General features: G+C 46.0%; 1 protein-coding gene and 1 long non-coding RNA gene across 27 annotated transcripts; both read left to right on the top strand.

Annotated features, from left to right (window-relative positions):
• Positions 1–4,710: 4,710 nt before the first annotated feature.
• On the top strand, positions 4,711–7,609 carry LOC310704658. Its single transcript, XR_014524941.1, has 2 exons — positions 4,711–4,960; positions 7,395–7,609. It is a non-coding gene; the product is annotated as an uncharacterized lncRNA (long non-coding RNA).
• A 487-nt stretch (positions 7,610–8,096) lies between these two features.
• BCOR (BCL6 corepressor) lies at positions 8,097–94,622 on the top strand. 26 transcript variants are annotated; one of them, XM_083498365.1, is made up of 15 exons: positions 8,097–8,171; positions 48,747–48,877; positions 50,522–50,600; positions 52,170–54,968; positions 55,605–55,658; positions 56,091–56,274; positions 69,756–70,034; positions 70,367–70,720; positions 73,431–73,759; positions 74,226–74,363; positions 83,663–83,829; positions 90,569–90,714; positions 92,601–92,678; positions 92,829–92,979; positions 93,496–94,622. In XM_083498365.1, the coding sequence occupies exons 2-15, from the start codon at positions 48,792–48,794 to the stop codon at positions 93,779–93,781; spliced, it is 5,130 nt and encodes a 1,709-aa protein (XP_083354491.1). In that variant the 5' UTR covers positions 8,097–8,171; positions 48,747–48,791; the 3' UTR covers positions 93,782–94,622. The 26 variants fall into 26 exon arrangements, with proteins under 26 accessions (XP_083354491.1, XP_083354478.1, XP_083354486.1 ...); XM_083498347.1 differs by lacking the exon at positions 8,097–8,171 and adding an exon at positions 9,902–10,444 and having other exon boundaries at positions 70,469–70,720; XM_083498343.1 differs by lacking the exon at positions 8,097–8,171 and adding an exon at positions 9,902–10,444.
• The last annotated feature ends 22,006 nt before the right edge of the window (positions 94,623–116,628 follow it).

Genomic DNA, 116,628 nt, shown 5'->3' with positions numbered 1-116,628 from the left:
GGTTCTGAAAAGAATGTCCATGTTTTGAATCTAGAAATAATGGCATTCACACATGACACATTCCTTACTTTAGAAAGTTCCCAAGGACATTTTGCTAATAGGCTATTACACTGGTGTTGCCTCTCTAACTTAAAAACACACACAAAGAAGCCAGGAAGTGTCTTTGTTAGAAGCCTTCAAAATAATCAGTGGTTTTATTTTAACTAGCACACTATTTAAAACACTTTTTTTGTTTTTGTTTTTTTAAAGAAATGAAGGCTTTATCCACTTCACACAATTTCTCCGGCCCCGCTCTAACAATCCGCATTGTCATTTCCTTCGTGCTCAGGCAGGCCAGAAAATTTGCTGTTGCTGCGTGAGCTCCTCAGCATGAACGGAAAATCCAGCTTGGCCACAAGGACTGTTCAGCACTGCGCTCTCTCTCTCTCTCTCTCTCTCTCTCTCTCTCTCTCTCTCTGGTGTTCCGGCCTGCTTGCTGCTGCGGCTGTGGCTGCTACTGCCGCCACCTTTAGTTCTCAATAAAAAGGAGCCCAGATACAACCACCATGGTGGCTCCAGAGAACCAGCTGCACACAAGGGCAGCCCAGGAAAAGAAATGGCTTCCTCCTCCCCTCCTTTTCAATCAGAAGGTGGCAGAGAATGATTCATCGCCTGCATCCAATAATTAAAACAAAAGCCAGTGTCGGCGGAAAGAAACCCTCTCTGGAAACTAACAGCATTTCCCTTTCCCGGGAGTTGAGAACGCAATTTGGTAGAGGGATCACGATGGCTGGTTTCCGGGCCTAATTTTCACAGTGAGGTGATAAACCTGTGCCTGGCTGTGTCACCTCAGAAAGCAGATAGCGGTCGAATGCTCCTTCACAGAACACACACGCATGCACACAAATCCTGCACCCAGAAGACTAGCATGCCATAGAGAAGGATTCTAGCCTATGTTTCTACCTAGCGTGCTAGTTTTCTAGGTGCACAGATACGCTTCCATGGCGGAGCATTTTGTATTTTCCAGAGTGAAGTGGCACAGCCCAGAAAGACATTTTACCATCACAGTGAGAACTAGGCTCTGGTCTTGAGGGGGCAAGGGATGTCTCTCTCTCTCCACCCACCCTCCCAGCCGACTGCACATTTATGAGTTTGGCTGTAGCCTCTTCCCAATTTCTATGGGTATTTATGATTGAAGGTTTTTGTACTCCAGCCTGTGCTTAAAGTAGTGCTAACTTCGGTCACTCTTGGATAATGCTAAAAATACACTTGGCACAGGTTCAGGGTCACCCCATAAGTTATTGTGGTGAAGGGCTGCAGCAGACATTGAGAGCAGGGTAAAAAGTGACCACTGGTTCAAAATTAGTCCCGTCCATTGTGCTGGCAAATGCTCCTACCTTCCTTGAGATCCCTCGCATGTCAGTGAAGGTTCAGATACTAAATATGTGATTCAAATAAATTTCCTATACTTTCCATAGCCCCGCTTCATAAAGTTCACACAATAAGGCATTTAGAAAGTAATCACTTTGAAGTTGGAAGCATTGTAAAAACCAACCAACCAAATAAATAAATAAATAAAGCAAGCTAATGGATCATGGGCTGCCTTGCACATCTGGAAATATATTTCTCGAAGGAGCCCTGTCTGTGCACAAGTTGAGGGATATGTATAGAATCGTAGAGTTGGAAGGGACCACAGACTCATCTGGTCCAGCCCCCTGCAATGCAGGAATCTTTTGCCCAACATGGAGCTTAACCCATGACCCTGAGATTAAGAGTCTTCTGCTCTACGGACTGAGATGTAAATCTCATGGAACTCCCCAGGGCTTATTTTCCAACTCAACATGCACAGAATTGATTGGGCTGGTCTGAGTAGGAGTTGCTTCCAAGTAATGACTGTTAGGATGGTTCTGCAGTCTAACGCTGGAGGGGAAGCCGAAAGTGATTTCAGCTGGACATTGTGAGTCAGAGGTTACTTGATGTGGAGATAAAGGCTGCAGTCCTACTCATTAGGGCTGAAGAACTTCCCATCCTCCAGATCTAGTGACACTCCCAGCTCCCATCAAACCTAGCCAGCATGGCCAGTGCTCAGGGAGGATGGAAGCTGTAGTCCAACAATAAGTGGAAGAGGAGGTTCCTCAGCCCTGCCATACACACTTCCCTGAGAGCAAGACCCATCCAGCTTAACAGGACTTCTACTTAATACGTATGAACCCAAGGAAAGCTAATCTAGTCAACTATCCTGTTCTCACAGTGACAGTGGTGGTTGTGGGACCTATGACCTTCCACGTGTTTTGCACTATAGCTTCCATCATCCCTGACTATTGGCTGTGCTGGTTGGAACTGGTGAAGTCCAGTAGTAATAGCTGGGGGGGCACAGATCAGCCATCCTTCATGTTCAGCATCTTGGCCTCTTGCTTTTGTTTTAAGGGGGGGGGAGATGTTTTTGTTGTTTGTTTCTGCAGGAACTGAGCCTTTTGCTGAGAGGCAAAGGTCGAGACGTGTGAGGAGGTGATCCTTTTGCGCTCTCCTTGTTTATCTTCTCCGCCTCCTCCACTCCACCCCACCCCACCCCACGGCACAGCAGGGCCCTGCGTCGCAGCTGCATCTGACTGCGAGGAGAACTGGACAGGGTTGAAGACAGTAGCCCTTTCACAGACTGTCACCAGCGCTCCGTGATTGGCTGTCAGAGCAGCGCGAGGCTTGTCCTACACTCGCCCCCCTGCAAGGCATGTCACTGCCTTCCCTTTCCCGGCTGCACCCCAGAAGTGACAGACAGGCGGAGGCCGAGGTGTGCGCTCTGCTGGGAAGAGCTGCTCTTGGCGAGTCCCCTTGGAAACACTCCCAGGATTTCCAGCCCCAGCATGCAAGACAATCAAAATGGCCGAGGTAGTAAACAGCCACAAGTGGCTGCCGTTCAGCCCTCGATCAACGGTGTGCTGTTGTTGTTGTTGTTGTTGTTATGATGGTGGTGCTGCTGTTGGTGTTTCAAAAGCGGGCTAAAATCGAGCCTCCTTCCTACAGGACGGCCATCTAAAGCCTTCCCAGTTAACAAAAGTGTTTCCTGTGTCGCTACCTCAAGAGTAGGAAACCTAAGATCCCCGATAGTTCTTCTGGCACACCAGGCAGGATGGGCTGCACTGCCTGAGGCGGAGAACCAGTTTCTGCAATGCAAGGAAATCTTCCTCAGGTAGATCTGCCTGAAGAAAAATCCCGTGTAGTTGAAAGGCCCTGCTCTTTCAATAAAATATATGCCTCGAAGCATCCGATACTGCATCTTTGTGGGAGAGCCACCCTATCGGAGGGAAGGATGAGGGTGAGCTGTTTGGAAATGGCTCTCTCCTTTGCTTTGGCCTCCTGGCACGACCAATTTCTGTCTCCAATAGGGCTAAAGGGGCGGTTTCACTCCACTGTTTCCAATGCAGGTTTATGGCCATGTCCATAGAAACCCCTATATTCCGATTTCAACAAAAAAATACCCAATTGTTAATATGCTTTAAGACATTTTCTTACAAATGGCAGATGAGGTGCTAAACCGACACCTGAATTGCCCTACCAAGCACTGCAGGTCTGGTGGTACCCAGCTTGACTGAATGCCCTCTCCTTGAAAATAAAAACAATCCGATACAGCGCAACCAGATGTCAGGGAGAGCGGTTCTGTGTAGCCTTCTCCTTAAGTGCTACCCTGCAGCGGCTCTATACACAATACATTTAAAGCACATTTAAAGTGCATGGTTCTCCACAGAGATTCCTGGGAACTGCAGTCTGTCGGGGTAAACTACAGTTCCCAAGACTATGTGGGGGAAGCTATGTACTTTAAATACATGGTATAGAAATAGGTGGGCTTTTCAAAATTTATTATTAGCAGGGTGATGGTGTCTCGAAGCATTCCATCAAACGAGCCCTCAGGTACTGTCTGAAATCAAGACAAATGATTGCCAGCGACACAATCTGCTGTTTGTGAGAAGTAGGCCTGGGGGAGACTGGAAAATGTAGGTGAAACAGGAATACTCCCCTCCCACACACTCCGGAACCCTTTGTTCATTGACACTTTCACCCATTATGATGTTGCTTCTGTCTCCTGCAGACAGTATGGCTGCTTTCTCCCTAGGAAGCACGAGTGGATTGTGGGACAGCCTCACAACAACCTGCGGAACAGGGTCCGTCCACCACAGGCGCAAAAAGCAAGCAACAGACCCGTAGATCTGTGACGCGCTGGCTTAGGTGGAACAACAGTTGTTCCTCAGCTATCCAAGGTTGGAGCCTTGGTTCGCTCCAGTCTATCTGGTTGTGGTGCTGAACCAGAGAGAAGACGTTAGCTTGAATGAATGGATCTGGCTCTTTTTTAGGCCTCATAAAAGAAGAAGAATAAAAAGAATACTGGCAATTGTATACGTATATTTTTAGGGTTGAGAGTGTTTTACATGCATACTAAGCTAGAGGAGGCAGAACTTTATCTGTGACTCGTCTGCCTTTCATAGCTGCTTCTTTTTTTAACGTTTCAGGGTTAGAAGTCGAGGCCTTGTGGCTTCTCTCTCAGTTGCCGGTGCGCTGCATCTGTGTCACATGCCTCACAAAATCTGAAACATGTTCTTTCCTGTCTGCCGAGCGCGCACCGGCGCTCTGTGTGCGCCAGGGCCAACGCCGGCCGACGTTTCCACTCGAACTGCAACCACTGAGAGTTGAAAACATGGTCGTCCCTCCACGCCTACTTATGTTTACGCAGAAGTAAGCCCCATTGATTTCAGTGGAACTTGCTCCCCAGTCCGTTTGTTTAGGATTGCAGCCCAAGTGTGTGACTTTCCAGGACGGAACACAATCCCTGTTAGAAACTTGGCAGCGGCAGCCGGAGAGGTTTTTCGCCTGCGAGCACACATTTCGATCACTTTGGGGCCAGCAGAAAGCCACGCATTGCTCCGCCACCCATTGGCCCAGAAAAACAGCACGGACTTCCAGCCCCGGCCCCCCTCTGCTGCCGCGCCAGGTGTGTGTGTGTGTGTGTGTGTGTTTTAAGTGGGGGGAGGGAAAAAAATCTTAATTTCAATGTCTTTTGTTTTCCTGATGGTGAAATCAGGCGTGCAAGAGTGGTCAGAGCCTCTGTCTAAGGCCAAGCCAAGGTGGCCTTGTTTTGTTATTCAGATTTCTACACTCCCATTAAAGCAGGCTCCCAGGAAGCGGCGGCAACGGCTTGATTTAACGCACACTCAAGCAGGGCCATTCAGAGCTCGGGAGAGCGCCGGGTTATTTATAGGCTTTTTCCTCGGCGCTGTGCGCCGCCGTAGCCGAGCAGACCGCTAATGAATTTAATCCTGGCGACACCCTTAGGAAGGAGAAAAGGACTGAGTCACGGGCCGAGGTTGATCAGGCCCGGGGCCTCCAGCGCGGCGCGGCTCCGGTGATTGATTACGTGCCTTGCCAAGAGACCGGCCTGCTGCTTCGGGATGCAGCGCTGCCTGGAAAAGGGGCCAGCGGGGAGCCACGTGGAGTTCAGAAAAGAAGGGCCGGTGCCGTGTGAATCCATTGTCGCGCCAAACAGCCAGAGCGAGGCGAAAGGCTGCAGCTACGCGGTTCCCCTCGCCTCCCAGCTCCGCAGAGAGGCGCTTCTGGCCCGTCCTCCACAGCAGCGCTGCCTTCAGGAGGTCTTTAAGCGCTCGGCTTGCCCGCAGCGGCTGTTTTTTTGGCGTGGATTTCCCTCTCCGATGCTTTCGGTCCCGAGGAGCGCCAGCGTCTACGGCTCGCTGGCTCCGCTCGCTCTCCAGTGCTCCTCTTCTCTCCCCCCACCCCAGCGCAACGCACAACGGCCTGACCCGAGGGTCAGCTCTCCGAGGAGGCGAGGGAGGAAGGGAGGGAGGGAGGGAAAGAGGCCTGGCGATTTGCGGCCTCAGTTCCTTCGGCGAAGGCTCCCTCGGCGATTCTGCTTAGCAAAACACAGGCGGGGTGAACGCGGGGCAGGGGGTAGACTTAGCGACCGAGACGACCCCCCCCCCTCACACACACAATGCCTCGGGAGGCGTTGCGTTTGCAACCTCTGGGAATCCTCACCGGGTGGGGGTGGGGAAGACAGGCACTCAAGGAGCATAAAATAAAATCTGAAAACAAAAACAACCCGTGTGATAGCTAAGAACTTGCTTGGAAAGACCCTGCGCGAGCAAATGTTCCGGGTCCTTGAGACGCGGAACGTCTAGGCAGCTCAGTCCATCATAAACTGGTTAAACAATGGCGTTAATGAAACCAGTCTTACAATCCGAGGACTTCGACTCAGTTGTGTTGCTCGGCAAGCAGGTTCAGTACTTCCGCTGTATTTTTTATTTTATTTTTAAAGAATTTGTCCTTTCTTTTTCTGAAGGCTCGACCATACACACTCAGAGACTCAGAATTGTTTTTTTGGGCTAGAGTCGCCGCACATACTGTCGTGACCATATTCAAAGGTTCCTCAGAAAATTAAACGGATATGATTTTAAAACCGTTTTAAATACAGTATCAACCCACTTTGCAAGCATACATCTACACTTGCTTGTCCAGAAAAAGAAGTGAAAGTAAAAGCAGGCCATTTCGACAAGGACTTCCTTCTCCCAGTTTTCCCTTTTTTATCTCTGGATACGGGGGAAATGCATATGTATCTAACAGAGGCCTTCCACCCCCACCGCCATCCAGCTGCATGTCTGTACCTCACGTGTGCTCCGTCTAATAACTTTTAATGTCTAGCCCTAAAACGTCTTTATAAAAAATAGCTTTACAATGTAATGGGCCAGGTGTCCTTGCACTCGTTGCCGGAGATTGAAAAAACGTGTAGGATGGTTTTCAGATGCAAAGCTCATAAACTGGGAACAATATGCAACCCACCCCCTCCATATCGGATTTTAAACTCCACTTCCAGGCACCTCTGGAGGAAAACCTTCCCGACGCATTTGCAATGCACACACTTCATTGGCAACTTGTTTCTTTACTCTCCCCTCCCCTCCCCCTTAAGAGTATTTACCCTCCAGCTTGGGAAAGCGATGCCTTTTTGCCATTTCTATCAGCTGGTTTTAAGAAGCTGAAAAGCTTGTGTGCCCAGCGTTTCGGGTTACAAACGGTAGATATCTTTCACTTCTGCTTTGAAAGCGAAGAGGAGGCTTTCCACCCCTCCCTCCCTCTTGTATAGATGCAAGCTAAAAATAAAATCCAACAGAATATTAGCTTTCTGGCTAGAAATAGGTATCAAAACAATCAAGCGATTATTCATGAGATAAGAACTTGGGGTTTAGGTTTCCAAATCCTTCTAGCAGACTCTACTTTTAAGAATCTCCTGCTTTCCATTAAAACGTAAGAGATTCGCATAATTAAAGAAGGAAACTGCATACTGAGTAAGCAACTTTTTTAATCAAGGCAAATGTTGCTAGGGACCGGGTTTAAACATTTCCCCTTCTTTCCCACAGATTCCTGGACTTCGTGATGAACAGGCTGGAGCGCTCGTCGGCGTTGAAATAGCTAATCGCTCGGGATGCCGCAGCTCCTAGCATACTTACCTAGGTATAAACAGCTTATGCAGGCAACATAAGAGTGTTTTAAGGACGCTGGAGCGAAAATTAAGAGCGAGGGCTTGGTATAATCACCTCTGTAGTCAGTGACAATAAAATTCCATTCAATTCCACCCGGCTGGTTTGTGCTCCCCTCACCCACCCTTATAGCTAAAAACCTAGACACGTCTAATCCGTATCAGATAAATCCCGGACCCCAAACTTTCCTGACAAGCATGTTTAGGGTTGCAGCCCTGTCGGATTACCAGTGGAAGCTGCTCTCTCGCGAGTAGGGACCCGATACCTCTACAGCGCAATCCTGTGGCACGTTTCCTCAGAAGCAAGTTCCACTGTGTACAGTGAGGCTTACTACAAAGTAAACGTGCAGAGAGGAGGACTGCAGTGGGAGCCAGTGATTCCCCCACGATGCTGCACACACCATCCTGGTTAAAGAAGTGTCCCTGAATGAGCGGGGGCGCGCGCAAGCGCGCGCACCCCCAACACACACCACCACTTCCCGAAGTCTATAGGGTTAAATCTTGTAGCCGGCGCCTTGCTGTTAATTCCAGCAATCGCTAGGAAAGCCATAAAGAATCACGCGCTGTGCGAGGGAGAACCGAACAAGCGAGGATCAGTCAAGATGGGCGTCCTGAACCCGACATTTACTAGCTGACCTGCCGAGTCAGCGCTACCAAAGTAAGTAGATACGCAAGATAACGACCATCCCGGCGAGCGAGAGATCAAAAGGCCGGCAGAGAAATCTCCAGCCGGTACTAGAATTACAGAGAAGGAGCGGGGGGGGGGGACCCCTCTCGCTCCACCTTCCCAAGCGATTCACACGCCGTGACCAAAAAACGTGTTTGGGAGTTTCAGAGGTGGGAACCACGCGGTACCTTGTTTAGACACCAAGGGGAGGGAATCGGTTTTGGGGGCACTCCGGAAAGCTTCTTGAGAACTGAATGGTTCTCCTCACCCAGAAAGGCTCGAGGGCAAAGGGGCAAGAAAGAAAGCCCACGTCGGAGTATGAAAACAGCGACTAGTGGTAAAATGAAGGATGTTGAAGAGTCGTGGGTGCAGGGAGTACACTGGAGGGGAACGGTGGCTTGCGTGCTTCTGGAAAGGAGAGATAAAGGGAAATTGCTCGTTTGGAGGGAGTCTTTAAATACAGGTTGGGATGAAAGCGGGACACCACACAGTTATCTAAAAAAAGGAAAGAAAAGAGAGGGCTGGAGAGGCATTTTCCCTCCGGGGGAAGAGTGGTGGCCAGATAAGACGGAGAGAGAGAGAGAGAACACGAAGAAGACGTTCCACTTTGGGCAGGCTGTGCGCGACAATGGAACGCGCGCGGGTGGGGGGAAGGGGAGGGAGGGGGAGGGGAACAAAGAAACAGCCCATTTGGGGTTCTCAGGGAAATGCAAAGAGAGGCAGATGAACGTGGGGGGAAGGAGGAAGAGCGCGGTTTTCCACACCTGAGGAAATATATATATATATTAGGCGCGTGAGGGGAGGGGGAATGAATAGGCAGCGCCGTCCTCCTTCCGCCTCATACAAGGTTATGAGGATGCCGTTTACGAGGTGGAGGGCTTCTCCTTCTCTCTCACCCCCCTGTTTGAAAAGACTCTTAATGAAGGGCTGAGGAAAAGGGAGAAAAGGGGTCGCGAACAACACACGCGCGACACGCGGGAAGGTGCTCTTGCGAGAAGCAGATATTGAGGCGGAGAGGAGCCCGCGCTCGCTCGGCTTGGCGAGGAGGTCGCGGAAGGGGGAGAGCGAAGCCTTCTGCCGCGGGCGAAAAAAGGAGAGGAAGCCGGGGCGGAGGGCGGGCGGGCTGGCTGGCTGGCGGGGGTCTGGCTGCGCCTGCTGCTGCCGTTGCCGCTGCTGCCGGGGCTTTGACAGCTTGGCGAAGCGGAGGGAGAGGAGCTTTATGGTAATTGCGGCTCTCTCTCCACTGGCCTTCTGGGTAGCGAGCCGAGCCGAGCAGGGAGTCTGGCGAGGGGGCGGGAAGAGACTTTCCCCCCTTTATTCCACCTCGCCTGGTCAAAAAGGAGAGCGGAGTCTCCTCAGGGCGCCCTCAGGCAGGGCAGGGCAAGGCAAGCAGAGCGAGGAGGAGAGAGAGGGGAAGGGGGGGAGAGCAGCCAGGAAACGCCGCGGAGTGGAGGGGGAATCAATTAAGGAGAGAAAGCGAAAAGCCTTGGAGAAAGGGGAAAAAAGGAAAGAAAAGAGGCAGCTCCGGGAGAGCGCGGGGGAAGAGAAGCCTCGCTGCTGCTGCTGCTTGGGAGAGCGGAGTGGAGGTGGCTGTGCTGCTGCTGCCGCTGCCTCTACTGGCGGCGGCTCCCTGAGTGCTGAGCCCGCCGGGGGGAGGGGAGGGGAAAGAGGAGAGGGCGGAGAAGGGAAGGAGGAGGCGGTGGAGGAGGAGGAGGCGAAGGGGGGCAGCGTGCAGCAGACGGAGCCTGCTCTCCCAGCGGCAAGGTGAGGAAGAGCGGCTTTCCCGGTGGATTAAATCCCCAGAGCCAGCCCAGCCACACACACGCACACGCCGCCGCCGCCGCCAGGACGCGGGGCTCTAGCCAGGGAAGAAAGAGCATGTAGGCGCCGTCGCCAGGAGCCGTCGAGCCCAGCCCGGAGCAGCCACACCAGCAACATGGCGCTGCCAGAGCCGAGCCGTCGGGCAGCCGGAGGGAGCCTGCTGCTGGCGGGGTGCTGAGCCCGAGCGATAGTCAAGCGGGGTGACCGTAGGTCTCGCTCCCCCCCTTCCAACCCGCGCAGCCCCAGCTGCCCTGCCGAGGTCCGCCGGTGGCCGGATTGTCCGACGTGGGGGCAGCCCGGGTCTCTCTCCCCCCCCCCCTTGGGCTCGGAGGTTGGCAAACTTTTCTCGCCCACCCAGACTGAGAGTGGCTCGCTTTGGAGAGGACACGCTAGAAGCGACGCCGGAGCGACTCCACGGCGGCATCTCCGGAGCCGAGGCTAAGGTCAGCGCTCTCCCCTTTGAACTCCTCTCTCTCTCTCTCGTCTCTCTTTCTCTCTCTGCGGAAACGCCGCGACGGCCAAGTACCAAAAAGGGCGACGATCGCATGCAGTACGCTTGAGTCTTGGTACACTTCTCCCGTGTGTGGGGAGGGGGGACCTCGACGAGGCGACCTTTTTCCTCAACACCCCCCGCCCCCAGACCTGGCTGGGGTGCGCCTCTGTGTGTGTGTGTGTGTGTGTGTGTGTGTGTGTGTGTGTGTCTGTGCGCGCGCGCGCGTAGGAGAGAGAGAGAGCGCGCGCGTTGGTCCCAGCCTGCCTCTCCTCGGTTGGGATCGTTGCCAGAATGTCTCTCAACCTGAAACGATCCGGGCTCCGAGGAGGAGGGCGGCGTGGAGGCGAGGGAGATGTTCGCGAGCACAGCGGTCACCGCCTGAATGCGCCTTGGCCGGGGAGAGGCGGGACGCGGAGGCGTCGGGTGGGGGGAGTGCTCCGAGGGGCGGGTGTGTTGCGCGGGTTTGTTGAAGTTTGCAGGGTTGTGAAGAGAGGCGCGAGGTGGGGGGGGGGGAGCGAGCGAGCGACGAGGAAAGGGGAAGCTGCCGGTCGCGCTCTGTCTGCTCCAGCAGGAAGGAGGTGGCGGGCGGAGGGGGATCGAGAGAAGAGGCTTCCCGGCGTCTCGCTCCTCTTTTATCTTTCGGATTTGGAAAGGGCTATAAAAGCCCCACCTCTGGCAGCCGCCACTTCTGGGCTCCCAGGGGGAAAGGGGAGAGTGGGTGGAGGGGAAAGGAGCGTTTTCGGAGAGCTGCTTGGCTCTCCTTTTGGCCCACCGGCAGCGAAGTTCAAAGATGAGTACCGGGAAGAGACAGCCAACGTGATTGAGGTAAAAAGAGGCTCTCGCTTTCGGTGCGTGTGTGGGGCGTATTTGTTGCTTTTCTGAACGCTCTTGGAAAGAGACTGCGGAGGCTGTGGGAGGTTTTCTTCCCGGTTGTTTTCGAGGCCACTTTTTGAGGGGGGTGTCGGAGTCGGTTGGGCGGGTTGTGTGGGTTCGGGGGCGGCGAGAAGGTTCGGGGGCGGCGGAGAGGCGATGTTCTAGAGCTGGTGGTTCCAGTTCAAAGACTTTTGTCTTGCTAGTCTGGGCTGGGGGTGGGAAGAGGTCCAGCGCCGCCGTTAGGAATTTCGGGCGTCCTTTGCACCTTTCATTTCTGGCTCCGGGGAGGTTGAGAACTTGCCTCCCAGGAGCGGATGGCGGAGGCTGTTGGCTGGAAAACCCTAGCCAACTCCGGGGTTGCTTGTGCTCGGCATCTGAGGCACGTAGCTTGTTTGTTGCGAAGCCAGTCCGGGGGCGATCTCTAGCTTTGCGAAGCCTTCGCCTTTCGTTTCTGCCTCGCCGGCTGCGTCTCAGATTCAGAAAAGCGAGGTATGTGGGTGGAAGGAAGCGGTGGGGGGGGGGGAGGAGAGAGAGTGGAGGGAAGCGTAGATCGGAAAACCCCAGAACCCCTTGAATCAGAAGCTGCGAGGGAAATACGTGCTGGTGTTTTAATGGCAATCGCCTCGGAGCTTGTTTCCGTATTTAATTCTCCCGAGCAATTCCCTTCTCGGCTCTCCATCTGCTCGGTGGAAGCCCCGCAGCTTCGCGTTCGCCTCCCTTGGCAAAAGGGCGGTCTGCGCTCGTTCTGGTCGCGCGGGCTGGATCTGTCAAGCTTTTGTAAACTTTTCCATGAGGCCTAGGCCAAAGGGCTCCTTAGACGGGCCCCACGAAGACTATCTGCCAGCAGAGATAAGGAGAGCGAGACTTCTCCCCTCCCGCATTGTAAGGGGAGTAAAGCGAAGCGCCCTTGCAAGATCGCCCTGGGACCTTGGAGACAGAGCCCCGAGGCCAAACTAAGTTGTCCCCGGGGAGTGGGGGTGGTGTCTACATTCAGCATTGCCGAAGTGGATCGGCTCCCACTCCCCCCCCCCGCCATATTTGCATGCTGTTAATCTTGGGAGTCCCGCTCCTGGAGGCGGCTGCTTCCAGCTTTGCGCTCTCTTTCTCTCTTACGCACACACACACAGTTCCGTCTGGGCAATGTTGGCGCTGGCAGACATGCCTGCGGGATGCGGTGCCCTCGCGATAGGGCCTGGTGGTTATAAAAGCTCCCGTCCCTTGCCTTGTGCTCCCTTAATTGAGGCCAGTGGGACTGCTCTGGAGTAAAGCAGGCCAGGAGGACTGGGCTCAATTAAGGTTTTGTCTTTTTGTTTGTTTCCTCTTTACCAGCCTTGTGGGGATGTTATGTAGGTATTTTAAGTGGCAGCTGGTGGGTTTTGTCTTTTTGCGAACAAGACAACCTTAATGGCTTTTCGGCGGACCGTAAAAAGCAGGACTTGGAATTTCCTCACCGCCCTCCATCCCGCAAGGTTTGACACAGGAGACGAGATCTCTGAATTGGTGACTGGGAGTTAATTAGGAAGTATCCTCTGGATCAATGAGTCGCACATCCCATTAGCTATTTCCCAGCTCTTTGCGGAATCGGCCTTTCCATCTACTAAGCCGGAAACTGCTTCGTTTTCGAGCTGGGGTCAGATAGAGTCAAGGAGTTTTTGGACAAGCAAAGAAGAGTGGAATCTGGGAACCAGCCCTTCCGACGCAATTATTAAGTTCTCCACTCTCTGGAAGGCCTGGAATCTCGCCTCTCCCCCTCTTTCCCCACACTTTCTCCGAGGGGAGCCCAGGCCCTTCGCCCAGGGCAACTGCGTGACACGAAACGTGCCGCGCGCATTTAGCGTGCGCTAAACAGGGACAGACAAAACCCCGTTTGTCAGCCATGAGGGTGGGCTGTTTCAGGGGTCTCTGCATACCCACCAGCTGTTGGTACTACGGGTGATGGTTCTTTATTACCCCATTTCATCTCGAAGGTGAGGTGCGGTGCTGGAGGAGGAGGAGAGAAAAGGGAAGGCGGCTTTTCTCTCCCCCCCCCCCACCGGTATTGTTTCGCTCGCCTGTGATAGATCGGTCTAGACAGCCGTCCAAGCTCCCTGCGAGCGGAAGAACCGGAGCCTGAAAGGGAGAGTGGGGGAGTCGCAAAGGAAAAGGTCACCGCGAGATTCGGTGCGTGTGGATGTGTGTGTTAACCCTTCAGGAGTCAGAAATCGAGGTAGATTTTTCTGCGTGAAGGGTTGAGGCTGGCAGTTGCAGAAATCTTCTGTCTCCAGGGGGAGGGGAAGTTGGGAGAGACCGAGGCGTGATCCCTCGGGCTGCTCTCGATGCTCCGTGAAGATCAGTTTCCCACCACCAGGAACCTCCTTTTCTAGCCGAGTGCCAGATTCTTCCGTTCCCAGAAGTTTCGTCGTTTGGGAACTCCGCTGAGCGCGCTTAACCCCGTGTCCTGTTGGGGCAGAGCCAGGCAAGCACAGAGAAGCACAAGGCGAGCCAGGCGTGGTGGTGGAGGAGGAAGAAGGGGTGGGGGTCGAGCTGGAGCAGGAGATCCACTCAGCGCTCCCTTCTCCATTCTGGGGAGGGGGGGAGGGAGGAGGAGGGAGGCATAGCTCACAAGGACAAAGCCAGAGCGGAGAATTCGGAGCCACTCCGGCCAAAGACCTCCAGGCGAACAACCTTAGGAGCAGAATCCAGCTCTCCCTTTCTTAGAAATGGGGAGTGGGCGGTGTGGGTGCTTTGTTTTTTGAGTGCCCAGTAGGGACTGACTTTGTTCCATACGACGGGGCTAGGCGAGCCTCACCTGTGTTTGGTCAATACATAAGCGGAGAGAGCCGGGGCAAAACTTACCTGCGGCTGCCTTGAGACACATTAGACTTGACAGAAGCAAACGGGGGCTCTGGCTCTCTGTGCGCGCTTCTGTTTGGGGTCTCCTTTCTGTGAGAAGGGCTGGTGGGTGGGAGGGGAAGAGCAAAGCCCTTCTCTGCGGAATATAAGCGCGCCTGCCTTCGGAGCTCCCCTCCCCCCCTTCCCACAGACATCGGCTGCCCCCGAATGAGGTTCTCTGGCCCTTTATCACCCCGGAGGAAAGCTGCTTTGCGTTGGATTTGCCCGCGACGCGGCTCAGTTCTTTCCCTCTTTGTCTGGAGCCCTGGCTCGCAGCGCTCCAGCCCTCGCTGGAAAGCTTCCCGACGAGGAGTCCGCGCAGAGCCAAGCAGGCAGCTCGACAGTTCTTTGCACGTCACATCTAAATACATCGGTAATTAGATGGAAGCACCGCCGGAAATGATAGATTGGCTGCATAGCTAATAGGGACGAGGACAAATAAAGCCTACAGCGTCTCTCCCCCCCTCTCCCCTCTTCTCACTTGCTCCCTCCCTCCCTCGGATAAGTGGGCCCCTGGAAATCAAGCCCACGATCTGGAGCGAGAACTGAAATTACACGTCGTCCGTTTTAGGGCTGTAATCAACCACGCAGATGAGAGTCTCGGTTGCTCCCCTGCTGCCTGCAAGCAGTTCTTCTTGAACGTGTTTGCTGCATGATTGTGGGAGGAGGGAACTCGGAGTCTTTTTAAACCCCTCTGGGTGTCTGCTAGCTAAATATATACACCTAGGAGAGCGAGCGAGCGAGGGATGGGAAGGAGCGGGTGTGTGTGTGTGGGGGGGGGGGTGAGAATCCGATCATCTAATCAAGCCTCAGTCCCTGCGGCTGCATTTCCCACACCCTTGCGCTTAAGCCGGTTAAGCTCCCTTTGCGATGTTAATGGGCCTCGCTGCACAGACGTAATTTAAGCGCCTCCTGGATCGCAGGCACAGGAAGCCTTTCCAGGGAGTCGTAAACGGCGGAGCAGCTAGCGCCTGGATTCTAAAGATAGTAGATGGAAGCAAACCCCGTCCATTTCAGGGCCTCGGGTTCTGCCTGTGGAAGTTTTCTCTCCTGGAAATCTGATGGCTTCCTCACTTCTCTTTCTGTTTTGGATCTAAGGGCTAACCTGCTGTGGGCAGTCCAACGTGGCGCTGCTTCGAAGTACTTGCTGTGGGAGCCTCTCGCTCCCCCTTTCCCAGCCTAGCCTTTTCCCTCTAATGGGATTTCCCGGCCCCCCCCCTTTATTTCAGTGTTTTCCACAGCGCTTCGCATGCCCTTGGCTCTAAATAACTGTAGCAGCTGCAGAAATACTGAAGGAGCAGCGAGCAATCTCTGGCTTTACTGTAGGTGTTTAGGGGCTCAGGGCATGCGGCTTAAGAGTCCCGCTACATCTCTCTCCTCCCCCCACCTTCATCCGGCCAGTTTGCACTTCTAATTTAAAAGTCCCTGTTGCAATCGCCACAGGCTTCCTACGGCGTTCTGTAAGCAGGAGGGTTGAAAAGGGAGCTCCCCACAGACACTATGACGCAGGGCGTATTTTTTTGGGTGGCTTGCCAAACTTCAGGCAGAAGAGAACAAGGCCCATTTTCAAGGCCAGCCAACGCCTGTTTTCTGTTGTGGCCAGTCAAAAGACCCCCGGCTTCAAAACAGATTTGGTTTAGCGGCTGGAGTGTCCCGTGTAAATTTGGAAAATTCATTTCTCCAGTTTAGTCTTGACGGGGCAGCCTCCGCCTCTGTATACGGTTATCTGCCTGATGAGGAGAAGGTGATATCAGCATACAGTGGTACCTCGGGTTACATGCGCTTCAGGTTACAGACTCCGCTAACCCAGAAATAGTACCCCAGGTTAAGAACTTTGCTTCAGGATGAGAACAGAAATCGTGCAGCGGCGGCGCAGCGGCAGCAGGAGGTCCCATTAGTTAAAGTGGTGCTTCAGGTTAAGAACAGTTTCAGGTTAGGAAAAGACCTCCAGAGCGAATTAAGTTCTTAACCTGAGGTACCACTGTAGTAGTTTAGGTATTCGCTCCCTGGAGGGAGGATGAGGAACCCAAAAGACCTTATATCGCAAGACCTCGTTCCTAAAGCATTTTATCAGAGGCAACTTGCGCAGCCATTTTGAACCATCAGGAGTGCTTTAAGCACATCCTCAGTATTCCTTAATAACACCTCTGTAATGTAGGCTAGTGTTGTGTTTGGCTTGCCCAAGGTCATCTAGGCTGCCTACACAACATACATTTAAGGCACGCACCTCCAAGAACCCTGGGAACTGTGGTTTGTTAAAACTGCTGAGAATTGTAGTTCTGAGAGGGTAAACTACAGTTCCCAGGATACTTGGAAATGGGTGCTTCATATGTGCTTTTAAGGCATGATACGTGTAGTAGTGAGTTCCTACTAGATGAGCTGAGATTTGAGCAGAAGATTTCCAATCTGACACTCCTTTCTACACAACACCAGCTCTCCACCAGAAGTTACGTCTGGGATAAAGGCTTTAATGGTCAGCTGGGGCAAAGGCATTTAGTTATAGCTGAGTTGGGGACTAGGCTGGAGACAACCCTCCTTAAAATAAGCCCTCTGATTTATTTATTTTTAATTGTCTGGCTTTTGCTGTGGGTTGGAAGGTGTTAACCGAATGTAGAAATGAACTGAAGCATTTTAGAAGCCCCCTTGGATCAGGCCCCTTTCTATCTATCTATCTATCTATCTATCTATCTATCTATCTATCTATCTATCTATCTATCCATCCATTCATCCTGCACAGCAGGCTCGTCCCGGCTTCTGTTCAGCGGCTGCTTGCTTGGTTTACATACCAGGCGTCGCGGCGCAACACACCATCTCGCGTTTAGCCCTCCATTTCCAGGGAGGCCTCACAAACAGCCATGCAACACGATCGGCACCGCAGCCTCCGGTGCTTTCGCCTGCTGGGCTTGCTTGTTAAAAATAAATGCTAGTGGTAGCGAGGGTGGGAGAGAGAAGGTGGGGAGGAGGGGAGGCGGTGGGTGGGTGCGTATGTTCCTCCTCTTCCTTCCTCTCCGCGCAATGTTGCACTAGCCAGTTAAATAGATCAAGCAGATTCTTTCCAGAGAGCCAGACTAACGTCGTTCTCGTGTGTGTGTGTGTGTACTACATCCGAAGGAGGTGGGGGGGGGGAGGGAGGAAGAACGCTAGAGCCCTCCCTGACTCGAGCGTGGAGCGGAGGCCTCGTTTGCAGACAGGGGGAGTTCCCATTTCCGCGAGCAGCGCCGGCTGCGTTTAATCCTTGTGTGTCCTTTCCCCCAAGCCGGGCTGATAAACGAGAATTACGCTGAAGCGACCTCCCTTTTCCTCGGCCCTGTTCAACTGTCGGGCCCTGAATCGCGAGCAAGCAGCCGGGGCGTGCTTTCCTGGCAAAAGTTAACGAATGTTTCACAAGGGCTCCTCTGGCGCGCGCGGTGACTCTTCCTTAATGGATGAGCTGACTTTCGGGCAGAAAGCAAGGAGGCCACCAAGTCGAAGGAGCGAGCAGCAGCACCCCCCCCCCATCCACACCGCGTAGAAAATCAGTTTGTCCTCTTGAAGCGTATTCATTTTCCTTATTTGCTAGGGAACCAAAGTACTTTGCAGCTTAGGCTTCCTGAAAACACAGACGGCTAAACTAAAATTCCTCATCACTTGAGAAACCTATGCACGCGGTTCTTGCCTCGTGGTTACCTGTCAAAGATTAGAAAGCCAGGGCAGAAAAGCGGTGATAGCTGCGGCGGCAGCTCATTTCCTGGCCCTTCCGCTTGCATTTAAATTATGCACACACACCTGGCCCATTTCATCCGCTGCGGTGCTGTGAGGAGGGCAGGTAGGAGGAAGCCCGCGTGGAAGACGATCCTTTGGCTGCATGAAATATAATTTCGTGATCTGCAAGACACTTTCCAGTATAATCTCATTATGCACCACAGGCTCCCGGTGTTATTTTGTAGGAGGCGGACAATGATCAATTTACATTGACCTGGGGCTGGGCAAGCTTTTAGATGGTAATTGCCATATTGATTTGCATGAGAGGGAGAGAAGGGGGCGGGGAAGGGGAAGACTGGCTAAAATTAAACACCGGAAGCTAAATTAAACTAAATTTAATGTCTAGGCACAAACGTAAAAGACCTGCTAAACTCCTGGGTTCTTAGCTAGGCGTCTATTTTTAGAACCGTGGAACTTGGAGGAAGAGGGAGGTGGCTTGGGTCGCTTTGAACGTTATCCGGCTCTGTTCCAGAGAGCGAGAGTGGGAATCCTGAGCGATCCCACCGTGGAAACCCGCGCGAGTCCCTTGGAAGAGTTCCGATCCTGGATGGAATTTCGGCCGTGTCCTCTCATACGTTATTAAGTAAAAATAATATATTGGATCGCGAGTGAGTCTTGTCTTCCAGAAGGCAAGGACAAGGTTTTAATTTGATCATAAGGCAATTAGAGGAGAAAAATACAGAATCCGGCAGCAGTCGCTTCCCTGGAAACTGGCTGTGCGGAGAGTTGAGTGTAGTCAGCGAACCGTTAGGAAAGGGGGTGGGTGACTGTTCCGCTCTGCGGCACATCTCCTTAGAGGAAAGCATTCCGTGCACTTTGTATCGCCTTAATTTAGTAGCAGCAGGAGAGCTGGGCGGGGGAGGGGAGGCACCCCACTTCCTCCCAAAGTGCGCCGCAGCCGCTCTCTGGAACACGCGTGCAAAAGAAGCCACGAAACAGCGCTGACCATTTTTGGTATATTGGGGACACTTCTCTTCGCAAATGTTCTCTGTGCAGTTGGATCCTATGCAAGCTTGTTCATTGGGGTGTGTGTGTGTGTTCATTCAAATAAGTATGGATAGGATTGCAGCTTTGACCTGCTTTACTTAGTGTCTAAGGCTACAGTCCCGCGCACATTTTTCTGGGAGTAAGCTTTAATTAAGGCGATGGGACTAGCTTCTCAGTACAGTTACCTTGCAATTTAAACACATTTAACCTGTAGGCATTCAGATTAGCAAAAAATTTGAGGTGGGTGTGTGGGAATTAAAAGGGGGTAGAAAGAGTGTCTGTGTCTGGACAGAAAGACTTTGGCAATCCCTTGCACCCTATATGTTTTGACTATATGCGATTTTAGCTTTAGGTGGGATCCTTGAGCATAATGCCTGCCTACCGTAAACTGAGACAAACAAAAACAGAACAAAAAACCTGGTCACTCCTCTAACACCTAAATCCTAAACAAATTAGTTGGAAGGAAGGCCCGCTAAAATGACTGGGGCTTCCATCCAGGTCTGGAGGGCTGATGTCTTAAACCTCAGTGCTTTCATTTGTGTGCTGTTGTTGTTTAACTTGAAAGCATTCTGCTATTAGTCAGTCGAGGGGGCTGCAGCAGCACGGAAAGATCCTGTTTTACTCAGAAGCTAGGCCCACTTTGCTCAGTTAAGCCTTCTCCTTAAAGAAGTGTGCAAAGGACTGCAACTTCAGATTCCTAAAAATGCACAAACTGGGATACTTGTCAGACTTCAGGAACAGAATACTCTGCTGCTTTTTGTTTTTGTTTAAGAAGGGAGAGCATGCCGACTTAATGTTTCTATCAAAGGGTACAGCTCTAGTGATCAGGAATAAAATCAGATTCCCACATCTGAACAAAATTGCAGTTGTGGCTGCCCTTAGGATGGGAGGCTCTTGAAAAGTGAAGGAAAGTGAATTGGTAGAGTTCAGGCTATATTTACTTTGTGCTTGTTTTGGTGGGGGGGGGGGTAAGAAGTAAGCGGATGTTGTCTATTTTTGCACTGCAAGGTTGTGCTTTCCATCAAGGAAGTGAATTGTAGGCTTAGATGAAGACAATCTTGCTTAGGCTTTTCAGAAGACTTCAGTGGTGTTATTAAATGCAGGAGGGGGTGCAGGCTTAGAGAAGCAAACTTGCTTGCTTGGAAGTAGGTCATATCCGCCATCCTATGCACACTTCCTTGGAAGTAGTTTCCATTAAAATCCTTGGGGCTTTCTTCAGAGTAAATATTTAGGATGGATTGAAACTACTCAAGCATTAAACAAAGAAACAAACAAACAAACAAAAACAGGGTAGCTTATAATAATTCCCTGCATAAATTCAACCAGGGATATCTAAAACACATTAATCCCACATTCATAGAAAGTGAGATTTGGAGCCCAGATTATTGACAGGGATTGACAGGTTCCTGGGGGCTTGTAATGGCCCTATTTGATGGGGCACTATATTTGGGGCTGTGCTGGTTTCATTTCTGATGTCTGTATATATAGATCTGAGCATGCACAGCCTATGATAAGACCTTAAGAAGTGCAGTGCTGGACCACACTGGGGGTGGGGGGAGAGGCGTTTAGTCCGGCATTCTCTTTCAACAGTAGCCAGACTGATGCCTCTGGGAAATTTACAAGCAGGGCAGGAAGGCAGCACAGCTGTCCCCAGACTCTGGTATTTATGTAATAATAATTTTTTAATATATGTGGCCTGCTCGTCATTGACAAACAAACCCAGTGTGAGATACAATTAATAATATATATAAATTGCAGTATTCCATAAGACAAAAAGGGGAGCAGACAATAAATCAACACAACAAGCAGCACTGCACAAATGATAACATAGAAGGATTCTTACTGGCACTAATACCCACAAATGCCTGGGTGAAAAAGTAGGTCTCCAGCTGGCAGCAGAAAATATTCTGGTACATTGGCCTTTGAAAATGGGGGTTCCATTTAGCTATCATGTGAAGGAGCTGCGATATCCTCTATATGCATTTGTTTAGCCCATTAAAAGCCATCCTATTTAGTGGCATTACCACATCCTGTGACAGCGAGTTCCATAAATTTACTTTTGTACAGTATTTACTTTTGCCAGGTCTGAATTGACTTCTGATTCATTTCATTGGGCAATCTTAAACTCTAGTATTTTGAGAAGTGGAGAAACTTTTTTAAAAAATCATACACCCTCTTCAAACTATTCACAACTTTAAAAGTCTTTATCCTGGTAAGGAATTTGTCCCCCTTCTGTGTACATTTTCCAGTTCTATAGTTTCCTTATTTAGATGGGGCAATAGAATTGCATGCAGTGCTCCAAAGGTGGCCCAACCACAAATATCTATAAAGGCTGTAAGGCTTATACTTCTAGCCCTGTTTGTTCGGCACGCTTGCATGTAAACAGTGATGTAGAGGCTGGTGTGTCACCTCACCCTATTCACAGCCCTCCACAAACTTGAAGGCAAAAGTCTGAAGCAGGGAGCCTCACCTATCTACTCATGGAGGCTTTATGTACAGCTCAGAACCCTGCCGTTTCTACGTCAGCTGGGAGCCTTCTTGCATGGAGGAAGGTTCCCTGCTTTAGAATTTTCCCCTCAAGTCCATGGAGGGTTGCAAAAAGGATAAAGGTGATGTTCTGGAGAGGGCAAAGACATGCAAGCCTGTCTCTGTTCCTTCTTGCATGATTGCCCACATATGACTGCAGTGAATACCCAGAGTGGCAAGTTGACTTTGCCTCTTTCAATACAGTGGTACCTCAAGTTACAGAAGCTTCAGGTTCCAGACTCCCCTAACCCAGAAATAGAAATTGCGCGGTGGTGGCGCAGTGGCAGCGGGCGGCCCCATTAGCTAAAGTGGTACCTCAGGTTAAGATGAGTTTCAGGTTAAGAACAGACGTCCAGAACAAATTAAGTTCTTAACCTGAAGTACCACTGTACTTCTGCACACTGAAGTGGGGTCGGTCCGTCCCTCCCCCACATTGATTTGTCTGCCATGATTCCTGGATCTTTCCTGGTTGGTCACTGCTAGGTCAGCTCCCATCATATGAAGTTAGGCTTTTGTGCCCCAGTGTGCATCACTTTGCACTTAGATAGAATCCTGTTGGCCATCTTGTCGGCCAATTGCCCATCTTGGAGTTCTTCATAGTCTACTTGGGATTTTACCAATCTGAAGGATTTGGATGTTATCCATAAACCTGGCTACCTCGTTACTTGTCCTGGATTTCAGATTGTCTATGGGGGTGGGGGACAGGTCTCAAGTCTGATCCTACCCCACTGCTTATTTCTCTCCATTGTAGGAAATTGTTCCTTTATTTGTACCCTCTGCTACTCATACTTTAATCAGTTACCAATCATTAAGAAGACTTGTCTGGATGGTAATAATAATAATAATAATAATAATAATAATAATAATAATAATAATAATACCACCTCTACCATCTGGCTGGGTTTCCCCAGCCACTCTGGGCGGTTTACAACATATCTAAAAACATAATAAAAACATCCTTAAAAACTTCCCTAAACAGGGCTGCCTTCAGATGTATTCTAAAAGTCAGATAGTTGTTTGTTTCACTGACATCTGAAGGGAAGGTGTTCCATAGGGAGGGAACCACTACTGAGGGCCCCATTACTGAGAAGGCCCTCTGCCTGGTTCCCTGTAATTTCGCTACTTGCAGTGAGGGAACCAGCAGAAGACCCTCAGAGGAGGACTTCAGTGTCCGGGCTGAGCGATGGGGGCAGAGATGCTCCTTCAGGTATACCGGGCCAAGGCCACTTAGGGCTTTAAAGGTCTGCACCAACACTTTGAATTGTGCTCAGAAACGTACTGGGAGCCAGTAAAGATCCTTTAGGACCCGGTGTCCATTCCCAGTCACCAGTCTAGCTGCCACATTCTGGATTAGTTGTAGTTTCTGGGTCACCACGTAGAGTGCATTGCAATAGTCCAAGCAGGAGATAACTAGAGCATGCACCACTCTAGTGAGACAGTCTGCAGGCAGGTAGGGTCTCAGCCTGCATACCAGATGGAGCTGATAAACAGCTGCCCTGGACACAGAATTGACCTGTGCCTCCATGGACAGCTGTGAGTCCAAAATGACTCCCAGGCTGCACACCTGTTCTTTCAGAGGCACAGTTACTCTGTTCAGGACCAGGGAGTCCCCCACACCCACCCGCCCCCTGTGCCCCAATAACTTCTGTCTTGTCAGGATTCAGCCTCAATCTGTTAGCCACCATCCACCCGCCAACTGCCTCCAGACACTCACACAAGACCTTCACTGCCCTCACTGGTTCTGATTTGAAGGAGAGGTATAGCTGGGTATCATCTGCATACTGGTGGACACCCAGCCCAAAGCCTTATAAAGCCGTATATTATTTTAATAAATGTTAGTTGTTATATGCACTTAGAATTTTGCTTCTCAATTGCTGTGCTGGCTTCTTTTACCCAGCACATTGGTTTTGCCATAACTTGTGTGTTTTTAATTCCCACCACCTAATTAGGACAAGACTTTCATTTTGGAATAGGGGAACCTTCTTAGCTTTTTATACCTTTGTTTACACTGCTCTTTAACCATGCTGGCATCTTCCATAATGTGAACTTTAACCTGTAGATCAGGATTCAGTTATCAGGGTGTGCACTGTGGCAACAGAGCTTAACGCATGTACTTCTAGGTACACTGAGTTCAAAGCAATCAGTCAATGAATCAAGTGATTCTGGATTTACTGTGGCTTGGGCAACATGGTAATGGCTGCAATACAATGAATACTATACTTACTTTGGAGTAAGTGCCAGTGAACTCATTGAGGCTCACTTATGAATACACATGCAGTTTCAGGATAGCCATTTGCACATTATAATTGGCATAGGCAAATTCTTATCAGGAGGATGACTGGCTTCCTTGAAGGAAACCCCAAACCCAAAATAAGATGTGTGGTTGCAATCCATGAGCTATGTTTGCTCAGTAGTTCTATGCCACCTCTGCAAGGCCTTTCCTGACATAGTGATAGATTGTAGAGTGTGCATAATTTTGAGTGCCTACAGCATTTTCAAAAGGAGCAAGTTGCTGGGGGAGGCCAAATGAAAGCAATTAAGTGAATTCCAGGTTTGCTAAATAAGTGCAACATTAAAGAGAAGGGGAGCACTTGGAAAAAATATATATGGGGGTGGTGAAAAAGGAGTATTTGGCAATAATCCTATTCACTTTGTGGAGAGTAAGTATTTTGCTTACTTTCTAGTAGACATGCATAAGGACTCTACTCTGGTTTAAGAAAAAATAAGCAAAGGGTTTGGTGGTGCTTTCAGGCTGATATGTTTGTTGTGGTATCTGCTATCTCGGGTTGGCCAGGGGAGAGTTCTTTTGTCCCCTGTACTCTGAACAAGCTGAGATGTTACTTGAACCGTGGGTTGTTAGTTTCAGGAACACTTTACAAGCAGAAGCCAAGCAGAGTTGTAAAAAAGAGAGAGAGGAGTGGCTGAAACGCCCCCCTCCCCCCAGTTAAGGAACCTCAGAGCAGGAAGTGACTGGTGCGCCTTCCTCCCCACTGAGTCTCGGTTCCTGTCATCTCCCTTTCCTCCTGGCTGCTTCTTGGCCGGGCGGGTTGGGTAAACCACGCTCGCAGTTGGTCTTGCACAAGAAGTTGCAGTTCCCCATCAAGAATCCTTTCTGATCATTGATTGGAGAGGAGGAGGAGATGGGGTGGCCCGGGTGGACAGTGGCCTTCCTGAGAGCATTGTTTCTCGCCACAAGGTTGCTGTTTGGGCGCGTTCCACCTGGCCCATGCCTGGGCTCCCATTCTAGACAGCGCTTAAACTATTACGCCGATCAGGTTGCATTGTTTTAGTGGAACTAACCGGATCCGTGAAACCAAGTGGTTCGGGCTAATCTGGTCTCGGGGAATGGGTCGAAACGGAGCGAACCGTAAATGTTTCCAGTGGCTTCGTATATCTGACCAAAGAGCCCTATCCTACAAACAGTTGAGCGCCCCTAAATCCTGCAGGGGGTCCTCGGGCTGTGATGCAGCCCTCCTAATAATGGCCAGGAAGCCGGTACTACCGGCTGAGCATCCTTGCTTACTGCTGAGTAACGATGATCTGGGTGCGGAAGCAAACATCCAAAGGTCCGCTCTCAGGCACATTTCCTTAGAGGTAAGCCCCACTAAGTTCAGTGGGACTTCTTCCCAAGGAAGTCTACCCAAGAGGGCTGCAGCCTTAAGCGCCGGAGATTCCTTGTACGTGTAATCAAGAGCATAAAGAATACGGGTGGGAGGAGGAGACGGCTTGCGAGCTTGGAACAACGGCTTCGCCCCAGTGGATGCGACGCGAGGCTGCCCTGCGTGGATGTTTCGAGGCTGTTTTGCTTTTGGCAAGAACGGAGAGTCCCCGACCTGATTTCCCCGCCCTCCCGCCTCATCTCCTTTTCAATCAGGAATATTGGATCTCGTCTCTATATACAAATTGCTGGTATGAAAGGGAAGGCGGATGGGGGCGTGGGGGGAGCCCAGCCCGTGTAGATGGAGGCAGGCATAAACTTGTGAGATCAGGTTTCCTGCTGAGTTCCCGAAGGAGAAGTCAGCATTTGATTGAAGCTACACTTGGTTCTTGGTTCCCAGGGGGACAACAGCCCTGAAATACGAGAGCGCTCTCGCTCCCTCCCCCGCCCCCTCCCGTCTTCCTCTCTAAAAGCCTTTGTGCTGAAAGAGCCTCGGTAGGCACGAAGCGCTGCTCTCTCGCAAGAATGTGTTGCAGCCTTTGCTGACATTATTTTGTTAGCAATGGTTTTCTCTTTCTCCCTCCTCTCTCCACCCGCCCCCCCCCCCACTTTGTACAGCGGCAAGCAAATAAATTGCCAGCTCGGCTGAGGCACCGGTTGTAACTGACCACAGCAGAGCTACAAAGACGCGGGTGCTTGGAATCGCTCGCCCGGGAGAATTTGGCTCGGAAGTTGGGTGCTGCGGAGGCAGCGGCTCGTCTGTCGGAGACACAGGAGCTGCGCTAGCGAAACCTTTTAACCTTTAGTAGCTAGAGCTGGAGTCTGCGCCTCCCGCTGTCTCCAGCACAGGCAGAGCCCCAGATCCAAAGACCCGCGCAGGCCGATCCTATGTCTTCTCCCTCGGAAGTAAGTTCCCTCGAGCTTACTGGTTTGCCTTGGTTGGGGTGAGATGCCGCCTGGGGTTTCGGCTTGCAGTGGAGCAAGTTAGTTCCCTGCTTTTCTGTGGCAGCGAAGAAGGCACAAACAATCCTTTGCCGCGCCGGCAGCCCAATCCAATGCGTGGTTACTCGGAAGTAAGTTAAATGGGACTTATTTCCAGAGAAGTCTTGCGGTCTACGTTTGCGACCCCATGCGCAGTTAACGTGGGGGAAAAGCCCATTTAAGGACTCTTGTGCGTTTTGCTTCCGGCGGGTAATCTTGCATCGGGTTAGGCTGTTACAGTTTCTAAGGTGAAGCAAGACGCTTAGGCTGCCATCTCTGACACACTTTAGGAGTAAGCCCCAATGGTTTAATAAAATTTAGGAGTTGGCAAGTAAGGAAATGCACCACCAATTTCCTCCCTTCCCAACCGCTTTAGTTTCCCCGCGCCTCTTTCGTATCCTAGTTTTTCAACTGTATTTTCGAGAGTTTTTTTAGAAAATTATTTTTATAAAAACAGTAGTAATAAAAAAGGGGCGAAATGGAAAACAAAAAGAAACGGTCTTGAGAGGTTGCTTATGACACAGGCCTGTTTGTCAGTTGCCAGGGGTCTACGGAGGTACAACCACGAGATTTACTCCCTTTGCAGAGTTAACTGCATTTGCACACTGGAGCCAGCCAGCCTTCTTGACTTGAGCAGGGCCGGCTGCCATGTAAATGTGTTTAGGGTCAAGAGTTAATTTTCGCGGCTGTTGGTGCCTCCCAAAGCTGCACTCTTGGAGACCGCAGCTGAGACTCGGCCTGCACAGCTCCAGCCACCTGGTCTCCCCGTCGTAATCGAGATGAATTGCGCTGAACCTAAAGGCCAGCTACTCGAGAGGAGGAAAGCCGCAGGCTGGACCGGGGTCTCTTTCCCAAGTAAAAGGCTGTGTGTTTGTTCCGCGGTGAGGGTCGCCTGGGCTTTGAACAAGTAGTTGGTGGCAAATTGCCCGCTGGCCCAGAGATACCAAAGCAGCTTCCTTCTCAGCTATTTCCCCAAAAGATCAGGACACCTAAGCAGCTGTTCCTCCGGCTCCTGAGGACTTTGGCATACAAGAGCTGTATTTTACGCAGCAGGGTTTTTTATTTTTAAGGATAGGCAAATAGTTCAATTGCTCAATGAGTACATATAGGGTGCCTAGGAGGACACGTGTGTGTGTGTGTGAGAGAGGGGGGGCACTCGCCGGCATCACCTTCGGCAGGGACTACAGCTCCCATAATCCCTAGCCACTGGATACAATGACTAGGGTTGATGGGAATTGTAGTCCAAGAAAATATGGCAGGCCTCACTTGAGGCTGCTCCTGTCCCGCTGCATAAGATCTTCCACTTCCGTTATTTTGCTCGGGGCATGGCCAAAACCATAGCGGAGTATCAGCAGCAGCAGCAGCAAGTATGTCCGGGAGCAATATCCAGTGGGTCTAGGTCGCTCTAACAGGGGGAATATTATATGCACTTGCCTTGAGAGTAAATCCTAACTGAACACAGGGATTTAGGACCGAGTCAACTTGGATATTGTCGAGCGGTTAGTGGGCGTGGGACGTGAGAATAAGAGATGAGCGAGGCCTCCTTTCATTTGAACTGGGACAAGCCAGAAGGTGGTACCTAGGCTGCGCCTACGCTAATGTGGATGCCCTACCTTCATATGGGAGAGCTACATAGTCCTGCATTGGGGGTTGGACTAGATGACCCTCAGGGTCCCTTCCAACTCTACACTTCTATGGTTCTACTCCTTTCTTCGCCCCCACAATCACCGACCCAGTAACCCCTATCTCTTCTACTGGGTTTCCCAGTTTCCCAGGCTGGGAATCCCAGCATCAGAATAACCCCCGGGCGCCCTTTCTGGCAGCTCGTTCTTTCTCCAGACAGCTACGACTCGAGTATTTGGGCCTCAGCTGGTGCGGGGAGCAGAAAACCGGCCTGCAAGTGCTCGCTTCAGGTAGCGGGCGCCGGGTGCGGCAGGCGCTGGAAAAAAGAGGTTTTCAAACCCCCCCCTCCCTCCGCGTCCCTCTCGCTTGAGTGACACGGCGTCTCTTCGTGTCACTCAGTGCAAATAAACGGGTCCACGTCACTGTCCGGGGCCTGTAGCTTCTGGGGAGCTGATGAGGAGCGCTGGGGGCGGGGGGGGGGCAGCGGCGACGGGGGGCGTCTCTTAAGGACCACGAGGGAAAGAAACTGTTAAAAGCAGGACGGCAAGAAAGCAACAGTCTCTGCTCTCTGCTCGGCGCCCCCCCCCCCCGACGCCCGCGCTTGCAAATGCAGCCAGCTGAGGAATTTCTCCTGCGGAACGAGAGGCATTAAAGCTTCTAAGAGCCACAATGAGCGAGACCCGGGCAAAGGCACGGGCGGGCGGGGGGCGCGCTAAGCTACTGCAGCTGGACTCGAGGCGAGCAGAAGAAGAGGACTCCAGCTCTGACCTGGCCCTTCGGGGAGAGGGCGACTTGGGGAGGAAATGAGAGAGAGAGAGAGAGAGAGAGAGAGAGAGAGAGAGAGAGAGAGAGAGAGACGCGTCAAAAAAGAGCAAAAAGAGGACGGGGGTGGCGCGCGGGGAGGCGGAGGAAAGCTTACTTTTTAAAAGACCCCATTTATTGCCCAAGGAGAGTTCGCGAGAGTGAGGGACTGGCTGATACAAATAGTTCCCTGGCCTGGGGGGAGGCGGGGGGGTAGGGAGGGGAGAGGGGGGCTCCTTGTTTCGAGTAAACCAGCTGCAGGAGTGATGCTAGAGCAAGGAAGGGCAGACACAATGCTGCTGTTGTTGGTTTGATCTCTAACTGTGGATTGTTAGTCTGGATTTAACTATGTGGTGTGGGGAGGGAGGGAGAAAGGCGGAGGGGGGGGGGCCGAAGGCTGTTTACAGCTAGTGCAAATAATGTGACAGCTGTTGGAGCGCGAGCAGCCAGCGCCTCTTCGGCTTTTACACAAAGCTCTCTCTATGGCGAGGGAGAGAGAACTAAAGGGGGCGGCGCGGCGACAGGGGACAACGGTTTCGCCCCGGGCCCTAGTAAAGAAAGTAGCGAGCATGCCCGAGGGAAAAACAAAACAAATATTAAACACAAGAAATCCACCCCAGCATCATCTTCCTCATCGATTTCCTGGTATGGGGGTTTGAGGCCCGCCTCTCTTTCTCCCCTCCCCCTTTGAATATCTCGCGGCGCAGTCCCCAACCAGCCTGTTTGGAAATTCAAGTCTTGCGGGCTGCAATGGCCCTTACTCCTTTGTAAGTGTGTCTGGTGGTTTTGCAGGAACCACAAAGCTGAGCTGAAAGAACAACACCTCCCAGTGCTACTGGGAGGAATGAGCTTTTTTGGGCCAGTTAGAGGAGGGGGACGACGACCCTCACCTGCAACATTTATTTAGCAGGCGCGTCCCCAACTGCATAATATTCCTCTGAAAGTAGGGAAAGGATGTATGCGCTCGGCGAGGATGTTACAGAATGTAAGCAGCTTAGCTGAGGGTTGATTCACACATGCACACACGCTTCTGCCTATCTCATGCCTCAGCTGAAATGTGTGAGCCTGCGCCTTTGAAAAGCATCCATCCTGGAACCCCAAGGAAGTGCTGTGTGTCCTCTTCCTGCATTGGAGGGGGTTGGACTACACGACCCTTGGGGTACCTTCCAGTTCTAAAATTCTGTGATTCTAATTGTGATGGCTGTCAACACTTGATACTGAGGTCATGTAGTTGAGAACACGCACCTGTGAATTCACTCTTTTGAAAGGTTTATTCACCTAAAAACAAACAACTGGCCTCCTCTTACGCTAGACTAGATATTTGGTTCCCAAATCCCACCTGGACCATGGACCTCTTGAAAATTGTTAATGGTCTTTACAGACCACTTAATGATATTCTGCCTTTTGTAGCTGTTGTATTGTGCCATGTTAGGAGCTGTATGATGTTTAATTGCCTTTTAATTGCTTCTTTTATTTCTTATACTCTATTTTATTATATTACAACTCACATTCCATAGAACTCAGACTGTAATACAATAAATTACAACATAAGAAATAAAAGAAGCAATAAAAAATATCAGTAAAACATCATTATGAATATTTAATGTGGGCATGCTGCAGCTCACCTGAATGAAACCTGCAGACCACACTTTGGGAACCCCTGGGCTAGATAATCATGCATGGAGTACACAGTGTCCTGGAACACCTACCTGAAGCCAGGGAGGAACACTGTTCTTTAGGAAGTAAGGATTGCAGTCTCTTCCAGATGTGGATGGCACAAGCACATAGGAAGCTACCTTATACTGAATATGACCATTGGGTAAATCTAGATCTGCACTGGCTACAGAGATTTGCAGCTGCTCTCTTTCAGTCAGGGATCTCCCAGTCCTACCTGGACATACCTGGGTATGCAAGGCATACATCTCATCACTAAACTATGGCCCTTCCCCAACCACATCCTTGGGAGTTGCTAGGATCCAAGTACCTGGCAGGGTCCTCTGCTGACGCCTGCCCCTTGCACGCACACACCCACACCCGGCCTTGCATTCAAAGCAGTGCCAGGGAGCTGGATCTAGCTATTCTTTTATGATAATAGTTCCTACCTAGCATTGTTACAGGCAATTGTGGAAAATTAAGACAGAGCTAGACACAGTGCTTCTCCTTGGTGCCTTGCCCACAACAGCAAGATAAACCCACATGGGCCCACTGACAGAAGAGGGAGCCTACCAAAGGACACGTTCCACTTGCATCTAAGAAAAAAATCTGAAGATGTAAAATCTTGCAGGTGTTTTCAGGACCACAGCTTCAGTTACTTTTGTACATACAATCTCCAGTCTACAAATGGCTTAGTTCAGGATTCTCTCCTTGAAGCCCATTGGGCTATTCTCCAGGATAATTGTCCTGAGGATACAGTTGATCCCTGCTTGTTTCACTACGTTTAAAAATGGCACATAATCTTTCATATTTGTGGGAATGTTAAGGAAGGTAGGAGAGTATATATTGTTTGAATATTATCCCTCCTCACTCACGCTAGCGAGTAAGCAGCAGAGCACATTTCCTTTGCAACTTATTGGAAGCAGGTTGATGATTCGTTATAATCCTTTAATTAAGCAATCCAGCCTGGCTTGTCCAGTTTGGATTGTTCCTGGTAAGTTTCCCCTTGATTTCCCTCTTAAAATAAGAATAACACAACACAGTCTTCTTTAAAAGTAAGAATAAAGTTTTACTCACATTCAGTTCACAGCAGTAATCTGAAGGCAGGTTTTATCTTGTGGCGGCAGTGAAAAGAAGTCTGAGCTACATCTCAGACTTTCTGCTTTTGGGCTCCATCCTATTTGACGGTTGAGCTGTGTGCTGGATAAGAGCCAGGACAGCGAGGGTCCAAGAGAGCAAGAGTGAGATGGTTGCATGGCTTGCCCTTTTATCTGGTCAGCTAGGGTCACACACAGGGGTAAGAAGCTCCAGAGAAGGTATGACAGGAAGTCCTCCCTGTCTGGAGTCACATTCCGCTGTGTGTCCATTCTAGGCAACAAGAAAATGTTGTACTTGACTGCTCTAGTAATAACGCATCCCACAATATTTTCTCCCCCCCCCGTTATATTTTTTACCCTGTCCTCCTTCCAATAGGAGCCCATGGGCACACACACACATAGTAAAGGACGTGTTTTTGCTTTCTGCTTGGCACCCTCCCCCCACCTCCATATATTTTCTATATAAAAATATAGTTTAGGTTCACAACACAGCAGGCAAGGAATAACAGACTGCCAACCCTTGTCACCCAGCCCCGAAGGGTACCGTATTTTTTGCACCATAACACTCACTTTTTTCCTCCTAGAAAGTAAGGGGAAATGTCTGTGCGTGTTCTGGAGGGAATGCCTATGGGTGGCATGCCTACGGATTTTCCTCCTCTAAAAACTACGTGCGTGTTATGGTCGGGTGCGTGTTATAGAGCGAAAAATACAGTATTTTTTAACTGTCAGCAAAATGATGCCAACATGGGAGACATATGCAACTTTACAGGGAGGGAGTGTTCCATAATCTGGGAGCTACCACAGAGAAGGCCCCTGTCCTTCAAGGATACTGGAAAGTTGTTCAAGACAGTCTAAATAGTTCAGTATTAAGTGCTTTTGTTAAACTTGTATGATTTATTACAAGTATTTGCCAAAGCACCTTCACTAACACCTGCCAACTTGTGCCTTAAGATCTCTGGGGGAGGCTCTGCTTGTCCTCCTGCCAGTGAGCATGGCATGTTTGGCACTTAGGCAGGATTCATTCTGTTGTGGAAATAGTTGTGCTCCACCTTCTAACTCACAAATTGTGACTATTGTAGTCTAGGTGTCTCAAACTGAATTCAGAGAGGGACATATTAGCAGGACTGGATGATCACCGATTTCTTGATATTTTTGCTGCAATACTCAAGCCATAGATTTTAGAGTATGTTCATTTATACATGCATGATAGATAACCATATTGGTTCATTAGGAAGAAATCCAGGTGTTAACATTCTGTGGATCTTAAGTTATATAGTGCCTTGGACACTCTATAATGGAAAAGCAGGATAGAAATGTTCTTTAAAATTCTAGAGGAAATGGTTTGAAGGCAGAACTGTAGGTAGTGACTTGTGTACTAATACCCCAATGCTTTCAGCTTTCACATGCCTCCAGTGCATAGTCTGCCAATGCTCAGGAATTGTAGTAGCCAAACTCTCTGATCCAAAAGTCTCACTTTTCATTCCAGGTGCACTCTGTGTATGCTAACTGTAGTCCCTAGCCAGCTTGCAGGTGCAAAGAAAAATGACTCTCGCCAGATTCTGTCTCCAGATGTCAATGCAACTAGGTTTCTGCCCTGGAGAGTCCTATCTGAATTTAAGCACTGAAGCTGTTTTTGTCCCACCCTGGGTAGGAACCAACCTATTCCAGTATCTCCTTCTGGAATAAGAGATGGCATGTCTGGGACCTTCTCCTTTAGCAGCAGATACCAAGGCACAATTTGCAATGTCAGGCACAATTAGCAATGTCAATGCAATTTATATATGCAGGCGCTGAAAGGGAAATTCCTGGTTCAAATGAAACCCTTTTCATAATTCGGGACTAAAACCAAGTATAAACGGCACAATTTTAGGCAGATCTCACATTTGATCTTTCCAAATGGGTTTATTAAGGGGAGAATTAAATTGTGGGAGGCAAGTGGGAAGTAAATTTTCACATTCTTTCAGGATTAAAGAGTATTTCACCTCGCACAAGACCAGCTCCAGTATGCAGTCACACCCCTTGCTAAATGAGTATGGCTTTGTTTGAAACCAGAACATAAAAAATACCAAGGAAAGCTCGTCCAAGATGGGTGAGGTCTAGGGCTGTGATCCTAAGCTTACAAGTGAAATCCATGAATATACTGCGTTCTAATCACTCTGAAATAATCAAATTTGTATTTAAAAAGTGATAGAGGAGTTCAAGATAGGTATACCTTTTGCACATAGTGGGAGAAAACTGCTTTTTACTGAGGACTGAGTCAAAACTGCCTGGCTTTCCTAGGAGAAGAAAGATAAGGTTTGGCGTGCATGTATGTGTGTGTGAGTGAGAGAAATAGAAGATCAGGGCTACACACAGTGTGTTTTGTGTGTTCTGGTTTGCATGGTAATTCAAAACAGAGTTAGATTAGTTTGTAATGTGAGGAAATTTCCATTGTATTTATTGAACAAATCTGTTAACCTTCCATTGTTTTTAAATATTGTACGATCAAGTTCCGAAATAAACTGAATCTATTCTGAGAAAACTAGGCTGCTATTCTCACAATGTCTAAGTGTTAAAACGTGGAGCAAAACTACTTTTGCAGCAAAAGGAATCTATCTCATGATGCTTTGTTTGCAGGTTTTCTCCCTGCTTTTACATAAACAATAATGTCAATGACTGAGGTACACCAATTTTGTTAGGGGCAACAACATCCTGTTTGTGTGATCCTGCTCCTGATTCTCTTGACTGAGAGTCAGGTTTAATAAGAAAATGAGTGCTGAATCAGGCCCATGTGGCACAGCATCCTTTTCTCAGACTGGTCCACCAGATATCTATGGGAAGCATGAAAGCAGGCTATACGTTTAATAGCAGAAACTGATATACTGAGGCATACTGACCTCAAAAATGGTGGTTACACAATGCTTATTTCAATGTGACCAACATTTGCATAACAGTAAACAGAACAAAATCCTGAGGGATAGCTCAGTTGTATAGCATGAGAATCTTAATTTCAGGGTTGTGGGTTCAAGTCCCAGGTTGGCCAAAGGATTCCTGTCTTGCAGGGGGTTGGACTAGATGATCCTCGTGGTCCCTTCCAACTCTACAGTTCTATGAAATTGAGCAATGTGCAATTCTAACCTTGTCTACTCTGCAGTAAATCCTATTGAATTTAATGGGGCTTACTTACAGGTAAATGTAGTTAGGGACTGTGGCCTGGACTATTGCTTTACTTGCATCACATTGACATGGTTCCTAGACTTTGCTTTGGCTCAGCGGGAGTGAAACCTGTTATCAAGAGTGGCTCTTTGATCACACATGCGCAAGAAACACTCTGCTTTGCCACAGCCTTCCTGTCCCCCTAGCAGAGTGAGGTAGCTTCACTCCTCTTCATAAACTTTTCAGATTAGGTGGGAATCATTCTGCTACAGAAATTTGACGCTTCCTTATGTAGGTAATGGAACGAGCACTTCTTTGTATATCAACTATATCAATATAGCCAATTAGTAGCTTATACAGCTTTCCCACCTTGGAAAGTGCATCAGGGCCTTATTGCTAATGACCCAGAATGGCTAGAGACATGATGGCAAAGTGGGCTTTTAATACTTTGGTGTAATATGTGAAGAATACACCCAATTTCTCCTTGCATGGAATGCATGAACCCCCCCCCCCAACCATACGTTTCCTGTGCATCTCACTCGTGCAATTTCCTGTTTCACACATTAATCTGGAAGTACAAAAGTGTGTCTGAATTCCCACACATCATAAAGCGAAGCTGAAGCAGCTTTCAATATGTTTTTTCCATCTCACTTGTGCCATTTGAGTGCATCTGGGAAAGACCTATAAGGGCGCATGCACACAACATGAAATATAATTCTGAGTATTCTCTTGCACTACTGATACACTATGGCTGCAAAAACACTTAAAGTGTGACAAAGAGAGAAAAAGATCCATGTTTAAAATGAACAGGCATTGTAGCCTGTTTAGGTCTTATATTTGAATTAAAGATGTGGGAAAAAGAAAAAAGAAAAGAAAACTTGTAAAATATTGTGTGGAAATGTCCTAGTGTTTTCAAATTGATTGCGAGTATACGGGAAAGTAGATTTACACTTGGCAGTTAAATCTTTCAATGCTTTTTGAGGAACCTGTGATCCCAGTACGATTCACATCAATTGATTTCAATGGGATCTGTTTAATAAACTGGTTTAGGACCGAGATGATTAGTCTCGCTAAAGTGAGGGGTCAACCTATCTGAAATGCCCCCCCCCTTAACAGCTTAGAAATATGTCATTTTGATTTCAACGGAAAGCCATTAGTGATACAGTTCTAACCCTTGCTTGGAAGCGAATGAGCTCCATTCAGCACTGTGAGACTTGCTTCGGAATTAACATGCATGCAGCAGAGAGGCAAGTCATATAAAACCTGGGAATAAGGATAATTCTATTTTGTTTTGGATTGTGGCGCCGATCGTCTTCAATCCGAGCACTTCTGGTTTGTGAATAGAATTTCTGTTTTGGGCAAAGCCGGCTTGTTTCAGGGCAACTGGCAACTGTACATCGAATTTCATTCCTCGTCACTCTCATGCGGCATATCTGTCACTCTCCAGTTTCTGTGCACGAGGCACTCTGGGTGGAAGATACCCCCAGCAGTCATTCATTAAGCGCCAGAGCAATAAATCGAGCTCTAACGTGACGTCTGCCATTTTCTGCAGGAATGTTGCTTGCGAAACTACTTTTGCCTTGGAGCAAAGGCGGAAAGATAAACACGGCTGCCTTGCCAAAACACTGGCAAATCTTTTCCTGCTTCCACAAATTTCTAAAAGTCACCCAGCCTCTTTCTCTCCCGCCCCCCCCCCCCGGATTAGGCTGCTGCCTCTGAGCGGGGCGCGCGAGTGGTGGTGCTGTTGTTGGCTTTTTATTTTGGTCTTAAAGGGGGGGGGGGAGAGAGAGAGCTAATGCAAATGAGAGGAAAATAATTTTCTTTCAGCGATATGCAATGTATTAGTCACTTGTTATCGTGCTTGGAGGCAGACCTCATTTGCGCGTCTGCCAACTCGCTCACATCTGCTCAGAGCTGTTCCGGGCATTTTAACCTTGGCGGTGTCGTGTCGTAGTCCCACGGATCAAGAGCCAGTAATTAAGGCTCGAAGCAGCAGCAAAAATTCATAGCCGCCCATCTGCAGCGCAGTTGCTTCCGCGCTCAGCCCCCCTCGCCTCCCTCCCGTTTCGGAGCCGACGACTTCAAGATGGCAAGGCAGGCTGCGCCGGGGTCCTTAAGTCTTCCGAGGAAGGCCGAGGGGGCGCGCAGCTTCGCAGCCAAAGGAGGAATCCCAGCTGCGCCGTGAAACTTTGTGCTCCCTCGGCCGGTTCTTGCCCTGCGCATTGCTGGGATATTAAAACCGGAGGATTCGTCTAGATCGCTGCTTGCTGCTTGAGGACACGTACGATGCTTTTAGTAAAGGCGGAATAGATTCTGCTGAAGATGCCTCTGGGAGACTGGAGGGTTTTTCCTTAGGGTGCTAGGCGATGTACAGTTAGAATTGAGGAGCGCTTCCTATCCCCACCAGGGGCCCTGTTTGGACTTGGGGAGTCCCTGGCTGAGTGGTAGAGCATCTGCCTTGCATTCAGAAAGTCCCTGCTTCAATCCCTGGCGTCTCCAGGTAGGCCTTCCTGAAACCCTGGAGAGCTGCTGCCGGTCAGTGCAGACAATATGAGCAAGATAGGCCCATGGTCTGGTTCATGATAAGCCTTTGTTCCTATGAGTGATGCCCAAGCCCTGGTCGTCTTCGCATAAATTGTCTTTCGGCTCCAGCCTATGTATGTTTACCTGGAAGCAGGTGTCGCTGTGTATTCTGTGTCTTCCTCTAGGTGAGCCTAGGTGACCGCTGGCAATCCTGTGCTCATTTGCTTTACGATGAAACCCACCCCGGGGGTGCAGGAATGCACTTGGGGCGGGGGGCTAAAAAAAGTTAAAGGAGCGGAAAGCACTGGGGATGGGACAGTTAGCTAGAAATGCTAATGTAGGGAAATCTGGACTGGAGAACATGATTCGTGGAAGAAACCCTCCTGCAACTGATAGGCAGGTTTAGGGACTCGACCCAGATTTCACATTTAAGGCGGCAATCCTATGCGCGCTCACCTGTGAGTAAGCCCCATTCAGCTCAACGAGGTTTACTTCTGAGTAGATATAAAAAGGGTCGCAGGGCAATTGTGAAGCCATCCTCGATCAAGCGGCTTGCAGATGGTTGCCACACAGCTCCTTTTCTGACATTTAAGTCTGCTGCGCTCATCTTTATTTTAAAAGGCACGTTTAATGCACATTTTCCAGAAAGCGCTGGCACCAAAACTCCTTACTGGTAGGAGTTGTACAGACGAAGTGTGATGGTGCTGGTGGTTTGGATTTTCGCTGCTTCTCCGCAGGAAGATGGCTAAGGGCGCAAGCCAACGGGAAGGTCTCCTGCGCAAGCCCGGCTGACAAAGCTGCGCAGGGAACGGCTGCTGTTCTTTAGCAATTAATTTCAACCGGGGCTTGTGAGCGCTGGATTGCGCCTTAAGCTGCTTTGCTATGGCGTCATTTCATTGAAAGGAGAGCGAGGTTGCTCCTGAGTTAAGTTTGCGGGGGACGAGCTCGCCACCTCGGCGTGGGGACTTCGACTGAGCGAGCGCTTAGGCGACGAGGATTGCAACCCCCCGCCCTGTTAAAAGCTCTCCATTCGCGAGCGCTTAACTCGCGGACCAATCTGCTGGCGGGCGAAGAGGAGGAGGAGGAGGCGGCGGCGGCGGCGGTGGTGGAGGCGAAGGGGCCGACGACGCAGGCAAAAGCAGGCAGACGGTCCTGCGGGGGGAGCGGGAGGATTTAAGGCTACTTAAGCTCGCCCGAGCGCTCGACAGCGAACCAACCAAGCTGCATCTCTAGCTGCCGGCGCGCCGGCCATTTGCTGAATAATGAGAAGCTGCTCCTTCCCCTCCCGAGGGACTCGCCTTCACACAGGCTCCTCTCGGAGGTGGCTGCTCGCTCCGCCCCCCCCCCCTGTGTGTGTGTCTGCCGGGAGGGAGAGCGGGGAGTGGGAGGCGCTGCGCTCCCAATCAATCAGACCCTCGATGCTGTTGCTCCGTAAATGAGGAAACCACAGGCACTGTCAGCCACAATTAAGCAAAATCAACTCGCCCGTGATCAATATCTGCTCGTTTCCCCGGTGAATACGGGGGCCGACGCCGACCTCCTTTGGGCTCTCGCAGCGCGGCCGCCGGGCCGAAAAAGCCACAAAGGGCAGCGCCGGCCCAAGCGGGGCAGGCAAGGGGAAAGAGAGAGGGCGGGGAGCGCATTCATCACGAAGGGGGGGGGGAGAGAAACTCGGCTGTGGGTGTGCGCCTCCCCCGTGCACGCGCGCTGCTGTAGACCGTGGGGCTTAAAAAGCAAGAGGGTGTGGACCAAGCGGGTTTACCATTTCATCCTGGTCTTCACAGCAACCGACCTTGGGTCTGGGCTGGTTTGTTTATGTGTACTAGTCACGCACATAGCTGGATACTTGTGTTGGTTTTCCTTCTTAAACTTTCCTATTAACAAATACGATTTCGTTTTTTTAAAAAAATAATTTCCTTCAGCGTAAAGGTAAAGGGGACCCCTGACCATTAGGTCCAGTCGTGACCGACTCTGGGGTTGTGGCGCTCATCTCGCTTTACTGGCCAAGGGAGCTGGCGTACAGCTTTCGGGTCATGTGGCCAGCATGACTAAGCCGCTTCTGGTGAACCAGAGCAGCGCACGGAAACAGTGTTTACCTTCCCGCCGGAGCAGTACCTATTTATCTACTTGCACTTTGACGTGCTTTCTAACTGCTAGGTTGGCAGGAGCAGGGACCGAGCAACAGGAGCTCACCCCCTCACGGGGATTCGAACCGCCAACCTTCTGATTGACAAGCCCTAGGCTCTGTGGTTTAACCCACAGCACCACCCGCATCCCTTTCAGCTTACTCCCTCCCTAACCTGGATTCTTAGCACACCCTTGTGAGACCAAAACTGGGCTGGGAGGAACCTCTTCCTTCTGTCTTTGCAAGCCAGCCAGCTTGCCTGCTGTCCGGGCTGGGGGCGTGCGAGGGGTTAATGGGCCGCAGGCGCCGACGGGGCCTTGCCTGCGTTTTCCCCCGCTCTCGCTTGGCTGGTACCCAGGGAGGCGGCGTCCGCTTCGGTACCTGAAAGACCCATTGAGTGCCAAGCGGGTAGGCTCCACGGAGGCCCTTCTCCTTTCCTGTGGCCCGTTGCTGCTGCCGCCGCCGCCGCCCCTCCTCCGCCTCTGTCACCGCCTGCTTGTTGTCTCTCCAAGCAGCAGCAGCAGCAGCAGCGGAAACCGAGCCCGTGTCTGTGCGCGCGCCTAAAATGGCGCGGCCGGTCGGGGATCTCAAAGACGAAACGGGCTGGGATGACTCATTCGGTCTGGCTGAAAGAGCGAAGGAGAGTTGCAGGAGGCGGCAGCGCGAGGAGGTGCCTGCGCTCCGTACAGGCCAGGCGAGCGCCCTTCGCCTCGGTGCTGCCGAGCCTATAATCCTCTCCGAAGGGGGGAGGAGGGGACCCCACGGGACGGGGTGAGACCCCCACATCGGCGCCCGAGGCGAAGGTGCTTTTCGCCGTGTACGTAGTGCCGGAACTGGGCCTTAATGGCACAAGTCAATTCGGGGACTTTCTCGGATCAAACGGCGGGGGAGAGACGCGAGGTCGCGAGAGAAATACTTCTCTCGCCTTCATTCTGTTTTGTTGCCTTCGTTTCTGCTTCCTGCAACGTCCCGTGTGCCTGGGCTATTTCACGAGGGACCAGATTATTAAGGCGCACGACGACACCCCAATATCCCCCCCCCCGTGGCCGCTCCACCTCCCCCACCTCCGAGTTCATTTGGGTGGAACAAACGGGCCCCACAGCTTCCCCCGGGTCTCGTACTAGGAGAAGCGGGGGCGCTATTTCTCCACCGCGCAGAAAACGTTGGCAAGAGACGACGTGTGTGTGTGTGAGAGAGAGAGAGAGAGAGTGAGAGAGGGAGACAGAGACGGCGGGCAGGGTTATTTGAAGGCTCGCCAGCCATTTTACCTTTCCCTTATTGACGGCCTTCCGCCGTCCTCCTCTCCCCGCCCCTCCCCGTCCCCAAACATCACTTATTCACAAGTTTTCCTGGCAAATGGCGGTAAAGAGTCGAAGTCACTGCGCTTTGCTTCGCGGTTGATGTGCAAAGGAGGCTGCTGCGGTCCGAAGCCTTGCGCACGGCGGTGGAGGAAACGACCGGCTGCTGCCAGAGGTTTTTGGATGCGCTGCCGGTCCGTGCACCGCCCCCTTTGAACCCCGATCTTCCAGGAAAACGAAGGCAAAGGCTGTCTGAAGCCACTCTCTCCCTTCGAAGCAGGGTCTCCCTGGCAAACGGCAGGAAAGTCCTTTCCTTTCCTGCGGCTACACAGCAGTTGGCTGGGCTTGTGGAGTCCTCGCTTCCCCTCTTCCTCCTGCTCTCGACATCTCACCCCTCACTTTTGCAATGCACACGGCTCCTTTCCCCGAGGCTTGGAGCTCCTGTTCCTTACAAAAGCCAAGGGAAAACAGGAGATGGGGAAAGATCGTTCTCTCTCTCTCCTTCCCGTCCCGTTTTGGTTTTATCCGAGTCTCGAGTCCTGAATCCCCCATTCCGGATGCCGTTGCCTGTGCCCAATCGATCGCGGCCGCCCCGTAATGCCTACACAGCGCTTTGTTTACATGAGAAGAAAGTCCGGATCGCGAAGGCGCACGTGACGGCGCAGGAAGCCTCCCGAGGAACGTGCGCAGACATAAGAAAGAGGAAGTTTAAAAGCCCCTGAAATAGCCACCCGACTGGTTCTTCTCTTTTTCCGCGCGCTGCTTCGGCAAACTTGGGCATCGTTCTGCGCGCCTCCGTTACGCACATGAGAAAATCGGGTTGGAGACGTCGCAGGCACATTGTGCTTAGCTTTGTGGCCAGACAAAATGCCACACGTCCCGGCTAAAGGTCAGCCGCCTTCCTCCCAGCCGTGGATACTTAGTTTGCTCTTTCCTACTTTGCTTAACAATCGTGCTTCAAGCTCTCTCGTACAACGTAGCTTCCCGCCACCTCTGCGCAACGGCGTGTTCAAATTTATGCCACCGTATTTTGCACGACCCCGTGCATGCTTATTCATAAATTCTTCTGTGTTCAAGGGGGCTTACTCCGAGGCAAGTGTGCACACAAGTGTGCAGCCTTGTTTAAAATAGTAAACTGCACTAATATCTTAAGGTTACAGTTGTAATACCGTAGGGCGAGGCCCGTTTAACACAGCGGGGCTTGGTTCAGACATAAGATAGGAAGGGCTTGGCCGATTCGAAATTGTAAATGGAAGAAAAGGTGGTTTGACTTAAAGGGAAGCCAGGACAGTGTAGTGCTTGGTGCAGACCAAGATGCTCCCTGAGTGACCTTGACACGCTCTGCCCTTTCCTTTGATCTTACCTCGCGCGATTGATGTGCGGCTAAAATTGGGGAACGTTTGCCACCTTGACCTCCTTGGAAGAGATATATAAATGCAATAAATACATTTCCAGTAATGTAGAGCCAGAAAGCGTGTAGTTGCCCCCGAGTTCAGGCTTTGAGTACATGTGCAGGCTCATGAATAGGCTAAGTGTACGTCGTGTCGTTATTGAAATATAGGAGAAAAGGCTGCCTCCCCATCAGATGCTCTGCAGCTTGTTTAGGGGAGACCTGAAACGGGCAGGGAGCTAGAGATGGGCAAACTATGTATGGTCTTGTTTTGATTACAGAGGAGGGCCTTCTCTGATTAACGCGAAAGCCCCGCTGGGTTAGCGCCATTCCCCCCTGACATTCGCCATCCACGTCCGCTTGCTCTACGGCTCCGACCCGCCTGCCGTGCAGCTGACGGCGGGCCTGTGGTTTATGCAGTGGAAAGTGGCCGGCTGCCAAAAGGAGCAGGAGGTGGAAAGAGGAAAGGCGCCAACAGGGAACTCGTGTGCGCTCGCGGCATTCGCTCTCCTTCCTGGCTCGCTGGAGTCCGGCTGGGGCTTACTCTCTTGGTTATTTTTCCTCCTTGCACCCTTTTTCGTGCCCTGGTTGGCAAGAAAGGCTACTTCGCCACCTTGAATGGCGGGAAAGAGGGCGGGAAAGAGAGGCCATCAACGCTCTCGGCATGGTTTCTCCGGACCCTCCTTCCCGGGGAGGCGAAGCGCAAAGCGCTGCGGCTGCTTCCCCTGGCCGCGGGCACCAGGTTTGTTGAGTTTGCGAAGGCAGGAGCGTGCGAGCAAAAGTTTGCTCCTGCGCCCGCCTCCAGTGGCTGCCAAGAGTCTGTTGCCGTTGCGAGGGCGATGCAAGCGGTTCCCTTTTTGAAAAGAGAGAGAGAACGAGAACGGGGAGGGCAGAGGAGGATCCAACAGCCAAGGAGGGCGCTGCGTGAATGCATTTGCCTCCCACCCAATGATGTGGAGTTGCGGCGGCTGCCAGTGGTGCCCGGAGAACTGGGTGTTCAGCCAGACACGCCGAGCGCCGGGGCCGCTTTTTTCTTTTCCTTTCGAGTCTGCTCTGTAACATGAGCGCAGCAGCTTGGGGGGGGGGGAGGAAGAGAGAGGAGGCTCCTCTCGGCTGCGGACACCGAGCAGGTTTTGCAGCGAAACCCCCGCCGTGCAGCTCCCCCCTTTTCCTCCCAGGCGAGCTTGACGGATTTGTCAGCCGGACACCTCCGGGGAGGAAATTCCGCGTGGCCTCTTTGGCGCTCGGAGCCTGCCTGCTGCTGCTGCTGCTGCCTTAGGTCACATTCTCGCGCAGCCAGCGAGCTCGCCTCGCTCGGCAGGAGGCGCGGCGCGATCCCCACCCCGGGGAGGAGGTTTTGCTTTCCGTCGCGGGCTGGTACGGTCGGAAGCTGCAGCTATGGCAGCTTCTAGCAACTCTGGCCGAGGTGCTGGCGCCCAGCTAGCAGCATATAAACGAGGTGGAGGGGGGGGGTGCTCTCCAAAGTAGCATGCGGGAGGGGGAGGCACCGAGGAGAGAGCTTTTTAATCAAGTTTTTTTTGCGGGGGGGGGAATCGTGAGATATGTGAAGTTCTGTTATTTTCTGTTGTCTCCTTCCTTACGTCCCCCCCCCTTCTATGAATAAAGCAAAAGAGTGTTACATAACGGGGAGATTCCCGAAGGTAGAAGGAGACTTGCGGGGACTCGGAAAAGCAAAGTGCCAAGCCCTGAATCGCTCCACGGAGGCGGAGAAACAGCCAGGGAGGTGGTTTATTTAATTTTCAGGACGAATTAGATAAAACTGCGGTCTTTAGTCCAACTCCAACTCTCTAGTGTAGCCGGAATCTCAGCTAAAGCATACACACTAATTCAATGTACTGATTTTTTTGGGGGTGGGGTGGGAAATAATCGCAATAAACACGAACAAACTTTAACAGCCACGGCCTACCCGCCCTCGTTATGCCCAAACCCCACTTCTTTGACAATGTCTCTCAGCGTGACTTTCTCAGACGCTTGTGCATTTTTATTTACACTATGCATTATATATGTCGCCTTTTATTAGCATGGTCAAGGCAGGCGATTAATACCTAGAGCTAACACCCAGTCCTGAACAGCCCCGATTCTGCGCGCACTTTCTGGGGACTAGGCCTCGCTAAAGACAAGCGGGACTTGGGTCTGTCTTGATTTCGATGCGGGGGGGAGGCACTCCTTTTCAGCCTGAGGGTCCCACCTGAAGGAGCCTTTCGGGGCCGGCGGTGGGCGAGGCCAGAGGCAAAAGGTGGCGGCGGTGGCTCCATGGATGTTACGGTAGCCTACATTCTAACCGCGCAAGAGTCAAAAGGTTTCTGTGTTCTATTTCTCTATAAAGTGCGTCAAGGCAAGCGAAGAGGCATTATCTTCTGTCAAGGACACATTAAAACCAGACAAAAGCGCTCCGAAGGGTTTGTGGGGGCAGGGCCAGTGGGGTGCGGCCTAAGGAGAGTGGGCTTCCCGTCCTCCATCCTTGTTTTAGTGGACCTCTTGGGATTTACCTTAAGGTAAGAGGGTAAAGGAAGGTTTGGGTAGTTACAGGGTAAACCAGTGCATGTCTACTCTAGTCCCAATGCGTTACTGGGGATTACTCCCGGGTAAACGAGTAGTGGGTAGGACTGCAGCCTTGAGCACATTTCTTTGATTTCACTGGGACTTGCGGGTGAAGCCTGCTCTGGACCGTAGATCCAAATGCTCGGGTTTAACTGAGCTGTGGATCCATTGCTCCGTAAGCGGAGTGGTTGCTTATATGTAACCTTCCAGGCTCACAGCCACAAAGCAGAGAGGGCTGCTGCTTTGCCAGCAACGTCTCCTCCTGGAGCCCGAAGGGTTAAAAGTCTGTTGCTTGTTGCAATGAAATTATGGCTGGCAGTGGCGCCGCTGTTTGTTCAACAGACCTCCACTTTTAAACAGTTCACAAAAAGTTCATCAGGGCGGCGGTGATTATAAACAACGTATGTATGCGCTGGGAAGCGCGACCCTGAAAACGAGCAGAAACGAGCAAACATCTCGCCTCGCCCACCTCCCGGGAAGGGATCGCGCGCGCTCGGTTGTACTTTTTGCACAGAACCGGCTCAGGCGCTGCGCGCTCCCGGCTGCTGCAACTCTTCTTCGGGCCTCCGAAAAGGCCTTTCTCTCCCAGCCCGCGGATCCCGTCTCCCTTTCGCCTCGTGTCGCTGGGATGCAGCGGCGACGCTCCAAAGGGGAATTTGGCAACTTCTTCTGTTGCAAAAGCTCCGCGGCAGACCTTAAGCAATCCCAGCCTCGCTCTGGGCCCCTTCTGTGCAAACACCTTTGCCCGGGGCGAGTTTCGCGGCGTGGACTAGCAAAGAGAGATGGTTGTCTTGCAGCAGAAGGCAACATAGTTTTCTTTTTCTCCTTGTTTTGTTGTTTTATTTTTAAATATGCAATGTAGCGCTTGGGGAGTTATCATAATCTGGGCCGATTATTTGGCAATTTGCCTTTGACCTTCCTCTCTTCCCAGTTTAGGAAACCTTTGCATTCAGGGCGTAGCTTCGTTTGCATATCTGCCTTTGGAAGCCATCGGCTCCCCTTCCCCACACAGCGCCCCAAGTACCTGGGGTCGACTCAGATCGCGCTCTTGGGGTCGACTTTTGCAGATCTCAGGAGCAACAGCCGATGGCAACCAACGATACATTTCCCCGCGAGGAAACCCAGAGCCTTAGCTCAGTTCCAGCCTATAAAAAGCAAGATTAGGCTCCCGGGCATGTCTCCTGCTTTTCAGAAAAGGGGTGGGGGAAAGGGGAGAGGGAGCGGCGTCCCCTCCCTCCGTGCAGACAGCCCTATCTCTTTGGACTTTGTGTCCCCTCCATTCCTTACAGATGAGGCAGCGCTCTGGGCGGCTACTAACCGTATGTAAAACTCTCAATCACTCTCCAGGCTGCGGCTGCTCCATTCGAAAACATTACGAGCCGTGCATCTGGAAAACACTAAATCTGGTCAGCAAAACCCGTCTTTCCCCTGGAACAACAACTTTTGAATGATAGGGCGATATTTCGTCCTAGCCTTTACTGGGGCGGTGGGGGGGATGCGAGGAGAAGGAAGGAGAGGAGAAGGGGCCAGTTCCTCTTCCTTGACAGCAATTGGGGTCAGCTCTTGCAAGCTAGCTGCTGCGGAGGGAGGGAGGGGACGGTGCCATTTCAGTAAAATATGTTCCGTGCGTGGGGATCTGCACAAAAGGCTTCTTCAAGGAGCTGGGAGGGGGAACAAGAAGGGCTCATGAAATGCTTGAGAGAACACAGGGCTTTCCTTGGCGCTTATACGGAGGTCCTCTGATCGTGGGTGGAGCATTTGTGCGCAAACGCAACCCAGGTTTTGCCTCCGCTCCGGTTTTAAGGGTTAATTCGTCTGTTTTGGAGCACGGGGGCTTTTAAACTGCGAGGCGTGCGTGCGTGCGTGGCGCTCTCCGCTGGCCTCTGCGTGGATAGGTCCGACCAGACCCCGGGGCTCCTCCACCGTTTACTCTCGGGTAATCCCACTGGGCTTGGTTGAGCCACAGGGGTTGAAGGGCTGCAGCAGTAGAGCCCGATCCTAATCGCATACGTACTTATATTGGATAGTGAATTAGTTTCAGTGGTGCTGTATCCCCAAGTTATTAACCGTGTGTAGGATGGCCCCTTATTAGGAATACACAGGTTAACGTCTCCATCCGTTCCGCGCGATCCTAAACGCGTTTAGCTTAGAAATGGGTCCCGATTTGTGCAGGGCGACTTCCTCGGTGGTAGCTACGTTAAGGATTGCACCCTAGTACGTCTCCGTTTAAAAAACCGAAAAAGCCAGGGAAGCCTCGCTTCTCTGCAGAAAAGCAATTTAGCGCAGCGCGTCCCGCGTTCGCCGTTCCTCCCCTTGGCGAGGCATTTTGTGCCTGCGCGCACTTTCCCCTCCCCTCCCTCCTTTTTGGTGAGAGGAAGAGCTGAAGGGGTATCCTGTGCATTAAAGGCTCCCCCTACTTATTAACCCAGCATTTAACAGCGGGATGCAGGCTGAAGCTCAGTCAAAAGAAACGACTGAACCTCCAAAGAGCAATTAAAATCCGGCACTGGAATAAATCACGCGCCGCGATAATCGTGTTAATAAAACGCAGCTTGTCCTGACACTTCACTCATGCAGCAAACTAGAATTTAATGCGGGCGGAGATGGCGCGTTCGGGAGGGAAGAAAGGCAGGCGAGGCCCTTCTGTTGCTGGACGCGAAAATCCGGTTGCCTTTCACCTGCCTTCCCTGTTGCACGCAGCGCCGATCCTTTCGGACTGCTAATGCTTCTCCAGTGAGCCCGCTAATGATTTCTTTCCCTGGAGTGAGCAGGCGTCATTGAATTACTGAAAGCACTCAAAGCAGCGGCGGCGCAACAACAGCAGCAGCAGCTCCAATGGTGGAAGCCACCAGGGTTGGGTTACTTAATCAAATCAAGGGCTGGGGATCTCACCAACCTACTTAATGTTTTTTCTCTCTCCCCTTAACCCTTTTCTGGGCTGGGAGACGAACTTCTAGGAAAATGGTTGCCCTGTTCAAAATAGGAGCTCTTGTTTGTCTCTGGCATTCTACTTCAGCTTGTTTTCAGAGATAGAAACTTCATTTGAAGTGGAAACTGACATTTGACACCTTGCTTTTTTGCTTTTTTAAAAAAGTGAATGTTAGGATATCACTCTGCCTTCAGTCTGGCCCTGTTCCCACTCCCAGGCTGTGTTTTCATATTTGGATTTCCTCCTTGCTAAAGTTATCTCTTCAAACACAACCCAGTTCTTTTGTGCACTGGGTAAGATCCCGCCAATGTTGAGCCCTGCTTTGTGAATAAATGAAAACCTGTGGGAATTTGTCCTGCTTAATTTTGGTTGGATCTCCCCCATTATTTGGATTTAAAGTTTCATTGAAACTTACTTCAACATAATGGGGACAATCAGGCTTAGGAAGTACATTTAGTGACCCTAGGTACCATTGATTTCAGAGGGATGGGGGTGTCGCAATTGCCGCTGGATCACACACACTGGTTGAGCTACACGTGGAAAAGAACATCCACTGGTGTCTGTATCAATGTAAATGATATATTGCTGTTTACGAAGGGTTAAACACACAGACAGAATTATGCCGCCAAAGTCGAGTACTCTTACATCCTGTAGAAGTTACGCAGATGCACAACACTCCCAGTGAATTTATTTATTTATTGCATTTATTTCCTACCTTTCCCCCCAAGGAGCTCAAGGTGGTATATGCATGGTTCTCTCTCTCCTCATTTAACAACAACCCTGTGAGATAGGTTAGGGTGAGATAAGAAAGTGAGTGCCCAAGTGAGCTTCATGGCCAAGTGGGGATTGGAACCCAGGTTTCCCACTCAGACAATCTCACCACAACAATGCACTAGACTCTATGTGAAATCAATAGGATGCAAAAGCATTTTCTTTTGGGTGGGTTTTTGCTGGTCCTGTTTCCTTACTAAGTTTTATGGGTATATTGTTGTGTGTGTGTGTTTTTGTTTTTGCAAAAGTCCCTACTTTTTTTGTATGCCACCTTAAGCAATTTTAATCAGTAGTGTGGTAACTAAACACTATAATGTCCCAGTTGGTTTTCATTTGCTTGTCTGTGTGCACCATGAATTCCTGAGATGTAATTCGCTTGAGGATCAAGCAAATATCTCTGGCTTCATTACAAGTAAGGTCTGCTTTGCTGATGGGTGTGTAATTGTTTTTATTTCGAATTAAACTCAATGGGAGTAGCATTCTTCCCCCGTCCCTCACAACGTTCGATTTATAGCGTTTCTGACCAGTGTATTCCCTCAACTTCCTACTTTTTGTTACATGTGTTTTAACTCTGGCTGCTCACGACCTTGTACCAAGCCTATATTCCTTGTTAATTATCTCGAGGGAGACCGGTGATTCCACTATGATGTCTGCCCTTCCTCCCCGGTCAATCTTCTCAACTTCTTTTTTTTCTTTCCCACCAATTAGATTATACACACGTGTGAAGAACAGCCTCTGTTTTAAGGTGAAGTCATGCTTTCTGCAACTCCCCTGTATGGCAACGTTCATAGCTGGATGAGCAATGAGAGAGTCCGTATGTGTGGGATTAACGAAGAGAGGTAAATATTTTAAGTTTTGGGAAAGTTAAACCACGCGGTGTTTCTGGAGAAGGGGGTTTCAGCGTTAATTTGTCTTAGCGTATAGCTTTTTTTTAATAGCTTGCATGGAGATAACTCATGGAGAGCTCTTTTATGAGACAAGAGTTGGAGAAGAGAGATGTTATGGGCGCAGACTCTCCCTTCGTGTACTGTTTTAACAATCAGTGTTGCTCAGGAAACCAGAAGGGGGCTTATAAAAGATTAGCTCCCAAAGTCACCTCTTCCTCACATATATTACATACATTCTCTCCCAATCTTCAGTGTATTTACTGGAAAGCAAACGTCTGTGATTTTTAATGAAACTTATTTCATGGCATGCGTGCTTAAGGTTGTCCCTGTAAGTTTATTATTTTATATTTGTGAAAAAGACAAGAACAACATGGATTCAGGTTTTTAATTTTAATTGGTCCACATTACGTGGCCTGCAACTTAAGATAATTTGCCCAGCAATTAGATATTTCTATAACTTTCCACAAACTAGCACAAAGGTCAGAGTTTGGCCCCAGTTCAGAAACCATTCGTCATTCTTCATTGAAATGAATGGGGCAAGTTAGTCATGATTAATCTAAGCCACATTCGCTGCAATGAGACAAAGCAAGGCTAACTTTCTCTGGATTGGGGCCTTGTAAAAGCACACCAAATACAGTTTTTTAAAGAGTCTTTACAAAATAGTGGACAACGCTATAATTTTTTACTTCTAATTATTAAAATGAAGCAAGCACACTGCTTGTGTTTGCAAGTACTTTTGGTCAGAGTTGTGCCCTATAGAAAATAAAATCAGGACACCATCGGGTCATTTAATAACTTTCTCAGTTTTCAAAACAGCACATGAAAATTATGAGTTACGAGACACTGAGGGGGAATGCCATGGCTGTGTATATTGTTATCAAATGTCAAAGGAAGGAGGTGCACATAAGCAAAATGCTATTGTTCTGTTTCTATCCAATTGTATCCTGTGGCTATTCTAGTAGGTGTGGGTTGTAACAATAATAGCTGGAAACAGGGCAAAAATGTGGGTGTTGCTTTTACTTTAAAAATTGATAGTGCCACCACTTTAAATATCCTTCTGGGTAATGATGGAACTTCCCTTCTGCTGTATGTCAGCAATTGTGTCCCTGGGATTTGAAAGTTGGCACTGAGGTGCATTCTTTTATCTGTGTTTTCTGTGATAACAAGTCCCTGAGCTGCTACGCTGCTAACACACAGATGTATGGTTCCTTCTTCAGCATTGAACAGCTGACATTTGTATGATATTAGAAGTGTGTGGGTTTTTCCTGTCTCTGTCTATGTGTGTGTGTGTGTGTGTGTGTGTGTGTGTGTATAAATGATACTATACAGGGTTGTTTGTTTCTAAATAAAGAGTATTTACCACCACGTATTGCTTTAGCAAAACTCCTTAACTGGAAATAAAGTCCAAAAACATTTTTTCATCCCTGAACTCTATAGAGAGAGAAAAAGCCCAATTAGAAGGCAAAACTGTTAATTTTCTTCTGCACTGATGTATTGATAAAGGTAATTTAATAGAAACACTGCAGTCAGATCAAAATGTCAAATCATTAACGTTGTGTCTGTAAGTCACTTTTTAAAAATATCTCTTGAAAATAGGAAAATCCCAGTTAATGATGGAGATGCTTCGAAAAGCAGGTTGGAATTAAGGGAAGAAAATCACCTGAACCACAGTGTGGTAAGAAACTGATAGTTCCGTTTGATGACAAAAGGTTTTTCACTGGATTTTTGTGCTATGGCTTCCGTTTCAAATAACTATTTGGGACTAATGAAAGTTGCTGATAATCAGAGGTGGCATTCAAATATTAGGTTACAGTTGCATCCTTTTGTATATATTTCTGGTATCTGAGTCTTAAGCATTTTTTACTTCGTCATATGCTTAATAGCACATCATGAACACACTAAGTCATGATTGCTCTAAATAACATCGCTTGGCATATTTCAATTAGCCTTCTGAAAATTTCAGTGACTGACAGCTGGTAGCCTTGGGTGGACAGAATGGGGTGTGTGAGCCTTTGCTATAGTTTCAGTGTCTAGAGAGGAACCACCTAAAGATGATCCTAAGGATGTCACAGGCTCCTTGAAAGAATGGTGGGATATAAGTATAATAAAATTGGAAGAACTAGAACTAGTATAATCTGCAGTTTGGGGCTGGCTGAGTGCTTAGGAATGAGATTTGAGGGAAAGTGCCCCAGGGCCAATGCTTTTATTCTAGAAAAAAAGGTGTTGGGGCTGCGTACCCCTGAGTACCCCCGGGAAAAAGCACTGCCCAGGGCTGTTGTTTTTTCTTGGGGCTTAGAAAGATTGTGGAGCCTACACCTTTGCCTGTTTTCACTGTAGTGTGTTTTGCTTCCTAGAATTGGGTAGCCTACTTTCTCTCATCTTGTGTAGGAGCAAACATTTGGAACAAAGGAGAGACCAGTGTTGTTGTTTCTTCTTCTTCTTCTTCTTCTTCTTCTTCTTCTTCTTCTTCTTCTTCTTCCAACTTATACACCACCCTATACGCAGAGGTCTCATGTAATACAGCTACATGACGTGATCTTGCTTTCTCCTTTCCCGCAAGCTTCTCTTTGTTCATATGAGGATGCTGGGAAAGGCAGCAGTTTAGCTCCTCTGCTGGCCTGTGAAAGTTATTAACAGTACAATGCTATATGTGTCTACTTGGAAGTCAGCCCCATTGAGTTCAATGGGACTTTCTCCCAGGTAAGTATATATGGGATTGCAGCCTAAATATCACTTATTTTGGCTATCAATAAGCAGAGGAACAGAAGTAAAAAAAGACTCAGCGTCATTATTTGATTTAAATGATTTTTGGAGTATAAATAACTTTGCATCTGAGGGACCCCCCCCCATAAGCATACCTTATGAAATGTCCCTAGTTGGAAGCGAGTACACACATGGTTCTGGAAATCAGTTTTTTTTTAATGGGACAGTTGGTTGAGTAGATGTTTTGCTAAGTATGAAAGGATCTAGAGACCTATTAAACTAATCTTACTGAAAAAATAATAATCAAACTTGGCAGGTCTCAGACTCCACAGACAGAAGAATGAAGCAGGCTAAAAATTTAAAATTTGATTTACTTTATTCCTCTGCATTTATCGGTTTAATCAGCCCACATTAGTTTTTCACAATGAAAACAATGTATTTGCTTCCTTTTGTTTCCTGCAATGTTTTTTTTTTAAAGTACCTGTAGCCTCGAATAGTACTTGACTAAATGCCAAAGTCACCTCTCTCTTATTTCACAAAGGTGGATGCCACGGCAGTGCATCGCATTGACAGCCTTGCAGCTCTGAGCATGGACCGGTCTGGACTTATGCGGGAAGGGCTTAGAGTCCCCAGCAGTATTGTCTATTCCAGTTTATGTGGACTTGGCTCAGACAAGCCCCGGGATGCTACAAGTGCTATTGCTGGCCTTGGATTTGCTCCTGAAAGAAATCCAGAGATGCAGTTCAAGTCTAATCCCACTGAAGCAATTGAAAATGCAGCTGGAAAACCCCCAAATGGCTTCAGTGCTATGTACAAAACGCCACCTGGAATACAAAAAAGTTCGCTTCCAACTGGGGAGACCTTAGGCTTGGACAGAAGCTCAAGTGACAAACCGAGTCCTCTCAATGTCAATGGTGCTAGTTACCTAAGGCTACCCTGGGTAAATCCTTACATGGAGGGTGCTATTTATCCTTTTCTCGAATCACCAAATAAGTATTCGTTGAACATGTATAAGGCCTTGCTACCTCAGCAGTCCAATTACAGCTTGCCACAGCATCTGACCTACTCGCCCGTATGTACAAATGGTGAACGTTTTTTATACTTGCCACCTTCTCATTACGTTGCTCCCCACATTCCGTCATCGTTAGCTTCACCAATGAGGATCTCTGCTGCAACCGCAGCTCCAGCTATTCCCCCTCTAGGACACTGTCCAGAAAAGAGCTTGTCTTGGAAGATGGGAGTTGGACCCGGAACTCCTGTAGACTCTCATGCCTATCCACATATCCAGAACAGCAAGCCTCCCAGAGTCCCATCTGCAAAGCCAGCGGCTAGTAATATGCCCACAGACCCCACTGTTCTCTTGTCTCATTCACCGAGACCATCACCTAGAGTTCACCTTCCGACGCAGGTTGGGGACGCTTACTCGGAGTTTCAGAAACACCTTTCCAGGATTTCGACGTCTCCTTCTTCAGTTACACTCCCAAAGCCATACGTGAATGTAAGCAATGAGTTTCCTCCAAGAGTCTCCGGGGGGAAAGCTCCTAAAACACATGACCCAGGCGAAATCACTCAGCAGCCTACAGTGCATGCAAGGAAAACAGGTCACGACAGGAAGGACAGCAGATCCCCTCCACTGTTAGAAAAACAACAGACTGTTACCAAAGAGATTATAGACAAACCATTGGATTTGTCATCAAAAGTTGTTGACATGGAGACAACCAAATCTGATCATGTTAAGAAAATGGCGCCAACTGTGCTGGTTCATAGCAGGGCCGGAAGTGGCTTGGTTTTACCTGGAGGTGATCTTCCAAAAGAAACCATTTCTCCTGGAAGCGGTTGCCCTGTCTATAGACCTGAAATAATCAGCACGGCGCCTTCCTCCTGGGTTGTTCCAGGTCCCAATGAAGATAACGGTGGTAAAAACATGCAGTTGAAAAACAAAGCATTGGACTGGGTGACGCCACAACAGCGGAGTTCTTCTTGCCCTAGGATGGGGGGTACAGAAGCAGTTGTCAGTAATATTTCAGGGTCTGTGTCAAGCGGGGGTCGCCCAGCATCTGCTTCTCCTGCTCCAAATGCCAATGTCGATTGCCCTAAGACGACTAGCTCCGTAGAGACCACTGCATCTGTCATACAGCACATAGGACAACCTGTAGCAGCAGCATCTTCAAAGCATAGTAATAAGGCAGCTAAATGCAATAATCCAGAACCTATCTTCAAAGCAAATGAGAACACCCTTGCACCAACTTCCATATTTTTCCCTCCCAATGATGCGTTCCGATCTCCACCATTGCCCTATCCGAGAAGCTATCTCCCATATCCAGTTCCAGAAGGCTTAGCTATAGGCCCTTTGTCTCTACATGGGAAAGGACCTGTATATCCTCACCCTGTTCTGTTACCCAATGGGAGTCTTTTCCCTGGACATTTAGCTCCCAAACCTACCATTCCATACAGCCTGCCAGCCAGCCGAGGTGAGTTCATGACCTACCAGGATGCTTTGGGCATGGGTATGGTACACCCAATGCTGTTACCCCATACAGCTTTGGAGCTGAAAGATGAGAAATCGGAAAGGAGGTCTAGATCGCATGAACGGCTCCGTTATGAAGACCCTGCCTTGAGAAACCGATTGCCCGAGATGCTGGAAACCAGCACAAAACTACATTTTGAAGTACCTGCAGACAGAAACGTGAAATTGCACCAAAGTTCAAGTCATGGTAAAAATACTACCAAAAGTGACAAGCACCTGTTTGCAGAACCAAGAGAGGAGCAAGATGTGAAAGGTGAAACGAACCTGACGAAACCTAGCTTTCCTGTTGAAAGCAGTAATCAAGCAAGCGACCCCACAAAGCACAAGGTAGAACAAGGCTTCCCCCACAGAGACTTCATTGTGATGAGAGAAGACTGTGGGAGAAGCAATTTCCATGAAGTTTATAACTTCAAGCAAGCCCAGAGCCCACACCCATCAATGTTCAACTTAAGGAAAGAGGACCTTTCCTTGAGCCAGAATAGGGAGAGGTTAACGGTTCCCACTTCCTCTGTGTTCTTGGAGGCTGCTCACGGAAACGATGGCCTAGCTATGTCCTTTTGCAAAATGCCAGATGATGCTAAACAGCTTTGTATGGGAAACACGCAGTCAAGTATGGAAGTCAGTCAGGCATACGCCAAAGAGGGAACTGAGGGCGCGGAACCTAATGATGGCAAATTCCTGAAACCTAAGCCATCTAACCTGGCAAAGAGAATCGCAAACTCTGCTGGTTACGTAGGTGATCGATTCAAGTGTGTTACGACAGAACTGTATGCAGATTCTAGCCAACTTAGTCGAGAACAGCGGGCTCTGCAGGTGAGTTCTGAGGCTTAACTACCAAAGCAGTTTTTAAAAAAAACACAGTTCACAGTTGAGAATGAAATATGTACAACTCTATAAGTCTATCTTGAACTTAACTAGCAGTGGTAATCTTGTGTATATCGGGTTCTGCTATGAAGCCAGGGGTATTGGAGCGTTAATAGATAAGAATTATATGTAGTTAATTGGTGTAACAAATAATTAAATCTCATAAGCATAACATGTAGTAGTGAAAGGAAGCTGAAGAATGCATGACATGTTTGTTTTTAAAGGTAGTTTGCTATAGCTTGCCTGTGTTTGGCTAGCACTATTAAATACCAAAGGAAAGGCAGAAGTTCTGATGATTATTTCATACAGGACATTTGATTAAAAAGGAGTAGCAGCCATATGTTAGCCGGTTTAATGCAACTTCTTTACCAAGCAGAAATGTAGCTTAAAGGAATAGAAGCTGTAGTGAATTTGACGTTGAATGATGGCAAGTATTGTAGGTTATTTTTTAGATTTGTGAAAGAATGAGTTAAGCCAAATTGTTTTGCGTTGTTAAAAAAAGAAAGAATTAGTTGATGCTTATAAAAATGGATGAAATTATCTAAAATTTAAATGATCCATTGAGTGCCCATTTTAATTACATAGATGGAAGGATTACAAGAGGACAGTATTTTATGTCTACCTGCTGCTTACTGTGAGGTCAGTTCTTCAAATTTTTATTACTAGAATCTTGCATAAACCTTTGAGTTAAAATTTCATTTCCAAGTACACAAAGGGAAGTTGTGGGCCATGGTCGTCTTTATTCATTGTACAGTTTATGTTTTGTTTCTTTGTTATACCTCTCAAAAGACAATGCTTTTTAATACACATATATAAATAAATAAATATATATATATATAATGTTATTTACTTTTATATATGGAAGAACTGTATATCATTTGTGCATAGATACTACATGCCTTGCATATTGAACACATGGCATTTTAAAACTTTATATAGAATTGTGTGTATCTCAAAACTTTGGGTTTGAGCAGATATTTTCTTTTGGAAATACTTTTCATAGAAGGTAAGGTAAATGAAGTAGCTCTTATTGTGAGGTGTCTTTCTTCCCCATATCAATTCTCTTTCTAGCGTGCAATGATGCGCTTCTCAGAGTTGGAGATGAAAGAGAGAGAAGGCCACGTAGCAACCAAAGACCCGGAGGTCTGCAGATTCAACCAAGCAGACTGGGAAAACTTGAAAGGAAATAATGAAAAGAAACCTAAGTCTGTCACTTTGGAAGATGCCATTGCTGGGCAAAATGACAATGACAGATGTAAGCAAAGTTTTTATATGCCTTTTTGAAATTTCTGTGTGCCTCCTGTAGTCATTTAGAGCAAAACATGGCGATGCCATTACAGTGGTACCTCGGGTTACATACGCTTCAGGTTACAGGCTCCGCTAACCCAGAAATATTACCTCGGGTTAAGAACTTTGCTTCAGGATGAGAACAGAACACTGTGGCGGCGGTGCAGCAGTAGCAGGAGGCCCCATTAGCTAAAGTGGTGCTTCAGGTTAAGAACAGTTTCAGGTTAAGAACGGACCTCCGGAACGAATTAAGTACTTAATCTGAGGTACCACTGTACGTAGATGTTAAAGCATTCAGCTCCAAAAAGCTGCTGCACAGTCATAGCAATACCTACTGGGTGATATACAACATTAGTCATAGAGTAGACCATTTGATAACAGTAGATGTCAGTGGGTCTTCTCTGAATATGACTAATGTTGCATATCGCCCACTAAGTTTCCCTTGACAAGAAGTGAAAACAAGTTTCTTTCATGTAAACATTTGTCAACTGCAGCTCATCGTTTGTGTAGCTTAAAAGTTGCGTCGGTCTTAGTGTGGCTTCTCTGTTGTCTTAAGCAGGGAGAAAGGAAGACAGGTAATGGGAGGGTTGAGCTAAGTCATATAATCAGAAAACCTTCCATTTAGTTATTTGAAGAGTGTGAACGTTAACATTGTGTGTGTCTTGTTGCTTTTTTTGCAGAAAGCCACTGCAGTGTGGTGATCTGTATTGTGTAGTAGAAGCCTGCCCTCTCCCTCCATATCAGCAAACTGTTCTGTGCACAAATTTTCCATTCATAGGCTTGTCAACTTCCATCAGACTAGTAAAGAATAAAACTATGCCATGAATCAACAGGGCCAGCTGGTGTGGCAGCACCGTAGTTCTGAACTCCTGCCAGCACTGCTGCTTGCTGCTTACCAGGGTGATGTGGGAGCTGGGCAGTGGTGACGCCAACGCAGCCTGGCCATACTGGTGGAGGCAATCTAGTGCCCCAACAGCTGCCCATTACCTTTTAAAATTGGGGGTGATTTGTTCTTGATTTTGGCTGTATTCTTCCCACCATTAGAATGGAAGAAGTACCTGCTAATTTCTAGTGATTTCAGCAGCAGTAAGTGTGCAATGAACAAAAAGATTGGAGGGTTTGCCGCCTCAGTGTATCCAAGCCTCTTCAGATGTGATAACCTATTACTTCTCCCTTCCCACAAACTTGCTAATAGAAAAATGGGTGTTCTTTAGAGTGTGTGTAACTTTGTGGGGGCTGGTCTGCCATGGCTTGTAAACTGAGTCAATAAGAGATGTTAGTTACAAGTTGCTAAGTTGCCATCTCATAATGGGTTGGCCACAAATTCATATATTCATCTATAAAATCCAGATCTACAGGCAACGATTTGTGCGCTTCCAATTGATGCGCAACTGCGCATGCGTGCCTGGGAAAAGGGGGCAGGGTGGGGGCATAACAGAGTGGAGCAGGCTTATGTGCGCTTCAGCAATGTGGGGGGGGGGGGCAGGCAGGAACGTAACCCCTGTTGTTGCCTGTATTTGATAAACACTGTTAATCCAGCATAGAACAAGGTTGGGGAGCGCTTGGCTAGGCTAAGACTCTTGAAGAAGGTCTTCTCTTCTCGGCTATGCTCAGCAGAGTTCAGGTAGTTGAAGAATGCATCCTAGGCTTCCTTCTGAACCTGGAGACCTGATGCCCCATTCTGCTTGCTCCTCCTCCTCCTTTTTGTGGCTTCCTTCAGTTTCAGTAACTGCTTGTGTTTCAGTGCACTCCCCATGAGCCCTGAAAACTCAAAAGTGCTGTTCAGTTAAAAGGAAAGCAGTTGCAGTCTGTGTCTATTCCCCCAGCTGATACGGTGGGTGGAGGGGCGAGTCATACACAACTTCATCAAGCAATAGGGTGAAGGGAAGAGCTGTCTTTTTCAGAGACAGCTGGAGCCCAAGAAACTAATGGTGTGAGGAAGGAAGGGAAGGAGAAATCAGGGTTTGAATAAAAGAAGGAAGGAGACAAACATGGAGGTTGATTGGGTGCATAGCATGCTGCAGGGAGGCAAACATAAGTTTTGTGAAGGGAGCACCATGTCGCTGTGATCCTGCGGGTGCGGATGTGAGGACGAATTCTGTTGGAATGGGTTATCTAGGGACACGATTCAGGTTATTTACTCTACTGCAACTGTTCTTCTACGCATGCGCAAGTGTCAAGCTTTATGTAAGATTGACCGTAACTTGACACTTTACGTTATCCAGCAGCGGCATTTTTTTCTTCCAAGTTGACATTTACTCCTTGCTATGATGCCTCATTCTTCAAGGCTCCATTGTTTCAAAGCCAATGAAATCTTTGGGATGTTGTTGTTACTAAAATTATTTATTATTATTGACAACACCAACAACATCTCAAAGATTTCAGTTGTTGCTATTACTATTATTATTTATTATTGGGTGGTTTGTTTGTTTTTTAAAAAACGGAGCGGCCAAAACAAAATCAGAGTGGAATTCAAACCCAATGAACACCAGGCAGTATAAACAGTTTTTACAGCCTGCCTAAAACTAGGGAGCGAGTGCCACAAATAGGACGCACCAATCTCTCTTGAGGATGGAACATACAACAGGGTCCCTGAAAATGAAAATGGGCATTGTATGTTTTCTGTTATTTTCATTTGCTTTTGCAAAAGGTGAGAGGGGTGGAGTATCTGCACTTTTAGGTTTGCTGTGAACTAAGAGGATTTTATCAGTTCTTTAAAATCTGCAGTATTTAGAACACCTGTGTGCAAGAAGCAAATGGTTGATAAAATGGATTACACTATGTCTTGGAGCCAGATTACACATTGCTGTTGCCAGGGGATTGGCATCCTGTGGCAAGGTCTTCATTTCCTGTGGCTATTAGATTCAGCTGTACTCACTGCATCAATCAGGGCCATCAGGAGAATCTTCCTGCTTCTGCTCCACGTAATTGGTGGCCATTGAAGGGGGAGGGGCAGGATAGCTCACTACCTGATTATCTTGATGCACATAGTAAATACTATCAAATGTTATCCTTGCAGGGAGGCAAAGGTGCCATAGGGTTACTGATCCCCACAGAGACTGTCCTATATAGCTCGGTTCTTAACTTCCATGTAATGTGATTAACTTCAAGTTACTTTGTTTTTTTTAAATATAATAATATTTATTACTTTTCCAACAATTTAAACACTACCAAAAAAGGAACAATACAATACAATACAAAAACACTACATAAACTAACAAAACAAAACAAAACAAAAAAACACATCAAACAACATCAAATCAACATCAGTTTCAATATCTTATCTTTCATTCACTTATTTCAACGACCTCCTCACACCTCCCTTTTTGTATTCCACTTCTATTAATTGTTTCAGCAATTCCTTTCCATCTTCCTCTTGTTTTCTATCCTATAATTATCTTAACACATTCTGACCTTATTTTTCCCTTTAATACTCTATTAATCTATTTATACTTAATTCCTTATAACATTTCTACTAAAGCCATATAACTTCATTCCAACATTTTTCTAACATTCATTAATTTTACAGTATTTCTGTAAATAGTCTCTAAACTTTTTCCAGTGTTCTTCCACCGACTCTTCTCCCTGGTCTCGGATTCTGCCAGTCATTTCCGCCAGTTCCATATAGTCAATCAACTTCATCTGCCATTCTTCCTGGGTGGGTAAATCTTGTGTCTTCCAATACTTCGCGATAAGTATTCTTGCTGCTGTTGTTGCATACATAAAAAAAAATTCCTTCCTTCTTTGGCACCATTTGGCCGACCATGCCCAGGAGAAAGGCCTCTGGTTTCTTCAGGAAAGTATATTTAAATACCTTTTTCATTTCGTTATAAATCATCTCCCAGAATGTCTTAATCCTTGGGCATGTCCACTAAAGGTGAAAGAATGTGCCTTCAGTCTCGTTACATTTCCAACATTTATTGTCGGGCAAATGATAAATTTTTGCAAGCTTGACTGGTGTCATGTGCCACCTATAAATCATTTTCATTAAATTTTCTCTTAGGGCATTGCATGCCGTAAATTTCATACCTGTGGTCCATAACTGTTCCCAGTCAGCCATCATTATGTTATGTCCAACATCTTGTGCCCATTTAATCATAGCTGATTTCACCATTTCATTCTGAGTGTTCCATTTCAACAGCAAGTTATACATTCTTGACAAATTCTTGATTTTTGGATCTAGCAATTCTGTTTCCAATTTTGATTTTTCCACCTGGAAACCAACTTTTTTGTCCAAACTTCAAGTTACTTTGAGGTGGCAGTTTGTGATTTTTGTTTATGTGTGGACTGATAAGGTGTTTACAAAATAAAAGTTTTGTGCACGTCACAGGGCTTAGCTTTGCAAAAAAGTTTCAACACACAAAGGCTGGAATCTTGTCAATTCTGTTCTGCTTAGGCCTTAGGGAATAGTCATACAGTGGTACCTCAGAAGTTGAATGGAATCAAAGCACAGCTTCTGATTGGCTGCAGGAAGCTCTTGGATTGGCTTGCAGCCAACCGGAAGCCGCAGAAGCCACATTGGACATCCGGGTTCCAAAGGACATTTGCAAACCAGAACACTTACTTCTGGGTTTGCGGCGTTCGGGAGCCAAAACGTTTGACTCGCAAGGCATTTGCGAACCAAGGTATGACTGCATTGATTCCAGCAAAATGAAAAAATGAGGCTCCTGCAGACTAAGCCGTCTGAAGGTGGTAAAGGAAGGCTGATTGCATAAAGTTTTTAAAAATTAATAAACATATTAAAACCAATGTGGTAGACGAGATGTTTAAAAGTGCATTTTTCTTTGATGTGGTGATGTCTATGGTTACTATGCCTGCAAAGCACGGAAAGTTTTCAGAGCATCACTACAAAAGTTTGCCACGTCTATTCACTTTTTGCTCCTTGCAACAGCAGCTAGTCAAGACAGCTGAGCAGCAAGCCTTTAGTGTTAGTTTTTTGGTACTTCAGGGCATTTTGAACCCAAGCACCTGACATTCATCATGCCAATTGGCATAAGTACCTGATATAGTCAGAAAGTTTTCAGGTTCAGCTTTTCCCATGGAGAGTTGCTGTTATTCAGTTGATCAGTGTCTTACATCTAATGTTACCATGTTTATAGTCGGCCTTGAGAGCCTTAAATCTGGATAACATTTTGATCTTTAGTAGCATAGCTGGGAGCTTAACAAAACATTGCAGTGTGGAGTAGTCCTATTCAGGATTCCAGCCAGCCATGTCTCTCCCAAAGGTCTCCATTCTGCCTGTTCCCCAATTTTCTGACCCTCGCCAGACATTAATTATTTTGTGGCCATTGAGCAAGCTCTGTCCTTGTTGGGATGTTTTGGGTGGTTTTTCAGTCCCTTCCTCCCCCGCCCCCTAAATATTTTTGTTGTATGTCCACAAACCTTGGGGCTTCCACAAGCCTTTTGATATCTCCCTCTTGTGTGTGGATGGCGGTTCTTTTGGCTACATAAAGATAGGTCCTGAGAGTTCACTATTCTTATGTACAATGTGACTTGGAAAAGAGGTTTAACACATACAACAGAATGGATTGTACACAAACTACAGTGAGGTGAGGTTTCTTTTTTGAAGGTTTTTCTATGTGTAAAAAGACCCTCAAATACAATGGTCTACAATTAGAAAACTATAGAGGCCAGTGAAATCCTTTCTCTCTACTATGTTAGTTTTCCCCCCCTGTGAGGTAGGGGCATTTACAAATGGTAACTTCACTTGCCATCTGAAGTGCTATATTATAGTCCACTTTACCACTTAATTCTGCTGCCTGTTACGTTCTGGACTGGTAGATTTCTTTGCTTTGCTTTTTTCGTTTATAGACCTGAGATTGGACAGAATGTTCTCAGGCCCTTATGGGAACTGTTAGCTGCCTCCTTTGGGGCTCTTACATACCTATGGCAAACTTTATTATTATTATTATTTTTAAAAAAATCCAAGTTAAAAATAAAAAATCCTGGTAAAAAGCATTCTTTTCTCCACCTTTCCCCCCCAAATACCAGCAAAACAAAGTTAGATGTGATAGTAAAAGACTGAGTACTGGTGATTTTCCTTATCTCTGACCGAAGTGGAATTAGCTGAGGCTTTGGCATGTCTTAAGTTCTCCAAGGGAAGATTCTTGCCAAAGCAGGAAGTCTGTGGAGAAGTAAGGTGCCCCATTGGTTCTCAGTGCTGCTAATTACCTGAACACAGGTGGTCCTTTTTCGTACATTTGTGGGCCCACTCTATACATGCAGCCGCGTGAGTGATTAGTGAGCGGGGCGCGAAACCTATGAGGTCCAGGTGTTTTTTTTAAAAAAAACTCCATAGGAACCCTTTTTTCAGTGCAGAGTTGTGTTGGCTGAGTAAACCCTTTGGGGAGCCACTTGCTCAAGCATCTTCCAACTAGGATTAGGTGGTGCTAGAGGCCAGCCACTTGGCTCACGGCAGCAGACCTGAAATGGTGAGAGGGAAAGTCTAGGCTAGGAAGCGATTGCATGTCTGCAGGTAACTGTCTGTACTTCCCTTCCTTACAGCAAGAGTAGTTGGGCTACTGTGAACTTATATGAGTGGAGTCTTTTGTGGTGTGCATGTGGAACTGCCACACTCAGGCAGAGTCTCATTCAAGCAAGCAAAATGCTGGGGAGGTCGAAGCATCTGCCTGCTCAAGTGCAGCCTAGAACATGCCTAATATAGTGGAAGAAAGGCTGTAACACTTGCCGGCAGTTTGAGTCAGGTTTCTGCAATGCCCAACTCCTAGGTCTGGTTGCTAAGTTTAAATGGTCTGAATAAAAGCAGTGGCTCTCATAGGATTGGTCAAAGTATTAATTTCTGTTTTCTAGATTCATCCTTAATAATCAGTTAATTATTTTCATTCTCATAAGTGCGCTCTGAATGTTTTTTCTGGTGCAGTGGTGCAAAACAATTTACAGCAATGTTCATTGTGCTGCCTGCAGACGGATTGGTGCAAATTTATTTCATTTTAAATAATATTTATCCATGCATCAGCATGTACTGAAGCGGACTTAGAACTGAGGCACAGAGAGAAAGTTTCCTAAAACAATTGATTCATCTGACCTCCAGGATATTTCCACTGCATTTGAAAATGCGTAGCAATTCTCTACCGGTGAATTGCATAATTTTTTTTGGGGGGGGGGGTAGAGGGCCAAATGGTGCCAGGTACATCCAACCTGAAAATGCGAAAACCGAAATGAGAGGCAAGCCTCTGTATTCTTTTTTCCAGGGAGTTTAAAAATCAGGAGGAATGGGGAGAGCCATAGCAAAAACTGCTTTGTTGCCAAGGAGACTTGTAAACGTTGCTATGGAGAGCTTCTTTGCCACAAATGTGATAAATTATGGGATGTGTTCAGCAGAGGAATGATTTAAGCAGCCTGGGATATGGATCCATTTGAAATGGGCATGGCGGCTTAATAGTGCTAAAAGGAAGTGTCATTCGTTCTTTGAGAAATACTATAATTTTTAGGCATCCTGACCCTTTTTAAAGCTTTAGCTGCTGCAGCATGACCACTCTTCTGCACCAAAGAAACCTAAAGTGGGACAACTAGTGGAACAATGAATCTTCCCCGCAGGCCATGTAGCAAAAGCAGTGAGATCCATAACCCTTTTCCTATTTGTTTTGGAAAGCAGAGTGCTGAAGTATAGGATGATTCCTAAACTACCTGTCTGCTGCAAGAAATAAATTAACCAATTAAAAAGCTCTTGCAAGGACCAAGTACTCATTTGCAGAGGAAGCTCTGGCTGGGTCTCTGCATGATTCACTGCTGTGGACTTGCCTCCTTCCAATCAGCCTCTGCTGATTGGCAAGTGATCCTCTTGCATCTCTGCCTCAGATGTCATTGGATCTTTCAATCATTCCTCATGCAGAAATTCAGCAGCATTACTCAAGCTCAAGAGGAGGCTACCAATTGCATCTTTGCAAGAGTTGCTGCTCTAAGCTGGCCCTTCTGGTCAAGAAGCACCCCTGGCTTCATGACCCTGTTGAGATAAAGGCATAGTTTCCAGTGAGGGGGATAATTGTTACTCCTGCCTTCAACCCCTAAAGAAGTAAACATTTTTCAGGTGTAAGGGTGATGTATATCAACTTTAATTCAGGAGATAAGTGTTGTTCAACTACCAGGATGTAAGAAAACATTGGAGTAGATGATTTTAAAATGCACTTGTTGTTTAAAATGAATTTATGAACAGTGGGTATAATGTACGACAAGCAGAAGAGAAATGCTTATATCTGTCAGGCTGTTAGGAATTATATTGAGAATGAATCCGTAGCATGTTGGAGATATCTGGATTCCTCAACCCAAACTTCTTTATTTTTAACCCAAGAATTTAGGAGATTTGGGTGAGTGGGTGGGAACTAAATTATGATCTTTACATTTGACATTGTGCCTCTGATATTTTCCATTCATTCTACAATAAGTTCAACCTGTCTAGGAATATTTTTCCAGGGCTGTCATTCTCTTTCTGCTGCTTTATAAGGTTCATGAGGAAGAGACATACACAGAAGTTGTTCATTCTTTTGGGAGGAACAGACTAATTGAGTGCTTCTCCATTGCTCTGACAGATACTTTTCATTTATCTCATTTTGGGAAGATCAAGGCCATTTTGGGGAGATTGCTCAGAATGAACAAGACTGTTAAGCACCATGAAAATGCAAAGTGACAAACATTTATTTGTCTTGCATGCTTGCAAGTGATAAAAAAAGCCAAATCCATGATTTGTTGTGGAGGAAGAAATAAACAAAAGTGGAAACATCCTGCATGTGGCAGAAGTATAGGATAGCTGATAGTTTGTATTCCTTCATGTAGGGCTTGGAATAGGGATGTATTACTCTGTCAATTTCGGTTTCTTATTTTTCCAGTCTTAAATTCTGTTTGGCCAATTTCTGTTGTCATTCATGTGTGGTTTTTTTTAATTTGCAAGAAATAAGTTATCTTACTATACATATTTTTTGCAAGCACTTTCCCCACAGGTAATACATTTTTAATGTTATCTTCACTAACGTAAGCATTTTTGTTTGTGCTTTTCTCAATACACATTTTTGTATGCATATTTTGGTTGGAGAGCTGCACTGTAAAATTCAGAAAAGCATGAAATTTCATGAGTAGTTGTGCTTTGGTTTTCATAAGGATTCAGGAAGTGAAAATTAGTTTCAAACCAAACAAATTTCTCCCCTATCCCTAGACCTGGGTAATATATTTATTATACCTATTCGATAGATAAGACGTGACTTTCAGTGCATACTCTGAAGTAAACCCTATTGAGTTCAATGGGGCTTACTTCTAGGTAAGTGTCATAGGATTGCAGTTTGGGTCCCGTTTATTTCCAGTGCAGATACGAGTGCATGTGAATGGTATGTAGTCCTAGGGTATTTACTCTGGTGTAAGTTTCCCTGAGAAGTAACTTCCATTAAATTCAGACCCATAGGAATGTAGTCTACGTTGGGCTTAGCTGTGACTAACATAGGCTGGCTTTTGCCAATTGTTATATACTTTTGTATGAGGACACTGGATAATTTTAGAGTCTGGGTGGTCTAATAACATTTCCTAAAGAAGTTCCCCGGGTCAGAACTAAACTGAAGAAAGGAAACATGTCTGCTACCATGTTTGAAGAAGATAAAGGGCATTTTTATAATGAAGTGAACTTGCTTGTTTTCTGTTCACATATACTTTAAAGGTAAAGGTACCCCTGACCATTAGGTCCAGTCGTGAACAACTCTGGGGTTGCGACGCTTATCTCGCTCTATAAGCCGAGGGAGCCGGCGTTTGTCCGCAGACAGCTTCCAGGTCATGTGGCCAGCAAGACTTAAGCTGCTTCTGGCGAAACTAGAGCAGTGCACGGAAACACTGTTTATCTTCCTACTGGAGTGGTACCTATTATCTACTTGCACTTTGATGTGCTTTCGAACTGCTAGGTGGGCAGGAGCTGGGACCGAACAATGGGAGCTCACCTTGTCGTGGGGATTCAAACCGCCGACCTTCTGATTGGCAAGTCCTAGGCTCTGTGGTTTAGACCACAGCGCCACCCGCGTCCCCTTCACGTATACTTAAGGCAAAGTTACAAATTATTTGTTGCTCCAAGTATGATAAGTGTACTCTGGGCAATAAACAGTCCTTGAAGTAGACTATTTTCATTCTTGCTGTGGAATGCAAGGTCGTATTTTAGTTTCTGTGTTATCATGGTTGGACTGAAGCTGGAAAATGCATGCAATTTGTGGTGGTAGATTTGGAATGCAAGAAAGACCTGAAATGGCCTTATCCTGAGGAGTTGTAAGGAAAGCTTGCATGAAACACACACATGCAGCAGATGGTTACTTGACTTCACCATCTCTGTAAATTCAGGGTCTCCTTTTTGCCTGGTTTTTAGATGTAGGGAATTCCCAGATTGTTAAAGGAGGGAAATGACCTTGTTTTAGGCTGATATTCCTGTGTGCTTTCTTATCTGTAAGAAGAACTGTCTTTGATTTAAAGCTCCCCTCCTCCCCAAACAGATTCTCAGTAGGTAGCAAACTGGTACGGAATGCTAATAAAAAAGTTTAGTGAAGTCATCTTCTATCAGGCTCTTGTGGTAGAACAGAAACTTTCCCCCTATATTTGACTTCTTGGTTGCTGGACTTATCAGTCAGTCAGTTGGGTTTTGTTTTGTTTTTAGCCCTATTTCAATTTCACATAGAGACTGGTTTGTTGACCAAATCCCTGTGTGTATTCCTGCCCCCCCCCCCACTCCCTTTGGGCCCTTCTGTTACTGCTGATTCTGAACTGCAAGTGTAGCACACATGTGGGCATAATGTGTTTTCTAAAAATCCACTCTTGATAGAATGGGGGTTAGGGGTTGGTCCAAACACCTGAACTTGTTTTAGAAACTGGACTTAGGATTTGGGTTAGAGATGTGAATCAGCCTAAGTGAGAAGGTGGTGCCATCAGAGGAAATGGTAGAGAACCTATTCAGCAGATTTTTGTTATGGTTCAGGTCAAAAACAGGTTAACAGCCTGGAGTGTAATCCATCTGAGGTCCACTGGAGCTCTTGTTATTCAAGACCCATTGGAACTAATGATAGTTATATGGGAGCTGTGCTTGATGGTTGTATGCCTTAGTGTTTCGTTTAAATGGTTGGTCTATTAGTTTAAGCTTGGTTTGCAAAATTCTTATGTAACTATGAATTAATACTCCAGAGTATGGGTAGGCAAACTAAGGCCTGGGGGCTGGATCCGGCCCAATCGCCTTCTGAATCCAGCCCACGGACGGTCCAGGAATCAGTGTGTTTTTACCTGAGTAGAATGTGTCCTTTTATTTAAAATGCAACTCTAGGTTATTTGTGGAGCATAGGAATTCGTTCATCCCACCCCCAAATATAGTCCGGCCCCCCACAAGGTCTGAGAGACAGTGGACCCAGCCTCCTGCTGAAAAAGTTTGCTGACCCCTGCTCTAGAGTCATATTTCAGGTTTACTTATAATCTTCAAATCATGAACGTTTCTCTGGGCTAGCAACATCCCAATCCTCTAAATATTTGCAAGAAGCTTGCTTGTATTCACTAATGAGGCTTTATACAAAATTAGAGCGAATGCTTTCTTCCAGCATCCATCAATAGAACATCAAATAATAAAGACTATGAAATACCACCAGTCAAGTCTTTATACCAGAGGAAAAATAAGTCTTAGTATTTTCCTTCTTTCCAAGTTTGCAGATCCAAACGTTTTGTAGATTTGATCCAGGGTTGTGTGCCTTGCTCATCATTTTTTAATGCAAACAAAATTTTATACCTCATTTTCTTCATTATCTGTAAAAGATCTTATATTTCAGCAAAATCACACATGCTAAAAAAAGGAAGTTTCATTTTGTGTGGCATCTTGAGATATACACCCCCTTTAAAAAAAAAAAATCACACTAAGAACCGCCTAGAACTGTGTTAAGGGAAACACCTGTTTAGATTGCTGGTCATCATGAGTTCATCAAAGCTAATGTTTGGAGCATGATGTTGTTCTCTTCACCCTATAATCTCAATACATGTTGAACCCTTCCTATAAACCAGTCCCAGGCAAACCTTGTTTCAATGTACTGTAACTAAAAATATTATGATAGGAGGGTAACCTAGTCCTATTAATCTACTGTCAGTTTTATCTGCATGTAAATCTAACTCATAATAATAGCAACAACACTAAATATTGTGTAGATTCTTGTGCTTTGACATCATCAAGTTTCAATGTAAACGAGCTGCTCCTGTAAATTGGCTCAGTTTAACCCTCACTGTTTTATAATCTTCCTTTGCTGGGTTTCAAAACTCATTTCAGTCTGCTTTTTGAAGTAGCAGGTGTCAGGCAAACTTTTAAGAAGGGGGCTGATGGAAGGAGAAGATAAGGCAGGCAGCAAAATGGAAGAGGAGGAAGTTAAGCGGGTGATAAGATTGATGGGATAAATTAGAGGAGGAATGTGCGGGAGGGTGGGAACAAAGGAGACCAGAGGCAGATACATGAGAAGAGGGCTCCGGCTGCATCCTTTAAAAAATCCTTATCTACAGAGAAAGATAATGTGGGAAGGGCAAAGAAGCTTTAACAGGATTGCACAGGGGGGAAAAAGTTTTTAAAATTTAAAAATTCAAGGTTCAAGGCATGGGATCCTTCTTATGCATTGTTGATAAACAACTTTGATTTTTTTAGGTCTAGTTCAGAAATGTTTGTCTGTTGGTTGAAGACTGTGGTTTTTGTTATATTGTATATATCCTTGACTAAGGTTAAGCATAACCTTGAGGATACAAAATGTCAGCCAGGTTTTCAAGGCCTGCTGCACAAAAGGAAGAGAGTTGTAGACTTTTTGAAGACGAGTGGCATTGCAGTATGTTAACTGCACTACTAAATCCCCGAATACGTGGATACTGGTGGGGTCATAGGTCAGAGAGGGCCACCTTCAGCGTCAGCCTAATTTCATGCAGGCTGCAGGGGCGGGAAGCAGAGAGAGTGAGCAAATCGGATTGGCCCTTCTCCCTTTTCACTCTGGCCCTCAGTATGTGGCCCCTGATTAATTACTCTCCAGGGAACGTGACTCTCAACAGAAAAGGGTTTCCCATCCCTGCAATAAGTGTGTCCAGCAGTTCAGGTTATGGTGTATCGTCACACGTCTTTCATTCCCTGGGTTTGCAAATTGAACTTGGAGCCACTAGAATTAATTCATGACAACTGGTTATTTTGCATCATGAGAAAAACAATATTTTGCATCATACCTACTTTTCCTAGTGAAATACCAGCAATATTAGTGTACGTCTAATTTTCCTGTTGGTCCTTGATGTAATAATATTCATCCTTACCAAAATCCATAGTTGTGTCTAAACTTTTTCATCTACTTCGTAAATTCTCTTTACAAGCACGCACTTGGTGCTACAATTGCTCCGAAGAGATGGAAGCAATTGCACAAGATGCTCGTTGAGTTAGTGATGTGGTAACCCTTTTTGTTTTTTGTTTTGTTTTAAATGAAGGTGATTTTCATAATACAGAGAGCACCCAGGACCACGGTTTTGAAGTTCCTGAGGAGAAAGGTCCTCCAGCAGACAGTTGTGTGGAAAGACTTACTGTATATGAAAAGGCCAGCGACCAGTCTGCAGAAGATGTCAACCAGGCCCTGTGCCCCCACCAGGACAGGAAGCGTAAACATTCTGGTGAGAAAATGCAGAACGATGGAAGCCTTAAAGAAAACTTTGTAGAGGAGCAGGAAGATGAATTTGCATCAAAAGCAAAAAAGAGGAAAAACTCCAAAGGTAACCCGGCCAAGTTGGTCATTCTTTAAGGCATGGCTTGTGAAGTGAACACTCTTTGGATTAACCTATGTCCATTTATGACCTGTGTTGTGCCAATCCCAAATCCTCACCTGAATTATGTTTGGGTACCTACAAGGTACAAGAATAGTCATTGGACAACGTAATCTTTGGCCAATGCAAATTGCTGTAGTGCATGCAAACCCCTCCTGAGCTAATCTTTTAAAAATGCATAGTGTGGTGGTGAAGCTGAAACAATCTGCCCCACAAGTGAACTATAGCTTTTGTTTCAAGTTGAGGGCCTTTTGATTAATTTTTAGTTATTTTTCCATTAGATGACTGGCCTGAGAGGGAAATGACAAACAATTCCTCTAACCACTTAGAAGAGCCCAATTGTAATGAGGTGACCAACCTGAAGGTGTGCATTGAATTAACAGGGCTCCATCCCAAAAAGCAGCGTCACCTGCAGCATCTTAGGGAACTGTGGGAGCAGCAGGTGTCACCAGAGAGATCCCCACCCGGCAAGTTGGGCCGGCAAAGCAGGAAAGATTTAGCTGAGGCTGTTCAGCCAGAGGCCACTGCAAAGGTCAAAGACTGCACAGAAGAAAGGCACACCAAGAAAAGGTCAGAGGTCAAAAGCAATAGAAGTTGGTCTGAAGAGTCCCTCAAAACAAGTGACAATGAACAAGGTATGCAGAGATTACTAGGGAAATCTAGCATTACTTAGTGACGCATGCTGCCACCAGTGCTAAGAAGCTGTCAGTAGTTTTTTGGGTAGAAGTTTTATATTATATTATATATAATATAAAATTTTACTATGATCATATAAAGGACTTAAAGTGCCACTATTAAACCACTTATGCTTGTTTTGCCAAATCTGTAGTGTGTGGTGCTAATTGTGTTTTAATGCCACATCCTAGATGTGTGTGCTGTCTGTGTCGTGTGATTCCCTCCCCGCTTCAAATTGGGGGGGGGGGGGAGAGAGAGAATACCAAAAACCTAAAATATTTTTGTCTGTAGGTTCTTTTTGGTCATTTTTGCTTTTTGATATTCTTAACAGTTTTTGACTTCATAACAGTCCCCCCTTCATCTTTACCAGTCAGGAATGATTTTGATTTCATAACAATTTTTGACACATATGAATGAGTGTAGATTAAGGAAGATAGTATGAAGAGTACTGCGTCTTTTAACCACTTGTGGGAATTCACTGCTCCATTAGGTTTGAACTTCTGAGTTAATTTTTTCCTGCTCTGGAAAGCTGGAGGGAAGAAAGAGGTCTCCTTGTGTTCCATTCTCTTTATGACAGGAAAGGTGCACAGGTGTCTTTTCCCAAATCTTTTCCGCTTTGTGGTTAAATGCAGACTAGCTGAGTTCTTCTACCTAGCCTGCTTTACCACTTCTTTCTTCTCTTTCCTAATTAGTCGTCGTCAGTTTTGTATGTGCTGCATCTTCTACACATAGATTGTATTAAAAACCAGTTCACAGGAAATAAAATGACAATTTAAATATAATGACAAGCAACGTAGCTGTCATACACAATAAAAATCTGTAGAAACCTACTATAACATTGAAATATAAGATTTCATCTCCAACTGGGAGCAGGTCTTTGGGAAAGAGCTTCTGAGGGTCAAATTATATGTTATGTTAAATTCTTGTTTAACCCTTTCTCCTTGCACTGTTGTTCTGACTAATATCGCTCCTCAGAGCTGCTATAGGTACCAACAGCAGGTTCCCTGTAAGAGCAAATAGCAGCTGGAGAAGGGAGGGATTTTAATCAGGACCGTGGTGCAGGGGGAAAGGGTCAATGCCCTTCCCATGTGCTGTACTCCAGATCGCAGCTGCTGTGTCTTAAAATAAAAACAAAACCTGAAACATATTAAATCAAATCATGCATTTAATGTAACACATAGTTTGGCCTCTACCATTTCAGACCGTGATAGGCAGAGTTTTGGTTTTTTGTTTTTATATGGGAGAAAATTCTGTTATTGAGAGCAGAGATCTGAATCGTTGAATGTTCTCCCATACAAAAAGACTCCCTGCGCCCGGAAAGCAATCATATGGAAAACGAGCCTTCTTTGCAACATGCTAGTTTTCCAGGTATGGGGAGATTTATTTATTTTTGGAACAGAGGAACATTGAAGTGCAAGCCCCTACTTCCTACTTGAAAAGTAAAGCCACAAGTTTCACCCTGGTGAAAACTAGGCCTAAGTCTACAACAGCTGGAGGATTCACCACTTTCTTATACGTTTTTTAAAAGTTTTTTTAAGACAAGAGAATCCTTCATTAGATCAGACTCATGAGTCAAGCCCTTGGTTTCTATTCCATTCATACATTGCTTAATCTTACAGAAACAGAATTTAAGAAACCTTGATTTGATGCACTGTGAATTCAGATACTGTTCTAACTCTAAAACCACAGCGTGTCATTCATTTTTATTCATTCCAGTTGTTCTGTTGGTCCCTTTTGGGTTCTGTAGAAGTTTAGTTCTGATTCCTCTTACCTGAAAATTGTCATGTAAACAAACTCATCATGAACCTCTTTGCTTTCTTTACATTTCCTTCATGTCTCGGGGAATCCTTTTCTCTCTTCAGGCATGGTCAGTAGAATGTTACAAAAGTGGAATGAACATTGAAGCTATGAGAAATGCATTGTTGGTATTTTAGAGAAGCTGAAAAGGTCACTATATCCTGTTTCTGTACACGACATCCTTGCAAAAGGCAACTCTTGAAAGTTAGGTCTTTGCAATGCAGCAAACAGGAGAGACAGCTGCTTAATGGTTAAGAGCCATACAACACTGAGAAATTGCTGTTTGGATCTATGAATCCCTTTTCAGAATGCTGCAAGAAACAGACCCAATGCTTTCCTCATTTTTGGTGCACAAAGGGAGACTTTTTCAAAGGCAGAAATGGGAATTGGGCACTCAACCAGCGTTTCTGATTATGGAAACCGTTTCTGTGTCCTTTGAATTTTACACTCCACTCTGCTCTACAAAAAGCAAAAATGGGTTTCCTGAGGTGGAAAGGTTTCAGCAGTTCTATACCTGAAAGAGCAGTATATTCCCACTTTGCTAGCATGTCATTACAGGTAAGGAAGCCTCTTCTCTCATCTGCATCCATATAAACAAGTACACTGAGAAGGAGGCCTGATTCATATCTACTTTGCCACGATGCTTAGATGGTGCAGTGCTAGACTGTGTGGTTGTTTACTGTGCTTAGATCTCAGAACAGCAAACTTTGTTTAGCAGATGTACCCGCCCAATACAATTACTTTTTATTGCTTCTAGTCCAAATGTGGAATTGCTTAATGTGAATGTAAAAGTTTTAAAATAATGTTAGGTGTGTGTGTTCTCTTTCCTTTCAACACACTATGCAATGTACAATGCCTTTCCTCCCCATTTAGGTATCCCTCCATTCCCAGCATCTCCGCACATGAAGACACTTTCATCTACCAATATAAACAGCAAAAGGCAAGCCCAGCCAAGCTGTACTCCAGTTTCAAGGTTGGCTGCCAAGCAGCAGAAAATTAAAGAAAACTGGAAGACAGATGTGCTGTGCACAGACGAGGAAGAAGATTTCCAAGCTGCATCCCTGCTGCAGAAACATGGCGACTGTGAGAAGCCACCAGGGAAACGTCAGTGTAAAACAAAACATTTGGCACTGCAGGAGAGGAGAAGGAGGTCATCCCTGACAGGAGATGATGTCACTGATCTCGAAAGTGCTGAGGAGAAGGTATCTTTATTTCAACCCAGTTGTCCCACTAATATTTCAGGTTTGGCTAATATCAGCCACTTTAAATGCTTAGCTTGTTGTCTTATGTAGTGGTACTTCCAAGCCCTTTCTGTTTACTTTAAAACACATTGTATTGTTCTGCAGCGCTCAATCCACTTTACTGTGAGGGCTCCTCCGATTCTTTCAGGATTTTGATCTTAAACTTTTAGATGGTATAAATCTAGAAGCCAACACTACTACACTTTTAAAAAGAGAGAGAAGGGAAAATGGATTTTCAATGAATTATTAAGGATGGGTGGGTGGGGTGTGGAATCCAGTAATGATTTTGACAGGTCATAGTTAATGAGAATCTGGAAGCGACCAGAGACTCCTTCAGACTGTGACTCTTCGCCAGTCAAATCACATGAACAGGCATTGTACAATCGCCTGCAGCAGCAGAGTCCCTCATTATTGCCTGTCTCTTCAGCCCTCACAGCTGCAGATTGCAAGTGCCCCTCAGGAGACTCCCCCAAGTCGTCCCATGCCGCCAGAAGCCCGAAGGCTTATTGTCAATAAGAACGCTGGAGAAACTCTTCTGCAAAGGGCAGCCCGACTGGGATACGAGGCAAGCATTGTTTCTGAAGTTCACTACTCTGAATTACAATGTGGAAGATGCTTGGTGTCACACATAATTCTAACTGTGCACGTGGTTGGAGTCTCTCTTTGTGTTCCTTCTCAACATGTCGAAATATCTCCAGGCTCTCTGTTCTGTTTCTTTATTCAAGCGTGCAATTAGTATATTTTGTGAGCAGGGCGAGGAAAGAAACAATATAAACCCCTGTAAGTTAATAACCTTGAGCCTGAATAGGTGCCAGTCATTTTCAATAAGAAGTCAGTTCTTGATGTGCTTTGCAGGATGGGGATCGTGAGTAAGTAGTGGGGGGTGGGAATAGATACCCTGATACACAGCCAAAGTTAACATATATGCTCCATTTCTGGAAGGTTAGTTAGCGGCACAGCTTTGGCAGTGTGAGAGTGTGGACACGCTTCATTTCAGGGCTGCTTTTGAACTTCGCATTTTAATGTTATGAATATATATTTTGTGATGCATTCCCATATTTGAAAAACAAACTGGCATTTAGAGCTGGTAAATCACTGGGACGGGACTTACAGACTTCAGGTGAAAATAGTCATATGTACAAATAGTTTGGAGATCAGACTTATTAGCAAAGCAGCTCTATAGGTGCCTATGTCTTTGGGTTTATTTTCCTTTCTACATTTTTAGACATTGCTTGTAAGAATGCTGCCATCCTTAAAATGCTATATATATAGAGAGGGGGGGATGGGTCCTGACGAATCCTTCTGTTAATTTTGTTTTATGGAAAGGTTTTGTTTACTTCTACCTGTAGCAATAAAATGTGAGATCTTCAAAAGCAGGGGTGTGGACTGGGGAACCGGTGGCCCTCCATATGTTACTGGACTCCAGCTCCCATAAACCCCAGGGATGATGGGAGTTGCTTGCTTCCAGTGGTGGTTCTAGAGCTTAGTCAAGCACAGGTCAATCAGAACTTTACCTGTTCTGATCCTTAATCAAGAAGCAGTCAACTTGCTGTACCCCTTTTCCTTGATGAAAAAGAGAAGAGAATCAGTTCAGTATGTTGAAGCCTGTGTTGAGGGGCTAGATAGCAATGTGGCATACTGAAATATGGGTAGTGGTTATATATGGTGCATTTAACTTATTGTGTAGTAGGGCAAGGTGGCATCTTGTATATGGGAAAAGTCCAGTGATTAAAGTCACAATCAGACAATTTCATCCTCCAACGCATCATGGAGCACTTTCTAGTCTTGTTGTGTTGGATGAGTTTCGGTTAGCAAGACTTATGGACATGGACAAGGTGCTTGACTTGGTTTGGGCAACTCCTTCTGCTCTTCTCCCTTGATGCTCATGGTTTTTTAAAACAGCAGGGTTGACCACATCAGAGAGGTGATTAAAGCCTCCTTGCAAGAGGGGGTGGGCCCCCCACCTGTCTAAAGGAGATAGTGTTAAGACCACTCCTTAAGAAACACTCTATGGATTCAGAAAATCTCCTTAGAAATTGGTCAGTCACTAATGTTTCCTTCTTGGGCAAGGTTCTTGTGGGGTTGCAGGACAGATCTTGGGTATCCTGGGTGAAACCAATCTTTTAGCTCCATTTCAGTTGGGATGTAGGCTTGCTTTGGATTACCCTGTTAGGAGAGAGACAGAAGAGTGTGTTCCTGTTGCCGCTAATTTATTTCTTAAGGGCTTTTGACACCATTGGTCATTCTATGCCTCTGGAATGACTGTCTGAGCTGGGGTTAGGTAGCACCACTACCAATCTGACTTGGATGGTTGTTTTCAGAGGGTGGCGTGTGCTGGCTTTGACCTATGTGGCTCAGCACCCCAATTCCTCAAGGGCCTCTTCTCCCCACATGAAGCAACCCAGACCCTACTCTGTGTGACCTGCTGTGGGAGGTGTGGAGGGTGGCAACAGGAGAAGGAGCCTTTTCCATGGTGGCCCCTCTCCCCTCTTAATGGGGTGTGCTCTCCAGGGAGGCACACCAGTGCCTGTTTCTAGATACCAGGCAGAGCCATTCTTATTCACCTAGGCCTTGGGATCTTAATTTTAGCAGGGTGTGGTGGATCTGGAGCTGTTTTTATGTATGTTAGTTGTGTCTGCTGAGTGCCAATGGGGTGTGTAGGAACAGAATAGAAAAGGAATGGTTGGCTGACTAGGAGCACTCCCATGCTGCAGCATTTTGTTGCAGGACCCACTTGTCTCTGTAGGATCTATAGGTGTTAGTAGTGGAGATAGTTCTGAACCTCTGTTCTTCAGCCACATTGGACTTCTGAGGATGGACATTGAGCACGAACAACAAGAGTTCAGCGCCACCTTATTTGTATATGTAACAACATTTTACATGAGACGCCCTTGGAAACGTTCTGCTTTTATAGCTACCACATGCCACTGGGAATATTGCCTCTGACTTTCACGAGGTGTCCCATAGCTTAATTAATTCAAACTGTATTCCACGAGGCTTCAAGGAAAACAAATAAGGACAGTGCTGAAGGCCCTTTCCAGAGTAAACAGCGGCAAATACCAGATTAAAACTCCTCCTGAAACAGCTGTACTGAATGCACAGTTTGACGGGGAAAGGGAGAGGCATTCCTAGGTGGTACTCTCTGTGTCTTGACTTAGAGATATCAGTTACATGTCTCCTTTTCCTTAATCATGTCAGCTCAGGGCCAAAGGAGATGTGATTGTTTCAGCTCAGTTTTGTCTATTGAAACACTCTGTTAGGAGGAGGATTTTAATAGCAATGTGAGTGTAGTAGGTTGGGTGCCGACTCCACTGTGTACCTATTGCTTACCTCTTCATGGACCTTCTCTCCAGAAGCTTTTTGCTTGGTTGTGTTTCAGAGCTTGGCTGTGAAGATATGGGTGCCTGTGGGGCTGGGGTGGGCAAGAGATGCACCGTAATGCCCAGATCACCCACTTCCATTAAGGAAAAAAGGAAAAAGAAAGTTTATAGCACCTTTAGAACCCAAAATGTGCAGCCCGATTGTGGAAACTCTAGAGAAGAAACACCTTTGCTTGCTTTTCACTTTTCCACCTTTTATTCTGGTCTTCCCTGGTGGAGAAGGGGTTGCTGCCCTATAGAAAACAATGCATTTATCCAGGATTCGAGTGTAGCTGTGATTGGGGAATAGTGTATCAAGTCAAAAGCAGCAGCAAAACCAGGAGTTCATTGTCTTTTGAACTTGGGAAAACTCTTACTTAAATTAAAACAATTTTTAAAGCAGTTTGCCCAATACCAAGCAGATAAAAGTCCTTCCTTGTTATACCCATGTTGCAGGACTATGGCTGTAGCCGAGAGAGCAATAAGCTACACCAGCTGTGCAAAGTGTTGTTGCACCTATTTTGGAGGGATTTTGTGTAGTGCATGTCAACCCTCAAATGTTGTCCAGTGCTATCCTGGTGTGTGCGGTTTATTTTTTTAGAGAGAGATGCAGCTGGCAGGGAGGGTTGTGAAATTGATTATAGCAGCAGTGCCATTCATTAAGGGCTGGAGGTGTGTGAAAGGAGCAGGGAAAGAATTGCAGGTTTCAGCAGTGAGTGGAAAGATGTTGCCTAGAAGAAAGTCGGATGTATAAATTGAAAAACAACAGAGAAATAGACCTGGAGCCCAATTTTTCCAGAGGCCATATCTACCCAGGTCTCTTTGCCACTACTCAGTCAACAGATCTAGTTTGATGCTAACTATGTTTTATTTATTTCTTTGGAGTAATAAATTAACTCTCTCTCCCCCGCCTCCCGCCCATCACCTTGCAGATGTGTAGGCAGAAGTTAATGGCAGATAAGCCATAGGTGAGGGAAAGTCTGTACTCAACACCTGTACATTGCTTTAAAGTCAGGCATGCACACTCTTTTCTCTCTCTGTGATTTGGACAGTTTACGTGTTTACAACATGCACAACTGTTGTCAGGACTAGATTGGCCCTACACTGGTGTGCAGCTGGCAACCTTTCAAATGACCTCTCTGATGTGACAGGCATAATCAGCTGAAATGCTATAGTCCGTAAGACAGCCAGAAAAGTGTCTCAGACCCACAATACAACAATGTTTTGAGATTTGTTGAAAAACTTGTTTTCTTCATCTTTTAAATATAAATTGACAGGGAATATATTATCTAGAGGGATGTTAAAATAACTTGTTTTTTGTGGTGGTTTTTGTATGACCTTTCTAGTTTTCTTGTTGTTGTTTTTTAAATAAAATTTCTCACCCAAGTGTGTGCTCTCAACTTTTTCCCTGTTATTGTACAGGAACATGCTAGAAAAGTCAGTGAATTTGTGAGCGGTGGTGAGGGGTGTGTGTGCATTGTGGATAGGGTTGTAGACAGGAAATCCGAGGTTTTCTTCATGGTTTCCCCAGAGGAATGGGGTTTTGCTGGTAGAATGCATTGCAGGCCTCAGCCTAGGAAAGTCTGTTGGCTGCCATGATACTTTGGCTGCGAGGGATATTTGCTCATAGGCGTTGCGTTTCCAAATGCCCTTCTTATCTGACTGCTTTATAGAAGGACTCCCCCTGGAACATTCCTCTTCTCTTCCCCCTCCCCAATTGAAACACTTCCCAGATGAATTGTGCCCCTCCCTCCTGTTTTCTTTAAGTGATAACCTCTGGTGTTAAAAATATCTCCATAGCAACAAACAGTTTCTTTTCTCCACCCTTCCTGCCTTTCTCCAGGAAGTGGTTCTGCATTGTTTGGAAAACAAGGTCTGTGATGTAAATCACTATGACAGGGCTGGCTGTTGCATTGTAAAGAGACTTTAGGCACATTATTCTTTCAGTGATTTCCTTTGCTGACTTGGACGGAGGATGATGCACAGAATGCTCTGTGGATCCGTACTCATGGAACATGGATCTAGAGAGGCAGCCTGCCACACGTACTAAAGCAGCAAATGAGACATGCACACACCCCTCTCACACGCAGACACACACATTAAATAGGATTCCCGTTTCTACTAGGCTAGAATGCATCACTTTCTAGCTGTCACGGAAGCATTGAAAATAATTCTGTGCTTTGGTTGGTGGAAACTGAGATGACTTTATAAATAACTATGCATCTTATAAATAACAGCACACAGTTGCATGAAAATGGCATATGGGCTAGAACTGGCCAGTAGGTGTCATGGTGAATGCAGTTTTAAACTCTCTATATTGGGGTTTCCAACCCTTTTGGGCTAAGGGGCACATTTGGAAAATGTTAGAAACTGCCATGTGATGGCAAAATACACGTGTTGCAGAAGAAAAGCTGGTGATACACCAAAATCTGACAAATAACCCACATACTTCCTAAAACAAATAAAACACAAAAAGCTGGGCTCTCCCTCTCCCAAGCAAAATTCTCACAATCCAACGACAAAACCAGGCAAGGCAATCTGCATCCAAGCAAAAGAAAGAGTTCTCTCTCTCTCTCTTTCTCTCTTTGGCGATCACTCGTAGCTGAGTAAGATTGTCTTCCATAAACACGGTTTTAACAGTGAGTCCGTACCACAAACACACAGAGCCCCCTCCAAAAAGCAGGTAACCTCAACATACAAACACAAAAACCAGGTGAAAGACACACCAAGAAACAAAACAAATGCTGGCAAAGTGCCATCATTTGGGACCCAGAGGCTTTCCCTAGTGGAAAGGAAGGTAAAAGAGCCAGGATAGGGTGCCTTTCCAGTCAATTTAGCATCACCAATAGTAATGAAGAAGCCTTTTTTTTTAATAGAAAAATTAGGAGAGTCAGGGGGCTATGATGGTCACCAAGTGGGCATCATGATGCCTGAGGGCATCACAATGGGGAATCAGGGAATTAATGGGCATAGCCAAGGGGGGCAGCTGCCCCCCTAAACCAGGTAAATAAATAGAAATACTTAACTAGCCGGCCAATTGCATCACAGAAAATTCTGTTCTGCCCCCCCCCCCCCAACATAAAGCCTGCCCCTCTAAAATAAATCCTGGCTACACCCATGTCTATATTCATCAATCTTAATTGTTCTTCACAAGCTTCTGCGATGTGTTTTTTTCCAGGATTCCCAATTTCAGATCCAAACTAGTCATGTGCTATCAGCCACATGTTGTGGAATTCGACAGAGAAGGCTGAGATTTCTATGAATTGAATAAATCATGTTTAAAGAGTTAATGAGGCATTTAATTAATTAACCATAAAACTCTACATTGTTACATCTCGTGGTTAATGACACTGGATGAAATCCACTGGGAACTTCTCTAGTTCTGTGGCAAGAGGCTGAGTGTACGCAGAATGGGTGCCCTCGTTCAGGGACCTTTGTGCAGATTGAACGAATGGGAGTTAAGCAAAGGCATGTGCTGGGGGTTTATGGGGTGGGGTTGGGGGAATGACAACTAGCCCTGACAATTTCTGACGTATGTGTCACTTAAATATAGGCAAATGCTTATTACCTGTTGATTTAAAATTGAACAATTAGTCCCAAGTTTTCTGTGCTAATGTTTTTTGTTTGAAAGCCAGAACTCTGGATGGTCCACAGCTCAGTGTGGCACAGTGCACAGATTGGGCACAGAAAGAGGCCCAGGGTGCATCTAGATAAGGTTTTGCAATCTCAAATGGATCATTTAGACACTACAAATGGTTCATTTGCAACCTTAATGAATTTTCTGCAGAAGGGATAAATCCAGCTTAAATGGAGAAAAGTAAGGGCTGAGCAATTAGATGCCAATGACATTGTGTGGCCGGTGTGAAATGCTTGCATGCATGAGCTCCATTGATCCCACAACACTGTCAGTCCCTGGGATTTCCAGGCAATGGATTTTGGGTTGCAAGGCTGAGAAAGAGTTAGTTGTCGAGCCTAGCTCTGTTGCAGAGTCTCTGCCAGGCAGAGTAGATGATGCAAGCTAGCTGGACCAATGGCCTGATTCATTACAAGGCACTTTCATATGTTTAAAAGCACCCTTTTTTTAGTTCAGTTTAAAATTAAACAAGTGGCAGTTGTTTGTACTAACAAACTGCCCACTCACAGATGATTTGGTACTGTTTCTGCAAGCCAGAAATGGAAGGAAATGTATGAAATAACTTTTCCCAGATTTTTATTTTTTAATTGAATTATGTTGCTCATGTCGGTGCTATTAGTCCCAGCCTGCTGTTTGGACCAGCAGAGAATAGCCTAGGTACCAGACTGACAGATTCCATCATGGCTGGCATTGGGGTGGGGTGGAGTGGGCAGGGAACACTATCTGGGAGAGCCTTTTTAAGTCTTCCCCATTTTGACAAGACAGACCTTGTTCATAGTATGTGGCTGAAGCACTTAATCCTACCTAAAAGTCATATGACTGGACTTCTTTCTTTAGCTTGGACAGCCAGTTCATTAGATTCCTGCGATCCACTTTAACCTGGTTAGCAAAGGCCTGCTACACGAACAGCTTCATGCTGTATCCTAGCTACCAACTCCTCAGGTCAGGTATGTGAAGAGTGCAGATTACTGTGGGCTTTCTGGCAGATTTGGAACTGCAAGGATAAGTCTGCGGCGCTGGGAAAATGGGCTCCCTGCATTTCACAAAGTGGACTCTAGTCCGCGGAAGCTTATGCCGTAACAAAATAGGCATCACAATGCTCTTTATTCTCTTTTCTTCTCTCTGCCTTTACTTGAGAACGAAATGGTTAACTGAACTTGTGAAGGGTCCTGCTAAATTGACAGCATTTGTATCGGGTTCCTTTCACAGCACTTTGTCACCTACTGAGGGCCAATAGAACAGGATCTGCTATTCCAGGCCTTTGTTCCAGGTGACTGAAGGATCACAGTCTCATTTTTGCAAAACCGCTTTGGTTCCCCTGCCCCTTACAGTCATGCGGTATACACGTTTTATGAAATAAAAGAACTAATGAAATGTTTCCGTGACTGTCAAGAGCTTGGGAAATTTGCCTGTGAGCTTGATTGTGTTATCACTACTGCCAAAGCACTACCTTGGGTTCCATGGTGCAAGAAAGGAAAGATATAAATCCTGGGGTTGGGCTAGATGACCCTTGGGATCCCTCCCAACCCTACAATCCTGTGAAATGTAAGGAGTGTGTATGTGAGACACACACACTCCCAATCAATTATCTTGATGGTTCTTGTTTCCATAAAGGCATCTCAAATCAGTGATAAAAATGTGGACAAAGGACACAGCAGTTAGACTAGTCTACTCCTTACCTTACCTTGGTGGCACTGTGGTCTAAACCACAGAGCCTAGGGCTTGCTGATCAGAAGGTCAGCGGTTCGAATCCCCGCGACGGGGTGACCTCCCGTTGCTTGGTGGTCCCTGCTCCTGTCAACCTAGCAGTTTGAAAGCACGTCAAAGTGCAAGTAGACAAATAGGTACTGCTCCGGCGGGAAGGTAAACGGCGTTTCTGTGCGCTGCTCTGGTTTGCCAGAAGCGGCTTAGTCGTGCTGGCCACGTGACCCAGAAGCTGTCTGCAGACAAACGCCGGCTCCCTCGGCCAGTAAAGCGAGATGAGCACCGCAACCCCAGAGTCATCCACAACTGGACCTAACGGTCAGGGGTCCCTTTACCTTTACTCCTTACCTTACCTTACCTCATGTCCAATTTCCATCTTGCACTGCAATGTGCACAGACCACACACTGTGTAGTCCAGCATCATGATGTTGTGTTTCTTTGTCCACGCCATTGGCACGGAGCAAAGGCAGGGAAACTCACAACATGATGGCTCCATGTCTTCATGGTGTTTGTACACATTGTGGTGCTGGTGTGAAACCTGTGACCCCAGGGAGTAGTTGAGGTACGGATAAGTTAAAGTATAGATCAGCTCTAACATTATTTGGAAGGAATTGAGATTTCTGTAGTTAATATATAGGATGTTGCAAAGAGGTTTAGTCGAACAAAAGCAGAAGCTGACCTGTTTTCTTCAGAATCTAAAAGAAGAGGAAGGCTTATGATTATACTTTCAGCGGCTACCAAAGTTCCATTCTGCCATAGAGGAAATATTCAGAGTTACAATGGCAGCTGTAAAATGTTGACATCGCCAAGGCATCCTTCTGTTAGTTTTGAAAGTTACTTGTTGGATGTGAACACCCTACATCACAGTCTTAAGTATGTTATTGGCATATTCATTCTGCTCCTGAGAGTTGCTTATAAATAAATGGGTTGAGATTCGGAGCTGGTTGGGTTCTCCGAATCTTCCTTTGGGGGCTAGTGGCTTGTTTTGTTTTTCTAAGTTTTGACTTCTTCAACGGAGAGAAGAGCTGTGTGGTTTCTTCCCTTCTTCCTTTTGTTACTCCTTAATAGCCCAATGAGAAGGGTATTCCCAGCATGTTAAAGTAAAGGTATGCGTGTCTCCACAGCAACAAACAACATGGTCTGTTTTCTCTTGCTTCTCTTTTCCAGGAAGTGGTTCTGTATTGTTTGGAAAACAAAGTCTGTGATGTAAATCATCGTGACAATGCTGGTTATTGTGCCCTGCATGAGGCCTGTGCCAGAGGCTGGCTGAGCATTGTGCGACATCTCCTAGAATATGGAGCCGATGTGAACTGCAGCGCTCAGGATGGAACTAGGTTAGCAACACTTCAGTTACTAAGAGTAAACGGCCACTGCTTTTGTCCCGCATTAATACACAGCTGGGTTGATGTCACCAATGGCTTTGAAATTATGTTTAAAAGAAATGTCGCTTTTCTCCAACAGTTGAGGCCGGGAGTCTCTCAAACTTCCGGAACTTGCTAATTGCATTCTAATGCATAAAATTTGGTTCCTCAAAAAATGTTGTGTCCTCCTTTTGCAAATTTAGGCTGCATATCTAGCCACATTTAAATCCTGCTGGAATCAATACAGCCTAGTTTTGTGGGAGGTCCAGGTGGCTAGCCACTCACAATTCTTGTTCTGATATTTGAGCAACTATACTGGACAATAACATTCTGCTAAGAATTTCTAATATATTCCTCCCCTCACCCTACCTTGTGCGCTTTAATTTTCTGTGTTAATTCTCTTTGTTATGTGCCTAACTCTTTCTCCAATAGGAAACCGGCTATAATTGTTATAGGAATAGGATCTCTTGCAGTTTTACTGAACAGTTGAAATATATTACTTTTTTGTCCTGTTTATATCTTACTTATACTTCTAAATATCTTTTTAAATATCAAACTGGTCAAAAGTTCAAGTAATTTGTACACCTTATAATTTAGTGTACAACATTGCTTAATTTTACTCATTCTTATCTTTTTCTAATTATTAAGTCCTTCCTCTTTTTCTTTTTGATTCACCAAACATTTCTGTGCATAATGTTGATAATTGGTGCTTTTACTGTACTAAGATACAAAATGGAGGGCGCCTTTTGGAGTTGTTCCATTTGAATGTTTTATCAATTACCACCAAGCCTGACAGCCCAAGGACATTAAATTAGCATGTCTGTGAGCCAAGAGCTCTTAAGTTATTGGTCTTTGCCTATCAACTTGCAATAGTCAAAAGATTTCAAGAAAACACACACAAAAGATTTAATCTTGGTTAAGGTGGCCTATTACTCTTGAGCACTCTGTCATTATCACCTTATCAGGTCTATAGGAACATGCTTCCTGAAAGGAAGAACAGTGAAAGAGGCTTGGACAAGGGGGTCAGCCTCTTTTCTTTGGCCTTCCGCCCACCCCCTGGCAGGCTGTCCATTGTCCTCCCTGGCCGAGGGTGGGTCAAAGGCCTGCCCAGGTAGGTGGATGGCACCCGCCCAGGTGAGCCCCACTCAGTGCCGCAAACCCCGCCCACCTGTGGGGAAGGGAGGGTGGAAATTGTCCCTTCTCCCCATCTAACTAAATAAGAGTCTATGAGGCTGGGCAGGCCCCCCCTGTGTGGGTTTTTTTTATTGAGCGGGTCAAGCCATTCAGACCTCCTTAGTTTACGCAGCATGCAATGGTATTCTGCATTACTGGTTTTTTTTTTTACCACGAATCACTGCTTTGCTATGGAAAACCAATGTATGAACCATCCTATGGCAAAGTGAATATGGCATCTGCAGTGCTAGCATTGCATAGAACAAGGTTGTGGAAACTCTGTAATTTGATGTTGACAAGGAAAGGAGATGCAAATTATCAGTGGGCATGTTTGGATTGGGGATCCCAGCAACCACAAAATTTAAAACAGGGGGAGAGGGTACTTTGAGATCTCAGCACAACTCTGTAGAACAGGCTTCCTCAAACTCTTCCCTCCATATGTTTTTGGCCTACAACTCCCATGATCCCTAGCTAGCAGGACCAGTGGTCAGGGATGATGGGAATTGTAGTGTCAAAACATCTGGAGGGCTGAGGTTGAGGAAGCCTGCTGTAGAATCCATGCAATGGGACCACTTGGTGCAAACCACATTGCAAGGTTTTGTACGTCCACCAGCTGTGGTATAGAAATCCTGTGTCCATGCGCTGTTTTCAGTGGTGAGAGTTTGTCTTCCATGATTCACATGCCATCCCCACAACAGCTAGTCTCCTAGAACTATAGTATTCTGGGAGCTGCCATCTCCTGAGAATGAGCCTAGCAAGCATACTATGTTCTCCAGGCTGGCACCTCTTCTCATATTTGTGACTTAAGTGTGTAGCAGTGATGTCTTGCACAGAAAGGCATCAGTATTAGCCTTCAAAGAGCTGCTAGTAGTCAGTTTACCTTGACCTATTAAGTCCTCTTTGTCTTGGGCCCAGCAGGCCGATAAAACACTTCTCTCTCTCTCAAGATTTGCCAAAGAGGCCCTACCCTACTAAAAAGCTAATATCATTTCAAGGGGGAATGTCTGTGAAGGAGCAGATCAAGGCTGTCTTCTTTCTTTAGAGACAGGTCTTCCAAGTATGGCTTTTGTTGCACTTCGATTGTTTTTAGATAGTACAAATTCACTCATTCAACAGAGATTATGTATATAAAATGCAATCAGATTCACTCGTTCAGCAGAGATTATGTATATAAAATACAATCAGAATCTTATCAGGTCCTTGACTGTTCTGAATTTTAAAGAAACAGGAAATGAATTTAGGCTCCTTGCAACAATTTGTCACTGCCCCTAGGATATGCTGAAGCAGAAACACCCTCCCATGCTCCATGGCTGGTGTGTTGGACAGTGTGTGTAGGATTGCATCCCAAAATCATCCACATATAGGAGCTGGGAGAAAATCCAGTAGGGTTTTCTGCCCTGTTCCATCTGATGTGCAACTTGATCTGTCCTCTGTAAGTGTCCTTGAGAGTTCTCATCGGATTTTTATTTATTTATCTGTAATCTTGAACCTTTCATGCACTTATCAGGCTGGGAAGTGGAAGGACCCCCAGCTTCTCGCTCCCTACTTTTACAATCCACTCCCCTTCCATGCCGTTTTAAAATTTGCTGTCGAGATGCATTTGTTTTTATGAAATTCCTAATTCACTTCACAATAACAAATGCATGTGCTTGGAATGAGCTTACCATCTCACTCAGATTCACATTGATGTGGCTACACATGCTGAAAAGCCACGACTCACCACGCCAGACTACTTGTGCCTTTCATTTCCCCCCAAGCTGGTGCCCTCCAGATGTTTTGAATTAAAACTCATTAGCCCCAGCCAGGAGTTGTAGTCCAAAACACATTTGTGGCTGGCAGGACAGGGCTGTGTTGCTTCCAGACACTGCACTTCACTGCCAGTTCCTGAGAAGAGGAGCAGTAAGGCGTGTGTGCGCGTGTGGTGTGGGTTGCAGCATCAGGAACATCTGCATCCACACTGAGCTCCCCTGCCGCCTTGTCCCTCCCTCTTGCAGCTGCAACTGCCAAACACATCTGGAGGGGAGCAGGTTTGGCTGCATTTGACCCACTGGCTTCTCCTCCTCCCCTTTCCCATTTCCTCAGTGAAATAACCTATTGTTATCAATTCATATATTTGCAAACTGCTTAATAGTAAATCAGTTTCTAAGCAGTTTACAAAATAACAAATGACAGCATGTATATATATAACAAACAACGAACCTGGAAAAACTAGTATTGTACAATACAAAACGACAACACAGTGCCATATAAAACAAAATCTACCCAAAGCAAAAAGCCAGCAGCGCGTTTTGGAAAAAAATCTTAAGAGTCAGGGACTGCTTCCCTCTTCAGCCTCCCTCTTGCCATTTTCACTTTGTGATTGGCAGCTGTGTGTGTTAAGGGTTAGGAAGATGAATGTGATTTTTTTTTAATGGGCAGTTTTCAAGCAGCTTGTGGGGGGCAGGTCTCACCTTAAAAGTTGGGCATCATAAAAGTGTCTTCAATTCACCCCACCCCACGCCACCCCAAGGAACTAGACTTTTTCACAGGAAAGTATACATACTCTGCTTACTTACAACTATGTAAGACTCGTTTTATATATTGGTATATATTTTTTCTAGGCAATACTCTTCCATTTATTATGCCAATAATAATAATAATAATAATAATAATAATAATAATAATAATAATAATATAATATATGATCCTGTTGCCCTGACCTTCCATGTTAATATCTCTGCACAGCAATCATGATGGCAGATAGATTTAGCCCATTTTCCTTTAAGAGAGGAACATGGCAAAACGCCTTCACATTCTTTTCTTACTGTAGGTCTGCTGGCTCATGAGCCGACATCCTGTAACAGCTAATTTTTAAGAGAGGAGCGGGGTGGGACATTGCCACTAGGTTACACCTAACCTAATGTTCTTCAGGGGAAACCTTGCACTGAGATATTAAAAACCACCAACTGAATCAAGAGGTCACTCATGTCATGTGAAATATCTTGCCCGGTAAATGGACCAGGGCAATTCAACTACTGGTGTGTGTAGAGCTTCATGGGAAGAACTTAGCTTGAGAAACTTGTTTTGGATGCCAGGGGCATGGGAAGTTGTATGGCATCTGAGCATATGCAGAGTGCCTTTCCCTCAGCACTCAGTGACTTCCCTCTCCCACTATATATATTTGGATTCTAGATCAAAAGGTTCAGCTTCCCCACAGCTTAAACTATGGTGAACTTCATCTCACTCGCACAACCATTGCTCAATTTCTGTTTCTGTATGGATATTTAACTTCTCTGCAACCTGATACTGAAGCTGCCCTGTCCTGTTTGATGCCCCCAAAGACCACTGTGCTTCTTTGGTGCTTGGTAGCTGTTGTAGATTAAATGAACCAAAAGATGGTGTTGTGCATGTAATCTCAACCATTAAGAAACTTAAAATGAGTTTACCTAGCTATGTGGTCCAATATTAACTAGTCTTATATTTACTTTATTGTGGCTTTATTATTACTTGCTGGATATATAAAATGTTTACTAGTATAATCTCTCCTTTGCCCCCTTGCTCCTGTTGTCGCTTTCCATTACTTCTAAGTTTGCTCCCCATTCTGTTTTTCGTAGCCTCTTTCCTGTCCTCTGGCTCTCATACACTAAGATGGAGCCTGTCAATGGGGTCTGGAAACCCAGACAACTTGGTTAGCCACTGGTTGGTGTGTGTGTGTGTGTAGAGAGAGAGATTGGGTTATGAGGCCTGAAGAGCAGCTGCTTCCTGTGCTGGCTGCCTGCAACAGCTGAGATAGGAAGCAGTTCTTGCAGGTCGTGAGGCTGGTGGGAGGATGAATGAAGCTACAGCCTAGGAAAGGCAGCTGCTGTTGAGAGTGATGTGATCTCTATAGGCAGGGAGCCGGGGAGCGACTGCAGTAGAACCGACTCTGTGTGCCGCAGCCGTAATGGGAACTCAGGCCAAGTCTTCCCCCAGAGGAATTGATATGAGCACAGCAGGGTCTTTCAGTATCTCCCCCTCTCTTAAGCCTGAGCAGGTGTGCATGCCTTGTGGTCTTGAGGTGCTCCTGATTTCTGTACCAGAAAAAAACCTGCTCTCTCGTTTAAAACTGGGAGCAAGCACTCGCTAGATCAGAGTTGCACAGATTTGCTGGATAAATTTTGCCCTTTCTAGAAGTGGCAAGGACTGGGATTTCTAAAGCGTTCCCCAGTTCATAGGGGCATCCAGTTTTTGCTATCCTCCACACTGTTTTGCTGGTCACCAATCTAAATGGTTGCAGGCATCTCTCTCTCTCTGAATGGCATAATGCCCATATGCACTTCTGGGGGGAATTTGTGCAAAATACGTGTGTTGCTGCTTCATTGCACTGGTGTAGATGCTTTGCCAGGCCATTAAGGTTGTCTGCTTAGCTCCCTGTGCTGCTGTGTTTGCCTCCTACACAGCAAATGTGTGGAAGACAGTTGTATATTCAGTGCACAGCAGCCCTGAACAATTTGCCATTCCCAAACAAATGCAGCCCCCCAGCTCTGCATGCTGCCTGCCAATTTCTTCACAATCCCGTTTTTACTATCCTAGGCAAACAGTGAGAGCAGGAATTTTACTGTCTCCCTAGTTGGTGGCTTTCAAAACCTGTGCTGCTCTGCTTATAGCAAATCTGTATATAGCTCATAACTTCCTACTTTTGTGCATTTGAAGCTTAAGACCTCTGCCCTAAATAAAAGTGTGTGTGTGTGTGAAAATCTTAGGAATTATTGTGCATTTAGAGTTGGCATGTTATGTTCTCAAATAGCTCAGCTGGAAAGCATGAGACTCTTAGTTTCAGGGTCCTGGGTTCGAGTTTCGTGTTGGGCAAAAGATTCCAGCATTGCAAGGGGTTTGACTAGATGACCCTTGTGGTCCCTTCCAACTCTTATGTTTCTATGAATTCAGGAATGTTGCTCTCCTAAGCTAGCTCCAGGTTTTTATGTGCAGGAAGGAGGCTGGCAGTAGAGTCTTCCAGTCCTATTTTGTTATCAGACATATGGGGAAAACTAAGAAAAAAAATTTTGAGTGTTGAAAGTGTTTCCCCTTGCAATTGTATCATCATAACCAGCTTCATATCCAAGTCTAACACTGATGATTATGGACACACACACACACACACACACACACACACCCCACCACCATACATAGCCCAGTACAACAATTTTATTAAGTGACCTCAAAGTACCAAACATGGAAGCTGAATAGAATTCGGTGGTTGTTAAAAATGGGAATTTGTTTAAAAGATAAGATTGAAGTTACTTGGTCAAAGTGATCACAGTAGTGATTAATTGCTGATGCCTATCTTTAAGGGAGCATGCCATTTAATATTGTATGTGTATTTATTTGCCATGTAAGCTTTGTTTACTTCCTGAAGTTAACTTTTGATTTTAAAATGTTGAGAAAAGCAATTAGTAGATGGTCACCCACCATACCTTATGATAAAGATAATGGTGTTTTTGCTTCAAATGGAAACAAAACGTGTCTCAGTACAGTATGTGAATTTGAAATGAAGGTGTCCTTTCCCCCTCTCTGCCCCCAGGCCTGTTCATGATGCTGTGGAAAACGATCACCTGGAAATTGTCCGATTACTACTTTCGTATGGTGCTGATCCAACGCTTGCAACGTACTCTGGTCGAACGATTGTGAAAATGACACACAGCGAACTAATGGAAACGTTTCTAACAGGTGTGCAACATTATTACTTTGTTTCTTTGTTTATGGAAGTCATTGGTCAGACTGCTGACCAGGGCAAGACAGTTGAAGCCCAGAAAAGCCAATTCTGGTATAACTGCAGTGGCTACCAATTAGTTTCTGGGTTCAGTTCAAAGTGCTTGTTTTTACTCAAGATCCCAGTACCCAAATTGCTGCTTCTCTGTGGAGGAACTTACCTGGTCCTGTGTTTGACATTTGAGGCAAACCTCTGAGGGAGGTGTGGAGGGTGGCAGCATGGGAACAGGCCTTTTCATTGGTGGCTCCCTGCTTGTGGAATGCTGTCATAAGGGAGGCCTGCCTGATGCTGTCAATATCCATTTTGAGATGCTAGGCAAAAACATGTCTATTCGCTCAAGCTTTTGCCTCTTAATATGGAGGGCATTAGGTATCTCTCTCTTTTTTGCTCATCTTAGTGGATTGAGTTCATCTGCCACATACATGGTGTGCTCTTTAGGTTTTTATTTCTACTTTGTTTTAATGTTTGCTTTGCGATGTGAGTCTCTTTGGGTCATTTTTTGGTGAAAAACGCAACTAATAAATGCAACAGGTAAATAAATAATTTTCTACCAAAGTCGATGACTCATCTTAGGGAACAGCAATACAAACTCAGGCTGTAAAATTTAGTCCGTTAATTGGCTAGTTTAGAACAGAAATACAGGTCTTTTAGGACTTCAGAAGCACTCTTATGAAAACATAACCACTATGTTATATAATGATATGCCATTGGATTTAGGCTGCAACCATCAATACATTTATGAGAGAGCAAGACCCAGGATTGTGCTGTTAGCTGCATTAAAAGATGCAGTATCAACAGCTTGGTCTTGCTAGTAGGTCAAAGGGTCCTTCCCACCCATCTGGCAAAAGTGGTGAGGGTAAAATTACAATCCTTTGGGGCTCTGGTGGGATGAAATGCAAAATTCAGGGGACTTTACAGCAAGAAGGCAGAGATTTACTATGGTCCATATGCTTCTTTTCCTTCCTGCCTATCAAAGCTTCATGCAGCTGGGAGTATTTGAACCGTTTTCTACAGAGCAGCCCAGCTCACTGTAATAGGCTTTGTTTCCTTTCCTTTTTTAAAAAATAAAATAAAATCTTGCCTGTTTCAAAATGTTACTTCCAAGGGTTACTTTTGAGGCAGTTAAGAATTAAAACAAAACAAAATAATAAAACCTAATCAAAACCAGCAATAATAAATAAATAAATAACAAGCAGTATAAAATCAAAGAAAAGCAGGCCTGGAGCAATAAAACAAGGTACAAGCAGAAGGAATTGATACTCTGAAAGGTCAAATCAGACGCTGTTCAAAAGCCTAAGGAACATGACTTGATATTGCCTGGTACCTAAAAGATAATAAGGAAGATGTTAAGCACATGTGCTGGGGAGTGACCTGCAAAGTTTGGGCACAGCCACTGAAAAGGTCCCCTCTCTCGTAGCTACTCCTCTAACCTCAGAATAATGTAGGGATGTCTGGAAAAGTGTCTCTGAGGCTGGGTGAGTTCATATAGAGCACATGTAATCTATAGCAAGATTAATCTAAGGTCATTGTAGCCTCTGTGTTCAGAGTCTGTTTTAGGAGTATGCCAAATGAGAATGCCGAGGACAGGAATGGAAAAGGACAGAAGAGATAAGTAGGTGGAAACAGGAGAAGGGTTTTAGAAAGGAAGTAAGATGAGAGATAGTGTCTCATTTGGGCATCTGTAGTGGTCTGATCAATAAAACAGATTACATTGTATTCGAGAGCTTTGCAAAAGCAAAACTTCTTGGAATATGAATATTGTGATGCTTTATGACAAGATTGTCTGCAAAACTTGCCGACATTTTGTTTTGACTAAATTTGTTGTTATTGTTGCTGCCCCTAGAGTACTTAACTGACCTGCAAGGTCGAAGTGTCGATGACCCTGGCTTGTCCTGGGACTTCTATGGCAGCTCTGTGTGCGGTGAGCAAACATTCCTTTTTTGTATTATGCATGGGTTTTTTTGTGTGGGTGGGTGTATAGGCGGTGCAGGTGGGAAGCCACGCAAGATGCACATTTTACTGTATGTTTCACGCTGGTTCTCATTTCTTTTTTTCTTTTTCTTTTAAATAGAGCCAAAGGGGGAAACAGGTTTTGACATCCTATCTAATCCACCTGGCTCAAGTGATGAGGATGAAGATGGTCTTAGTGACATCTTTGAGTTTGAATTTTCAGATGTACCTCTGTTGCCATGCTATAACATCCAAGTGTCTCTTTCTCAAGGGTAAGGAAATGGAGATGGTATAAATATTTGAGGTAGTTGTGAAGTCTTGTGATTTTCATGTAGCCTCTCCAAATGGGCTTTGTGATTCTTTTGTCATTGGTTTTGGTGGAAAGGGGCTTTGGCTTGCATTTTTTATTTATATTCAGCTTCTGAACGGGTACAATCCACCCACATTGCATTGTGCATCTCTCCGGATGATTTTGTATGTCCGTATCTGCATGGATTGTGTGCTGATTTAGAGCTACATGCAGAACAAAATCCACTCCTGTATTTCAAACTGTTATTAAATGTCCCCATTCCTGTCAACTGGCTACTTAAGAGTTCTTTTCACGTTTTTGCAAGGTCCAAGTAAAGTATACAGCATTGACTGCCTGACGTAGAGCTCTTTCTCATCAATATTACAAAAAAAGGGAATGTGGCCAGTTACGCAAATAATTACTGACATAATTGAAATGACTGAAGCCTTTGTGCCATCTTACTGGTAATTTGAACTTCTTTCTTTACTTTGTTCTACAGACCACGGAATTGGTTGCTGCTTTCTGACGCAGCAAAGAGGCTGAAAATGTCGCCCCGGATATTTCGTAGCAATTTCCCAAGCGTGGAAGTTGTCAGCATCATGGAGGCGGAATTTTTCAAACAGGTATCTTTGAGTCAGCTGTTCTCTTGCCAAAAGGATCTAGAAGCTTTCAACCCGGAAGGCAAGGAAATGCTGGACTTGGTGGAATATACAAGTGAGATACAGACTTTGCTGGGAGCTTCACTCGAGTGGTTGCATCCAGATGAGGATATGGATCATTGGTGAACTTCCAGGCCGCTTTAATGTACAGTTCTCTGTAAAGTTATGTCTTTATGTATATGTGTTAATGCCACCATTTCTGTAAATAAAGGACACTGTTAAATAAGATACCTTTCCTTTATATACATATTATAAATATATAAATAAATTCCAGATGGGTGGACTTTTGGAAGATTTCTTTTTCTTTTTTTTTTAGAGATGTCATTCAGTTTTTACAAATTGTTATATAATATTCCTTTAAATGCACACAAACTTTGGTATAAATTTGTTTTTACTTGGGACTTTTTTTTTAAATAAAGGAAGTGGTTTTGCTTCACACAAGGCTTTGGTTTCACAGGAGATGCCTGTGACAGGCAGTGTGATCAAAGTCATATGGTTGTCTTGGGAGACTGTATTGGGTAAGGCACTTCATAAAATTTTCATTTTTGTTTACAAAGTTGCCTGCTTTGGCCAGGTAAACCCTATTGAATATAATTCAATGGACTGTAATATAAATTTAAAACATATCCATGCGCATCAGCTAGTTGTGTGAACTTTTATATCTTAATTTAAAAGATGTGAAATTTAGTTTTCACAAGGCAAACTGGATTGTTTATATATATATATGTATGTTTAAACATTTGATGCTCTTTATTTAAAAGAAGACTTTGAACTATTTTTTCTGTATCTTGTAAAATATTGAAAACTAACATATGTTGAGGTTAAAACTGTACAGAAGCTAAATCTTTTCTGAATTGTGTGTTTATGTTTGAGATCCGTGTTTTAACTTTGTAAGTAAATTCTTCTGCCTTTGTATTTATATTTTACAAAAAAAAACCCTTAAAGGCAATAAAACTGTTGAAAACTATATTGATGTAGCTTGGTTTTGTGTATGACCCTCTAGTGAACTAGGGGCCCTATCCAACCCCAGCTGGCACCCATGCCTTCATAGGAGTAGAGCTGCACCAGAAATTTCCCCTATCCCCCTAGCTGCTCCTTATGGTACAGGTTTGTCTTCTAAAAAGACCTTGCCACCATTTTAAATAGAGCAGAACTGGGCAGTGTTGCAGTTTCAAAACTGCTGGTGGTCACAGTGCAGTGACAGAAGGAGAAGTACCTTTTAGCCTTTGTTGTCAGAAGGCAGCAGCGGAGACAGGAAGTGCTGCCCCCAGTGCCCCGCTGCCAGGGCTGGAGTCAGATGCAGGTCAGCAATAAAGGAAGCAGATCGCTGTTGTCAGTGAAGTTTTTTAACTATTCAAGGAAATGAACATACACTCAGCCTAGTGGCCTCAGCAGCACTTCCCAACAGGCCTTGCCCCTACAGAGCAGTTGCCAGGACTGAAGGTCCTCGCCTTCCACACCTCTCTAAGCCCCCTCCTCTCCTGGATGTTTTCCAAGCAGCCTCAAAACTGTCTGTGCACCTCTGGCTTCCGTTCAGCTCTTCGCATTGCTCTGGGAGTTCTTGGAGACCAAGGGGGAGGGGAGCTTTTGGCAGCAGAAGCCCCTGAGTGGCAGCCCTTCCCCAGCTAGTTGCTTGCAGGGTTGCCTTCCTAAATGGTACAGGTTATTGAGGATGTACACATGTGCTTCTCTGTTTTACAATGTACTAATTCAGGATAAACTTAACCTAACGGGAAACCTTACCTGGATTATTGGGTATTTCTATTGAAGCGGGGCTTAAGTTAAGAAAACCACGCAATTGGCTGTAGACTAGTCCCAGTGACTTTGCTGTATTTATTTCAGATTACTGTACGGCTTGGTTGCTGCTGTGTTAGAGCAGAGGTAGCCATTGTGTTGCTCTCCAGATCATAGAATTGTAGCATAGGAGCCAACCCCTAGGGGCTTTGAAGGGCTTTGCCCCCCACAAAATATTTGAGGGGGACAGCCCCCCAAACTTGATGGGCATTGTCATTCAAATGGTGAGCATGCACTGTGTCATGAGATTATGTGAGGTAGGGCTTACTTAGGCCTCCCCCGATATTTTATTTAAGTTGGCACCCCTGAATTGTAGAGCTGCAAGGAACCCCAAGGGTCATTTAGTTCCAACACCATGCGGTGCAGAAATAAATGTGAACTACAACCCCCATAACCCTCAGCCCGGCTGGTCAGTGGTAGGGGACGATGTGTGAGTTCACACCATTGGCAGGGCACTACATTGACTATCTGACCTAGAGTATTATTTTTCTACAACTTAGTACGCAATTACAGAAGCAGCGGTTCGAATCCGCTCTACAGGGTGAGCTCCCGTTGCTCTGTCCCAGCTCCTGCCAACCTAGGAATTTGAAAGCACACCGGTGCAAGTAGATAAATAGGTGGTTCTTCTTTGGCAATCACTCGTAGCAGAGTAAGATTGTCTTCCATAAACACTGTCTTAACAATGAGTCCATAAGTGACTGTGGAGGCCAGTTCTGGATCCACACGTCCTTCCACAGTGGGGACTTCATTTTCTGGGCGGGAGTTGATTACCGTGTGGATTTGCCAAGCGTGCCTTCCTCTTAGCACGTTTCTCCCTTGCATCCTGAGTTTGAGTGCCTTCAAAGCCCATGACACCTTTGGTAAAAGCTGTTCTCCAATTGGAGCGCTCGCAAGCCAGTGTTTTCCAGTTGTCAGTGTTTATACTACATTTTTTTAGATTTACCACTGCAGCGGGAAGGTAAATAGCGTTTCTGTGCGCTCTGGCTTCCATCACGGTATCCCGTTGCGCCAGAAGCGGTTTAGTCTTGTTGGCCATATGACCTGGAAAGCTGTCTGTGGAGAAACATTGGCTCCCTTGGCCTAAAGCGAGATGAGCGCTGCACCCCATAGTCACCTTTGACTGGACTTAACCATCCAGACCTTTACCCTTTACCTTTTTTAACCTACGCAATTGTAGGAGCATTGTAGAAGATTAGCTACGGAGAATGTCGAGCAGCAGTAATGAGAAAGGAAGAAATTGCAGAATGCCCAGGTATTTCCTATGGCAAGAACCACCCACAATCACTGCATTAGGTATGAACCACAGTTCTGCCACTAAATAGATTTTCCTTTTGTTGTCACATTAATTTGCAACTCATTAATTGTGACAGAACTGAGGTGCTGTGCTGATGCAAATTTGCATATTCATGAGTAACTTATTAAACAAACAAGATCTCCCTGGCCTTAGGAAGTGCCCAAAGTAATGCTTCACAGTACATCACACAGCCTTGGATGGTTCATTCTCTCTTTATTATGTTAATAGATGCATCTGGTTTAAAGAAAAAAAGTAAATAACCTGTGATTTAAAAATTCAGAATCATTTAAACAATCCAGTTGACATGACTGACCATAGCTTCCCAAAATGTGTACACATTCCTAGTCATCCTCAGAATTAATTTGAAGGTGGGATATAAATGCCTACATTAAATAATTAAGTGAATGAATGAATAATGCACATAGTAAAATAGTTGCGTGTGCGTTCTTCATGCATGGCATACATGCATTGCTCATCTTATTTCATATACGCAACTGATCTCCACGTAGAAAAACTATAGGATATCCATACAGAAGAAAGGATCATTATGTGAGGCGGTCCTTCAGGGAATAAGCATATCTGCTTTTCTTTTTCTTTAAAGGCACACAGAAAAATGGCCTTTCATTAAGGTTTGTACTGATCTTGTACAAATCAGGGAAACAAGGTAAGAAGGGAGAAAGGCAGAAGGGAAGTACAATAGCAGCACATGGAGACAGAGAATATACATCTCTTGCCATGTGCACAGGAAGGTGCTGAGGTGTCCCTTGAGTCTAGCCCAGGGTTCAGCAACCTTTTTCTGCCGTGGGCCAGTCCACTGTCCCTCAGACCATGTGGTGGGCCAGACTATGTTTTTTGGGGGGGAAGGGAACGAATTCCTATGCCCCACAAATAACCCAGAGATGCATTTTAAATAAAAGGACACATTCTACTCATGTAAAAACATGCTGATTCCCAGACTGAGAAGGAGATTAGGCCACATCCGTCCCTGGGCCTTAGGTTGCCTGTTCTAGCTGATGCTTTCCTTGGCAAAAGCATTGAGCATACCACTAACACAGAGTACCGCCAAAGGGGAAAATGGGACTTCCAGGACTGCAAAATGATCATTTTGGCCACCAAAACAGCTCTTTGAATCTGATGCTCTAAACAGAAAGATATCCCAGGTTTACAAAGAGAAGGCTCACCGAAGAACATAGTACTACTTTAGGACCAAAACTGTACTACTTTAGGATGCCCCCCACAAAAAAACAAGTGAACCAAATGGCCATTATTAATCTTCACAGCAACTCTAATAATCTTTATTGCTCAGCTGGTTTAATTTAATAGGCCCCAATGTATCTGGAATGCCATTTTGGGGTGGATAAACTTTGAAATTCAAATCTAGGGTCGTTAATTTTATAGATTCAGTGGGAAAATGTTCTGCAGTCTTCTGAACTGGAGTAGTTAATTGCAAAGTCCAGTGGTTGTTTAGATAGTAAGTTGTACATACCAGTAGTTTGTTTTCTAATAAATTGTACATTAATATTGTAGGATCTGAAAGCATTTCAAGAGAGAAGGAGAGAGAAAAAGAGTGCAGTATTCTGAAGCCCCACAAATTTCAGGGGAGTATTTATCAGCCCACCAGACCCTGACAGAAAATTGAATTCAGGTTGCAAGAGTTCAGATTTAAAATTGTCCCCATGTCTGATTAATTGAGATAAAGTTATATGGTCACAAAGTCTTTCCAATAGTTACATATGCTGCTTTTTAAATTGTGGGACTCGAGTGTCTAGTCCAGGCATGTCCAACAGGTAGATCGTGATCTACCAGTAGATCAATGGACGTCTATGGTAGATCACTGGTAGATCATTGGCTCCCCCCAAAGAACCTGAACAACTGTGGCTCCCCTTAAAAAAGCTCAACATTTTACCTCCTCCCTGAAAAAACTCAACAACTTTGACCTGAACCCCCAAAAAGGAGGTAGATCACTGCCAGTTTTTAACTCTATGAGTAGATTGCAGTCTCTTGGGAGTTGGCCACCTCTGGTCTAGTTCATAAGTAGTAGTTGTTTAGTCGTTTAGTCATGTCTGACTCTTCATGACCCCATGGGCCAGAGGACGCCAGGCACTCCTGTCTACCACTGCCTCCCGTAGCTTTGAGAACACTGTCCAACCATCTTGTCCTCTGTCGTCCCCTTCTCCTTGTGCCCTCCATCTTTCCCAACATCAGGGTCTTTTCCAGGGAGTCTTCTCTTCTCATTAGGTGGCCAAAGTATTGGAGCCTCAGCTTCAGGATCTGTCCTTCCAGTGAGCACTCAGGGCTGATTTCCTTAAGAATGGATAGGTTTGATCTTCTTGCAGTCCATGGGACTCTCAAGAGTCTCCTCCAGCACCATAACTCAAAAGCATCAATTCTTCAGCGATCAGCCTTCTTTATGGTCCAGCTCTCACTTCCATACATCACTACTGGGAAAACCATGGCTTTAACTATACGAATCTTTGTTGGCAAGGTGATGTCTCTGCTTTTTAAGATGCTGTCTATAAGTATATATGTATATACGGTAAGTCCATAAGTATATAAGGATTAAAACCCTAATGAACTACCCACTGCACATTCTGTCTTAGGACCTGGAGTTTGACGCTAAGGGTCAGGCAAGATACAGTGCAGGAGACCCAATATCATAAGTCCTGGGGCCCCGAAACTGGACCAAGTGCCCAGTGCTGAGCAGAGAGAGGGTTATCCTTTCCCCTGCACCAATTTGAAAAACTTAAAAGCTAATTATTAGCCACAGAGTGGAGAAAAGGATTCCCTCTTCTACGGCAAAGCTTCAAGGGAGCTTTATTTTATTTTAAAAGCTATACACCACCCTTTGTCAGAACTGAGAAAATGCTGCAGCAGGAAAAGCACCACAGCCCTGGTTGAAATATCTCTGGTCCCCCTACCTCAATCCCTGGCTGGAGCTGTTTTTAAGTGTTGGGATACTAGGTTATCCAAGCATGGATCTCCCCCAACATGCCAGCTAAGGCCCACAGTTATTCAAGAGGGCCCAGTCCCAAGTCATAATCTGTTTGGCGTCTCTTCAAATTATCTTGTAGCTATTTCTCTTTGAACCTGGACCCAAGCAGGAACAGGGCTGCTAAGCATTCTTTTCATCCTTCCCAGCCCACAGAAGGCACCTTGCAAAACTCCTCTCACTGATCCTTTCCTTTTTGGCCGGGTTGTCAAATGATACAGGATCACCTCTTCGAAGAGAGTTTCCAAACGACCTCACCTCATAAAGGCCTTTCGTTTTTATCAGCGCCTATTTTTAGACTCCCCCTGACAAACGTGCGTGCTCTTTTCTATTTTAGATTGCCGGAGCCTGCAGCCTTTGAAGTAGCCGTGTGTGGATCAGCACTCCTAGGCTGCTGACGACAGCTGAACAAGCGCAGCCACCAAAACCGAGAGCGGAGGGCTCAGGGTGATAAAAAGAGAGCTTCGGGATGGGTTCTGCAACATCTGGCCGTGAGGTGGCACGGCAAGAGCAAGAGCGGAGGGGAGAGTCAGAGCAAGGAGTTGAAACAAAGGCAGGAATAAAATGCTGCTCTTTCATAGGGAACTCTGTTGCAAGCTGCCGGAGCATACAAACAACAATACAGTGGTACCTCAGATTACAGACGATTCAGGTTACAGACTCTGCTAACCCAGAAATAGTACCTCGGGTTAAGAACTTTGCTTCAGGATGAGAACAGAAATTGCGCAGCGGCAGCGGGAGGCCCCATTAGCTAAAGTGGTACCTCAGGTTAAGAACAGTTTCAGGTTAAGAATGGACCTCCGGAACAAATTAAGTTCTTAACCTGAGGTACCACTGTACTGCTGTGTGCCTTTGTGGATAGCTCAGATGGATAGTGTGGTGCTGATAGTGCCAAGGTTGCAGGTTCGATCCCCATATGGAACAGCTGCATAGCCCTGCATTGCAGGGGGTTCGGCTAGATGATCCTCAGGGTCCCTTCCAACTCTACAATTCTGTGATTCGATGTGGCTTTCGAACGTTCAAAATGATCCACTTATATACAAGAAATATGCAAAATAACTAAGTTTTAGAAGTCACCCCAGAACTGCTAAACATCTTCCAAGACAATAATGCCCACTCACATCACAAAGAGCTCATAACGCAGCTACTCTCAGCAGCCAGAAGCATCATAGGCAGACACTGGAGAGACCTATCAGGAGCAAGCATAGACCAATGGTATCAAATAATACAGTCATACCTTGGGTTACAGACGCTTCAGGTTGCGTTTTTTGGGGTTACAGACCCGCCAGAACCCAGAAGTACTAGAACAGGCTACTTCTGGGTTTTGGCGGTCACGCATGCGCAGAAGCACTGAATCGCAACCTGCGCATGCGCAGACACGGCACTGCGAGTTGCGAACGCTGCAGGTTGTGAACATGGCTCCCACACAGATCACATTCACAACCCAAGCGCCCACTGTATGGGAAACAGCCTTATTAGAAAAACTAACCAACAAACTGAAACTGACATGGGGACAAATAGAAGAAGACGCCTTCACCCCGGTATGGTTACCCTTTATCACATACACAGCCCAACAAGACAACAACAACAGCATTCAAATCAGTATGGCTAACCTGATCCAAACACACACACACACACACACACACACACCCCACTTACACATGAAAACATATTTCACTACAGCCAATCAAAGACAACCAACCGCACCCTAGACCACCCCCAACCTCTCTCACCACCAAAGGGATAAAAGCGAATAGTAAAGAGAACCCACACAAGTGACGCTGACACGAAACCCCACACATACACTAAGTAGAACAGAAGCATTGCCACCCGACCCCACCTCACTCACCATTCCCCCCTCCACCTCTTTCCCCCTTTTCTTCCTAACGTAACACTAATTTCTCACAACAAATGAAACTGATCTGTAGAAAACGTAACTTGCACATACTTTTGTAAACCAAGAAATCTTTAACAATATATATATATATATATATATATATATATATATATATATATGCTTTCGTAGATTTTCACGGGTACAGGAATGCAGGTTTTGGTGTCTTCGGGTGTCTTCCCGTGTAAGAGTTGGGGTGTCTAGGCGACCTCGTCGAAACGTCGCCTAGACACCCCAACTCTTACACGGGAAGACACCCGAAGACACCAAAACCTGCATATATATATATATATATGAGATTCACTTACATTATCTCAGTCTTGCTTGCAACAGCCCAGTAAGGAGGCCAGCCCAGGATTACTGTCTCCATTAGCTGATAGGGGTGGGACTGAAAAATAGCCACTTGCTGAAGGCTAGCTGGCTGAGGAAACAGCCCAGATGAGATTCAAACCAGCACTATGCCATTGTTGTGCTTCATTCCCAGGATATTCTCGCCTCCTCCACATCCTTTCCACAGACCGTCCCAATGAATCCTATGGAACCCTAGCCAGTGACTCACCGACTACAGTTTGAAAACTTCTGGTGTATACAAGATGGAAATGGACTGTTTGGGCAGTATCCTATGATATTTTTTTTTAGAAGCTTGTTTTCCTTCCTTCCTCCCAGGAGCCAAAAGAAAAGCATATCATCATTGTTTTGAAAGAGAGAGTTAAATCACAGTTTCAGAAACAGCTGGATACCTCCCTCTCTTCGTGTCCAATTACACATATACTGGGCTGAAAATGGGGAAAGAAATTTACCCAGCAGCTAATTTGTTTGCAGTTTGCAGTGAGAATTTTTTTTAAAAAAAGCTCATTTAATCGCTTTTATTGCTCGCTTCAAAATCCTATCTCTTCTCTGTATGGGAGATATTGAAAGGATATTGAAAGGAGACTGGACACCTACCAAAGGATTTGCATGGACAAATTCACAGCTGAAAAAACACAGTTTTGGAATTTATACCTGGAATATCACAACAGCCCTAGTTTTAATCTAGAAACAATGGTAACTCAGGCCAGCCACACAAAATTGTTTATCTGCCGCTATGGTTTGTCAAGAAAAATAAACAAATTACGCTGGAATGAAAAAAATATATATCCATCTGGGCCTCGGGCTGTTAAAATATGTGTGCTTCTGTGCTAATTTACAGCCTCTGTTGCAGTTGCAGTTGCAGCAGGGATTAAAAAACATTGGCAAGATTAGGAGGTGACTAGAAAACTTTATTACCAAGATAGGGCTGTGTAAGCAAGGGTCCTGGAAGCTACCCTTTCTTAGAAAAGAGCTATAAGCCCAGCAGCATGGAGAACTTGGTTGGATTATAACACTGCAAAGCTGTTCTTGCAGCAAAAATTAAAAATTAAAAATAAAATTAAGTATAATATTGAAAATGTTTGTACAGAGAGTACAATTACTATTATTTATTTTTATTTTTTGAATTTATCTACCTCCCTATACCCACAGGTTTCAGGGCAGTTCACAGAATAAAATCACTTCCAGCTTCTCCTGCTAAATATTACTAAGCAGAGCAGTTGGGTAAATCTTTGCTGGGCCATGTTCCCCAGATCTGGACCCAACCAAATCCCATAAAGTTTTCTAAATATGCATTTTCCCTCTCAGTCTGTGGTTTATTGAAAAAGCACTGGGGCCAGAGCTATGTAAAAGAATCACTTCAAGACCAGCTGATACAAGTGAAGGCAAAGGTGTTATCTATCGCGTTACTTTATAGACCTAGCCCTGTCTGCACTAACCATTTAAAGCAGCATAATACAATTTTAAGCAGTCATGGCTTCCTGCAAATAATCCTGGGTACTGTATTTTGTTAAAGGTGTTAAAGGGAGTTGTTAGGAAGCCCCCACAATTTTCAGAGTGGTTCAACAGTCAATCCGGTTGCTTGGGAATTGTAGTTCTCTGAGGGGAATAGGGGTCTCCAAACAACTCTCAGCTCCTTAACAAACTACAGTGCCCAGGATTCTTTGGGGGAAGCCTTGAAAAAACAAGTGGTATGATACTGTTATAAATTTATAATACAGATAGGCATTAAAAATAAAAAAAATAAAAACATGGGAGGCCACAAACGGTGTAGGGAACATGGGATTAAGTATGCCCACTCCATTCCTGATCTTTGCATGCTGAGTGCAAAGAGTTGTAGGGAAAGTCTACATCCTTTGCAATCCTGACCATGGTAGATTTTAAGTGAGTCAGCGGACAGTACTTAGAATACCCCTATAGACCCTCACACTCAATGCACAATGATTGGGAGTGTAAGCCACCCCTCCACACAACCCCACACACTGCACACAATTTGTGCCTCACATGTTCTTTCATATTCCCGAATACAGGGATCTAGTCATGTGGAAATCATGTCAATAGCTCTCCTAATTAATATTGCTCCCCTCCAACTATTGAGTAGTTGAAACGAAGTCTCTCAAGCCATTTGAACGAAAGAAGTTTCACTGGCGATTTGTGGCCAGTTCTCGTATTAAACTTCTTGTCCCTGTCACAAGCGTCCCAAAGTGATATAGAGTGTTTCATGTGAACAAATCTGTAAGAGATTCTTTTCAAGGCACACCATAGACCTCTCCAATGCCCAGGGCCTCTGTAAAATAAAATTTATTTGACAGGTTTATTTCTTTATCAGGTATTTGTTTAACCCCACAATACCAGGAGGGCTAACTTCCAGGAGCTGAGCTAGAAGCCTAGATTCCTCTACCTGCTAATGCTACAGACCAGAAGTTGTTGACCTCAGGGTTTTAGGTTTATTTATGCCTTCCCGTTAGAAATACCTGCAGAGTTGCAGCATCCTAAGCTACTTTTCATGTAGAGTTGGAGTAGGAAACCTTTTTTCCTTCCACGGGCCACATTCAATTCTAGGCAACCTTCCAGGGGCCACATGCCAGGGGTGGGGAGGGACATAGGCAAATGTGGGCAAAGGAAAGGATGGAGATTCTACTGTTGCACAGGAGACTAGTTTCTACACACACACACACACACACCCTTCCTCTAGCCAGCCATTCAAGAGGCATTGTCAGAACTGAAAAACACTCTCCAGCCAGGTAAAAACACTCTGAGTCAGAAGTGGGGCCACTGACTGCCTGGGAAGAGTTCTAAGAGTCAGATAACAAGGCCTTTCCCACCTGTGTTGTAGTGGAACTGGAAGTGGAAGTTGACTGGAGAGACTTGGTTCAAAATTTTCACCTGGTCATAAAGCTGGTGGCCTTGGGCATCTCTCTTTCAACCTAACCTACCCCACAGGGTTGTGAGGAGAATTAAAAAGAAAAGACCCACATATGCAGGCAGCATGCCTAGATGATAATATCATTGGACAATACATTTTATCAATTGTTATCAATTAAATTGGGTGAAATCCAGAGCTTTCTTTTTCTTTTGCATGGAATGACTTATGGAGCTAAACAACTACTTTTTATTATTTATTTACCGAGGGCCCTTTTGAATTCATTTACCTATCTACTTTCCCCCTCATTCCAAGGGACTCTGAACAGCATAGGGTTAAAGAAACTGCTTCCAATAGGATGCCCGGGTCCAGTGGGGACAGGGAACACAAACGCCTTAGTTAAACAGCATTTCTTATTCCACATGCCTTGAGGTTTGCAGTGCTGCTGGCTCATCAAATGCAAATTAATATTTAAATCATAAATCACTGTAATTAAAATTAGATGTATTTACAAACTAGGGATGGGCACTTAATGATTTGGTGTATGATAATAGTAACAGCAGTGTGATAAAACTCAAGCATGGTAACCATATTCCACTGAAAGAGAGGTTGGCTCCTTTATTGTTATTAATCATTTCTGTGTCACTTTATCTCAGCCCAAGGTGCTTTATCATTCTAATCTCGTTTATCCCCTTAACAACCTGTGAGGAAGGTGTGGCTAAGGCAGCCTGGATAACCCAAGGTCAACCAGTTAGTACTGGGAGTGAGGAGGCACCTGAATTCCATTCCCCTTGGCCAAATGGAACACTCTTGTCGTCTTACCACTTGGGATCACTTGCTAGACTTGTTTTAAAAAATTAAGAGAAATGTATTTCACCTAAGTAGGTCAATAATATTTTTGCTGTCATTGTCCATTCTAAAGTTGACTGCAGACTTATGAATCCCTTTTATCTTAAGGATAGCTTGTGCAGAATTGGAAAGCCATTTAATCCATGGCCTTTGCCACAACCCGAATCCTATAAAAACCAATGACATTTCCATGCATGCTAAGAGAGTAAGTAGGACCAGTCCACAAAGCGGTGATGGGAAATCTGTGACCCTCTGGATGTTGTTGGACTACAACTCCCATCTTCCAGACTATTGGCCATAATGGTTGTGGCAGATGGGAGTGGGAATCTGACAACTTCTGGAGAGCCAAAAGTCCCTCACCCCGCCAGCTTAAAACTGTGAATGCTTTTAAAAAAGCAATAATTAACTGCCATTCCTTCTTGATTTTCACAAAGGTATTGAGTACTGGCTCAATATGTTTCGCTGCTTAAATCAGAGCCCTGTATGCTATAGGCAACAACTTAAAGGATCTCACTACACCAGTCAGACACTGGTTCCTGTCACTATCATCTCCCCCTAAACTTCCTGCTGCCAAAGCAACGTGCTTCACCTTGCTGCATGGTAGGGACTGACTAAGGCTGAAGAGATTCCCAGAACCACTGATGAATGGATGGATACTGAGTGTGATTTTCAGGCTCTACAGTTTGAACAGGAGGCTGGCAGATGCATGCTACTTCTAGGAAATTCTTCTGGCACAGTGGCCCACTGCCAATAACATGCTCTGGCATAATATCTGTCCCTATGTATTAACATACCCCTTTAAAAAGGCTGGTGCTTGGGGCAGTGCCACCACATTTCCTGCCCCAAAGAGGCCCCAAATGGCCCTGGGATGCATATATGAAATGCTGATGAATATCAACTCAATAAGCCTTCTGAATGATCATCTCATGGCACATCCTTGCCAGAGAGTAAACTGAAACACATTTTTCGACCTAAGGGATCTCCATTAGAATAGTAGAGTTGGAAGGCACCACAAGGGTCCAACCTCCTGCAATGCAGGAATCTTTTGCCCAACTTGGGACCCGGGACCCTGAGATTAAGAGTCTCATGCTCTGCCAACTGAGCCATCCACAGGGCTTGTGAGCACCTCTGTAGGAGAGATCGCTGGAGACATGCAGGCCATAATTCTGTTAGTTGCATTTCTTAGTGCAGAAAGCACTGATCTGATGTGTAGAGAACTACTTAATTTAAGAGGGTTCTGGAAGCTTCTCTGTGTGAAAAAAGCAGAAGGTTCATGATGTTTGGGTTATATACCTTCAGAGAAGCTGAGTACAGCTGGTTTAAACTGGTTCTGTTATCTCCTCTGTCAAGGTCATGTTGACTATAAAAGTAAGGTCAGAAGGAGCCTGGGTTTCATTTCTCTATCTCTTTTCCTTCTGGTGTGGTGTTCTGTACATAGTATGCTTAGTGTTAAGGTTTAGACTTATTATAAGTTATTGTAAGTTTAAGTTAAGCCTACTGCAACTGGATTTCTTATGGACAGTGCCAATCCTGAATGCATTGGATTTGTGACCATTATGCTCATTTGCCTTCAATATCAGTAAAGCTCTGCTGGATGAAATACAATTGTCTCTGATCTATTTTTTTTTTCAGTGGCGGGGGGATATCCTGCAATGTGTTTAAGTTTTTACTCTGCTAACTATACATTGGAATCTACTCTGGATCAATACTGAGTAAAATTTCGTGACAAATTCCACATAGAGCTAGACCCACTTAAACTTAGTGGCTTGGACCCAAAGGTTGCATTCTACTCAAGTGGCTTCCAGTCATGGAAGGGACCCTTCTGCCCATTGAGGAACCCTTTCAGTTCACAGAAGTATTCTTCCATACATGGAAGCTTCTTCTGTGAGAAGGATGGATCCAGCTCAATGAAATAAATGGGCTTCTGTGCATTTAACTCCATACTGGATTGTGGCCATAGTGTCCAGTCTTTGTATTCTTTTGTTGAACAACTTTGGGCAGATCCACACCCTACAGTTAAAGTACATCCAATGTACATTTAAAGAATCCTGGAAACTAGTTTGTTAAGGGTGCTGGAAATTGTAGCTCTATGAGGGTGAAACTGCAGTTCCTAGCATTCTTTATGGGGAAGTAATGTGCTGTAAATGTGCCTTGGAAGTACGGTACTTTAAATGTATGGTGTGGATTTGGCCCAAGTTAAACAGGCATTAGAAGGTGCAGAACTGGATTCATAACAACTTCAAACTATTCCCCCAAATGCTGAAGCACAGCTGCAGACTCCTCAAGTGTCCTAATTTAATTGGGACGTCTGAAATTTACAGAAGATGCCCCAGCTTCTGATCCCAATCTGGGATTTTCCCAGAGGCCGCTCTAGGCATTGTGGTGTCTCCAGGTGCTGCAGGGCATAGGGCAACCTTCCCAAGGCCACTCTAGGCTGTTGAGCAGGAGGCCAAAGACAGCAAAGGGAAGAGAGGGGAGGGAAGGGAAGGGAAGGAGGGAGCGATTGGGTGGGGTCAGCGGCAGGGAGGGAGCAAGCAACAGAGATGGGGCATGGGGGTGTGTGTGCCCCGATTTTTCCTTACAAAATGTTGGAGGTTATGCAGCTTCCCAACCAAATTTGAAGTTGCTGCTATTCTACCCTTGATCTCCACTTTCAGTTTCTTCCCACCATGCAGACAAGTGAGACTCAAGGTATTTTCCTGATGGCTGGTACAGAAAAAAAGTGAACAATGCTCAGTTAAGCTTAATATGATGATCAGTAGACCAGAATCGAAGCATTACAGATTCAGTTAAGGTTTCTACATAAGACAACAAAGTACAGGTAAGACAGAAAATAAACTGACATCAGCACCCCATAAAACCCCCCACAGGGGCAATTTCCAGGGTGATAAGATCAGTTGCATCATTTGATCACTTGCTTCATGCAATGCATGTGATTTGAACACTAAAGCTCTATATAAAGGCACAACAATATTACTAGTAATAGCAATGATGATGAAGCAACAGTTATCCTGCGCCAATCTGCAAATTAACACCAGAGGCACAGTTTTGTGACCTTTGCTGACCTCTTCTTCAAGCCTGCACAAAGATCTAAGGCGGTTCCTCTTGTGGGACTATTTTAGGGAACATACAACAGTTGAATGGGGGAAGTAAAGAGACTGTAAGCGTGGTTGTGCAACAGTAGCCAGAGAGACAGAGAACTTCAGGAAACTCAAGAGCATTTGGCAGTAATTCAATGAAGATTAAAAACAAAACAAGAAACCAGAAGAAGAATAAGAGGGTGGTTCAGTGAGGGAGTACAGGTATTCCTCTGACTTTAGTTAAATGTTCGCTGAAAACTTCTGAGTGCTTGAGAAGTTGTGCTAGAAGCTGGCAGAGTTAAACAAAACAAAAATTTAACACAGAGCCCTTGGTTTATTTTGTTGTAGGACATTGTATAAATCTTTTTTAAAAATAAAATATTTGGAATACCTTCCTTAGTATAAAAATATGAATCTGTGTCAAGAGACATCCGCAGCTATTTTCTGCACCAGTTGCAGGCCACATGTCTGCTGAAATGACTTCTTTTTTGGTATGGGATTCAAAAGCCATAAAATGTTTGACTTTGGGGCATAAAAATGTATTTGTTTCAGATGGTGTTTAGGTGTAGAAGAGGCTTAGCAGGTCTCTGGTTTAGTGCTGGGTAGCAGCTGCATAAAATCTGAAAAATGGTTAGAATGACAAGCGTTTTGCCATCTGGACTGGGTTGTTGTGGGGCAAAGTGTGTCGCTGCAATTGAGGATGGGGCAAAGGGAGCTCAAATGAACAGTGATTTAACCTTTCCCCCTTTCAGTCTTTGATCAGCATTAACCACAAAATGTCAAAACAGTGATATAGTGAGTCTAAAGGTGATTCAGCCCAACCATCTGAAAGGAGTATACACGACTGTAGCGCCTTTCAGTTGTGGGCTGAACTAGCCTCACCTGCTTTAGCAAAAGCTGCCACCTGCCCTGTGCACCTGCTCGCCATGGTGGCTGCTACAAGCCAGCGGCGTAGCGTGAGTTGTCAGCACCCGGGGCAACGCAAGTAATTTGCGCCCCCTAACCCGGGGCAAGGCAAGTTATTTGCGCCCCCCCTAACCCCTAACCTGCGAGTTGCCGCTGGCGCTGCCGCCGAAACGACGCCGCTTGCCCGGAGGAGGAGGGGGGCAGAGAGGCGAGGAAAATGCAACGGCCCAGCAGCTGCAGCAGCAGCGGCGGAGGCGGGGCTGTGAGAAGGGGCTGCCTGGCGCGTCCTCCGCGGCGAGCGCTGAGAGCCGCTGCCTGCCGGGCGCCTTCAGCCCGGACGCGCGCACAGCTCGGCGGTTCCGCGAGACATGCGGCTCCGCTACAGCCTGCGCCCGAGGCTCTTCGGCGACTCCGGAGGCAGCGAGCGCACCCCCCCAGATGTTGCACCCGGTGCGGACGGCACCCCTGGCACCCCCCACGCTAATGCCACTGCTACAAGCCCAGTCCCAGCCAGCATAGTCGCTTTGATCACTGGCGGAGGAAGAGGAGTGTGGGGGTGAGCGCACCACCCCTGGCAGCGCGATCCCGCTGGGGTGCCATCGTGGCTGCCCCCCTGCCCGCGCTGGGCACCATGCCCCCAGGACGCGTGCCAGTCCCGCCCGCCTGATCTCCGCTCCCCAGTGCCGGAGCACGAAGCTCCGCCACTGGCTTTGATACCATACATAGAGAGACAGTGTGGTGTAGTGCAAGGACCGTCAGACTAGGACCTGGGAAATTAGGGTTCAAATCCCCACTCAGCCATGAAGCTCATTGGGTGACCTTGGGCCAGTCACTGCTTCTCAGTCTAACCCACCTCATAGGGTTATTGTGGGGATTTAATGAGGAGGGGGAGAACCATGTACACCACCCTGAGCTCCTTGGAGAAACAGGTGAGGTATAAAGGCAGTAAGTAAATAAATCAATTATTTGCATTAGTGAAATATGCGAGGGATAGGGATTAGTGAAATATGCGAGGGATGCGAAAGTTGGTAGGATGGGGACCAGCTGTGGGGGCTATGGGAGCTGGGAGGGAAAGAGGTGTAAACTCAGGGGGTTAGTTGGAGAGGGATGGTGGCACTGATGTGGCTCACACAGCACCTATTGATAAAGGGTACACACATGAACACGCAAACATACGCACATACTGTACTCCTAAGAGATTGAGCCCACCTAATAGAACACAGCCTAGTCTGGCTCATTCTGATCACAGAGTGCTGCAAAGAGAGCAAAGGGAAATGAAATACCTGTAAAACGAGATACAGTATAGGAATAGTAAAATCAGTCCAGATGGCTCAAGCAAATGTGTTATGCCACATGCTGAAGGAAGGAGGAAGGAAGGAAGGAAGGAAGGAAGGAAGGAAGGAAGGAAGGAAGGAAGGAAGGAAGGAGAGAAACACACAGACTCACAGGCCACAGTGGCCAATGTGATCCGCTGAAGAAACTTTCCTCTCCATTTCAGATAAGGAGTTCAGTGAGTGACAAGAACCTTGGCATGCAAGCCTGATCTCTCTAGCTGACAAGTCACTTTGTATCCGCTTCACCTCTAATACCTTCCCTGCAAATAGATATCACGTTAGTGTGGCATGATCTATTTTTATCATGCTGATTCTATGCTGCACCATTTTCCCTTTGTGGTCTATGCATTTTTAAAAGTTTAAAACGTTAAATCATTAATCATACCTTGGTAATGATAGCACACGAAGACGCCACTGTACATTTGTCTGCAGAATATCAACATTATAAAGTTAATAAAAAGTATCCAGATTTTGTTACCTTTTAAAGGGCTCCAACTTTTGCTTTTCAGGTAAAAGTTTGTCCAAGAGCCTGCCATTTTCAAGTATATGTACCTGGCGCCATTGATGCAGGTAATCTCAGCTGCAGTATTGGAACCCCCAAGACTTACTGTTGCAGGAGATACCAGCATTCGTGGAAATGCCCCACTAGTCTGGTGTTATTCAGTATTTCAAGGCTCCCATGACAGCCATGACCCTTCGCCAACAGATACCTAATTTCAAATATATGGCAGGTCCTACCCTTGATTGATTTGTGTGTTTGTTTGTTTTTTGTATGGGGCAGGAAGGATGAGAATTATCTGGTTGTCCAAACAATTGTAATCAATCAAACATGTTGGTAGGATTGCAAGAAACTTTGTAAGGAAAGGTATAAAAATCACTGCAGAGAAAAATAAGAAAATATGATGCTTTGATGCTGTTGATTTCAAAGCAATGGTTAAGTAGTGAAAATGCAGAAATGTGAAATGAAAGATAGAAAATCATAAGGAAGGTTTGAAGGAAGTCATGGCCCTAAAAAGCCAAATTGTATAATATAAGAGGAGAGATTGTAATGGAAAGCATTATTGTAAAATTAATAGAAATGATATGGCAGGGGGAAAAAAGAGAAAGAGAATTATCTGGTTGTCTGGACTGTTGGTTTGATTCCCTTGATGTGATCACTGCAGCTTCTCACCACCTCTGCCAGTGGTGAGAAACCAGTTAGAACTGTCGACTCCCAGAAACTGATAGAATCAAATAGCTTCTTAATGGTGCCAAGAGCAGAGGTGGGTTTAGGGTAGTACAACTGGTACAGAGCCTTGCTGCAGGGGGTGCCACAACAATGCTGTAGAATGGATTGTGAGAGGCCGGGGAAGGGGGACCGAATTCTAGTGTTACACAAGTTGCCACTGAAATTCGTGAGCCCAAAGTCCGCCACTGCTAAGAGAATTTCCTACCACCATGACCGACTTTTCTGTCGATGATCTCATTAGTCTCTGGAAGGCACAGAAGACTTGGACAGCCAACACCATATCTCCTAAATATCTCTCATTTTTAGTAGAGTTCAAACAAATGACTCTTTGGTTTACTATGGAGCTAGAAGTGTTGTAGAAGAGAGCCAAGGGTTAGAGTGGTATTGGACAAATGACAGTGGAAGACCAAACACAGACTAGAACGTCTTTGCAATGAAATGGCAGCAAACAGTTTCCTCCAACCATCCCATTTGCTCAGTGTCACCCAGCAGAGCTATTCTAAGCAGGGAGATACCTATTTTAGAGCTGGGCCTCAACAGGAGATGATGGAATTCCCGGAAGCTAGCTTCAACCAATTTTCAAAACACTTTACAGATAAAATTGCTGACATGGACTTAAGTTGTCTACAACTTCCTTTTATCATGGCTCAGCTAGCATTTTTAAGCATTAATAATGCTTCGTTTGGGTACAAGAATGCTCTAGTAAGATACTCAGAAAGCAACCAAGATAAGCTTATTTCTCAGAAGATAAACGTTGTATTGGAAGAGTATAACAAACAGAAATTAAATGGTTAATTATGTAACTTCCCAGAAAAAGAGAAAGAGGCAGCTGCAGAGTGCTGCTTTTGAGTTCAGAGGTGGTAGAGGGAGTTGGGCAGATTACAGCAGAACTTAAGAAAAGGGGGAACGACACATTTTTGGACCCTTCTGAATTGGCGAATTACTACCAAATTGTTAATATTCAATTCTTAGGCAATATGCTTAAGCATATAATGGTGGCACAGTTCCTGTCAGCTTTCAGGCCCAGTTTTGGAACAGAAACCGCTTTGGCTGCCCTAGTCGCTAACTCGGGCTATGAGATGAACAGGGAGTGTGTGACCATGTTGATTCTCCTAGCTCTCTCAGTGGCATCAGCCATGGTATCCTTCTGGGCCATATGACGAGGATGGGATTTAGGTCACTATGTTGACATGGCTCTAGTTCTTCTGTGACCATAGGGCCCGAAAGTCGTGTTGAGGGACTACAACTCTGCCTTTTGGCCAATGGGGTACCACAGATGTCTCTCCAGACAGCTTTTGATTGAAATAATCAGGCAGTTTGGTCTGAAGAGTCATTGGTATGCAGATAACACCCAGCAATATCTCTCATTTTCAGCTGAATTTAGGGAGGTAGTGGAAGCCTGAATAGTTGTGAGATGGCGTTGAGGGACTAGATGGGGAGCAACAAACAGATAACATGGAAGTACTGATCTTTGTGGGAGTTTCTGATTCCAGAATGTGGCATCACTTCCTGAATAACCAGTTTTACAGCCTGCGGGTTCTCCTTAATATGGCACTGCTTCTAGTATGGGGGTGGGGATGCTTAGGCCCTCCCGATGCTGTTGGACTACAACTCCCATCATCCCTGACCATTGGGCCATGCTAGCTGGGGCTGATGGGAGTTGGAGCCTAACAACTTCTGGAGGTCTACAGATTCTCCATTCTTCCTCTAGAAACTCAGGTGGCAGCAGTGACTAGGAGTGTCTTTTACCAGCTTAAACTGGTGTGAAAAACTGGTAGGTTCTCCGGGGTAGAATATCTCTTTAATATTCAACTGATGCCACCACTCTGAGCTCTCCCTGGCTTTGAAGCCCAAAGCTATTCAGATCTATGGGACTTTCTGAATATAGGGAAATAACACTTTTCAAGACTGTTGGTGCTGTCAGCCATACTCAGCCTTGTTATTCCCATTTATTGCTTCTTACAAATCTATAGCACAAATACAAGCTGGTTAGCTGCATGGGTGAGACCAATCCTAAGCTAGCACCAAGCCAGTCAACTTTATTAAATGGTTCAACATAAAGCAAACGAGAGAAATAAGCTTTTACAGCTACCAGTATATTCTAATTAGCTTTTACATTTGATGATATACATACTAAAAGCCATTTCGGTAACTTACATATAAAGAGCATAGCATTATTCTACATGCCAATGGAGCAGGTTCCATTCTGGAAGGTAACAGGCAGAGTTTACCCAGGCAAAAGCATGTCCCAAACTGTCCATTTTTATGTTGCGTTCCGGGGTAATGACAGAGTAGAAAGCATGTGAGCAACCAGCCAGCGCTCTCTCTCTCTCTCTCTCTCTCTCTCTCTCTCTCTCTCTCTGTGTGTTTTGGGTTTCCTTGTGTTTCATGCATGCACAGCATAGTGATACTTAACACATTGTTTCCCCTGTGGAAGTAACTTTCAAAGGTGTAAACTTCAGGAGATGTTTGTTATCCTGCCAGACAGGATCAGCCCAAGGAAAGCACTATCTAAAGGATTTATATAAAGCTCAGGCCACATGACTTGGACGCCTTGTTGTTATGGAAGGACAGATATAGTGAAAAGCGGTTTCATGCTTTGGATTCCATTGCAGTTGGCATGCCAGCTGCATCCTTCTTGGAGAGGTCAGATCTGTTCGCACTTATCCAAGTCTTAGTAGCTTCCTGGCTTGAGTAGTGCAATGCACTCTTCATGCGGCTACCCTAGAGACACACCCAGGAACCTCAGCTGTTCCAAAATACTTGTACCGGTTATCTATTAGTTTTCAGGCTCAGTTCAGGATGGTGGCTTTTACCTATAAAGTCCTGGTCAGCTTTGGGCCTAGGTACTTGGAAGACCTGTCTCTCCCTGTCCGTATCCATCCCCTTGAGTGCCCAATTAACACCTGAAGTCCTCCTGTTCCCAGGAGAGATGTTTTCTCAATGGTGGCACTGCCTACTCTCAGCACTCCATGTCTTCCAGCACCAGGGGGAAACTTGTATTTTGTGGGGGAAACTTGTATTTTGTGGGTACAGTGGTACCTCGGGTTACATACGCTTCAGGTTACAGACTCCGCTAACCCAGAAATAGTACCTCGGGTTAAGAACTTTGCTTCAGGATGAGAACAGAAATCGTGCTCTGGCGGCACGGCAGCAGCGGGAGGCCCCATTAGCTAAAGTGGTGCTTCAGGTTAAGAACAGTTTCAGGTTAAGAACGGACCTCCGGAACGAATTAAGTACTTAACCCGAGGTACCACTGTATTGCTATTTCCCCTGCTTCTTCCCACTATTATATGCTTTGTTTCATTATTTGCTAATCTGTTTACCTTGTTGCATGTCTTATTAGTATTTTTATTTTATTTTAAAAATATTATCTGCCCTTCACCAGCAGGTCTCAGGGCAGGTTGCAACATTTTAAAATTAAGAATAAAAAACAGTTAAAACACATTTATAAAGAAAGGTAGACTATATCACCACCACCACCATCACCACACCATCTTTATCTCATTTCCTCAACACAACATTTTTTTTTTTACATTGCCACATGTTCTCACATTTTGTCTCAGCATCCATTTGTTTGCATTTTTGTTTGCTTTTGGTATCTAGTGGTGGGCAGAGCCAGAGACAAAAGGAGGTGGGGCAGCAAATGTAATATTTATAGTTGCACAGTAGGCTAGCTTCAACACACATTTTCATCCCATATATTTAAAGCACCCTGACCATGAATCCTGGGACCTGAGATTTGTTAAGGGTGCTGGGGATTGTAGTTCTCTGAGGGGCAAACTACAGCGCCCAGAATTTTTTTTTTTTTTGGGGGGGTGTTTTTAAAAAAATGTATGATGTATATGCAGCTTCTGTCATCCGTCCTAGCAAACAAAGGCATTATAGGTGTTCAATGACACATTTTAGCCAGACAAAAACACTCAAGGTAGATGTGATGCATCACGAACTAGAAGTGTGGCTTAGGGCAGTGTGTGGCCTGAGGAAAGATTTCAGAGCCAGATAGAGAAGCCTGGTAGGCCCAATTTGTCCCCTAGATCTGAGATTCCCTACCTCTGATCTAGTGCATTCAACTCTAGCCCCAGTAACCATGCATATATAGTTTTGCATATTGCTTAGGTACACTATCAGCAATATACTTCAAAGGAAAAAGCACGATTACACTTTGAAAACAGCTTTTAATCTCCTATTTGTGTGCCTGCCAGAGAGAGCAACTAGACTGGCAGACATGAGTGGCAGAGCCTTTTCAGGTGTGGCCCCACAACTGTGGAATGTACCCTGACTCCAATATGTATAATCAATTCAGGCCTTCAACACACTCTAAAGACCCATTCATTTCAAGCTGTTTCCTCTTAGAGAGATATTGGGAGCTGCTATTTTAATTTTGTTTTTTT

Source organism: Podarcis liolepis (assembly GCF_965112155.1).
Source record: "Podarcis liolepis genome assembly, chromosome: 4".
NCBI lineage: Eukaryota > Metazoa > Chordata > Lepidosauria > Squamata > Lacertidae > Podarcis > Podarcis liolepis.
This window is presented reverse-complemented; position numbering and strand designations above follow the sequence as displayed.

Bases quoted from the DNA above. Each gene is read 5' to 3' on its own strand.
- BCOR (XM_083498365.1), top strand. From the start codon at position 48,792: ATGCTTTCTGCAACTCCCCTGTATGGCAACGTTCATAGCTGGATGAGC. The intron at 50,601-52,169 runs GTAAGAAACTGA...TATTTCACAAAG, and splicing joins ATCACCTGAACCACAGTGTG to GTGGATGCCACGGCAGTGCA. The intron at 55,659-56,090 runs GTCAGTTCTTCA...TTCTCTTTCTAG, and splicing joins TACCTGCTGCTTACTGTGAG to CGTGCAATGATGCGCTTCTC.